Genomic DNA, 144,179 nt, shown 5'->3' with positions numbered 1-144,179 from the left:
CATACTGTGATATATTGTGAAATTTCAAACATCTGCAAGTACCATAAAAAACTTGTACTAGTATTGTCAACATCGTATCTCCAAGACCACAGGCAAATTGTATGTAATGGCTCAGAAAAGTCTACTAAGAACCATACTAAGATGGGAGTTCCAAAGGGCTCTGTCTTGAGGCCATTTCTGTTTCTGGTTATGATTAATGACTTACCCTCCTTTATAAGTTCCAGTACAGTCCTGTTTGCAGATGACACAACCTTCTTAAACTACAACAATGACCTGATTCTGTTCACAGTATACTTGCTCAAGCACCATATTGGTTTAAGTCAAATGGTGTTCTCCTGAATGAGAACAAAACACAAAAAATGTTATTTAGCCTAAGGGAGAAAAACTCTGTTAATGATCCCACCTATGTAAAGTTCTTGGGGATATACTTAGATGACAGATTGTCCTGGGAACAACATATAAAACATATTAGTGTGAAACTGTCTAGAGTAATTTATTTATTAAGATTTCTTATGAAATATGTACCAGCAGCCTATGTTAAGACTTCTTACTTTCCATTCTTCCAAAGTATTATGTCACATGGACTTATTCTCTGGGGAAACTCAAGCCATGTACAAAATATATTACTTCTGCAGAAAAAGCAATCAGAGTCATTACACGTTCTCAACATAAAGCACATTGCAAGCCCTTGTTTACTGAAAGCAAAATAATGACTGTTATAAATTTATACATATACCAAGTGTTAATCTACAGAAAATAGAACATAAATGAAGTAAAACGTACAAATAATGTCCTTAGTCACAACACAAAGGAAAACAAGTTCATATGTACATCTTACCATAGACTAGCAAAGACAGTCAATAGCTATGAGATTGTGGGCCAAGCTTCTGCAGATAGTACAAGACCTTCCAGAGTGTGAATTTAAGAAAAGATTAAATATGTGGCTTGTTGGCAACCCCTTTTATGAATTAAAAGAGTTCTTTGACTGTGATACTGAATTGTAAGTCAACAATACTTTATTATTCTGTTTACTAACGTAATGACTGTGCTGTACAAAAAAACTTGTCTGTTGTACAAAAATTTGTCTATTGCTGTAATAGCCTAATGACAATAAAATTATCTTATCAATTGTAGGATTAAACTTATTTGTTCTCTTTTAAAATTTTTGAGAATAGTAGGCCTACCCGCAAACAAAACAATTGTTCTCTAATTTCATTTCATAATTACATGAGAAACAGGTTATTTTTTAGAATTATTGGGCACATACAAAACTAAATTTTTGAAAATTTTCATAAGTTATGAGAACTGTGAATAAATTATTTTGTAGGAGATCAATGTATGTGGGTCACAGTTACTGCCAAAGAATAGATTGCCCTGAATTTCAGTGTGTATCAATGGACATTAACATATATTTATAAGATTTTGGGAAGTTACCATTGTCCTGTGCATGAACTAATTCATAGTATTAACTTAGTTTTGGTGATTTAGTTACCATAGCAGCTATTCTAAGTAAGATATTGTGTTAAATTTAGTTTCCCCTTTCAAGAGAAGTAGGCTGTATATTATCTACATTTATTGTAAATCAACTCTATTTTTTAGTTTATTAGTAATTATGACTACCTTCAAGAAGTTTTAGGAAACTAGTAATTTTTATCATACATTTTTCTGTTGCCTTAATAGAATTGTTGAATTGTTGAATTGTGTTTTATTCATCTCATGACGTACATTTGCAATCCATTTGGTTTGCGTACAGGAGACATGTCAAAAATTTATAAAACAATTACAATGATTTTTACATTAATTAATGATGGCACTATAATAAATAACAACACTATAAGGATATTTCTTGGAACATGTAACACATTGTACCCAGCTCAAATTTCCAGATTGTCCTGCATGAATTCATCCACTGAGTAATAACACTTCATTGTCAGTACCTCATATAGCTTTCTTTTAAGTGAACCTAAATTCATCTGCATCAACTTGTTCCCTTTTAATTTATTAAAAATTTTCATTCCCATGTATTGAGGTCCCTGGGCAAACAGTCTGAGGCGGTGGGTGGGGAGCATAAAATTTTCTTTGTTTCTGGTATCATGTGAATGGACAAAATGGTTTCCCTCAAATAAGTCGCGTCTGGAGTACAAAAATATAATAATCTCATATATGTATAAGGATGGCAGAGTTAATATTTTGAGTTTCCTAAATAATGGTCGACATGGTTCTTTGTGATTGGCAGTGCACATATTTCGTATGATTTTTTTCTGTATTTTTAGTATCCGCACTATGTTTGTCGAGTTACCCCAAAAAACAATACCATACCTAATAATGGATTCAAAGTAGCTTGTATATGCTACTTTCCGCGTGTCAATGTCCGTTGCAGTTGATAATATTTGCATTGCAAATGCAAAGCTGCTCAATTTGTTTGCAAGGTATTCAATGTGTGCCTGCCACCTCAAATTTTCATCTACTTTTAGACCTAAGAATTTGACTGAGTCAACTTCTTCTATAACTTGGTTGTTGTGTACAATCTTAATTTGCTCACATTTTGACATTTTGTGTATTTGCTTCAGTTCTTATGGGGAATCAGTAATGTTTTAGCTCAACAGACTTAGTTTCAAGTTATTTGTTCAGTTTTCTGTTAAACTTTGCACCAGTCACAACACAGTCCTACTGTGAATGCTGTTCCCAAGCACAGAATGAGTTGGTTGATGTTTTGTAAGCAGCTGGAAATTGCCCTGTCTATTGTCAAATGATTGGCAGCTACTGCGAATCAATATGTTGGAACAGGTCCTGAGAGTCATGTAATGGTGGTGCCAAAGATGCCTCATGTAATATCCTCTCCTGTGGATCCTGTCTCCTCTGCATGAAGTATGAGATATGTCATTACTTATCCACATGATTTTGAGTTGTGTATCAATGGTATTTCTAGACACTCTGTATGGGGTAGAGAGAGACCAGGGAGGACTCAGGATGCTACCCCAGTCCCCCTAACCAACAAGTTCAAGGTACTGTATTTCACTGAAACTTTGCCAGTGTGACTCAATTCGCCTGTTTTGGGGACATCTGCTTTGTTCTGTGTCCAGAGAAGGCAAACACAAAAGGGTAGGCATCTGTTAATTACTGGTAGTTCAAAGGTATAACAAATAATGGTATGCCGTAGGGATGTAAAGGATCACAAGGTGCAATCAATGTGTTTGCCAGGGGGATTCATTAAACATGTTGAAGAGGCTATTCAGGCAGCCACTGAGGAAACAGGATGCAACCAACTGCATTTTGTGGTACATGATGGAACAAACAATGCCTGTTATCTGCACTCCAAGGATCATTGCAGCAACTGGCAGAGAAAATTTAGCAGACCAGCCTTGCACATGGAGTTTCAATAAAGCTTGCTATCTGCATCACTGTCCCCTGAAGAGATCACAGTCCCCTGGTTGTGAATTGAGTGGAAGGACTGAACCAAAGACTTCAAGGCTTCTGTGACAATCTAGGCTGCAGCTTCCTGGGCCCATAGCACAGTGTTGAGAACTGTAGGGTCCTCCTAATGAGAACTGCAGGGTGGCCCTAAATGGGTCAGGTGTGTACTACTCATCAAAGGCTGCTACCAAACTAGCTGATTGTGGGGTGCACACAAGCAACTCTCCACATCTAGTCCACATAACAACAGCTGTAGGAGACCCAGAAGTATTACTGTAATGTCCAGAAGACTCCTATAGCCAAAAGTATTACATCCTATTAGTTAACTGGCAAAGTATTAGCAACAGATTGCCAGAGATTGAAGGGCACCTGAAAAGCAATGAAACTCGCACAATACTATGCAGAGAAAGCTGGTGGAAACCTGAAATTGATGGCAGTGAGATTTCTGGGGACAATTTAAGTACATATTGAAAGGGTAGGCAAATGGGACATGGAAGTGGTGTACCTGTCACAATAGACAAGGAATTCAGATATAAAAAATAGAAACTGAAGCTGCATGTGAGACTGTCTGGGAAAGACTCAGTATTAGGTGTGGGCAAAAATGGTAACTGGATCCTTCTATCACCTAACAGACTCACTACCTTAAGTAACAGAAAACTATAGGGGAACCTCATCTGCTTTTATGCAGGTTCCCCAATCACACTGTAATCATTGATGCAGACTTTAATCATCCAAAAATGCCTGGGAAAATTATAGTTTTTTAAATGGTGGGCATGACAAGATATCCTGTAAAATGTTAGTAAATGCTTTCTCTGAAAACTACTTAGAACAGATAGTTCAGAATCCCCTTCATAATGGAAATATATTAGATCTAGTGGCAACAATTAGACCTAACATCATTGAGGATGTCCTTGTCCAAACTGGTATCAATGACCATGACACAGTTGTGGCAACTGTGCTGGTGTAAGCTGTCACCAACACACCGTTTGTCAAAGATGTAGCAAGAAGACTGATAGTAGGCACTGGATTAAGTGCATCTATCAGGAAAGAGGTCAAAGACAGACTCTCAAGCAATGTGCCACCAATGCTCTCTTGACTGCAAGTACACACATCAAAAAAGATTTTGCATCACCTCGGTTCTGAAAGTTCCGGAACCTGTACAGAAAATTGGAATAGAGATCAACATAAACATTATTTCCACCCTTTATATTGCTCATGAAAACCTCACATTGCATGTTGTACCTCCATACAATGAGACCACCAGAGGTGGTGGTCCAGATTGCTATACACACCAGTGCCTCTAATACCCAGTAGCACATCCTCTTACATTGATGCATGTCTGTATTCATCATGGCATACTATCCACAAGTTCATCAAGGCACTGTAGGTCCAGATTGTCCCACTCCTCAATGATGATTCGGCGTACATCCCTCAGAGTGGTTGGTGGGTCATGTCGTCCATAACAGCCCTTTTCAATCTATTCCAGGCATGTTCGATAGGGTTCATGTCTGGAGAACATGCTGGCCACTCTAGTCGAGGAATGTCATTATCCTGAAGGAAGTCATTCACAAGATGTGCTTGATGGGGTGCGAAATGTCATCCATGAAGACGAATTCCTCACCAATATACGGCCAGTTGTAGAATGACATTCACATATCGTACAGCTGTTATGGTGTCTTCCATGACCACCAGCGGCAAACATGGCCCCACATGCCACCCCAAAACATTAGGGAACCTCCACCTTGTTGCTCTCACTGGACAGTGTGTGTAAGGTGTTCAGCCTGATGGAGTCGCCTCCAAACAAGTCTCTGATGATTGTTTGGTTGAAGGCATACGTGACACTCATCAATGAAAGGAATGTGATGCCAGTACTGAGTGGTCCATTTGGTATGTTGTTGCGCCCATCTGTACTGCACTGCATGGTGTTGTGGTTGCAAAGATGGACCTCACTGTGGACGTTGGAAGTGAAGTTGTGCATCATGGAGACTATTGCGCACTGTTTGAGTCATAACATGACATCCTGTGGCTGCACGAAAACCATTATTGAACATAGTGGTATTTCTGTTAGGATTCCTCCAAGCCATAATCTGTAGGTGGTAGTCATCAATTGCAGTTGTAGCCTTTGGGCAGCCTGAGTGAGGCATCTCATAGACAGTCCTGTCTCTCTGTATCTCCTCCATGTCTGAACAACATCGCTTTGGTTCACTCCTAGGTACCTGAACACTTCCCTTGTTGAGAGCCCTTCCTGGCACAAAGTAACAATGTGGACACGATTGAACCATGGTATTGGCCGTCCAGGCATGGTTGAACTACAGAAACACAAGCCGCATACCTCCTTGCTGGTGGGATGACTGGAAGTGATCAGCTGTAGAACCCCCTCTGTCTAATAGGCGCTACTCATGCATGTTTGTTTACATCTTTGGGTGGTTTTAGTGACATCTCTGAACAGTCAAAGGGACTGTGTCTGTGATACAATATCCATAGTCAATGTCTATCTTCAGGAGTTATAGGAACTGGGGTAATGCAAAATTTCATTTGATAGGTGTGTTTTGATTGGTGCCACTGACTGGAAGGCTCAGTCTCAGTCAGTCACTCATTCTCAGTCTCAGTCACTAGCTCAGTCACTGTCACTGACTCATTCTAGTTTAGCGACTTTCATTCATTGCATAGTGGCACTTGTACATTACCAGCAGTGAGGCTAATGTGCACTATTGTTTGAAGAGCTAGTACCATAACGCAGAGCTTGTACCACAACACTTGGACTCTCGTAAAGATAAGTAGCTTCCTGTTTATGTAAATAAAGAACCCTGTTAATACATGTGTACAGTTGTGTTCTAGAAAGAGGATACCAGTCATCAAACAACATCCTCTCCCTTGATTCCTATGGTACAAGATTCTACAGTGGTGATGAGGACACAAAAGTGGCTATGAGGATAATTCAGTAGTAATCAAAGTTAATCAACTTGGCCTACGATTTTGCTTGCTTCTCTTGTGTTTTAGCTTGAAAGGGATGATCAATTTGCTAACTGTTGTTGTGCTCTTGCACGTATTCCAGGGGGTGTGCCACAGATCTAATCAAATTTCTTTCTTCTGAGACTTTGTTTCCTTTTGTTGTAACATGTTTGTGTAAACCATGGCTACACCACCCTCTTCACCCCATGCTCCCACACCTCAGCCACAGATGGCCAATGTGGTAGGATCTAACACAAGTTTTTCAGTTTCAGAACTAACAAATTGCTCCTATGCTGATGATGGTTCAACTACTATTGGCTGCACAAGCTGCATTGACTGCACAGCCAACCAACCAACCCGCCCAAGTGCTGCTGAACGGCATAACAACATTCCGGCACTTAAATAACACAGAAGAGGAATGGCTCAAATACCTGATGCAGTTCCAAGCACAATGTCAAGTTCATTGTGTTCAAGGTACTGTAAAGCTACAATACTTTCTTTTGATTGAGGGGACCCCAGTGCTCAAGTTAATACAAAAACTATGTCCAATGGCGTCTCCCAACAAACTTAGCTATGAGCAAGTAATTGCTGCATTAACGCAATATTATGAAAAGTAAGTCCAAGTAGCTGCAACTAGATATCAGTTTTTTTGCTTACAGAAAAACATGGAACAGTCGTATTGCCAGTGGTACACAGAATTAACGGGCATGACTAGAAAGTGCAAATTTAAGAGTAGTAGTGGTAACATTTACAGTGATTTAATGATTAGGTGCTATAACATTCAATGTCTCACATATTAGAATATGGGAACAGGTCTTAAAGTACTCTGATCCATCATTTCCCTAAGTATTGCAAATCTTAGATCATTATGATTCGGGTACCATAGTGGCTGATAAGTTTGAGCAGGCCCCAATTTGTCGAGTCGAGTCACTTCTTGCTTGTGACCACCCCAAACAGCCTCAACAATGGCTGCATACACAGCTGTGCAGACAGCCATGTAAACTGGCCTGTGAATTTAGTGAAGCTTTGTTTGTCATAAAAGACAGACTTACCATCGCATAATGAAACTTGTTGCACATGCGGGAATAAAGACCATATCCAAGCCATTTGTTTGCAATGGCTAAAAAAACACCTATTTTGTCCACTCCCAGAGAAAAAAACAAGCTCATGCACATGCAGTGAGTGCTGTGTTTTATAAACCTACAACAGGCTCTGACAAAAGTAAGGCTAAGGTTGTGCCTCCTGCTCACCCTACTGCTGTGCAACAATTTTCTAACAAACTATTTGTCTCCTTACAAATTGCTGGCCATCATGTGAACTTTCAATCAGACACAGGTGCCTCTGTAGCTTTGCTTGATTGTGTCATTTCCCTGCTTACAAAGGACAGTAAATTCCAGTGCTTGGACAGTGTCATTTGCCTGCCACTTACAAATCTCACACTAAGACAGTGAATGTTACTGTTATGAAATCAGGAGACAGTGAGATGCCTTTGATTTGTTTGGACTTGGCATCCAAGACATTATACTTTCCATATCAACTTTTGCACTAAAAAACAGTGTCGCTAGCTTGCTTACAGAATTTAATTAATTATTTTCAGAAGGCATGGGAAAAGCTAATAACTTTGTAGTACATGTTACATTGAAAGACCTACAGAGACTAAGCTTTTCTGGGTCCATCCTGTTCCAATTGCCTTAAGAGACAAAGTAGTCAATGAAAGAATTGCAGGATAATGGTGTACTTGCTCCCATTCAAGCTAGTCAGTGGGTAAGTCCCCAGGTTTTGTTGCCTAAACTTTCTGGTCTCATTTACATTTGTATTGATTTCAAGTCAACACTCAACCCACAGACAGTAGCTGACACTTATCGATTACCTAACCTTGAGGAACTCATGGTCAGCCTTGTTGCACTAGGTTACTTTTCTAAATAGATTTGCGTGATGCCTACTTGCAGATTCCACTGGATGAAGAATCACAGAAAGTGTTTGTTGTAAATACAAACTTAGGACTGTTCAAGTATTTGTGTTTGCCCTTCTACAGTGCTTCTTCATCCACCATTTTTCAGCATTACTGGGAACAGCTGACTGCAAAAGTGCCATTTTGTTTGAACTACCTTGACAATATTGTCATTCAGGTCCTAGGCCAGAGGAACGCTGCCAATTTGTGTACTGGTTTCAGATATTATCAGACGTGGGACTCAATTGTCATCTTGAAAAGTATGATTTTTTTCAAGCTGAACTACAGTACTTAGGTCATGTGATAAACAGTCAGGGTAAGCACACCCTCCAGTCTCATTTCCTTGCAGTCTGTGACTTGCCTGTTCCTCACAATGTGTCTGAACTACAGTCAGTACTAGGCAAGATGAGATACATTTGGTTCATACAAAATGCCACTCAGATCACAGCTCCATTGCATTGCTTGCATCCCAAAAATTTATCTTTTGTGTGGACTAAAGACAGTCAAGATGAATTTCAGAAAGTCAAAAATGCTTTGCTTAGTGACAGATGTTTAGTGCATTTTGACACCGCCAAGCTGGTAGTCTTTCAAGTCGATGCATTTTCCTATGGAATTGGTGCTGTGCTTTTCCACACAATTGATGCACAAGGCACACCAATTGCTTCTTTTACCTCAAAGTTGTTAACTCAAAGTCAGTGCATTTATTCTCAAATAGAAAAAGAGGCTCTCACAGTTGTATATGGTACGACAAAGTTTCATCACTATTTGTATTGTTGTAAGTTCTGTTTAGTGACAGATCACAAGCCTTTGCAATCCTTGTTGAATCCATCAAAGTCAGTCTCTACATGCAATGCTCAAAGATTGCAACATTGGGCTTTGTTGCTTTCACAGTACAGTGTGAAATTGTGTAGAGACCTAAGGCAAAGCATGGCAATGCAGATGCCCTATCTTCCCTTCCAATTGGCCCAGATTCTGATTTTGATGCATCTGCTGCATCTTGTTGCCAAATTGATGTGCAGGACTCTGAATTACTGACATCTTTTTCCTTACCCTACACAAAAATTGCAGAGGCCACGGAATCTGACCTAGGTCTCAAAATTTTGTTGCATTACATCCGCATGTCCTGACCTTGTTCATTGAACAGTATCCAGAACACAGTTGTGCACTGATATTTCACAAATCAGCATAACCTCACAGTTCAACAGCGTGTGATTCTAGTTCAAAATGACAGTGGAAAATCATGTGCTTATTCCCAAAGTGTTGCAAAAGGATGTATTGCAATTGCTTCACCAAGGCCATTGGAGAATTGTTCACACTAAACAGTTAGTGCAATGGCACTGTACTTGGCAAGGCACGAGCGTCCATATTGAATGGATTTCAAAGTGTCACGCATGCATGGAAAAACAATCCACTGTATCACAGGCATTTTCATCTTGGCCTAAGACTCTATTGCAATGGCAACAAGTGCACATTGACTCTGCAGGACCATCATCATTAAGGTCTGATTCAGTTTATTCACCACTGACTACTTACAGTGAAATAGGTTTGAACATTAAATATACAATTAAGAATAATTTTTACAGTGAAGTTTTTACAATTTAGTTCCATATATTTTAGAACTATCCTTAAGTACAAATCTCAATCAAGTTTATTTCAAATATTTCAGCTTTCTTGTAAAATAGGTGTCTGAGTAAATAATCATACACCTTAACTTTGAAAATCCCCCCATGAACCATGGACCTTGCCGTTGGTGGGGAGGCTTGCGTGCCTCAGCGATACAGATAGCCGTACTGTAGGTACAACCACAACAGAGGGGTATCTGTTGAGAGCCCAGACAAATGTGTGGTTCCTGAAGAGGGGCAGCCTTTTTAGTAGTTGCAAGGTCAACAGTCTGGATGATTGACTGATCTGGCCTTGTAACAATAACCAAAATGGCCTTGCTGTGTTGGTACTGCGAATGGCTGAAAGCAAGGGGAAACTACGGCAGTAATTTTTCCCGAGGGCATGTGACTTTACTGTATGATTAAATGATGATGGCGTCCTCTTGGGTCAAATACTCCGGAGGTAAAATAGTCGCCCATTCGGATCTCCGGGTGGGGACCACTCAAGAGGATGTCATTATCAGGAGAAAGAAAACTGGTGTTCTATGGATAGGAGCGTGGAATGTCAGATCCCTTAATCGGGCAGGTAGGTTAGAAAATTTAAAAGGGAAATGGATAGGTTAAAGTTAGATATAGTGGGAATTAGTGAAGTTTGGTGGCAGGAGGAACAAGACTTCTGGTCAGGTGACAACAGGGTTATAAACACAAAATCAAATAGGGATAATGCAGGAGTAGGTTTAATAATGAAAAAAAAAATAGGAGTACAGGTAAGCTACTACAAACAGCGTAGTGAACGCATTATTGTGGCCAAGATAGATACAAAGCCCACACCTACTACAGTAGTACAAGTTTGTATGCCAACTAGCTCTGCAGATGATGAAGAAATTGAAGAAATGTATGATGAAATAAAAGAAATTATTCAGATAGTGGAGGGAGACGAAAATTTAATAGTCATGGGTGACTGGAATTTGAGTGTAGGAAAAGGGAGAGAAGGAAACGTATTAGGTGAATATGGATTGGGGCTAAGAAATGAAAGAGGAAGCCGCCTGGTAGAATTTTGCACAGAGCACAACTTAATCATAGCTAACACTTGGTTTAAGAATCATGAAAGAAGGTTGTACACATGGAAGAACCCTGGAGACACTAAAAGGTATCAGATAGATTATATAATGGTAAGACAGAGATTTAGGTACCAGGTTTTAAATTGTAAGACATTTCCAGGAGCAGATGTGGACTCTGACCACAATCTATTGGTTATGACATGTAGAATTTAAGGAGATGGGACCTGGATAAACTGACTAAACCAGAGGTCGTACAGAGTTTCAGGGAGAGCATAAGGGAACAATTGACAAGAATGGGGGAAAGAAATACAGTAGAAGAAGAATGGGTAGCTTTGAGGGATGAAGTAGTGAAGGCAGCAGAGGATCAAGTAGGTAAAAAGACGAGGGCTAGTAGAAATCCTTGGGTAACAGAAGAAATATTGAATTTAATTGATGAAAGGAGAAAATATAAAAATGCAGTAAATGAAGCAGGTGAAAAGGAATACAAACATCTCAAAAATGAGATCAACAGGAAGTGCAAAATGGCTAAGCAGGGATGGCTAGAGAACAAATGTAAGGATGTAGAGGCTTATCTCACTAGGGGTAAGATGAATACTACCTATAGGAAAATTAAAGAGATCTTTGGAGATAAGAGAACCACTTGTATGAACATCAAGAGCTCAGATGGAAACCCAGTTCTAAGTAAAGAAGGGAAAGCAGAAAGGTGGAAGGAGTATATAGAGGGTCTATACAAGGGGGATGTACTTGAGGACAATATTATGGAAATGGAAGAGGATGTAGATGAAGATGAAATGAGAGATACAATACTGTGTGAAGAGTTTGACAAAGCACTGAAAGACCTGAGTCGAAACAAGGCGCCTGGAGTAGACAACATTCCATTGGAACTACTGATGGCCTTGGGAGAGCCAGCCCTGACAAAACTCTACCATCTGGTGAGCAAGATATATGAAACAGGCGTAATACCCTCAGACTTCAAGAAGAATATAATAATTCCAATCCCAAAGAAAGCAGAAGTTGACAGATGTGAAAATTACCGAACAATCAGTTTAATAAGCCACAGCTGCAAAATACTAACACGAATTCTTTACAGACGAATGGAAAAACTGGTAGAAGCCGACCTCGGTTCAAAATGGTTCAAATGGCTCTGAGCACTATGGGACTCAACTGCTGTGGTCATAAGTCCCCTAGAACTTAGAACTACTTAAACCTAACTAACCTAAGGACATCACACACATCCATACCCGAGGCAGGATTCGAACCTGCGACCGTAGCAGTCACGCGGTTCTGGGCTGAGAACCTAGAACCGCGAGACCACCACGGCACCCGACCTCGGGGAAGATCAGTTTGGATTCCGTAGAAACACTGGAACATGTGAGGCAATACTGACCTTACGACTTCTCTTAGAAGAAAGCTTAAGGAAAGGCAAACCTACGTTTCTAGCATTTGTAGACTTAGAGAAAGCTTTTGACGATGTTGACTGGAATACTCTCTTTCAAATTCTAAAGGTGGCAGGGGTAAAATACAGGGAGCGAAAGGCTATTTACAATTTGTACACAAAGCAGATGGCAGTTATACGAGTCGAGGGGCATGAAAGGTAAGCAGTGGTTGGGAAGGGAGTGAGACAGGGTTGTAGCCTCTCCCCGATGTTATTCAATCTCTATATTGAGCAAGCAGTAAAGGAGAAAAAAAAAATCTGTGTAGGTATTAAAACCCATGGAGAAGAAATAAAAACTTTGAGGTTCGCCGATGACATTATAATTCTGTCAGAGACAGCAAAGGACTTGGCAGTTGAATGGAATGGACAGGGTCTTGAAAAGAGGATATAAGATGAACATCAACAAAAGCAAAACGAGGATAATGGAATGTAGTCGAATTAAGTCAGGTGATGCTGAGGGAATTAGATTAGCAAATGACACACTTAAAGTAGTAAAGGAGTTTTGCTATTTGGGGAGCAAAATAACTGATGATGGTTAAAGTAGAGGACATAAAATGTAGACTGGTAATGGCAAGGAAAGTGTATCTGAAGAAGAGAAATTTGTTAACATCGAGTATAGATTTGAGTCTCAGGAAGTCATTTCTGAAAGTATTTGTATGGAGTGAAGCCATGTATGGAAGTGAAACATGGACGATAAATAGTTTGGACAAGAAGAGAATAGAAGCTTTTGAAATGTGGTGCTATAGAAGAATGCTGAAGATTAGATGGGTAGATCACATAACTAATGAGGAAGTATTGAATAGGATTGGGGAGAAGAGAAGTTTGTGGCACAACTTGACCAGAAGAAGGGGTCGGTTGGTAGGACATGTTCTGAAGCATCAAGGGATCACCAATTTAGTATTGGAGGGCAGCGTGGAGGGTAAAAATAGTAGAGGGAGACCAAGAGATGCATACACTAAGCAGATTCAGAAGGATGTAGGTTGCAGTAGGTACTGGGAGATGAAGAAGCTTGCACAGGATAGATTAGCATGGAGAGTTGCATCAAACCAGTCTCAGGACTGAGGACCACAACAACAACAACAACTTTGAAAATATTATATGGAAATGTCCGAGCAGGTATTGAAAGTTTTTTAAAAAGTTTTAAGCCTGTTGTTTTGTGTGAGTTTGCAGTCTTTGTGAATCTGTGTCTCAGTATATCAAGATTCAGTTTGTCTCTGGTGTTGTGCAGATGTATCTTATGTTGCTTCTGACATAAAGCAATGTTGTGTCTATGTGTAGACTAATGACAGATAGTATCTGGCACTTGATAAAGAGGAGACAGCAGTATACCTTAGGTGTAACTTTGGTCATTATTCTGATTACTTTTTTTTTGAATTTTCAGAATTTCACTGACATAGCTGGAATGTCCCCAAAGGAGTATACTGTATGATTTGTGCAACTGAAATAGGCCAAAACATGTAACTTTCAGATACTCACCAGTGACTACATCTGACAGTTTCCACTGGAGATAGCTTACTCTTGTTCTTCTCTTGCAGATATTGCTAATATTTTCCTTCTAGTTTAATTTTGAAACAATGTGAAAGGCCTGACAGCTTTACTGATTTACTTTCCACAGATGCAGTCACGCCAAGCATCAGTTCTTATGTTTTATTAGGATTGTATAGAGGTTCATTGGAAGAAAACCATTTCATTGCTAGTTCTAATTTTTCCTGTGTTGCCAGATGCAGTTATGTCATGTCATAGTGGGTATTGAGCAGCAATGCATCATCTGCATGACACACTATGGAATCTGTTCCTACATGGTTAGGCAGATTGTTAACTGCAATGATGAACAGAAAGGGTCATAGGACCATGACCAGTCAGTGTACTCCCTGCCACCGTTGGATAAGCAGCTGCAGCAGCAAGTCGTATACTCCTAGCTCACTCATTTGTTACATAGTTTAGTTCTTAATTTCTTTGCGTGTTTTTGGTACTTGCATTGTTTAATTCATAAATTTCGGGCGCATTATAGTATTTGAGAGTTGTAGCATCGCGTTTTAGTACCTGAATAGTGTAAATTCGCGTAGTCTCCTTCTGCCGCCAAGCAGCGTGTCAGCAGTGCGCAAGTAGCAGCATTACTGCATTTACTAGGCACTCTTGTATTTTAATAACCGTTTAAATTTTGTGTTGAATTGTTTGTGCTCTCTGCAGATTAATTCAGATGTTCTTTGCACAACAGTTTTTAGCATGGATAGGGACTGCAACTGCTGTGTTCGGATGCAGGCTGAGTTGGCATCCCTTTGTTCCCAGCTTCAGGCAGTGTTGGCTTCGGTCACACATCTTGAGGCTGTTGCCAATGGGCATCACTGTGGGGGTCCGGATGGGGGTTTGTTGGGGATGGCCAGCTCGTCCTACGCATCCCCCGATCGGACTACGACTGTGGCTACCCAGGATACTACCCACATTGAGGCTGATCCCTCACCTGTGGTAGAGTGGGAGGTCGTCTCGAGGTGTGGCAGGGGGCGAAAGACATTCCGAAGGGCTAAACGGAAGGCCTCTCCAGTTTGTCTGACGAACCGGTTTCAGGCTATGTCTCCGGCTAATACTGATGTTCGGTCGCAGATGTCTGCTTGTCCTGTTCCAGAGGTTGCCCCTCAGTCTGCAAGATCCGGGCAGTCACAGAGGGTGGGCTTACTGGTAGTTGGGAGCTCCAATGTCAGGCGCGTAATGGGGCCCCTTAGGGATATGGCAGCAAGAGAGGGGAAGAAAACCAATGTGCACTCCATGTGCATACTGGGGGGAGTCATTACAGATGTAGAAAGGGTCCTTCCGGTTGCCATGAAGGGTACAGGGTGCACCGATCTGCAGGTGGTCGCTCATATCGGCACCAATGATGTGTGTCACTATGAATCGGAGGAAATCCTCTCTGGTTTCCGGCGGCTATCTGATTTGGTGAAGACTGCCAGTCTCGCTAGTGGGATGAAAGCAGAGTTCACCATCTGCAGCATCGTCGACAGGACTGACTGCGGACCTTTTGTACAGAGCCGAGTGGAGGGTCTGAATCAGAGGCTGAGATGGATCTGCGACCATGTGGGCTGCAGATTCCTCGACTTGCGCCATAGGGTGGTGGGGTTTTGGGTTCCGCTGGATAGGTCAGGAGACCACTACATGCAGCAAGCAGCTACACAGGTAGCAGGGGCTGTGTGGTGTGGACTGGGCAGTTTTTTAGGTTCGATGGCCTCAGGCAAGTACAGAAAGGGCAACAGCTTCAAAGGGTGTGGGGCAAAGTCAGGACATGCGGGGACCAAGCAGCAATCGGTATTGTAATTGTAAACTGTCGAAGCTGCATTGGTAAAGTACCGGAACTTCAAGCTCTGATAGAAAGCACCGAAGCTGAAATCATTATAGGTACAGAAAGCTGGCTGAAGCCAGAGATAAATTCAGCCGCAATTTTTACAAAGGCACAGACGGTGTTTAGAAAGGATAGATTGCATGCAACCGGTGGTGGCATGTTTGTCGCTGTTAGTAGTAGATTATCCTGTAGTGAAGTAGAAGTGGATAGTTCTTGCGAAATATTATGGGTGGAGGTTGCACTCGACAACCGAGCTGGGTTAATAATTGGCTCCTTTTACCGACCTCCTGACTCAGCAACATTAGTGGCAGAACAGCTTCGAGAAAATTTGGAATACATTTCACATAAATTTTCTCAGCATATTATAGTCTTAGGTGTAGATTTTAATTTACCAGATATAGACTGGGATACTCAGATGTTTAGGACGGGTGGTAGGGACAGAGCATCGAGTGACATTATACTGAGTGTACTATCTGAAAATTACCTCGAGCAATTAAACAGAGAACCGACTCGTGGAGATAACATCTTGGGCCTACTCATAACAAACAGACCTGAACTTTTCGACTCTATAAGTGCAGAACAGGGAATCAGTGATCATAAGGCCGTTGCAGCATCCCTGAATATGGAAGTTAATAGGAATATAAAAAAAGGGAGGAAGGTTTATCTGTTTAGCAAGAGTAATAGAAGGCAGATTTCAGACTACCTAACAGATCAAAATGAAAATTTCTGTTCTGACACTGACAATGTTGAGTGTTTATGGAAAAAGTTTAAGGCAATTGTAAAATGCGTTTTAGACAGGTACGTGCCAAGTAAAACTGTGAGGGACGGGAAAAACCCACCGTGGTTCAACAACAAAGTTAGGAAACTACTGCGGAAGCAAAGAGAGCTTCATTCCAAGTTTAAATGCAGCCAAAACCTCTCAGACAAACAGAACCTAAATGATGTCAAAGTTAGAGTAAGGAGGGCTATGTGTGAAGCGTTCAGTGAATTCGAAAGTAAAATTCTATGTACCAACTTGACAGAAAATCCTAGGAAGTTCTGGTCTTACATTAAAGCAGTAAGTGGCTCGAAACAGCATATCCAGACACTCCGGGATGATGATGGCTTTGAAACAGAGGATGACATGCATAAAGCTGAAATACTAAACACCTTTTTCCAAAGCTGTTTCACAGAGGAAGACCGCACTGCAGTTCCTTCTCTAAATCCTCGCACAAATGAAAAAATGGCTGACATCGAAATAAGTGTCCAAGGAATAGAAAAGCAACTGAAATCACTCAACAGAGGAAAGTCCACTGGGCATAACGGAATACCAATTCGATTCTACACAGAGTACACGAAAGAACTTGCCCCCCTTCTAATAGCCGTGTACCGCAAGTCTTTAGAGGAACGGAAGGATCCAAATGATTGGAAAAGAGCACAGGTAGTCCCATACATCAAAAAGGGTCATCGAGCAGATGCGCAAAACTATAGACCTATATCTCTGACGTCGATCTGTTGTAGAATTTTAGAACATGTTTTTTGCTCAAGTATTATGTCGTTTTTGGAAACCCAGAATCTACTCTGTAGGAATCAACATGGATTCCGGAAAGAGCGATCGTGTGAGACCCAACTCACTTTATTTGTTCATGAGACCCAGAAATTATTAGATACAGGCTCCCAGGTAGATGCTATTTTCCTAGACTTCCGGAAGGCGTTCGATACAGTTCCGCACTGTCGCCTGATAAACAAAGTAAGAGCCTACGAAATATCAGACCAGCTGTGTGGCTGGATTGAAAGAGACGTCTACAGACGTTAAAGTAACCTCTGGCATTCCACAGGGGAGTGTTATGGAACCATTGCTTTTCACAATATATATAAATGACCTAGTAGATAGTGTCGGAAGTTCCATGCAGCTTTTCGCAGATGATGCTGTAGTATACAGAGAAGTTGCAGAATTAGAAAATTGTAGCAAAATGCAGGAAGATCTGCAGCGGATAGGCACTTGGTGTAGGGAGTGGCAACTGACCCTTAACATAGACAAATGTAATGTATTGCGAATACATAGAAAGAAGGATCCTTTATTGTATGATTATATGTTCAAATGCATTTAACACCTGGTTAACAACTTCAGTGACAGCAGTAGCGATGTTTTTGACATGTTGGAAGCCAAACTCTCTGTTGAAGAAGAGATAATGCTTCCTGAAATAGCTATTTAGCTGACTGTACATTAGATTCTCAAAAAATTTGGAGAAAATTGGCACAGCAGAAACTGGTCTGAAGTTTTGGGGCAGTTGCTTATCTCTCTTTTTAAAGACACTTATCACTTTAGCAATTTTAAGGTCACTAGGGAAAACTCCATATTCTAAATACACATTGAAGATGATAGAATGAAGTTGACAGATGAGTTGTATTATTTTTTTTAATCACATAGTTGGAGAACCAATAACAGTCCTTACTTCTGGCATTGGGGAATCATGACATAGTTTTTATAATATCCTTGGGGGTAGCAACTTTCCAGTGGAAGGTATACTCATCAGGTGTCTTACCAACCAAAAAGATCTAAAGCACAAGTGTCATTTTGTTTAATTTTGTCTTTCAGCCTGCTCACAGAGGTTATAAAATAATTGTTTTTGAGTTGGTGTGATGAATGACAGCTAGCCCTAAATGTGAATAAATATAAGTTAATGTGGATGAGTAGGGAGATCAAACCTGTAATTTGTGGATACAGTATTAACAGTGTCCTGCTTGACACAGTCAAGTTGTTTAAATATCTGGGGGTAGCACTGCAAAGCAATATGAGATGGAACAAGCATGTGGGAACTGTGTTAGGGAAGGCAGATGTTTGACTTCAGTTTATTGGGAGAATTTTAGGAAAGCTCCTGTAAAGAAGACCACATACAGGATGCTAGTGTTACCTATTCTTGAATATTGCTCGTGTGTTTGGGATCCATGCCAGTTAGGGATGAAGGAAGACATTGAAGCGGTTCAGAGACAGGCTGCTAGATTTGTTATCGGCAGGTTCATACAACATGTAAGTGCTACCAAGATGCTTCAGGAACTCAAATGCAAATCCCTGGAGGGAAGGTGACATTCTTTTTGAGAAATGCAATCAAGAACATTCTGAGCACTGACTTTTGAAGATGACTGCTGCCACCATACATTGCTCTTAAAGACCATGAAGATAAGAAACAAGAAATTAGGGCATATGCAGAGGCATACAGACAGTCATTCTTCCCTCACTCTATTTGAAAATGGAATAGGAAAGGAAATGACTAGCAGTGATACAGGGTACCCTGTGCTGAGGACTGTACAGTGTCTTGCAACACATCTATGTGGATGTAGATGTAGATGTTTATTTCTTCAGGTCCAGTGCTGCATCTTGTGTGTGTGTGTTTGGGACTTTTTTTTCATTGATTATGTCCCATGCTGCTTCATATTTTGTTAGGAGTACCTTCTAGTATAATGTTCACATGGAAATCTTTTGGCCATGGTCAGTTTCTCTTTGTAGTTCTTTTTACATTGTAAATAAGCTCTAAATGAGGTGTCACCCAGGTCAGGCTCTAGTTTACAAGCATTTTTATATATTCTGTACAGTCTGAGCATATCTCCTCCAATATGAGCCAGCTCATCTATATACCATTTGAGCTGTTTCTTTTTCTGTTTATGCTTAGGGCTAATCTTGATTAATGGTGAACAAGAGTACCATATTTCTGTGAGTTTTTTTCAGGAATTTATCAAACAGTGCTTCACCAGCACCCTTCCCATGTTGTGTGATGCATACAAAATCCCAACTAACATTAGCTGAGCTGTAAATAAATAGATTAATATATCCATTTTTCTGGATTCTTCTCCATGTACGAGGGCTTTTCCAAAAGAAATGCAAACTATTTTTTTTTAAATCCATTTTTTATTCTACATGTTTGAAAGCTTTACAGTGTGTAGATACATACTTTAGGAACAATATTTTCATTTCTCCACATAATTTCCATCCCTCTCAACTGCCTTATGCCATCTTGGTACCAGCACCAACCTGTTGGAGCCACTGTTTGGCAGTGTGCACAAGGGAGTCATCATCTTCAAACCTTGTTCCACGAAGAGAGTCTTTCAGCTTCCCAAAGAGATGATGGTCACATGGAGCCAGGTCAGGACTGTAAGGTGGGTGTTTCAGTGTTATCCATCCGAGTTTTGTGATCACTTTCATGGTTTTTTGACTGATACGTCGCCGAGCATTGTTGTGCAGCAGCAAAATATCCTGGTTTCGCCAATGTGGTTCGCCAACATGACTCAGTTGAGCTTGAAGTTTCTTCAGTGTCATCACATATACATCAGAATTTATGTCCACAGGCAAGAGTCCTTCAGAATTGAAAAACACTGTAGCCATAACTTTTCCAGCAAAAGGTGTGGTTTTGAATTTTTTTTCTTGGGTGAATTTGTATGATGCCACTCCATTGATTGCCTCTTCATCTTTGGTGAAAAATGATGTAGCCATGTTTCATCATGTGTCACAATTCTTCCAAGAAATTCATCTCCACTATTCTCATACTGTTCCAAAAGTTTGATGCATACCATTTTTTTTATTTTTTGTTTATTTGTGAACCACTGTCAACATCCTGGGAAACCACCTGGCACAAACCTTTTTTAACACCAACACTTCCAGTATTCTGCAAATACTTCCTTCCCGTATCCCAACATAGTGTGACAATTCATTCACTGTCTGTCAGCAGTCACCAATTCATTAACTCTCTGCACATTGTCTGGAGTGTGTGCAGTACGAGGCCTGCCGCTGCAAGGACAATCCTCAATATTGCCATGCCTGCTTTCGTCACATAACCTGCTTGCCCACCAACTAACTGTACTGCAATCAACAGCAGCATCTCCATACACCTTTTTCAACCTCTTGTGGATGTTTCCCACTGTCTCGTTTTCACAGCACAGGAATCTATGACAGCACATTGCTTATGATGAATGTCAAATGTAGCAGCCATCATGAAGACATGCTGTGATGGCGCCACTCACGGGAACAGGTTGAACTAAGTTTGAAAACAAGTAGGAAGGATGTATCTACACACTGTAAAACTTTCACACATGCAGAATGAAAACTGTATTTTTACAAAAATAGTGTGTATTTCTTTTGGAGTAACCCTTTTAGCATTAGACTTAATGTTGCTTGATGTGTCTGATTTGGACAGCTGATCACAACAAAAAGTTTACATTAAGGAGTTATGATCTGCTAGTGCACAATTCACAAGTCTGACATCATACAGATCTCTACAAAAATTAACTATAAAATTATCTGTGCAGGTATTATTCCTAAATTGTACAATGTAGATTTACAGATCTTAATACATTAAAAACTGTTCATATAACATTTTCATCATTGTTGGTCATTTCAGTGTTGAAATCACCTTAGATAATGACTTTTATCTTAGTTTTCAAAACTTTCCTCATAAGCAATTCAAATCTTTCAAAAAATATATTTACATACGATCCTGGAGATCTACATAAACCAATTATGGTATTCTCTGCACTAAGTCTTATGCAGCTAAATTCTGCATCTACACTCCTGGAAATTGAAATAAGAACACCGTGAATTCATTGTCCCGGGAAGGGGAAACTTTATTGACACATTCCTGGGGTCAGATACATCACATGATCACACTGACAGAACCACAGGCACATAGACACAGGCAACAGAGCATGCACAATGTCGGCACTAGTACAGTGTATATCCACCTTTCGCAGCAATGCAGGCTGCTATTCTCCCATGGAGACGATCGTAGAGATTCTGGATGTAGTCCTGTGGAATGGCTTGCCATGCCATTTCCACCTGGCGCCTCAGTTGGACCAGCGTTCGTGCTGGACGTGCAGACCGCGTGAGACGACGCTTCATCCAGTCCCAAACATGCTCGATGGGGGACAGATCCGGAGATCTTGCTGGCCAGGGCAGTTGACTTACACCTTCTAGAGCACAGGATACATGCGGACGTGCATTGTCCTGTTGGAAAAGCAAGTTCCCTTGCCGGTCTAGGAATGGTAGAACGATGGGTTCGATGATGGTTTGGATGTACTGTGCACTATTCAGTGTCCCCTCGACGATCTCCAGAGGTGTACGGCCAGTGTAGGAGATCGCTCCCCACACTATGATGCCGCGTGTTGGCCCTGTGTGCCTCGGTCGTATGCAGTCCTGATTGTGGCGCTCACTTGCACGGCGCCAAACACGCATACGACCATCATTGGCACCAAGGCAGAAGTGACTCTCATCGCTGAAGACGACACATCTCCATTTGCCCCTATATTCACGCCTGTCACGACACCACTGGAGGCGGGCTGCACGATGTTGGGGCGTGAGCGGAAGACGGCCTAACGGTGTGCGGGAACGTAGCCCAGCTTCATGGAGACGGTTGCGAATGGTCCTCGCCGATACCCCAGGAGCAACAGTGTCCCTAATTTGCTGGGAAGTGGCGGTGTGGTCCCCTACGGCACTGTGTAGGATCGTACGGTCTTGGCGTGCATCCTTGCATCGCTGCGGTCCGGTCCCAGGTCGACGGGCACGTGCACCTTCCGCCGACCACTGGCGACAACATCGATGTACTGTGGAGACCTCACGCCCCACGTGTTGAGCAATTCGGCGGTACGTCCACCCGGCCTCCGCATGCCCACTATACGCCCTCGCTCAAAGTCCATCAACTGCACATACGGTTCACGTCCACACTGTCGCGGCATGCTACCAGTGTTAAGGACTGCGATGGAGCTCCGTATGCCATGGCAAACTGGCTGACACTGACGGCGGCGGTGCACAAATGCTGCGCAGCTAGCGCCATTCGACGGCCGACACCGCGGTTCCTGGTGTGTCCGCTGTGCCGTGCGTGTGATCATTGCTTGTACAGCCCTCTCGCAGTGTCCGGAGCAAGTATGGTGGGTGTGACACACCGGTGTCAATGTGTTCTTTTTTTCCATTTCCAGGAGTGCAGTTCAGTAAAGTAAGAGCGACCATCTATCCTAGAAAACACAACATTATCTCTAACAAATATTAGAGAACCTCCATTCTTTCTTTCACTTCTATACATAATTTCATAAACAGTATGACTTTGAGGAACAAAACATTCTACCTGATCTTCTGTAATCCAGTGTTCTGATACACGTACATCAACATTTTCAATATAACAAAATTCTAAAGTTTTGTTTTTAGTGGAGCAAATATTCATTTGCACTACAGTAACACGTTTAGGTTTATTGTTAACTGTCGGTAAACACTCACCTTTTTGAATGTTACTTCTAGTATCTAGCTCCAGTCCAAGAGGTTTATTGCCTGTTAAGCCACTGTCTTTTAACCTAAAAAATTTGTGCCTGCCTTCTTTTCACTTTCATCTGAAGAGCATTTCTGGGGTGAACTATGGAGATGCTCTCTTCATCTGTGGCCAGTAAAAATCCTCACTTCTTGATTGTAGGTGTCTTGATCTAGCAGGTTGTGTTTTCATTATGGATATTTCAATTCAAGACAAAAATAAGACCTTCCCTTTTGTAATACTGCATTAACAGAAAACAGCATTCTTGGACCACATAAACAGTAATTCTGTATTGTGAAGCAGAACTGGGGGAAGAGCCATTTCATTGCAGCACTGGGTCACGGCAGTGTGTCATGGTGAGGGTGCAGGCTGATGGCAGCTCAGATAAATAACATTATGGCAAATATTTAAAACTCATATGACTATACTCATAGCATCATAATGCAGCAGCCACACCCCTCTCAGCACATGCTGCGGATGGCATGTGGCATGTGGTGGTGGATAGCTGTCGACTTGAAGGCTGTGATGTCTGCACCCATGTATGATGACATCAGATGTATGATGACATCAGATGTATGATGACATCAGAAGTTCACTCAACAACGTGCATCTCAGTAGGAATGGTGTCACTGGATGTCAGCATCTGATGATGGATCTTGCTCACTGCAAGCGAAGGCACGAGGTGCCAAGGTATCAGTACAATCACAGGAGGGTGAGCTGCTGTAATGCCCCAGTCTTGATCTGCTACTCTCCAGGACAGGAGTCTGGCTGCTGCTGGAGTGAGCCTGGAGGTGCATCAGTAGTGGACATGCACAAAGTTCAGAAAACAGAAGATGGTGCAGTGGTGGAGGCTGTAACCTTACCCTCCCACACATCACCATTAAATTTCTCTGTCTTTGCAGAAGTTTTGAAAGCTTTGAGGGATGTAAGATATGGAAAGAAAAAAACTTTTACTTATCTTCATTTTCTCTTGTTGTTGGTTGTAGTTCTTACATCCAAGGGTACATTCTTGAAGCTGAAATTTTGACTTAGTGGGTTCCAGATGACTAGATCATATTTGAAGATTTGTCTGTTTTACTCCTGAATTTTATTTTTTGTCACATTTTTTTAAATATCACGCCATCTTAAAAATTTTCACTACTATAACACCACAAATTACATTGTTAGTGTAAATCATAAAAATACGTCTGATTCCATCAGAGTCATGCCCTCCACTACTTACATTCTGTGGTACTAACACATTCCAGAGAGTTTAGAAAACAAAATAATTTACAAAATTTCTAGACAAGAGAAGAATTTCCACCAAGTTAGATCATTATTTTGTAAATGAATCCAGAAATAAATTTAATAATTAGTTTCAGATTGTGTAAATAATAATAGGTATTTTAAGTATGACAGATATTTCATAATTTCAAATATTTCTAAAAGGAGAGTAGTTTTAGCTGTGCTTACATATCGATAGTAACAAATTAATTTCTTTTTATACATTTTAGCCTGAAATATAATGCATTATATACAAAATCATTGAAATTCTTTTAGTTAAACAGCTGAGATAATTTTCACCTACACAAGATTCAAAATACTTTTTGGTATTGCCTACTTATATAAAGAAAAGGCAAAGTCAAAGGAGGGTGTCCCATTACAAGGCCCCGACTCATCATGGTTGCTGGCTTTTCCATATTGCTCCAGAACCAGGCGTGGTCCTCTTGTCATGGTAGGTGTTGCTGGACTGTTAGTACTTATGTTAAAATTTATGATTATTTGTGTATCTGCACTGACGCATTGCTTCCAGACACATGCAGAACAACAACTCTTGGCCTGGCAATGGAGAAACTGCTTGGTTTGACCTGGAGAGCACCATATTACTGCTGCATTGGCAGGGTTATGGATCTTGGCCTATTTCAGTTTTCAATGCCTAAACAGCCCTGTTGCTGCAATCAGTATGTCCACAGGCTACCTATGGCTCTGTCAGTTGCAGTGGCTGACTTGGATAGTTCCTGCAGTAATACCCAAAAAATAGTAGTGGTGCTACAGTATCTTCCTACTCTGGGGGATCTAGCCCAAGGTCTCTACCCTGGAATGATCTGCAACAAAACTCAGAATATATGGACAACAATTTACAATATTTACTATTTTTCTTCTTAAATACAAGGCAGCTTAAATCACAAGGTTTAGGGGCTGTGAATTTACTCTATAGCTTTAACATCTCTGGCTCCAAGTTCGTATAAGCTCCATAGTTCTCTTAAGTCTTCTCTTAGAGCCAGTAGGTTACACCTTCTGCTCTCACTTTTAACAGTCAATCAGTTCTTAATGGAATCATATAACAAAACCCACAATTGCTGTTGTCACCATCTCTTACTAGATATGTCACCCACAAATCCCTCCATGTGTTGCTTAACCCATTAAGTGGGAAGTTTCTGCATGTGCGCCTCTTCCACAGTGGGTAAGAAGCGTAAAAGGACAGATCCTAAAAATTACAGACCAATATCCTTAACATTGGTTTGTTGCAGGATTCTCGAACATATTCTCAGTTCGAATATAATGAATTTCCTTGAGACAAAGAAGTTGCTATCGATGCATCAGCACAGCTTCAGAAAGCATCACTCTTGCGAAACACAACTCACCCTTTTTTCACATGATATCTTGCGAACCATGGATGAAGGGTATCAGATGGATGCCATATTCCTTGACTTCTGGAAAGCGTTTGACTCGGTGCCCCACTGCAGACTCCTAACTAAGGTATGAGCATATGGGATTGGTTCCCAAGTATGTGAGTGGCTCAAAGACTTCTTAAGTAATAGAACCCAGTACGTTGCCCTCGAGGGTGAGTGTTCATCGGAGGAGAGGGTATCATCTGGAGTGCCCCAGGGAAGTGTGGTAGGTCCGCTGTTGTTTTCTATCTACATAAATGATCTTTTGGATAGGGTGGATAGCAATGTGCGGCTGTTTGCTGATGATGCTGTGGTGTATGGGAAGGTGTCATCGTTGAGTGACTGTCGGAGGATCCAAGATGACTTGGACAGGATTTGTGATTGGCGTAAAGAATCGCATCTAACTCTAAATATAGATAAATGTAAATTAATGCAGATGAATAGGAAAACATACCTGTAATGTTTGAATATTCCATTAGTAGTGTAGAATTTGACACAGTCAAGTCAATTAAATATTGGGGCATAACATTTGCAGAGCGATATGAAGTGGGACAAGCATGTAATGGCAGTTGTGGGTAAGGCGGATAGTCGTCTTCGGTTCATTGGTAGAATTTTGAGAAGATGTGGTTCATCTGTAAAGGAGGCCGCTTATAAAATACTAATATGGCCTATTCTTGATTACTGCTCGAGCGTTTGGGATCCCTATCAGGTTGGATTGAGGGAGGACATAGAAGCAATTCAGAGGCGGGCTGCTAGGTTTGTTACTGGTAGGTTTGATCGTCACGCGAGTATTACAGAAATGCTTCAGGAACTCGGGTGGGAGTCTCTAGAGGAAAGGAGGCATTCTTTTATTCAGTCGCTACTGAGGAAATTTAGAGAACCAGCATTTGAGGCTGACTGCAGTACAATTTTACTGCCACCAACTTACATTTTCCAGAAAGAGCACAAAGATAAGATAAGAGAGATTAGGGCTCGTACAGAGGCACATAGGCGGTCGTTTTTCCCTCGTTCTGTTTGGGAGTGGAACAGGGAGAGAAGATGATAGTTGTGGTACAAGGTACCCTCTGTCACACACCGTGGATTGCGGAGTATGTATGTAGATGTATATGTAGAACATATACTAGCACGCCTGTGCCCGGTGGTGTTGCATACTGTTCTTATGCATTAAAGTTTTCCTTCATGTTTTCATTGTTGAATTTAAATTGATATTGGGTGGAAATGAATCAAATATATTCCAGAAGTTAACAAAACTGTATTTTCATGATATTACAAGTCGTTCTTGGTATGAAACATTTTAAAACAAGGTGCTGCACACAAGGAAACTTCGTGTTCTGTGCACCAGCATTAAGTCTCTTTGTGAAGGCTTTTTCTTGTGCACACCACATGCCTCCTTGTAGGTCTGTTGTTCATTGTGACCAGCAGAAGACTTGGAAAATGCCTAGCTGTAAGGCATGTTGCTTTCAGTGTTTGAGTTGGGCATCCTACTGATGTCTCTTGTTGTGGTGAAGATATGGTCAAGTGTTCACCAAGACTAATCATGAAATTTGTTTGCCACCCTTATTCTTGTACAGAATGTATGCATTGAAGCATGCAATGTCCAACAAGCGGTGGAAAAGCTCTGATAATATTTTTTCAGCCTGCTCCTAGCCATCTAGTAGCTATGTAACTGAGAATTGCACCTATCCATGCCCCTCATATTATTGCTGTAGTCAACGACAACATGTGGTGTTTGAACAATTCCCTTCTTTGAGTTTACATTTAAAAATGTATCATTATGGAAGGTGCTGACCATAGTTATGTCTCTTTTGTCCTTCCATTTCCGTACCATCTGTTTGTCTCTGTACCTTGTTATGTACTCCCTTTTCTTCAGTTTTTCCTTTTTTGTGAAGTCAGGGAACCCCTTCCTTCTTGCTGACTTGTGCCAACTATGTCAGTATTATTGCTGGTTACTTTGTCCACCGCCGGCCGCGGTGGTCTCACGGTTCTAGGCACGCAGTCCGGAACCTTGGGACTGCTACGGTCGCAGGTTCGAATCCTGCCTCGGGCATGGCTGTATGTGATGTCCTTAGGTTAGTTATGTTTAAGTAGTTCTAAGTTCTAGGGGACTAATGACCACAGCAGTTGAGTCCCATAGTGCTCAGAGCCATTTTTTACTTTGTCCACCAAATCTGGACTGGCCTACGAGTTGTCAAGATAAATGCATTGGCCTCTCCCGAGTAGATCGTGTGCAAGCTCCAAAACAAATAGAGAGGTTATTTTTTTGTCTGGATAGAGGCTACCATAATAAGTGTCCTTTCCAATGTAAACAATAAAATCCCATACATACCCAGAGCTGCTTTCACAGATTTTGTACAATTTGATGCCAAATCTACTATGGTTTGATGGAATGTATTGCCTCCATCCAAGCCATCCATTCCAGAGCAACAATGAGTTGTCAATGATGATGTTCCTTTCTGGCACACATACTGATCTGAATTTACACTACAGATGCTCCGCAATGGGGTGAACGTTGAATAGTTTTCTGCTGACAGTGACTAGTGGGTCGTATGAGGTATTGTCAGCAAAGTGGAGGAATTTCAATAAAAGATGAAACCACTTTTCACTCATCAGTTTCCTGAAGAAAGGTGCCAACTGATTCTCTCTTTGAAAAGTACATCTTGTCTGGTTTGTGAAGAATTCCTTGAAGTATAATCATTCCAATAAGTGTTTTTACCTCATCACATGTAGTATCCTGTCAACTGTGAACCCTGGAGTGTGCTGCTAAATTGGGATGAGAAGCTAGGAACTCTTATGCATATAACTTCGTCTGTTAAGCTATTAATGTGCACAAAGCATCATCTACAAAACACATAAGACAACACATCATATTGTTTTAGAGGCACAACTGTACCACTGCTACCACTGAACAAATATTAATTATGAACTGAACTAGCACACACAATTATCAGATTTTTCTGATTTGAAGTCATTTTCATTAGACTCAACATGTGTATCTTGAAAACTTTCAGAACTGTCACTGAAATTATCATTACTTTCTAAAAGCTGCTGCTCAATCTCCAAATCTCATAAGTGACTTCTTTCTCCCATTGCAAAAGATCACTCACTAATGCGGTGGTAAACACAGACAAAAAAAGCACACTTTATCAGCTATTTCAATGGATGCATACTGTTGACATGCACTCAAGTGGACAATGTTATGACTAGCCTAGAACATGCTGTGTTGCCTGATGAGAGGTGCCATCTAGTGGACTAAGCTCAACTAATACCATGGTGTCAATAGCAGGCCAATAACTCATCATTCTCACTAGCTACTAGCCACAGAACACAGTGGATGGATATATCCATCAAACCCACTGTGAATTAGCAGAACATGGACAGATGTATCCGTCATGCCCACTTAAAGGGTTAACACCTCACACCATGTCTCAAGGGCCCCATGCTCCACTCAATAGTTTTATAACAACTTAAACAGTGGGAAACATATTTATAACAGTTCTCAGACTCTGATACTCAAGCACACAACAAGTATCTGTTACTTTTCACTTACAAACAAAGTAAATTATCCTGAACAAATCTTCTTTAACAGCATATGACCTGGTCTCATTAAACTCTTACACTTTGTAAGTCTTTTGTCTATCTGGAGGTATTTTAATCTGTTGTTTTGGAACATCATTAGGAGCATTGTTCCACTGACAACATTTCTCTTTACACTTCCCTAAAAAATGTATACCTAAACCTGTCCTCACACTTGAACCACATATGGTACTACCACTTGCAATATGTCATCAGTAGTTCCCGTATTACTCTCACTGTAGTGCAAATCACACACTCAATTCCTCCTGTAACTCTCAGCTTTCTGGTACCCCTGCTCCCAGGAAGCAACATCTGGGTACCTAGTGACAGTATATTATAAGAATTAAGCTGTAGCAGTTTTTTTTTCACAAGTTGGCTGTCTTATCTCTTACGAAGGACATACCTTGCAGATAGTACTCCACTTGTGACAGTTTCCCCTAGCTGGAATTTTCTTCCTTCAGGTTCCACCATGTGTCACCAAAGATCAATTTTGGCATTATGTTCAGACAGAAAGTTTACTCTCAGTTTTACCTCATACCCTTACCTACTTTACACGTGTTGTCCACGTGAGACTGCAGCTGCTTTGTAATGTGTTGCAGTGTGCTTCAGGAGTCTGCTCTGCAAGGCTGTGACCTACTGCTCTTGTTACTGTAACATTTCAAACCTTAGGCATACACCCCTAAAAAGATGCTGCCTCATTGGCCCAAGATTAACTTTACAAACATGGACCCGCGTGTCGCCACTATCAGTGATTGCAGACCGAGCGCCGCCATACGCCAGATCTAGAGAGACTTCCTAGCACTCGTCCCCAGTTGTACAGTCGACTTTGCTAGTGATGGTTCACTGACTTCTACGCTCTCATTTGCCAAGACGATAGTTAGCATAGCCTTCAGCTATGTCATTTGCTACGACCTAGCAAGGCGCCATTATCAGTACTATTGATATTGTAAACCATGTATCGTCAAGAGCGACGTTTGTCATTAATGGATTAAAGTTAAGTATTCCACCACTACATCCGTTTTTCTCAATTTTAATTCTCTTGTCATGTTACAGACTTCACGCCAGCCTGCGTGAGCTAAAACGCGTGCATTTCAGCCTCCTGTAGTAACGGTGTTGGCTCTCCTGCCAACCACAACATTGGCGACCAGAGTAAAAGTGTTCTTATCTAAATAGCCCTGATTTACTTGTGTAATGGCTTCACCATAATCTCCTGATATACTGTCCGAATTTTATCGCTTACAGAATCAGCAGACGCAGGCCTTACTGGATGCCCTTGAACAGCTCGTCCAGGGTCAATGTGCGATGCAAAATTATGTGGCAGCAGCTGCTTCACCACTAACGCAGCCACAACATGCTGTTGCACCCACTTTTTGACCTTTTGATGTTGCACTGGAAAGCTGGACGGAGTGGTCACGCCAATTTGGATTCCATTTCGCCGCCTACAGAATTCAAGGTAATGAGCGGCAGCCTTTTCTCCTTTCTTCAGTAGGGGTTCACTGTGTGATAGTCAAATTATTTCCCAGACATGATGTAGCAACTCTGTCCTATGACGAAATTTTGTCTGCATTAGATGCATATTTCAAAGAATCAGTCAATGTAGTTACGAAAAGGTATACCTTCTTTCGTACAAAACGTACGGCAGGTCAGACTAATCAGGAGTGGGTTGCAACCTTGCAAGGCCTTACTAGGGATTGTGCTTTTGAGTGTCAATGTGGACTCCCTTATTCAGATACTATGGCATGTGATGCAATTGCACAGAACGTTTCTGTTGTTCGTATAAGGGAACAGATTTTGAAACTAGTAAATCCCTCCCTTCAACAAGTGATGGTCATATTGGATCGGCAGGACACACTTGACTTTGCTCAGGAATCATTTGAAACTTCGCCAGCAGTGTGTAGGGTAACCGGCCCACCAGGCGAGCTGCACGGAGCAGTAAACAGCCCTTGCGCCTGCCCGTGCCGCTGCTGCCAGGCTCTCAGCCACATGTGCCACGCCAGCAACCAATGCAGTGACCAAATCATGCCTGCGGTGTGCTACTAAACATTTGCGTGAGAATTGCACGTCACGCCAAGCTATTTGCTTTTATTGTAATAAAAAAGGACATGTTCAGAGTGTTTGCCAGAAAAAGCTCAAATCGGAAGCTCAAACCTGTTCCAGGTTCCAGTTGAAATCGGTGTTGCATTCCAATACTTACCTTACGCCATTCAATCCCCAGAAGCCCCTTTTGTTGATGGTGGATGCATCGGATTTCAGGATCGGTGCTGTGCTTGCGCACAAAGATGGTTCACACGATCGCCCTATTGCCTTTGCATCCAAATTGCTCTCGTCTGCACAAACAAATCATTCACAGATCGAGAAAGAAGCATTGGCTCTCGTATTTGGTGTTACAAAGTGTCATGATTTCTTGTTTGGTCATCACTTTACCATAATCATAGACCACAAACCTTTGACATCACTTTTTCATCCGGCCAAGCCTGTACCTCCACGTACAGTGCAGAAATTCATTCGATGGCCTATTTTCCTCTCGCAGTACCACTACGATATCTTGTATCGGTCCACTGCTAAGCACGGAAACGTCGATGCGTTGTCCCGCTTGTCTGTTGCTGAGGATAGGGCATTCGATTCCTCCGCACTTGATTGCATGTTAATTGATGCGGAAACCGATGATGTGGTCAAATTGTTTCCCATTGATTTTCGTTGTGTAGCTACAGCCACAGTTGCCGACCCTGTCCTTGCTCCCGTTCTGCGTTTTGTTGCTACGCAATGGCCCTTGTCAAAGTCACGGATCGGGGACCGGTTGGTTCGCCGATTTTTTGCTCACAAGGAGAGAATTTTTGTATGATGTGGTGTTTTGCTGTTGCATACTGATAATGATCAGTCCAGGGTTGTGGTACCACGTTCGTTACAGTCCTCTGTCTTACAGCTTCTCCACCAAGGACATTGGGGTATAGTGAGAACGAAACAACTTGCTCGTCAGCACTGTACTTGGTTCGGAATCGATGCCGCGATTACGAATATGTGCTCTTCTTGCATGGCGTGTGCCGAACAACAATCAGCACCACCATGGAATTTCTTTGCATGGCCAAAAGCCACTTCCCCTTGGCAATGCTTACACATCGATTTTTCTGGACTATTCTGGAATGCTCGATGGTTGGTAGTGGTAGATTCATTCGGTAATTATCCTTTTGTTGTCCGGATGTCTTCCACGACGTCATCTGCCACCATCCAAGCATTATCCACTATCTTTTGCATTGAAGGTCTTCCACAGACTATTGTTTCCGACGATGGCCCACAATTCATGTCCGCAGAATTTCAGTCATTCCGCAAGGCTAATGGTATTCAACATCTGACGTCAGCGCCATTTTTGCCACAGTCAAACAGTGCCGCTGAACAATTGGTCAGGACTTTCAAGTCACAGATGTTGAAGTTGAAAGAGTCACATTCTCAGGAGGGCGTGTTATTGCTCTTTTTGTCCTCGTATCGCTCTCAGCCCCGAGATGGTCGTTCGCCGGCTGAGTTGCTCCACGGTCGCCCTCATCGAACCTTGATGTCTTTGCTACATCCGCTGCATCAGGTCCCTGTGCTGCGGCAGCCACCTTCTTTTGCTCCAGGCGACGTTGTCTACTATCGCCACTACCGAGGTTCACGGCGTTGGCTCGAAGGGCGCATTCTTCGCTGCCTCGGCTGCGCTACGTATCTGGTTTTGGGGGCCTCTGGTGAGGTGCGTCGGCATCTCAATCAGCTGCACCTCTGTCGTCGCTCAGGATCTGCCGCTCGCCATCTGCTTTCAGCGATGGTGCCGTCCGGTCAGTGCCCCTGGGACCCATCTACTGGATCGCCTCAGCCCCAGGTGTTACCGACGCTGCCTTCCATTTCGCCCCATGGCGACGCGCCGCTGCCACCGCCGCATGTTCTCCCGCCGGCGACGCCCGCAGTGGACGCGTCACTGCAACCGCCGGGCGCCTCCCTGAGTCAGGCGCCACCGATCGCTTCCTGTGACCAGTTGTCCTCCGACATGGAACTCTTGCCCGCTTCGGACCATATGTCGTTTTTGCCCGTCGGGTGCCCCGGCCTGATGGAGGTCGACCCTTCGGCCCCTCCTGTCTCTCTACGGGTGCATACACTGCATGTGCACCCTGGAGCAGGTTTTCAGGCATTTCCTAGCTCCCTGCGGTCCGAATGGCAGGATGCGGGTGGCACAGACTCGCCTGTTGTTAGGTTCCACACCTTGTCGTATACGGCAACATGGGGTCCTCCCCACAGCGGGCGGAAGCCTTATGCCACAACCGTATGCCGATTTGCAGGGGAGGAATGTGGTGTCACCGCCAGACACCACACTTGCTAGGTGGTAGCCTTTAAATCGGCCACGGTCCGTTAGTATACGTCGGACCCGCGTGTTGCCACTATCAGTGATTGCAGACTGAGCGCCGCCACACGGCAGGTCTAGAGAGACTTCCTAGAACTCGTCCCCAGTTGTACAGCCAACTTTGCTAGCGATGGTTCACTGACTTCTACGCTCTCATTTGCCGAGACGATAGTTAGCATAGCATTCAGCTACGTCATTTGCTACGACCTAGCAAGGCGCCATTATCAGTACTATTGATATTGTAAACCATGTATCGTCAAGAGAGACGTTCGTCATTAATGGATTAAAGTTAAGTATTTCACCAGCTATGTCTGTTTTTCTCAATTCTAATTCCCTTGTCATGTTCCAGACCTCATGCCAGCCTGCGTGATCTAAAACGCATGCATTTCGGCCTCCTGTAGTAACGGTGTTGGCTCTCCTGCCAACCACAACACATTTAGCTGCATGTATCATAGTTAGGCATGGCATGGTTGCTTGCACATAGTACCAGTGATGCAGATGATTGGTGGAATACTTGTTGAAACTGCATCTGGCCCCTAAGATTGATGATGTGTGGTACCAAGGTGCCTGTGTCTGCCCAGGGGTGAGCAGCTGTACCACACTGGTCTCAATCTACTACCCTCCGTGGCAGGAGTCTGGCTGTTGGTGGAGTGAGAGTGGAGGAAAGCCAGTAGCAGACAGGCATCATGTCCAGGAAAGAGGACTTGATGCTAGAAAATGGTGAGGCAGTGGAGGCCCCGGCTTGTGATGCCTATTTGCTACCTCATAATTTCTCTGGCATCTGGCATAGATCTCTCATCATGGAAGGTGCTGCAGTACTGCTGATACCTCAGCTAAAATTGATGGTTATTCGTAAATGATAGTGGTCCACTACTTGTGCCAATGTACTGCTTCCAGACACATTCAGAAAAACAGATACGTGGCCTGACTTGCAAGATCCATGTCTTACTGCTGTGTTGGCAGGATTGTGGTGCTTGGCCTAGTTCACCTTGGAATGGCTACACAACTTAGTTGCTACAGTTAGCTTTCTGACACATTAGTGCCTTGCTAGAAGCCTAAAGGTTCTTCAACTGATGCAACTAAGTGGCTAGTTTCTGCAATAATGCCCAAAAAATAGTGGCAGTCCTTCAATCAGAACTTTATGACAAATTGTTTTCACTCATAAATTCTTTCACTTTCATGATCTGCTCCCTGCATGTGCCAGCAGAATCACCTGCATAATTAGCACGCATTAGACTCTGTATGTTATGTAGCAGACCAAGATACACCATAATGAAGTGACTGATACTGTAGTTATGACAGTACAACATCCACATAATTTTTATGGACAAACATAGATATTTATGTTTTTATCTGATTATTTATGTTTGTTACTGGTGAAAATTACATAATTGTTTGTAATTCATGTAGTATTTAAATTAATATGTAAAAACTAAAGTTGAATGTATCTTACTGTTACAAGCACCTCTTCTAATGATGAGAAAGTGTTACAATGTGCATTATGAACAATATGGTGATCCTCCTTTGTGATGGTCAAATATGCTTGACGTGGGTCTTAATGATGAATATGCCTGCCCTAGATTCTAATGCAGTCCACTGACATCTCCGAATGCCCCACAGATCTGAATGATGCATAATTTAACCAGCCAGCCATATGGGGACCTCAAATGTGGCCCCTTTCAAACACTTTCAGATGCTGATAATACTGTCTCACATGAGTACGCAGAATCTCTTTGTCTTTCGTATTGCCCACTAAACATTTGATGCTTTTCATATGCCTCATTTACTCTGTCAGGCCTGATGACAACAGTAAAAATCAACAACACTAATGTCTCTCAAGGAGGAAATTGTGCCACCAGGCTGTGTTTTAAAGTATTTCATTTGCGCTACTCATTTCAGGCACTGTCGATTCCCAAGTCAATCTTGTAATGTTTATTTAAAATCACACAATGTACATTTGTTCATGTATCTGAAGCATGTGCATGACTGATGTGTCGGATACAAGAAAAAGTGTGTCTAGCATTATTTCTAGTAAACAACACAAGATGCATCTGAGAACGTGCACTGCTTGAAACTACTAGTGCAAATAAAATAATTTAAAACACAGCCTGGTGGAATAAAGTCCTCCTTCAAATTAGTTGTAACTGTCAGGCCCACTCAGAAGAAACTGAAAACTAATGTACTCTGGTGGACATTTTACTTGTCACAGAAAACTTCAGCTCTGATCATTTACACCCTGTCACTCGTGCATATACATATGAAGTTAGAATGACATCTGACCATATCTTCAGTATGCTTCAGTCTTTTTGTCAGGCAGTGTATCCTTACCCACCCACCTGAGTCCACTGAGCCAATGCTAGTCTGATTGTTTTCTTAATGAACATCTGTGTGTGTTGTATTCAGAAAATTTTCTAAAAGCTTATTCAATGTGAAGTCTGAATTGAATCTGTTTGTATGGTTTCACTTCAATGTTGAAAACACGTCACACAAAAGAGATCTGGTCTATGTACAGTTCAGTATTAAGTATACTTAGTATGAATTAGACACTACTTTGATGTCAACTAATTCTTTTGTTAATTAGAAGTTATACATTTTCATATTTAAAACTTAGAGTGTGTTAGCAGCAAGAAAGCCAACTTTTAAATATTCATATGACATGTTCACTGTATGAAAAAATTGAAAATGTCTGTACAAAAATTTCTAATGTGGTTTTAAAACAATTTTCAGTTTGGTTCAAATGGTGGTGGAACATGCTTTTCTCTTATTGTCAAGAGCTTGCTCATGAAGAAATAGTCTCAATAAACAACACATCAAAGGAAATGCTTTATCCCAAATTATGATAATGTAAGCCAATGACACTTCTCAGAAATTATTTGGAATCATAGATATTTATTGTGTTGTCATGTAAGTTTTGCCACAAACTGAAATCATTGAAAACATTAACATCAGAATTTTTACCATATCAGACCACATGAGCTCAAATAAACTACTGCATACAACTGTCACAGGCAACAAAACAATACTGACAAAATGTTATGCCAAGAGTAATTAGAACCAGTAATGATAAATACTTTAATTATCACAAGTTTATTGACAAGGACATTATTTCTTCCAGTTCAGATTCATGTAGTTTCATTGGGACTGACTGAAATACAGGTTGCAAATGTCTTTAAATTACATCACAGGCAGAATACACCAATTCTATCACTATTCACTCACTCTCGTAATAGTTGAATGACAAAAAGTAAAAGGCATTATCTATAGTCAAGTACACAATCCAATAAATTATAAGAGTTCGATAAATATTTGATTCCAAAATCAATACTTCAAACTTATAATTATTTAATTGGTTATGTAAATATGTTATTTCAAATAACAAATGTCAAGAGCAGTCTGTAATCTTCTGAAAATCATTAGATCTTTGAGAAACAGGCACTGATTGTAAAGTAACAAAACTTTCAACTCTGAAATTAATTTAAAAAGTGGAACCATCAGTTTTGTTTCACCATTTCCATGATGAAGATGCATGATATTTCACTGTTCCATTGACTGCAACTTCTGCAGAAGATAACTCTAAATAGAGTGGAAAAGATAATAGTCACTTGAATGATGATGAGTCTAGAACAATTTCCACTCCTTCAAGTTGCAATGCTTTTCAGAAAACAAGAAAACCTGCATTATGAGGGGAGAAAAGGTAATGCAGAACAATCCACAGCTACTATTGTTATTCACTATTTGGACATTAATATGAATGTATGAGAAATTTTAGGAGTTGATGATCAGCTAACAAATTTCTCTGTGAGTATGTACAAATGGTCAACACATCCCCAATGGAGAACCAAATAGCAATGAACAGAAATGAATTTGACATTGTAATAGTGATATTAGATAATCAGAATCCAGTCCAATGGAACTGACAGATAGTAACAAGCAGCTAAAGCACTTGAAAAATACGTTATGCAGCTACAACACAATCAAAAGTTGTCATGTATTTAAGTTAAAAATAATTGAAATCAATTGCGTAAGGTTACAATGTTTTAAATTAAATGGTCATATTATATTTCATGCTAAAGCAAAATACAATTATTAGGATCAAATAAAGGTATTATAATAAAACAAGTGTCAGTTTCTCCTTTGGTTCAGCAAATTTTGTCTCGTTAAACATGAAAAAGTAAGGTAAGGAAAGAAATACATTTATCATGGGTATTCAGTAACATAGGAAAAATTTAATATCATCTTCCCTCAAATCTAGAAATAGAGTATAACAATAATGGAAATTCCTTGATGGAACAATACATAAAATGGGTGAAAGGCAACCACTCATATATAGTGGATTCATGTGTGAAGCAAAGAACCACATAACTGCAAATAGTATTCACACTAGCTTTCAACCTCTTACTCTTTTCCTCAGCACAGAAGTGTACGTTTGTTTAGATGAGTGTGTTTTGTGTGTGTTTTATGTGTGTACTTTTACTAGAAAAAAAGCAAGAGCTCAAAAGCTAGTGTGACTACTGTTTTCTGTTACATGTTTCTATGCTCCAAATGCCAGTTTATCATAGATGTGAGGTTGCCTTTTCCATATTTAATGTATAGAAATAGAGCATGAAAGTCTGTGTGCCCATATTTTTTGTTGTAGATACTGTGCACCCTAAAATCTTTTATACCTTCTCTCCTCCTTTTACTATCCATTGTTGAGCATACAAACAACAGTTTGTTACAGTCACTCATTCCTTCACTGTTTCACAACAAAGTAACAAGACTGACATTGTGTCCAGTTTGAAACCACACAATTGAGAAAACACTGCTCACCTGAATATGGGGCTACTGATGTTGGTGAATGAAGCAATACCATTTAAGTAAGTCACGTTTTGTGGTATATTCCAGTGGATGCTTACCTTATAAGTTCATTACAATATGTATAAATAAGTGATACATCCTCCAAAACTTCAGTTGGTTTAGAGCTCATAACCACACTCCACTTATCTACAGCATAATGTTGTGCAGTTTCTTGTTACAACTGAAATTCCAAGAATCTTACAAGGAGTCACTAGACTGAGAAACATTTTGTGCAATGGTGATGTTTTTATGTTTTCGTAATCTATAGTTAGTAACAAGATACCCTTCTTGCACAGCATCATTCAGGAATTGAAAAAAGTGCTCAAATCGTTTTTTGATAGTAGTAATGTTATCACTGGCATAATCATCCATGAAACCTATACCCAAGCTGACTGCATTGAATCCATCTGTATGCTGGCCCTGAATATGAGCTCCACGGCCCTCATAAATCTCTCCTACTGCTCCCCCACTTAACAAATAATTGTAGGCAATGTCAGACAGTCCACAGTTTCTTGTGTGGTATTCCTGCAAATGATAAAATGCAATGTTCAGATTTGTCAATACGGTCAGACTTGAAAAGAAAAAGGAACAGATTTGGACACATTTTCTAGTCCAAAGGGCAAAATTATAATCCTTAGAGACTTAAAACATTAACATAGTCTAGCTGGCTTTGCAAATATTTTCTTGAGCACCATAGGCAGTTATACAGCATCAGCAATCATTCGTACTGGCATAACAAGAACCAAGTGTACTGCATCAATCAATAATCCTGCACAAGCTGCCTTTGTTCCTGCAAATATTAATCATTTTGTTGTTGCAAGTACCCAGTCTTTACCTTATATTTAACATACTGTTGCTATCAGATCCATGTCTCTGAGGAAATACAATATAACATTTCAGTCCTTCAATAAAACACCAAGGAAAAATGTTGCAATGCAGTTGTAAATAACCTAGGTATTTCAGACCACTTCTGCCAGATTCTAAAATTCAACACAGCTGTAGAAAATACAATTAAATAGCTGATTTACTAGAGGATTTTCTCTGAGACAAGAATCTTTCACTTTCTTATGCATTTAAACAATGCAACATCAGAACAAGTGTACTTAGAAGCCAGCACGAATGAGAGGTTTTTGAAGTCCATGTCAGTATTTACATTGTTTTGAAGAAATTTTCCTGAAAATATGAATTTATATTAGAATGAAAAATCAAAGTAGCAGAATGACCAATGACATAAGGTAATCTTCTGGAACTCTGAAGCACCTCAGACTAAAAACCACAATAAACCAAAACATGGTGCTATATACACTGGGGTGACAAAGGCCATGGGAAACCTCATAATATCATACTGGACCTCCTTTTGCTAAGTGTAACACACCAACTTGGTGTAACATTGACTCAACAAGTCACTGGAAGTTCCCTACAGAAAAATTGAGCCTTGCTGCTTCTATAGCCATCCACAATTGTAAAAGTGTTACCAGTGCAGGATTTTTTGCAAAAACTGACCTCTTGGTTATGTCCCATAAATGTTTGATGCAGTTCATGTTGTGCAATATGTGTGCCCAAATCATTTGCTTGAATTGTTCAGAATATTCTTCAAACCATTTGCAAACAACTGTGACCTGATGACAGCAGTATTATCTGTAAAAATTCCATCATTGTTTGGGAGCATGAAGTCCACAAATGGCTGCAAACGGTCTCTAAGCAGCCAAACATAACAATTTAGTCAATGATTAGGTCAGTTGGCCCAGAGGACCCAGTCTATTCCACATAAACATGGCCCACTCCATTATGGAGTCACCACCAGCTTGCACAGTAACTTGTTGACAACCTGAATCCATAGCTTCATAGGGTCTGCACAGCAATCAAACTCTACCATCAGCTCTTACCAAATGAAACTGGAACTCATCTGACTAGGTCATGGTTTTCCAGTTGTCTATAATCCAACTGATACAATCACAAGCCCAGTATTGGCACTTCAGGTAATGTCGTACTGTTAGCAAAGGCACTTGTTTCGGTAGTCTGCTGCCATAACCATTAACACCAAATTTTGTCACATTGTTCTAATGGATACATTCACTGTTTGTACCACATTGTTTTTTGCAATTATTGTTTGTGTCTGAGCACTGACAACTATATGCGAATGTCACTTCTCTCAGTCATTAAGCAAATGCTATTGGCCATTGCATTGTCTGTGTTGAGAGGTAATGCCTGAAATGTGGTATTCTTGGCACATTCTTGACACTGTGGATCTCAGAATATTGAATTCCTTAACAATTTCTGAAATAGAATGTCCTATGCACCTAGCTTCAACTATCATTCTGCATTCAAAGTATGTTAATACCTGTCATGCAGCCATAATCATGTCAGAAACTTTTTCACATGATTCACCTGAGTGCAGATGACAGTTCTGTCACTTCTCTCAGTCATTAAGCAAATGCTATTGGCCATTGCGTTTTCTGGGTTGAGAGGTAAAGCCTGAAATGTGGTATTCTTGGCACATTCTTGACACTGTGGATCTCAGAATATTGAATTCCTTAACAATTTCTGAAATGGAATGTCCTATGCACCTAGCTCCAACTATCATTCTGCATTCAAAGTATGTTAATACCTGTCATGCAGCCACAATCATGTCAGAAACTTTTTCACATGATTCACCTGAGTGCAGATGACAGTTCTGTCAATGCAGTGCCCTTTTATTCCTTGTGTTTGTAATACTACTGCCATCTGTACATGTGCATATCTCTATCCCATGACTTTGGCCACCTCAATGTTTAAATTAACTGACAATAGAAGTAAAATATATGGTCCAAATCAACATACAAATTGTGAAAATGAATAATCAGTAACAAAGCTACTAAGCTACAACAGAAATTTAAGAAAACATGGCTCATAGAAACACTGAACTACACACCTATCTAGATGTTATTGAGACTCCACCACAGTGGAAGAACTCTGAAATGTTGTGAGTGGTGGTGGTGGCTAGTGTTTAACGTCCCGTCGACAACGAGGTCATTAGAGACGGAGCGCAAGCTCGGGTTAGGGAAGGATTGGGAAGGAAATCGGCTGTGCCATTTGAAAGGAACCATCCCGGCATTTGCCTGAAACGATTTAGGGAAATCACGGAAAACCTAAATCAGGATGGCCGGAGACGGGATTGAACCGTCGTCCTCCTGAATGCGAGTCCAGTGTGCTAACCACTGCGCCACCTCGCTTGGTCGAAATGTTGTGAGTAATCTAAAAAGTAAAACCTCAGCAGGTTCAGACAGATGCCTATCTGCTTGTTGAAAGATTGTACAGACAGTGAAAAAGGCCCCATATTACACCTTATAAATTAATATTTCACCTAATGTACTTCCAAGAGTTATTTAAAAAATCATAAAGTTGTGCCTGTTCATAAGAAATGTCTCCCAGAAAGTTATAGGCCCATTTCATTACTCTCATCCTTTTCAAAGCAGCAGAAACTATCATGAAAAGTAGACGCATGTGCTATTTAAAAAAGTTCTATTTTCAGAGCAAAGCACAGTTTGGGTTCAGGCTCAGGAAAAGCACAGGATCATCAGTAGCAACAGCTTATTTAATGACTGTTGTTTTAGAGTCACAAAGAAGATTACGTAACTTTCACATGGCCAAAGCCTTTGATCCAGTAGACCACAATATATTATTAAATAAAATAGATGCACTACAAATAAGGGAGGTCTAAAACACATGGTTATGCAGTGACCATCAACTTGTATCACTGTTCCTGTACTGTTCCTTTCTAGCAGTACTGCAGTATTAATGTAACATTTCCACATATTAACACTCATCTCTGTGGTTCATTGTCTTTCCACTGATGCCATTACAGCCATATTGTGTTGTATTTACACTGTTAGTAATAATTCAAAACATTTAAGACAATCTCTGAGCTTGCCAACTGTGAAGTGCATTCTACAATAGGGTCTCTGAAAGCAAAGTATGTTAAGCCAGCTGAAATTCATTGTCTGCTTGTAGAGATCTATTGTGAAAATATAATAACTAATGGAATGGTGAGAAACTGCATGATCAGTTCATGATGTAGCAAGGAGTGGGTGGCTTTGTGTTGTTAATGATGGTTTGGTTGAGAAAGTGAAGGAGAAAATTCATTAAAACACACAGTTCACAATAAGAATACTTTTGATGAGTTCCCACAAATTAAAAAAAAAACAAACTATTCTGCATGAGCTGCCACAAATTGCTTAAATTTTCACAAAATGTGTTCCTGATGCTTCCAAAAATGCTTACAGATGTCGACAAAAAATGTTCAAATGTGTTTGAAATCTTATGGGACTTAACTGCTAAGGTCATCAGTCCCTACGTTTACACACTACTTAAACTAAATTATCCTAAGTAGAAACACACACATCCATGCACAAGGGAGGACTCGAACCTCCACCAGGAGCAGCTGCACAGTCCATGACTGCAGCGCCTTAGACTGCTCGGTTAATCCCATGCGGCAGATGTCCACAAAATGGTGACTTGGCAGTGGTTTGACATTTCTTATCCAATACTATGATGAGGTAGGTGAATTCTTAAACAGAGCTGGGGCCAGTATTGAAACTTGGGTTCATTATGTCACTCCAGAATCAAAACAACAGTTGACTAAGTGTAAGCATTCACAAGCCCCAAAAAACCAAAATTTAAAACACACACACACAGATATATATATAATAGAGGGAAACATTCCACGTGGGAAAAATATATATAAAAACAAAGCTGCTGTAACATACCAAACGAAAGCGTTTGTATGCTGATAGAGACAATAAAAAACACACAAATTTCAAGCTTTCGCAACCCAAGGTTGTTTCATCAGGAAAGAGGAAGGAGAGGGAAAGACGAAAGGATGTGGGTTTTAAGGGAGAGGGTAAGGAGTCATTCCAATCCCAGGAGTGGAAAGACTTACCTTAGGGGGAAAAAAGGACAGGTATACACTCGTGCACACACACACATATCTATTCGATCATTTTTTAGCCGCTTTTCACAGGTTTTAACGTTATTATTTCTTCGTCAGGCAATTGTTACCCTCATTTTCATAATCCAACACCACAAAACCACTCCTTTTAATACATTTACATGCAGTTTTCTTTTAAATTTTCCCAAATTTCTGCACCCTTTAACGTGTTTTGGAGGCAACAACCACCTAACCTTTGTGCACATCTTTGTTTACCAACCTAAGTTCACCACAGGATCAACATAGCTCAGCTTTAACCAACACTTTTTCGACGTTTTTCACACCAGAAATCCAGTTGCTTTCTAATTCACCTTTATTTCTCCCCATATATTTTTATTTTCATTTCAGCCTTATGTTACACTTTCCACCTTCTAAATACCATGTCACCTTCACAACGTCCCCACAATGACCCCATTAAATTTTATTTACATTCTCTCCACAAACAGACTTTGGCCTAGCCAGATTACGCTCCCATATTTTATTTGCTCAGGCTTGTCTGACATTTGGCATTACCCCCAAAGGCCTCACACTTAAAGTTCCCATCTCTGGTTGTAACACTTCTTTCCATCAGTCCCAATACCAGTTTCAAACTGAACAGTCCATAGCCCTCACCCACTTAATCCTTCACATACACATCAACTCATCCAATGAACACACCCGTCAACTCCTATTCCTAATAAAAGTCCTTAATCTTTCCTCTGCCACAGCTACACCAGCTGCACAGAGCATCCTCCTACAGGCCAACCACAAATTAGAACAGCATGCCACCCTCCACCGCAAAAAACTATCCAATCTTCTGGTTTCCCACCTCCGGAAAGGCAACTCACTCACCTCCACAACCTTTCCAACAAACCTCAACCTCCTCTCATTGCACACAGACCCAGTCTCTCCAATCTACTCAATCTCCCACTTCCAGCTCCACTCCCCCCAAAACCTCAAAATTCTAATCAACACAATCTGGAACCACAACACCCCAATTCAGTAGTTAACCTTTACTCCAAACCTCTCTCCCAATCCGAAACCTCTGTCCTATCCAAAGGCCTCACCTTCAGCCCTACTCCCAGATTTAACCAAACAGCCCTCGTCAAAGATTTAATGTTGTACACTCATACTCTCTGCTGGAAATATCACTTTGCCTTGCAGAAAAGTAATCCTAATCCTACTCCTAATGATCCAACTCCCCAAGACACTATCCAAATTGAACCCTGCCTGGAACAGTTCCGTCCTCCGTCACAGCACAGCAGGACCCACCTCCTCTTCCTCAAAATCACCCTCTCCATACCTTCCAGGAATTTCTGACTTCCAGCCTTGCCTTTCAATCCTTCTTGAAAAACCTTTATCCTATTCTCAACACCACAACAGCTGAAGCCCAGGCTATCCGTGATCTGAAGGCTGACCGATCCATCGTCATTATTCCGGCTGACAAGGGTTCCACGACCGTGGTGCTTGATCGTCGGGAGTATGTGGCTGAGGGACTGCGTCAGCTTTCAGACAACACTATATACAAAGTTTGCCAAGGTAATCCCATTCCTGATGTCCAGGTGGAGCTTCAAGGAATCCTCAGAACCTTAGGCCCCCTACAAAATCTTTCACCTGACTCCATCAACCTCCTGACCCCACTGACACCCCGCACTCCTATCTTCTACCTACTTCCTAAAATTCACAAACCCAAACATCCCGGCTGCACCATTGTAGCTGGTTACCAAGCCCCCACAGAACGTTTCTCTGCCTACATAGATCAACACCTTCAACTCATTACATGCAGTCTCCCATCCTTCATCAAAGACACCAACCACTTTCTCCAATGCCTGGAATCGTTACCCAATCTGTTACCCCCCAGAAACCATCCTTGTAACCATTGATGTCACTTCCTTATACACAAATATCCCACACGTCCAGGGCCTCACTGCAATGGAGTACTTCCTTTCATGCTGATCACCTGCTACCCTACCTAAAACCTCTTTCCTCATTACCTTAGCCAGCTTCATCCTGACCCACAACTTCTTCACTTTTGAAGGCCAGACATACCAAAAATTAAAGGGAACAGCCATGGGTACCAGGATGGCCCCCTCGTACGCCAACCTATTTATGGGTCGCTTAGAGGAAGCCTTCTTGGTTACCCAAGCCTGCCAACCCAAAGTTTGGTACAGATTTATTGATGACATCTTCATGATCTGAACTAACAGTGAAGAAGAACTCCAGAATTTCCTCTCCAACCTCAACTCCTTTGGTTCCATCAGATTCACCTGGTCCTACTCCAAATCCCATGCCACCTTCCTCAATGTTGACGTCCATCTGTCCAATGGCCAGCTTCACACATCCATCCACATCAAAACCACCAACAAGCAACAGTACCTCCATTTTGACAGCAACACCCATTCCATATCAAACAGTCGCTTCCCTACAGCTTAGGTCTTCATGGTAAATGAATCTGCTCCAGTCCTGAATGCCTGAACCATTACACCAATAATCTCTAAACAGCTTTCACATCCCATAACTACCCTCCCAACCTGGTACAGAAGCAAACAGCTAGAGCCACTTCCTCATCCCCTCAAACCCAGGAGCTCCCACAGAAGAACCCCAAAAGTGCCCCACCTGTGACAGGATACTTTCCAGGACTGGATCAGACTCTGAATGTGGCTCTCCAGCAGGGATACGACTTCCTCAAATCCTGCCCTGAAATGAGATCATCCTTCATGAAATCCTACCCACTCCACCAAGAGTGTCTCTCTGCCGTCTACCTAACCTTTGCAACCTCTTGGTTCATCCCTATGAAATCCTCAAACCATCTTCTCTACCCTCTGGCTTCTACCCTTGTAACCTCCCCCGGTGTAAGACCTGTCCCATGCACCCTCCCACCACCACCTTCTCCAGTCCTGTAACCCAAAAGGTGTATATGATCAAAGGCAGAGCCATGTGTGAAAGAACCCATGTGATTTACCAACTGACATGCCTACACTGTGAAGCCTTCTATGTGGGAATGACCAGCAACAAAATGTCCATTCGCATAAATGGACACAGGCAGACAGTGTTTGTTGCTAATGAGGATCACCCTGTGGCTAAACATGCCTTGGTGCATGGCCAGCACACCTTGACACAGTGTTGCACCAGCCGAGTTATCTGGATACTTCCCACTGACACCATCCTATCAGAACTCCAGAGATGGGAACTTGCCCTTCAATATATTTTCTCTTCCCGTTACCCACCAGGTCTCAACCTCCGCTAATTTCAAGTTGCTGCTGCTCGTACCTCATCTGTCATTCAACAATATCTTTGCCTCTCTACTTCTGCCTCGACTGACATCTCCGCCCAACCTCTTTGCATTTACATATATCTGCCTGTGTCTGTATATGTGCAGATGGATGTGTGTGTGTGTGTGTGTGTGTGTGTGTGTGTGTGTGTGTGTGTGTGTGGGCGCGCGAGTGTATACCTGTCCTTTTTTCCCCGTAAGGTAAGTCTTTCCACTCTCAGGATTGGAATGACTCCTTACCCTCTCCCTTAAAACCCACATCCTTTTGGCTTTACCTCTCCTTCCCTCTTTCCTAATGAAGCAACCTTGGGTTGCGAAAGCTTGAAATTTGTGTTTTTTACTGTCTCTATCAACATTGGTAAGATTCCAAGACTTACCAAGCGAGAAAGTGCCGGTAGATAGGCACAATGAATAAAACACACAAACACACACACAGAATTTCGAGCTTTCGCAACCGGTGGCTGCTTCGTCAGGCAAGAGGGAAGGAAAAGGAAAGATGAAAGGATGTGGATTTTAAGGGAGAGGGTAAGGAGTCATTCCAATCGCGGGAGTGGAAAGACTTACAAAAGGATAGGGATAGGTATATACTCGTGCATATATATATATATATATATATATATATATATATATATATATATATATATATATAAAGAAACTTCCACATGGGAAAAATATATTAAAAACAAAGATTCCAAGACTTACCAATTGGGAAAGCGCTGGTAGATAGGCACAATAAATAAAACACACAAACACACACACAGAATTTCTAGCTTTCGCAACCGATGGTTGCTTCTCCAGGAAAGAGGGAAGGAGAGGGAAAGACAAAAGGATGTGGGTTTTAAGGGAGAGGGTAAGGAGTCATTCCAATCCCAGGAGCGGAAAGACTTACCTTAGGGGGGAAAAAGGACAGGTGTACACTCGCACACACACACACACACACACACACACACACACACACACACACATATCCATCCGCACATACACAGACACAAGCAGACATGAGAGAGAGAGAGAGAGAGAGAGAGAGAGAGAGAGAGAGAGAGAGAGAGAGGCCACCAGAATCCCAGGACAGGTGAGACTTACTGGGCAGCATGAGAAGGAAAGACTGATTAATGGGGACTGCACCAGATGAGATGGAAGACAGGGTAATATGCAAGACAGAGATTACTACTAAAACATCATTTATGACTTAATAAGAGTGCAAAGCTAAGTGCATTGTATGTAACATAGGTGGAAGGGGACACAGCAAAAAATAGACAAGTCAGAAAATGGATGATGTGGAAAACTGAAATGGAGTGAAGAAAGGAGTAGTTACTGTGAATAAATGCTGAGATTGAAGAAATTAATGTACATTAAGGCCAGGTGAGTGGCAAGAACCAGGGACATGTAGCGCTAATTCCCACCTGCGGAGTTCTGAGAAACTGGTGTCTGGCGGGAGAATGCACGTGGCGTGTGTGGTGAAACACTCACCAACCTCATGACTGTAATGTTGTGCAGCATGCTCTTCAACAGGGTATTATGTGTTGCCTTTACACACCCTCTGCCTATGTCCATTCATCCTGACTGATGACTGGGTGGTAGTCGTGGCAATGTAAATGGCCGGACAGTGTTTACATAACAGCTGGTATATAACATGTGTCATTTCACAGGTGGATCTCCCTTTGATAGTGTATGATTTTACAGCTACAGGGCTGGGATAGGTGGTGGTAGGATGGTGCATGGGGCAAGTCATGTATGGTGATGACCACAGGGATAGGAGCCATAGGGTAGGGAGATGGGTGCAGAAGGAGCATAGGGTCTGACAAGGATATTGTGAAGATTGGGAGGGGATGAAAAGCTGTTCTAGGTGTGGTGGGCAAATTCTCAGACAGAATGGAGCTCATTTTAGGGCATGATTTTAGGAAGTCATGCACTTGTAAAAGCAGCTGACTGATACCTTCAAGAACAGAATAATACTGGGTGACAACTGGTGTGCTCCAAAGTTGCTTTTTGGAGGGATCAACAGTACCAGGATTGAATGTGATGGCTCAAAAAATCTGCTTTTGAACTAGGCTGTTGGGATAGTTATGTCTAGTGATGGCTGAAGTGAGAGTGGTGATGTATTGCTGTAAAGAGTCTGTCTGCAACAGAACAAATATGTTTGCCTCAAACACCAAGGCTGCATGGAAGAGAATGTTTGACATGGAAAGCATGGCAACTGTCAAAATGTATGTAATGTTGTTTGCTGGTAGGTCTGATGTGGACAGAAGTGTGTAGCTGGCCTTTGGCAAGGATGAGATCAACATCACAGAAAGTGGCATGGGATTCAGAGTAGGACAAATTTAACTGGGAGAAGGTATTTAGAAATTCCAGGAATTTTAACAGGTCAGCCTCACCATGAGTCCATACGGCATAGATGTCATCAATGTATCTAAGAAAAACCAAGGGCTGAAGGCTTGTGGATCCCAGGAAAGCCCTCTCCAAGCAACCAATGGAAATGTTGGCATAGGAAGGAGCCATCTCGATTCCGGTGGCCATAACCCTGATCTGTTTGTCTGCCTGCATCTCATATGTAAAGTACACTCCTGGAAATGAAAAAAAGAACACATTGACACCGGTGTGTCAGACCCACCATACTTGCTCTGGACACTGCAAGAGGACTGTACAAGCAATGATCACACGCACGGCACAGCGGACACACCAGGAACCGCGGTGTTGGCCGTCGAATGGCGCTAGCTGCGCAGCATTTGTGCACCGCCGCCGTCAGTGTCAGCCAGTTTGCCGTGGCATACGGAGATCCATCGCAGTCTTTAACACTGGTAGCATGCCACGACAGCGTGGACGTGAACTGTATGTGCAGTTGACGGACTTTGAGCGAGGGCGTATAGTGGGCATGCGGGAGGCCGGGTGGACGTACCGCCGAATTGCTCAACACGTGGGGCGTGAGGTATCCACAGTACATCGATGTTGTCGCCAGTGGTCGGCGGAAGGTGCATGTTCCCGTTGACCTGGGACTGGACCGCAGCGACGCACGGATGCACGCCAAGACCGTAGGATCCTACGCAGTGCTGTAGGGGACCGCACTGCCACTTCCCAGCAAATTAGGGACACTGTTGCTCCCGGGGTATCGGCGAGGACCATTCGCAACCGTCTCCATGAAGCTGGGCTACAGTCCCGCACACCGTTAGGCCGTCTTCCACTCACACACTCACAGCCCGCCTCCAGTGGTGTCGCGACAGGCGTGAATGGAGGGACGAATGGAGACGTGTCATCTTCAGCAATGAGAGTCACTTCTGCCTTGGTGCTAATGATGGTCGTATGCATGTTTGGCACCGTGCAGGTGAGCGCCACAATCAGGACTGCATACGACCGAGGCACACAGGGCCAACACCCAGCATCATGGTGTGGGGAGCGATCTCCTACACTGGCCGTACACCTCTGGTGATCGTCGAGGGGACACTGAATAGTGCACGATACATCCAAACCGTCATCGAACCCATCGTTCTACCATTCCTAGACCGGCAAGGGAACTTGCTGTTCCAACAGGACAATGCACGTCCGCATGTATCCCGTGCCACCCAACGTGCTCTAGAAGGTGTAAGTCAACTACCCTGGCCAGCAAGATCTCCAGATCTGTCCCCCATTGAGCATGTTTGGGACTGGATGAAGCGTCGTCTCACGCGGTCTGCACGTCCAGCACGAACGCTGGTCCAACTGAGGCGCCAGGTGGAAATGGCATGGCAAGCCGTTCCACAGGACTACATCCAGAATCTCTACGATCGTCTCCATGGGAGAACAGCAGCCTGCATTGCTGCGAAAGGTGGATATACACTGTACTATTGCCGACATTGTGCATGCTCTGTTGCCTGTGTCTATGTGCCTGTGGTTCTGTCAGTGTGATCATGTGATGTATCTGACCCCAGGAATATGTCAATAAAGTTTCCCCTTCCTGGGACAATGAATTCATGGTGTTCTTATTTCAATTTCCAGGAGTGTAATTGTTGGTAAGTATGAAGTTGATTAAAGCAAGCAAGAAGGATGTCATAGGCTTGGAATCAGGTGGGTGTTGACTGAGGAAATGTTGAACAGCAGACAAACCATATACTACATGGGGGATGTTGGTGTAGAGGGAGATGGGATCAGTGGTGATTTTATATTATATATGTACCCCGCTCCCCCCCCCCCCCCCCCCCCCCCCACACACACACACACACTGCGATCTGGGACAGACAGGATATTCAGCTTTTTGAGTTCCTTCCCAGGGGTGAAGAGATGAAGATGACAATGTGGTAAAATACTGTGAGACACTGAAAAAACTTTGGCATGCAATTCGAAAGAAAAGACATAGAATCCTCAATAAAGGCATTATGTAGCTTCATGACAAAGAATGTACCCATTCTGCTGGTGTCACTCAAAACCTTATTCAACAATTCAGATGTGAGCAGTTTCATCACCTGCCACACAGCCATGATCATGTACTTTATGACTGACTACCACTTGATTTTGAAATTGAAGTATGCTTTTGTAAGAACGTGCATAACCAGCAATGAAAACAACGAAAATAGAGTCTGGTAATGGCTGTCTTCAATGATGGCATCTTTGTATGAAGTGAGCATAAAAAAGTTGGTTTCTCACTCTGACAAATGTTTGAACAATGCTGGCAACTATGTAGAAAAATAGTTTAAGAAATGCTCTCTCTTGTCAAACTAAATCTTAGTTTGAAAAAGATGTTTCATGAGTTTTTCTGCAAAACAGAACTTACTTTCCAGACATGCCTAGTATTCTCATCAGAGACAAGTCATCAGACATACTGAGGGACAAAACTGAAGAAAGACTCAGGGAGGGTACAGGTCCTCACAGAAAAATAAGCTGTTCTGATTTATTTTTTAAAAATAAATAACAAACAGTATTAGTTTCCATGTTATCCCATGAATCATAAGCCTTGCTGAGGTAGGGAGGCTTGGCTGCCTTAGCAGCACAAATAGCTGTACCATGGGTGCAATCACAATGAAGGGGTATTTGTGGAGAGGCCAAACTAACAAGTAGTTCCTGAAGAGGATCAGCAGCCTCATTTAATGCTCTCGCTATGAAACATTAGCCACAATGGCCTTTATTTGCTTGTACTGTGCTGTTATGGTCACAGGGTCGAATCCTTCCTCTGGCATGGATGTGTGTGCTGTCCTTATGTTAGTTAGGTTTAAGTAGTTCTAAGTTCTAGGGGACTGATGACCTCAGATGTTAAGTCCCATAGTGCTCAGAGCCATTTGAACCATTTTTGAACATGGGGCTCTACAGAATAGCTCAATAATGATGATGTCCTCTTGGGTAAAACATTATGGAGTTGGAGTACCTGGTTTCCCATCTCACTCTCTTTTCACATTGATTTCAGATTTTTTTTCTTTTTTTCCTGTTGGTCTAATGTCTCAGGTTTCATCATGTTAACCCATCCTTCATCCATTCTGTCCTTTTTTGTGATTTTTCCCATGATTTTTTTTTTTATTTTTCCACAAGTATTTCTATGTTATTTATGTAGTTTACGCATTTTTATCCTCTACCATGGATCTTAGTTCCTTCCATCTGTGCCAACACCGAAAATTTTCCTTAATCCTTAGCAACAACCCAGTCCTACATACTGTTCTTGTGGCGCTGCTAGGCTCATGGAATCCCCTCCAAATGGCCTTACCATCAAGTCATCCAACTCCAGCTGCAACCTCCCCCCCCCCCCCCTCCTCTCCCCCCTTCCACAATGACCTCCATCTGTTCAGATTCAGTCAGTCCATAACCCTCACCAACATAGTCCTGAAAAACCATGCTAATCAGGCCCAAATCTCTTTGCAGTACTTCCTCTCCATCTGTAAAATTCTCCTGCTGTGCAATCAAAATTTCGAGATCCCAACTCACACATTGAAACTCTTGCCTTCCAGGGACTAGAGCAACATCCACAACATCACCTCAAAAAACTCTCTAGACTGTTCACTTCCTACTCCTGCTTTGGACTACCACTATCCAGCACCTCTACAACAGCCTCCGAACCTTTGCCACATTTCCTCATAGCTGACAAACCCTGCCCTGCATATATACTACATTGACCCACCCTTATAAACTCCCTCCCTCCACAAGGCAGAATTCAGCACCCACCTAAACAGACCCAAAATACAGTCATGAACCTTTCCCTCAAACTCTTTAGCCTCAAAGAAATATCAATCCTTTCCAAAGGCCTTACCTTTTGCACAATTCCCAAATTCAGTCATGCTGGGCTTGTTAAAAAACTTATCTCCTTCTCCCAACCCCTAAAGTGGAAACACTTTTTTTGCCACCAACACTACTAATCAAGCAACCTAAGACCAATACTGAAACCTGCCTGTGCTCGGTAAGGGACTGAGGACCAAATCATTAACTCCAGTAATATGTATTCACTGTAGTTTACTGGGGCACTTTGCCCCAGGCACTGAGTCACATCCAGTAATATTTTTGACATTCCATCAAAAAGAGTGTTACACCAATCAGTGCAGATAGTGTGCTTGACTGAGTTGTGTAAAATCTTGGGTACCCAAAAACTTCAGTAATTTTCTAAGGACAAGCCAGAAGAGGCATAAGGAGTTTTGCTATGAATAAGGAATTGAATAAAGTAAAAGTTTAGGATGTGAAAGTAAAATAATAGTGAGGTGTATATCAGTAATTAGAGACAGTCAAGGCTAAGCCAGGAATATTAGGAGTAGTAATCTGGAAAATCTGACATCCAGAGAAAATAGCTATCAGGTACTACTTAGTTTGTTAAGATAGGTTTAAGCTGCAGTACAGTGCTGATAAATTAGAACTAGAATGGTATTGTTTGGTTAGGTTTTACTGTTTTCACATCATGCGACATTGTCTGAAAATATCCAAAGCACTGAGAGACCGTATGAATGTGAGAAGTGTCATTAGCTATAACATTGTCAATTAAACTGCTACATGTCCCTTGAGAAAAGATGGTCATGATAACATCAGGTCCACCCACAAAACCCAACCAAATGAAACAGGTGACAAGGTGGGGAAGGTCTATCATCATATTTGTGTATGTGTGTGTGTGTGTGTGTGTGTGTGTGGTGGCTATAGCTGAAAACTTACAGGAAAAAAATGTGGTGTGATATAGGTGGATTTGTTGTATGGCATAGGTGATGCTACTACAGTGTCTGTAGCTTGGAGAATTGCAGGATTATTGGGTAGCAAAGGTGAGGCTGTTATAGCACTTGTCACTGGGTCACTGGTATTGGAGAGCTGTTGAAATGGGGTCACTGGATAAATGTCTCAGAGTGAGACAAATTTATTAAGGAATTAATACTGGGTGAAAACAGGAAGATGGTTTGGATACATTCCCAAGTCACAATGTCTTGAAACCATTACCAAAGAAAGCTTACCATGGATCTCTTAACATTGTAAATAAACTTTTCTGAACTGCTAAGATATAAAAATATGGATCAAAAGAACAGTGCATAAATTATAGTTCACAAAGGCCAGTATCACTAAGCAGTGGAGCACTGTATAAACCAGTCTGTTTCCTTAGGTCAGATCTGGTTCACCTAGGTTACGACAGAATGTTGCCCACAGTACATGTATTGTCCTTGTTACTCAATGAGAATAAGTTGTGAGATATTAGCATAAACTTACATGTAGTTTTCACTATTATTCGGGTCATATTGCTAAAGTAACAGAATAGTATGTGTGTAAATTAACAAAACGGGAAGTGTACAGTCAAGGAGTACCTAGTTTTTTAATGTTAGCACCAGATAGCATGTCATATTGTTCATGTATATGTGAGGTACAACTTATCATTATATTTGAGACTTCTATCCAAGTTGTTAGAGGAAAATTATATAAGTAATAGGTGAATGCGAGAGACATGAATTTAGCATGCCGAATGTACAGGATGTTTCAAAAATGACCGGTATATTTGAAACGGCAATACAAACTAAAGGAGCAGCGATAGAAATACACCGTTTGTTGCAATATGCTTGGGACAACAGTACATTTTCAGGCAGACAAACTTTCGAAATTACAGTAGTTACAATTGTCAACAACAGATGGCGCTGCGGTCTGGGAAACTCTATAGTACAATATTTTCCACATATCCACCATGCATAGCAATAATATGGCGTAGTCTCTGAATGAAATTACCCGAAACCTTTGACAACGTGTCTGGTGGAATGGCTTCACATGCAGATGAGATCTACTGCTTCAGCTGTTCAATTGTTTCTGGATTCTGGCGGTACACCTGGTCTTTCAAGTGTCCCCACAGAAAGAAGTCACAGGGGTTCATGTCTGGTGAATAGGGAGGCCAATCCACACTGCCTCCTGTATGTTTCGGATAGCCCAAAGCAATCACTCGATCATCGAAATATTCATTCAGGAAATTAAAGACGTCGGCCGTGCGATGTGGCCGGGCACCATCTTGCATAAACCACGAGGTGTTCGCAGTGTCGTCTAAGGCAGTTTGTACCACCACAAATTCATGAAGAATGTCCAGATAGCGTGATGCAGTAATCGTTTCGGATCTGAAAAATGGGCCAATGATTCCTTTGGAAGAAATGGCGGCCCAGACCAGTACTTTTTGAGGATGCAGGGATGATGGGACTGCAACATGGGGCTTTTCGGTTCCCCATATGCGCCAGTTCTGTTTATTGACGAAGCCATCCAGGTAAAAATAAGCTTCGTCAGTAAACCAAATGCTGCCCACATGCATATCGCCGTCATCAATCCTGTGCACTATGTCGTTAGTGAATGTCTCTCGTGCAGCAATGGTAGCGGCGCTGAGGGGTTGCCGGGTTTGAATTTTGTATGGATAGAGGTGTAAACTCTGGCACATGAGACGATACGTGGACGTTGGCGTCATTTGGACTGCAGCTGCAACATGGCGAACGGAAACCCGAGGCCGCTATTGGATCACCTGCTGCACTAGCTGCGCGTTGCCCTCTGTGGTTGCCGTACGCATTCGCCCTACCTTTCCAGCACGTTCATCCGTCACGTTCCCAGTTTTTTCAAACAGATCCTTTATTGTATCGCTTTTCGGTCCTTTGGTTACATTGAACCTCTGGTGAAAACTTCATCTTGTTGCAACAACACTGTGTTCTAGGCGGTGGAATTCCAACACCAGAAAAATCCTCTGTTCTAAGGAATAAACCATGTTGTCCACAGCACACTTGCACGTTGTGAACAGCACACGCTTACAGCAGAAAGACGATGTACAGAATGGCGCACCCACAGACTGCATTGTCTTCTATATCTTTCGCAGCATTTTCAGCGCCATCTGTTGATTTTTAAAATTGTAACTACTGTAATTTCGAAAGTTTGTCCGCCTGAAAATGTACTGTTGTCCCAAGCATATTGCAACAAACGGTGTATTTCTATCACTGCTCGTTTAGTTTTTATTGCCTTTTCAAATATACCGGTCATTTTTGAAACACCCTGTAAAAGAGTTAGAACATTCCTGATTTCCATGACGCTCCCATGAGGTGAAGTGATGTAGCTAGTAATAGGATTAGAAGTGACTGGAAGTAGAAATTGTGCAGATGACAACAAATGTACCCAGTCATTGAGAAAAAAAATTTAAATAATGCACAGAACAAAGTGATACTTTGACCCTTCTTTTAGTCAAATTGTGGCATAATGTCATTTGTACCAAATTTTGTTCTGTACCTCCTCATTAGTTGTTTGATTTACCTGTCCAATATTCAATATTTTCCTGTAGCATCTTATATCAAAAGTTGCTATTTTCTTGTGCTATGTTTCACATTTGTACAAGTTACACTCCAGACAAATACCTTCAGAAAAGACTTCCTATCCCCATTCAATTAACCTTGCCAAATCAGATGGTAACCATGTCGACACTGCAGAGTGCGCGACACAGGCACCAAGAAAGAGAGAGTGACTCTTGTTGTACTTTTCTTGATGCTCATATTATAATATTAGTTACTGTTTAATTCTTTAGGTTATACGGTCATGTTTCATGGAACTTTTATATTCCTAATGTTTCATCCATAGGACATCTTCAAAGATGCTCCTGGTTCCATTGAATCTAGTTGACTAAAACCTCAACAAAATTAGGAGCTCCTCTGAAGATGTTCAGTGCAGCTCTGCACAAAATGTTGGAAATGAAAAAGTTTCACAGAACGTGACCATACAACACAGAAGATTTACCAGCAAATAAGAGAAGCTTTCATTTTATCACCTTACAACCTATTTGCCAGAAATTATCGATTCTACTCAACTGCTCTTCCAAGTCCTTTGGCAGCTGTGGGATCAATGCAGTATAATTGGAAAAGCTCAAAATTTTCAATCAAGTTGAACTTCAGTTCCCTTTCTAAATTCCTCCTTAGTTTCCTTCACTATTTGCTCAACATACACACTGAACAACACTGGGGATAGGCTACAAACCTGTCTCAGCTCTTTCTCAACTACTATTTTTTCTTTACATGCCCTTTGAATCTTACAATTGCAGTCTGGTTTCCGTACAAGTTGTAGATAACTGTTTGAACTTAGATGTTCTGAAGATAGAAGGGATAAAATACAAAGAGACTCTTCCAATCAACATTGTCAAAAGCTTTCTCTGCGTCTATAAACGCTAAAAGTTTAGGTTTGCCTTTCTTCAGTCTCTGTTCTAAGTAGGTTATAGTTTCAGTATTTCGTAGTGTATTCCTAAATGTCTCTGGAATCCAAATTGATCTTAATGGGTAAAGTGTTAGTGCACTGGACTCACATTTGGGAGGACAGTGGTTCAAATCCATAACCAGACCTAAGTTTTCCACAATTTCCCTATATCACTCCAAGTAAATGCTGGGATGGTTTCTTTGAAAGGGCACAGCTGATTTCTTTCCCCATCCTTGAAAAAGTCCAAGCTTGTGCTCCATCTCCAATGACCATAACATCAATGAGGCATTAAATCCTAATATTCCTACCTTCAAACTGATCTTTCCCAAGTTGGCTTCTAATAGTCTTTTCATGCTTTTATAAATAACACCAGTCAGTATTCTGCAACCATAACTTATTAAACTACATAATGTAGAATGCAGAATCATCCCATTTGGGCATCAAAATATAGCATGACAGGGATAGCTGTGGGAAAACCATAGTTTAACACGAGCAGTTCTTGCTTGTCAGGATGGGTCTGAGTCTTCCTGTGGGCTTGGTAGGGTCCATAGGTGACTTAGGAGGCAGGAGAGGTGGGGCCAAGTGGCACACATATCAGTGGTAGACATACAAACAGAACTTCATTTAATCATTAAACTTCACTTCTCCATGAATATGAACAATTATTTAAATATTTCCTCTGAGAAAACATTTCCTTCTTCGTGTAATATTCTGCACTGAGAAGCAGGCATAGTAAAGGCCAGTGGCAAAGAGTGGCGAGCTGCATACTCAGTGGAGTGCGGATGTGGTGCATTGACTCAGTGGTGGTGCACAGGTGCTGCATGAGACTTCATATGGCTGTGATGTGGCAAAAGGTCAGCTAGCAGCATCTTCTGTCACCACAAAAGGCTGCGGCACTCCTAGTGACATGGTGATGGTGTTCGCCAGGGTCAACCAGTCTACCAACAAGTGGAAAGCAGGGGCACATGGCTGGCAGAGTCCTAACTGCCTGGGCTGGACAGACAGATACTGGTCATGGATTTATGACCCACTGGCGGCAGAGTTACAGTGATGGCTTTAATTGACACAGAGTGGGCATCGGTTACTGCCTAGATGGCCAAATCATGATGAGCTGGTTTGGCTGTGGTTAAATATTGCTTCTCCCTGGTGATTTCTGCTGTTTACAATGGTTAGTGTGACATTGTTTGGAACTTATCAGTGATTGCTGGCTGTCGTAATTAGGTTCCAATACTCATGCAAATTGCTTCACACTCCAGCAGCAAGTGCGGTCTGTTGTCACAGAAGCACTGCAATGCTGCTGACCATGAGGGCCCTCACCATTTACAATGATTTGGTAGTGGCCTTTGTTTCGTCATAGCACTCCTCTGCTAGTTCCAAGTCTCATTTATAACTTTAACCCTTTACATTCCTCTCTTCCATGATGAAAATTTGTACTAAAATTGTACTGAAACAACAAAAAACTAGTTTATTTAGTCTTATTTATACTTAATACAAATCCTGTGGCATCAAGGAATTGACAATTTAGTAATGGAAGGAAGTGTAAGAGGTAAACATTGCACAGGTAAACCAAGGCCTGAATTGGTAAGAGGATTGAAACGGATCTAGATTGCAGTGGTTATGCAGAAATAAAGAGGTCTGCACAGGATGTGCTAGCATGGAGAGCTGCATCAAGTTAGTATGAAAACAGCAACATAAAGAGAATGCCCAATAGTATTAAGCAAAAGCAAGAAAATTTCTAGGAAGCATGTTATGTCACAGTTAAAACTGGCTGAGGATTTTACAATATTTATAAGGGTAATTGCCACAGAATAATTACTTCAGTGTGAAGTAGGCTACCTCATTTCCAAGAGCAACATGGTTTGCATAATTTGTTATGGCAGATTCTCATGGGGAGAAAATTCTCAGAATACCCAGTCTTTGAGTTACAAAAAAGTATTATAAGAAGCATAACAAAAAGTAGTGCACTGGTTTGTTTAAAACTTTGGGAATCCTTACAGTTCCATGTGAACATATTTCTCAAACAACAATAAATGGTACCCAACATGAACACTGAAGCAGATATAGCTACCATCTTCACCTCAATTGGAGAAAAACAGTCTTCCATATAAAGAGTTAAATTTAGATAACAGATTTCCACAAGAGATCAAAGACAAACCCGAATTCCATGTGATTGGAATGCTGTAAAAAACTTATTAATGAAACAAAAGCTTTTATGCTGTTGACAATTACTTAAAAGAACATGAAGTCATTTTGACAAATGTTCATCTTAAAACTCTTATTATCTAGGGACACTAAAAAAATAGTAATATAAACTATTTAAATTTTTAATGTTACTCAAGAAACACTGCCTGTAAAAACTTGCCTGAAAAAATTTGCTGGTTGTCATTGCAACTTCATATACATACAAACCATTGACGGGTGTGTAAATGATTGGTGATGCAATTTTCTGTGATATCTAGAATGGCCACCAGAGTGTATTAATGTTGATCATGTTTGTTGTTATTCCCAAGCCTGGTAGGGTGTATACAGGGCTGTGTGAATTGTGTCATAAACTGAGTGATCACTATGAAGTATAGATACATGCCATGCTCTCATATGACACAGCATTATCATTACATGACAGGGTTTGAAAGGGGTCTCACTGGGGTCACCATTTGGACAGCTGGTCGAATCATGCAAAATGCAGATTTGTGGGGTATTCAGTTGTGAATGTGGGAGTAGACATATTTATCATTGACATTCTGTCAATTACATCTTGCCACCATCAGAGAGGTTTGCCATACTGTGCACCAAGTACATCATAAACCCTTTGCATTTGCATCTGCAGTGTGGTAACATGCAATGGACTGCCTGTACATTCTGTGTCACCTCACATCACTGGACAGAGACTCCACACCATTGGATGAAGACTATCAGCAGACAGATTAGGCAGTTACCAACCCATGCATATGATGCTGTTAACACCACAACACAAATGACTACTTTTGGAGTGGTGCTGTTGCCAGAAAGCGTGGGGTATTGATGAATTTCATCAAATGGCATTCAGTGATGAACCACTATTGTGTACTTCTCCAGGTGATCATCATCATCAGTGAGCATGGTGAAACCTGGAAAGACATACCATTATTCCAATGTTTTGGAGAGGCACAGCTATGTTATTATTGCCATCATCATGTGGGAAGCTATTGGGAATGACTTCAGTTCATACCTGGTACTAATTGAGGGACTCTGTTGGCACAATGGTACATCCTGCTGCATCCTAATGTGTTACCTCTCATGTAGCAGTATCATGGTGCATTTTTCAACAGAACAATACTCTTTCACATATGGCACATGTCTATTTGAGCTATGAGTGACGTTGAGGTACTCTTATAGCCAGCAGGAACCCAGACATCTCTCTGACAGAACATGTAGCTCTGTTGTCAATTCCACATAAGTATTAGGATCCAGGATATCAGGGCTAGTTGCAGTAGTAGTGGACCACATTGCCTCAGAAGAGGATACAACAGCTTTCTGACACACATACCAACCCAACTAGCATGTGCATCCAGGCCAGAGGGGTACAACACTGGCAGAAGTGAAATTTTGGTGGTAGGGCCTATATATAAAAAATGTCCTTCCATCAAACTTGGACCTTGCAGTTGGTGGGGAGGCTTAAGTACCTCAGTTATACAGATAGCCATACCATAGGTGCAACCACAATGAAGGGGTAACTGTTGAAAGACCAGACAAACATGTTGTTCCTGAGGAAGGGCAGCAGACTTTTCAGTAGTCACAGGGGCAACAGTCTGGATGACTGACTGATCTGGTAGAAAGTAAGAGGAAACTACAGCTGTCTCTAGAGTATAATTCTGGAAGTAAAATAGTCCCCCACTTCGGGCAAGGACTACTCAGGATATCATAATCAGGAGAAATAAAACTGGCATTCTATGGATTGGAGTGTAGAATGACACATTCTCTGTCCGTGTAGGCAGGTTAGTAAACTTAAAAAGGGAAATGGATAGGTTAAACTTAGACGTAGAGGAAATTAATGAAGTTTGATGGGAAGAAGAATGGGACTTCTGGTCAGGTGAACACAGAGTTGCAAAAAAAAATTCATATAGGGGGAACACAGGAGAAGATTTGATAATGAATAATAAAACAGGAATGCAGGTAAGCTACTACAAACAGTGTAGTGTGCACATTATTGTAGCCAAGATAGATACAAAGGCAACACCCACCAAAGTAGTACAAATTTATATGCCAACTAGCTCTGCAGATGATGAAGAGATTGAAGAAATGACTGATGAAATAAAATAAAAAAAATTATTCAGATAGTTAAGGAAGATGAAAATTTAATTTTTATGAAGGACTAGAATGTGATAGCTGGAAAAGGAAGAGCAGTAAAACTTGTAGGTGAATATGGATTGGGAGGGGGAGGGGGTGGGGGAGGAGTGAAAGAGAAAGCCGCCTGGTAGAATTTTGCATAGAGTATAATTTAATTGTGTAACATTTGGCTTAAGAATAATGAAAGAAGATTGTATATGTGGAAGAGACCTGGAGAAGTGGTACGTTTCAGGTCAATTATATAATGATAAGATAGAGATTTTGAAATCAGATTTTAAATTGTGAGACATTTCCAGGGGCAGATGTGGACTCTGACCACAGTTTATTGGTTATGAACTGCAGATTAAAACTGAAGAAACTGCAAAAAGGTAGTACTTGGATAAGTTGAAAGAACCAGAGGTTGTTAATAGTTTCAGCGGGAGCATTAGGCACCAATTGCCAAGAACAGGGGAAAGGGATACAGCAGAAGACAAATGGGAAGCTTTAAGAGATGAAGTAGTGAAGGCAGCAAATGATCAAACAGATAGAAATACAAGACCTAGCAGAAATCCTTAGAATACAAAGGAGATATTGAATTTAATGAATGAAAGGAGACAATATAAAAATGAAGTAAATCAAGCATGTGAAAGCGAATACAGACAACTTCAAAATGAGATTCACAGGAAGTGCAAAATGGCTAAGCAGGAATGGTTAGATGTTAAATGTAGGATTCAGAAGCATGTATCACTAGAGGAAAGACAGATGCTGGCTATAGGTAAATTAAAGAGTCCTTTTCTGAAAATAGAAACAGCTGTGTGAATATCAAGAGCTCAGATGGCAAACCAGTTTTAAGCAAAGGAGGCAAAGCTGAAAGGCGTGAGGGGTACATAGAGGGTCTATACAAGAGGGATGTACTTGAAGGAAATGTTACAGAAATGGAAGAGGATGCAGATGAATATGAGACAGAATATATGATACTGCAAGAAGAATTTGACAGTATACTGAAAGATCTAAGTCAAACAAGACACTGGGAGTAGACAACATTCAGAACTACTGATAACTTTGGGAGAGTCAGCCATGACATAATTCTTCCATTTGATGTGCAAAATGTATAAAATAGGTGATATACCAACAGACTGCACAAAGAATAAAATAATTCCAACCCCAAAAAAGCAGGTGCTGACAATCAGTTTAATAAGTCATTGCTGCAAAATACTAACATGAATTCTTTACAGCTGGATGGAAAAACTGGTAGAAGCTGATGTCACGGAGCATCACTTTGGATCCTGGAGAAACGTAGGTACACACAAAGCAATACTGACCCTACAACTTCTCTTAGAAGATAGGTCAAGGGAAGGCAAACCTACATTTATAGCATTTGTAGACTTAGGGACAACTTTTGACATTGTTAACTTGAATACTCTCTTTGAAATTCTGAAGGTAGCAGAGGTAAATTACAATGAGTGTAAGGCTAGTACAAATTGTACTGGAACCAGATGGCAGGTATAGGGATCAAGGGGCATGAAAAGGAAGAAGTGGTTGAGGTTGTAACTTATCTCTGATGTTATTCAATCTATACACTGGGCAAGCAGTAAAGGAAACCAAAAAAAAATCTAGATTAGGAATTAAATTTCAGATAGAAGACATTAAAACTTTGAGGTTTGCTGGTGACATTGTAATTCTGTCAGAAACAGCAAAGGACTTGGAAGACCAGTTGAATGGAATGGACAGTGTTTTGAAAGGAGGATATAAGATGAACATCAACAAAAGCAAAACAAGGATAAGGGAATGTACTCAAATTAAATCAGGTAATGTTGAGGGAATTAGATTAGGAAACAAGATACTTAAAATAGTAAATGAGTTCTGCTACCTGGGCAGCAAAATAACACAATGGCCAAAGTAGAGAGGATTTAAACATAGATTGGCAATGGCAAGAAAAGCATTTCTGAAGAAGAGAAATTTGTTAACATCAAATATAGATTAAATTGGTAGGAAGTTTTTTCTAAATATATTTGTATGGATTGTAGCCATGTGCACAAGTGAAACATAGATGATAAACAGTTTAGACAAAGAGAGAATAGAAGCTTTTGAAATGTGATGCTACAGAAGAATGCCGAGGGTTAGATAGGTAGATCATGTAACCAATGATGAGATACTGAATAGAATTGGGACAAGAGAAATTTGTGGCACAGTCTGACTAGAAGAAGGGATCAGTTGATAGTACACATCAAGGGATCATCAGTATAGTATTGAAGGAAAGTGGGGGGAGGGGAGGGGGAATCGTAGAGGGAGACCAAGAAATGAATACAGTGAGCAGATTCAAAAGAATGTAGGTTGCAGTAGTTATTCAGAGATGAAAAGGCTTGCACAGGATAGAGTAGTATGGGGAGCTACATCAAACCAGTTTTCAGATTGAAGAGCACAACAACAACATAAAATATCAAAGCTGTGGAACACAATTTAACTAGGAAAATTACAACTAAAAATGACAATCAGTTTCAAGCAAAATGTTTTTTCCAAATTTAGCATAAGTTTTTGTTCCATAACTTAATGATGTAACTATCTAACAGCAAATGGAAATTGTCCAAAATTCACTTAATAATGCTGTGAAGTGTTTTCAGTTAAAAATTAAGATAATTATCTCATAATGTGAGTTAGTTAGTTAGTTATATTACTTGTTCCATGGATCATGAACACGATTCTTTTGTAATGATGTGGAACGTGTCAAAGTACACAAGATTCATTTATCCCAAATAATCATTGTTAGTCTTATATACGGTACAATTGTTAATGCTTACTGCATTTCTTTGGCCTATGTCTAAAAATTCATCTATGGAGTAGAAGGAGTTGTCATTCAGGAATTCCCTTAACTTACTTTTGAATGCAGATTGGTTGTCTGTCAGACTTTTGATATTGTTTGGCAATTGACCAAAAATCTTTGTGGCAGTATAATTCACCCCCTTTTGTGCCAATGTCAAATTCAATGAACGGTAGTGAAGGTCACCCTGTCTCCTAGTATTGTAGCTGTGGACTGTGCTATTAATTCTGAAGTGATCTGGGTTACTAACAACAAATTTCATTAGGCTGTATATATATTGTGAAGCTACTGGCAATATCCCTAATTCTTTAAATAATTGTCTACAAGATGATCTTGGATGAGCCCCAGACATTATTCTGATAACACGTTTTTGTGCAATAAATACCTTCTTTCTTAGTGATGAATTGCCCCAAAAGATGATTCCGTAAGAAAGCAACGAATGAAAATATGCATGGTAAGCTAACTTACTGATGTGCTTGTCTCCAAAATTTGCAATAACACTAATAGCATAGGTAGCTGAGCTCAATCGTTTCAGTAGATTGTCAATGTGTGTCTTCCAGTTTAAATTCTGATCAATACAGACACCCAGAAATTTTGAACAATCTGCTTTAGCTAAAGATTTTCCCCCACACTCTATATTTATTTCCGGTGTTATGCCTTTCCCTGTACTGAACTGTATGTACAGTGTTTTTTCAAAGTTCAATGAAAGTCCATTTGCGGAAAACCACCTAATAACTCTTTGAAAAACATTATTTGCATTTTCCTCAGCTGATTCTTGCTTTTTAGGCTTGATTACAATACTTGTGTCATCTGCAAAGAGAACCAAGTTTGCATCTTCATGAATATAATTAGGCAAGTCATTAACATATATTAAAAACAATAAAGACCCCAAGACAGAACCCTGTGGTACCCCATTCTTGATACATCCCCAGTCTGAATAATCTGCTGCCCTTTGTGTACTATGTGGGTTTACTGTTTCAACCTTCTGCATTCTACCAGTTAAATATGAAGTGAACCATCTGTGTACTGAACCATTCATTACATAGTACTTCAGCTTATCTAAGAGGATTTCATGATCCACACAATCAAAAGCCTTAGAGAGATCACAGAAAATCCCAATTGGTGATGTTCTACTATCCAGAGCATTTAAAATTTGATCAGTGAAAGCGTGTATAGCACTATCTGTTGAAACACCTTTCTGAAAACCGAATTGACATTTTGTTAAAACGTTATTCCCACTAATGTGTAAAGTTACTCTTGACTACATTACTTTTTCAAGCACTTTTGAGAAGGATGTCAGAAGTGAAATAGGACGATAATTGTTGACGTCTGTCTTGTCACCTTTTTTATACAAGGGTTTAATTATGGCATATTTCAATCTGTCAGGAAATATTCCCTGATTCAATGAGCTATTACATATGTGGCTAAGAACTCGACTTATCAGGTGTGGACAAGATTTTAGTATTCTATTGGAGATACCATCAGTTCCATGTGAGTTTTTATTCTTAAGTGAATTTATTATTTTCTTAATTTCAGACGGTGAGGTGGGTAGGATTTCAATTTCATTTGTCTGCACCGGGAATGCCTCTTTCATATAGAGTTCTGCCCTATCTGGTGAGCAGCTGATGCCTATATTTTCCACTACATTTATAAAATGATTATTAAAAATATTTTCAACCTGTGATTTTTCATTTATAAGCTTTTCATTGTGCTTAACAGTAATACTGTTGTCCTGTGACCTTGGTTGCCCTGTTTCCCTTTTAACTATATTCCATATTGTTTTAACTTTGTCATCAGAGGTGCTAATCTCAGACTTGATACACATACTTCTGGATTTTTTTATAACTTTCCTTAATATATTACAATATTTCTTATAATGGTTGAGCTTTCCTTCATCTCGACTTATTCTAGTGTCTTGGTATAGTTCCCATTTCCGGCTACAAGAAATTTTAATCCCTTTAGTCAGCCATGGTTTTTTATCAAGTTTATTTGAATTATGATTCACTAATTTATTAGGAAAACTGTTTTCAAATATACCCACAAGTTTATCATGGAATAAGTTAAATTTAACATTTGCATCAGGTTCCCGATAAACATCCTCCCAGTCTACCCTTTTCAAGCTTTCCTTAAATTGTTGAATTGTTATATGGTTAATTGGGTGTATTATTTTGTTTGTTTTTTTTCACATTACTGTATGGAGCAAAGTCATGAATTGAAAGTAGCTGTGCATCGTGATCAGAAAGCCCGTTCCTAATAGGATAGGTGCTTACTTCTTTTAATTTATCTTGGTGATAGCTTCATTTGGCTTTATGTAGAAGCAATAAATTTTAATGTTCTGTAAACAGCCAATATATTGATGATGAGGATAAAAGCAATGAGAGGAACTAGCTCTGAGCAGTAAGTAACTGAGAAAAAGGAAAGAAAAAAGACAGAGTAAAGGTAACTACTTGCCATACAATTGAAACATTGAGCTGTAGGTAGGAATGCAAAAATATAAGCTCACTCTTGTCCTGTCAGGGTAAGCCATGTGTGAAATAGAAACTGTGTGGTAAGGGAACAAGGGCAGAAGGGAAGGCTGAAGAGCAGAACAAAACAGAGGGAGCGGAAGGCCACGGAGAGAACAGTAGTGACGTACATTAATACTTGAACTGAAGTGAAGTGACAGGGAGCTGTAGAGGAGGTACATTAGTAAGAAGAGCAAAGGCTGTGCAGGTGGGAGTGGGACAGGGTATAAAGAAGACTGAGACCAGGGGCTGCACAATTGGATAATGTTTCTAGGGACAATTCCCATTTACACAAGTCATAGAAGTTGCAATTGAGGTGACAAAGGAGGAGTGAGAGGAGGAACCAGATTGCATGGCTTGTGAAGTAAGCATTAAAACTGAGCATGTTGTGGCCAGTGCCATGTCCTGGCAATGTTTGCACTCAGGCACTACTCATTTGCATGTTCATTTGGTTGATGGTAACACTCACACAAAAGGCTGTGGAGAAGTTGTTGCAACAGAGCCAACATATGACATAACAGTTTCCATAGTGGTCCTGCCTCTGATCGGAAACGGTATGCCAATGATCATATTGGAATAGGTTGTGTTAGATGGGAGCACATGACAGGTCTTTTACTCAGGTATTTTGCAGTGATGTCCCACAGGCGACAAGAGGTCTGAAGTAGATGCGGCAGAAAGATGTACTAGATTAATTTCATATATTAAGTCAACTGAAGAATATTACTTTGGGGGAGATGGGTAGGATAGTTCTCATTTCAAGGAATTATGGAAGGTAGTAAAAACCTGACGGATGGTGTGATTATGCTGTTACTTTGTGACATCATGCTGCAAAGGCTCATGTATATGCCAGCAATGAAGAGTCACTAGTTGCACCATCTCTCTCACTGGAATGAAAAAACCTTGATGAATGTCTTTGTAGCCTCTCAGTGTAGAGAGTCCACTTTCACATGTGACTAGACCATACCAACTCTCCCAGTTACAATTGTCAGTGTGCTTTATAATCTCCACAGTCTCTTTGATGAGTGGCCCAATAAACTGATGTGTGTGACAAAGATTTTGATTTAATAAAACATTATTTCATGTTTGTTCATGAGACTATACTATGCAATAATTGAATTTTCTAATTCTCGACTTTTAATATTTTGCACAACATTCAGGAACTACAAATGGTGTGACTGACATAGTGGCTTCTGCAACAACAATGGAAATTGTAAATTTCAGCAATCTGGATATCTTTGACTGTGTGAAACACCTGTTTTTATCTTCAGCCACACTCAGTTTCAGCACAGAATCTTGAATATAATATTCTATTTTTACAGTAAATAGCAGCTCTTCATTAGCTCCTGATCATACATGTTGTTGTTTGATAGATGAACCAGTCCAAAGAAATTCAGGACATATGATGGATAATGACAAGCAGCAAGTACATCCAAAACCATCTCTCACGAGATCTCAAAATATTTTGCCATTCATTGTGAAACTTTTATGATACATCCTCTCCCCTTTCACAATCGCAGGTCCTGGGTATGCTCTTGTTAATAATCTTCCACTTAATACATGTCAAGCAAAGTTAGTTCTTTTGGCGTCAGTACTATAATCAAGTCCAGTAGGCATACAGAAACAGAGGAAATTGTAAATAATGTGTTTAGAAGAAGTTTTGACAGCTTTTCTGTAAATGGTCTTTATCTTGATTTTAAGAAAATAGCATACAACATATTGATTTCTACACATATACTGGGTAACATCAGCAATATACATAAAACATGGACAGGAGTTAATTAGAAAAGCACAATCTTCCAAATTTTTGGGTGCACATATTGATGAGAGATTAAAAAAAAAAGTTTATTAGAGTTTCACAAACAATTCAGTTCAGCCACTTTTGCACATTTCATTACTGCAAGTTTGGAGACAGACAATCAACTAGTTAACTACTTTATTAATTTTCACTCATTAATGTCATGTTGTTGTTGTCTTCAGTCCTGAGACTGGTTTGATGCAGCTCTCCATGCTCCTCTATCCTGTGCAAGCTGCTTCATCTCCCAGTACCTACTGCAACCTACATCCTTCTGAATCTGCTTAGTGTACTCATCTCTCGGTCTCCCTCTACGATTTTTACCCTCCACGCTGCCCTCCAATGCTAAATTTGTGATCCCTTGATGCCTCAAAACATGTCCTACCAACCGATCCCTTCTTCTAGTCAAGTTGTGCCACAAACTTCAATTCTCCCCAATCCTATTCAATACCTCCTCATTAGTTACGTGATCTATCCACCTTATCTTCAGTATTCTTCTGTAGCACCACATTTCGAAAGCTTCTATTCTCTTCTTGTCCAAACTAGTTATCGTCCATGTTTCACTTCCATACATGGCTACACTCCAAACAAATACTTTCAGAAACGACTTCCTGATACATAAATCTATATTAGATGTTAACAAATTTCTCTTCTTCAGAAACGCTTTCCTTGCCATTGCCAGTCTACATTTTATATCCTCTCTACTTCGACCATCATCAGTTATTTTACTTCCTAAATAGCAAAACTCCTTTACTACTTTAAGTGTCTCATTTCCTAATCTAATTCCCTCAGCATCACCCGATTTAATTTGAATACATTCCATTATCCTCGTTTTGCTTTTGTTAATGTTCATCTTATATCCTCCTTTCAAGACACTGTCCATTCCGTTCAACTGCTCTTCCAAGTCCTTTGCCGTCTCTGACAGAATTACAATGTCATCGGCGAACCTCAAAGTTTTTACTTCGTCTCCATGAATTTTAATACCTACTCCAAATTTTTCTTTTGTTTCCTTTACTGCTTGCTCAATATACAGATTGAATAACATCGGGGAGAGGCTACAACCCTGTCTCACTCCTTTCTCAACCACTGCTTCCCTTTCATGCCCCTCGACTCTTATTACTGCCATCTGGTTTCTGTACAAATTATAAATAGCCTTTCGCTCCCTGTATTTTACCCCTGCCACCTTTAGAATTTGAAAAAGAGTATTCCAGTCAACATTGTCAAAAGCTTTCTCTAAGTCTACAAATGCTAGAAACGTAGGTTTGCCTTTTCTTAATCTTTCTTCTAAGATAAGTCGTAAAGTCAGTATTGCCTCACGTGTTCCAACATTTTGACGGAATCCAAACTGATCCTCCCCGAGGTCTGCATCTACCAGTTTTTCCATTCGTCTGTAAAGAATTCGCGTTAGTATTTTGCAGCCGTGGCTTATTAAACTGATAGTTCGGTAATTTTCACATTTGTCAGCACCTGCTTTCTTTGGGATTGAGATTATTATATTCTTCTTGAAGTCTCAGGGTATTTCGCCTGTCTCATACATCTTGCTCACCAGCTGGTAGAGTTTTGTCATGACTGGCTCTCCCAAGGCCGTCAGTAGTTCTAATGGAATGTTGTCTACTCCGGGGGCCTTGTTTCGACTCAGGTCTTTCAGTGCTCTGTCAAACTCTTCACGCAGTATCGTATCTCCCATTTCGTCTTCATCTACATCCTCTTCTATTTCCATAATATTGTCCTCAAGTACATCGCCCTTGTATAAGCCTTCTATATACTCCTTCCACCTTTCTGCCTTCCCTTCTTTGCTTAGAACTGGGCTGCCATCTGAGCTCTTGATATTCATACACGTGGTTCTCTTCTCTCCAAAGGTCTCTTTAATTTTCCTGTAGGCAGTATCTGTCTTACCCCTAGTGAGATAAGCTTCTACATCCTTACATTTGTCCTCTAGCCATCCCTGTTTAGCCATTTTGCACTTCCTGTCGATCTCATTTTTGAGACGTTTGTATTCCTTTTTGCCTGCTTCATTTACTGCATTTTTATATTTTCTCCTTTCATCAATTAAATTCAATATTTCTTCTGTTACCCAAGGATTTCTAGCAGCCCTCGTCTTTGTACCTACTTTATCCTCTGCTGCCTTCACTACTACATCCCTCAGAGCTACCCATTCTTCTTCTACTGTATTTCTTTCCCCTATTCCTGTCAATTGTTCCCTTATGCTCTCCCTGAAACTCTGTACAACCTCTGGTTCTTTCAGTTTATCCAGGTCCCATCTCCTTAATTTCTCACATTTTTGCAGTTTCTTCAGTTTTAATCTACAGGTCATAACCAATAGATTGTGGTCAGAGTCCACATCTGCCCCTGGAAATGTCTTACAACTTAAAACCTGGTTCCTAAATCTCTGTCTTACCATTATATTATCTATCTGATACCTTTTAGTATCTCCAGGGTTCTTCCACGTATACAACCTTCTTTCATGATTCTTAAACCAAGTGTTAGCTATGATTAAGTTGTGCTCTGTGCAAAATTCTACTAGGCGGCTTCCTCTTTCATTTCTTAGCCCCAATCCATATACACCTACCATGTTTCCTTCTCTCCCTTTTCCTACACTCGAATTCCAGTCACCCATTACTATTAAATTTTCGTCTCCCTTCACTATCTGAATAATTTCTTTTATTTCATCGTACATTTCTTCAATTTCTTCATCATCTGCAGAGCTAGTTGGCATATAAACTTGTACTACTGTAGTAGGTGTGGGCTTCGTATCTATCTTGGCCACAATAATGCGTTCACTATGCTGTTTGTAGTAGCTTACCCGCATTCCTATTTTCCTATTCATTATTAAACCTACTCCTGCATTACCCCTATTTGATTTTGTGTTTATAACCCTGTAATCACCTGACCAGAAGTCTTGTTCCTCCTGCCACCGAACCTCACTAATTCCCACTATATCTAACTTTAACCTATCCATTTCCCTTTTTAAATTTTCTAACCTACCTGCCCGATTAAGGGATCTGACATTCCACGCTCCGATCCGTAGAATGCCAGTTTTCTTTCTCCTGATAACGACATCCTCCTGAGTAGTCCCCGCCCGGAGATCCGAATGGGGGACTATTTTACCTCCGGAATATTTTACCCAAGAGGATGCCATCATCATTTAATCGTACAGTAAAGCTGCATGTCCTCGGGAAAAATTACAGCTGTAGTTTCCCCTTGCTTTCAGCCGTTCGCAGTACCAGCACAGCAAGGCCGTTTTGGTTAATGTTGCAAGGCCAGATCAGTCAATCATCCAGACTGTTGCCCCTGCAACTACTGAAAAGGCTGCTGCCCCTCTTCAGGAACCACACGTTTGTCATGGGGAACTGTATTCTGGATTAATTAACCTTTAAGAAGAAAAGTCTTCATTGCAGACAACTGTTTAATCCCTTTGACACTGATGGGACGTATATTTTGTACTAAAGTAATATACAGTTTTAAGTATTGGGAAATCAGTGTCCCATATCCAACTGATGCTGCCATTTAGTGAGGATTTTTTAGAATTTGGAGAAAAATACCTGGGACCCTTGACTGAATATATAGAATAGTGTGAGTGATCATGTGGTGTGGTATGTGTTTGTAGCTACCACAGTGCATCTTCTTTATGAAAATCAAATCAAATTACCATTTTCCTCATTCTGAGAATGTCTGAAATGAGTGATTTTGTTTCCTGATACATTACAGACATTGTTTTGAAACATTACTACACTCTGCAGTGATTCTGCACATCATTTTTACTTAGTGATCATAGAAAACTAAAAACTGCCGAGCAGGGCATAAGTGAATGCGACAGAAATAAAGTGTACACAGTGGCCGAAGATTCCATGAGCCATTTCAAGTTTTCCAACACATTCTGTGTGTACCGATAATGCCAACCATAGCGCAATAATTTCGTCGTCTTGATTAATAAATTCTTCTGCCGTGCTCCAAAAAACGGTAGGCCTATCTACAAAAGATAAAATCATTCACCGTCTGAAAGAAAAGCCTGTTATTAAGCAAAATGTGGAACCTCGCCAGCCAAAACCGTCACTCGTAAACAGAAGCAAGGTAAATTCAACATTCAAGACGGCAGTTAATTTAACTAACACCACAAATGCAGCAAGAAGAATAGACATACGTTTAATGGGTGATAGTCATCTTAGAGGCCTTGCACACGAAATAAAAAGCGTAAACAGTGAAGTAAATGCTTCAGGTTTTATTAAACCTGGCACTCGTCTTGACCAAGTGCTTTCAACTGTAAACAATATCTCTCGAAAGACAATGAAGGAAGACTTCATTGTAATATGTGGTGGTGCAAATGACGTCGCACACAACGATGGTTTGCATGCTGTTAATGCCCTAAAATCTGCCCTAAACCAACTAAATGACTCAAACGTCATTGTTCTCAAAATTCCACACAGGTATGACTTGCCCCAATTCTCGTGTGTAAACAGGGCAGTAGCATATACAAACAGTCAATATGCAGAAATTTGCAACCGTTGCGCAAATGTACAAATGGTTAACATGCAACATTTTATTAGAGATCTTTACACCAGTCATGGCCTTCACCTCAATTGGCGCGGAAAAAGTCACTTAGCGTCAATTATTTGTGAAATCGTCATAAATGCTAGGAACAACATATACTCAAAACACACACATTCGGAGAATGAGTGCTCCACAACACAAGAAGACTGCAGGAATGGGTATAGACAGACGACACTGGACAAATGGCTGCTGAAAACATCAGGTAAAGCTGATGAATAAATGGATAGTGAAAAATATCAAACCCACTCTGTCAACTGATATTTCTTTTTAGGGATAAATGTATAAGTGGTTCTGGTAGGGTGACATGTCCATCAAGCGTTCAACAATCCAAACTCACTTTCAAATTAATTCAGCAGAACTTTCAAAGTCTTGGCAATAAGCACAACGAGCTGGATACCATTGCAGCAATTGATAAGCCTGATGTTTTAGTTATAAGTGAACACTGGTACACAGATGAGCTAATTAGTGTATGTAAGCCACTTTCCATGAACTTTTGCTCTGCCTTCAGCAGAAAAGAGAAACGTGGTGGTGGGGTAGCTATCTTTGCAGCCAGTGGTAGTAATTATAGTGTAATAGATATAAGTGCTTTCAGCATTGAGGGTGTAATAGAACTAGCAGCAATTAATTATAAGTGGGGGAAAGAGAACTTAAATATTATAGGCCTATACAGACCTCCATTTGGTAGCCTAGATAGTTTCTGTGATGTTCTTAATGACCTGCTTGTTGACATTGACAGTAAACACTGCAATAAAAATGGCTGGGTTAACATAATACTAACTGGAGATATAAACATTGACTTGCTGTCCAATGACTCTGTATCTAAAAAACTAATGCTAATACTAGCTGAATTTAACTTAACATTTCTGATAAACGAGCCCACTAGAGAGGTCAATAGTGTAAAATCATGCATTGATAACATTATAACTAACATGTCCCACTTTACATGCAGTGCATCTGTTCTGAAGCTTGCCATTTCTAACCACCACGCAATACAGGTATTGATAGAAGCTGAAAATCTTCATGTCAATAGAAAAGAGAAACAATATGTGACAAAAAGAATGACCAATGATGACAATGTTAAAGATTTCAACAGTTTGCTAAAAAGCTTACAATGGGGTGAAAAAAACAGCATTACTTTCAGTGAATTTTCATCAGATTTTTATTATTGCTTCAATGTCTCACGTCCAGAAATGACCTTTACAGTAAATGACTGCAAAAAGATACAAAGAAATAACTGGATACCTCATGAAGTTAAAACAGAAAGAGAGAAACTTAGACTTTTCCAATATGCAATGATAAGTAATAACAATAATAATAGACTAAAGGTAGAATTTAAGAACTATCAGGATTACTATAAAGATCTTCTGCTAGAAACTAAAAGTAAATATGTAGCCACAATGTTAAGAAACTCTACTAACACAGGTTTAGCTGTTTGGAAAGTAATAAATAGCTTTAGGGACTGTAAGGACAGATCAACAAGTGATTTTACTATAAACCATAAAGGGCATATAATGAAATGTCAATGTCAGATTGCAAATGTTTTTAATGAATACTTTTCTTCTGTTGGAAAAATCTGTCAATGACGATTTTAAGAATCTTCAGCATAAATATAGGGGCATTCCAACTAAACAAAGCATATACTTGGCCCCAACCAATAACAAGGAAGTCAAAAACATAGTAATGTCATTAAAAAATACAAAATCAGCAGGCTATGATGGATTGTCTATCTGTACACTGAAAAGATGCATAGACAACATATCTGATGCCATGGCCACAGCAGTAAATGATGTAATTGCATCAGGTTGTTTCCCAGATAGTCTAAAGATAGCACAAGTAACCCCGATTCACAAGAAAGGTGATAAATCTAAAATTGAAAACTACTGCCCCATCTCAATCTTACCTGCATTTTCGAAGGTAGTTGAGAAAGTTATTTATACTGGACTAATGACATTCTTGAGTCAACACAATTCAATATTTGAAAATCAGAATGGCTTTATGGAAAACAAGTCAACATCAGTAGCAGTAGCACAATTAATAGACAAAATAATAACGGCCATAGAGAACAAGGAGTATGTAACTGGAGTGTTCCTTGATCTAGAAAAAGCTTTTGATTGTGTCAACATCACCATATTACTTGACAAGCTGTGGAACCTGGGTATCAGAGGAACTGGCTATGAGCTAATAAGATCATATATGAGCAATAGAAAACAATTTGTCTTGCTTAAAACAAACAGTGGGTGTTACAAATCTAAAATTACAGACATCAAATATGGAGTGCCTCAAGGTTCTGTCTTGGGACCCCTTATTTTCTTGATATATGTTAATGATATACAGTATTGTTCTCCTAACTGTACAAAAATATTGTATGCAGATGACACATCAATAGTGTGTAAACACAAAGACTACAAGAGTCTGGAGGTACAGTGCAACAGTGTAACTAATGAAATAATCAAGTATTTTAATGAAAGCCATCTAAATGTAAGTGCTTCAAAGACTGCAATGATGAAATTTAAGACAAGGAAACAAATAGAATTTGACATGAAATTATCCATAGGAAACGCCATTGTAAAAAAGGAAAAATGGACAAAGTTCTTGGGAATTACAATCCAGGACAGCCTCAAATGGGACATGCATATTGATTCCTTAGCATGTAAGCTGTCAAAGAATGTGTTTGCTATAAATATGATTAGCAAATATTGTAAGGACATGGGTGTACTAAAAACTGCTTATCATGCCCTATTCTCATCAAACTTAAACTATGCTGTAGAAATATGGGGTGCAACAACTCAAGCCAACCTAAGTACATTATTAATACTACAGAAAAAAGTTATCAGGATCATTTGTGGTGCCAAACCTTGGGAATCATGTCAGAATCTGTTCCCAAAATTAGGTGTGCTTACCATTATAGGTGTGTACATATTGAAAGTTATATTGCTTGTGAAAACAATAATTCCAAATTTCAACTGTGACCTGCACCAATATGATACAAGGCAAAAGTTCAGATACCATGTAAATAGCCACAGAACAGCTTTATATGAAAAAAATGCACTTCATGCTGGGCTGAAGCTAGCTAATGCCCTCCCAAAAAGTCTCACAACCCTTCCTACTAACAAATTAAAAGATCAGCTAAAAAGAATTCTAATTGAAAACCCTTTTTATTCCCTAGATGAGTATTATATCTGTATGAAAAGTGTTTCATAAGTATGTCAAGATCATAGTTTTAAGTAACCTACAACTAATATAATGTTGATAAAAAAATTTGTAACATCATGATAAGATGTAAAATTTATTAATACAAACAAATCTTTAGTTTGTAATTTATAAACTGACATATTCAGAAGAATAATCTCTATGATGTCCTGAAACTGTATTATTTCTAGGGATTGTATTTGATTATTTGGTGTTGAATAGTTATTATTATTATTATGTCTCAGTGTCATGTAACAAATCTGGGAACAATATAATTACATTATCAATGTCAGGAGTGATGCACATCCTGATACAGAGGTTGCCTACAGAAAACATACACTCAAGTTTGTTCACTTCTCACTTCTAGTTTTCAACTTTTATTATTATTATTTTACATAGATCTACTTTGCAGATAATTCATGAAAATCAATTTAACTTCAATTCATGAAATCATATTACCAAAACTATTATTTTTTTGCCGCATGCTACAGAGTAATGGTTCCTAGAACAAGATTCAGTGTAAATATTAGTACTAAAATTCATTTTCTCATTAAAAACTAAAATAATAATCCCAGGAAATAATTTTTAATGTGACACATTTGGTAAAATTTGCTATGGAAAGACAATGTAAAAAAGACTATCTATATATAATGTAACTCCATATTTTGTAGAGTATATATTTGTATTTGATCTGTGTAAAACCATAATTTTTAATTGTAATTGTAGTTATATACATGTTATAACAACACTATGCAATTTCTGGATTGTTGAACTTTATTTATAGCCAGGCAGTGGTGCCTGCCAGGAAAGTTAGTTTCTTTTTTGAGCCTCAAGTACAGTTTTTAGAGTCTTCTGTAGGTCTGTAAAGTATGTATTTTTGCAGAAAGTTTTCAAGATCAATGTACTTTAATGTGATTTTATAATACAGTGAAGATGAAACCGCAATCAAGTGTACATCATTTCATTAATTATAGTGCTGCATTTTTCTCTCTCCATGTATGAAGAATCCATTAGGAACGCAATGCACTGAGGCAAAATCAAAGTATCACCTTATCACAATGGAGAAAATCAAAGGTACTACAAACAGTTTCAATAAATTCTGATATGCTTCAAAAATAAGTTAGAAGCCAAACACAAAACTAATTATTTTTTGTCAATATATTTAAACATTTTATAGTAGAATGTTACAACAGTAAACTTCATAAAATGCAAAAAGATATTAATATGTGAAATGTCAGTCATCACCAAATTTTATGTTATTAATGTGTATGTAAATTCATATTTTTCATTGTCATGAGGATAAATATATTTTAGTACTGACATGTTACACAATTTTGTATATTTACCATTCTGAAAAAGTAGCCTCTTCATCCAAAAATTTAAATTTTGAAATCCTAGGTTCTAGTTATAAATTCTTGAGACACATTGTGGACCTATTTAGGTTCGTGGTATAACGGTATAGCCTCCTCCAGGACTCATATGAAATGTCTGATACCCCTTTTTTTATATGCATCCGGATAGTTATCAGACAATTCAGGGCTTCCTAAGGTCTTGTATGTGTGTCTATATACACAAAATTCTATCCTATTTGATAAAACACTTGATATTCATTGCGAAGGCATCGGAAATGATCTAGAAGGACGTGCATTGTCGTAATTATTGGTGGATTGTCATCATTGATAAAATTATGTACATATATTAAATTAAGTAACTAATCAAGAAATCGAAGTAATAAGTCCTTAGCAATAAATAACTAGAGACTACAAAGATGTTAGCATGAAAAATCAGTGCTTCTAATTAACAAAATGGTACTCTATAAATCCAGTAACAAAAAAACGTTATCTTGAGAAACAGCATTTCCAGAATTTGAGGCCTTATTTGTGCATTCTATGTATTTAATCGATTAAAGCACGAGCTCTGTACTACCATTATATATTAGTAACTAAATCCTGACTGTAATTAATTATGTAACTAAAATAATATGAGAGATATTATTGTAATTAAAGTTCAGAATGATTTTATTATGGAAAACTAAACATATTACTATAAAAGATTGTCACTGAATATTGTATTTTATACCTTATTTGGTTGCAACATCAGTTTCTTTGCGTTTTGTAAATTTTAGTTGTAACATCAAAATTGTACAAAATTAACAATGCTTTATTTTGGAAGTTACTATTAAAATTTTATACAAATCAATGCAGCAAGGCTGCGAGTTACATGTTGACTTGTTGTTTTGTGAGTTGCAGCTTTAAAGTTACTTTTGGAAGTCATTTCACTCATTTAGGATGGGAAGGACGATTGTTTAAACACCTCTGTGCACTTTACAGGGAGTTACAAAAAGGTACGGCCAAACTTTCAGGAAACATTCCTCACACACAAATAAAGAAAAGATGTTATGTGGACATGTGTCCGGAAACACTTAATTTCCATGTCAGAGGTCATTTTAGTTTCATCAGTATGTACTGTACTTTCTCGATTCACCGCAAGTTGGCCCAATTGAAGGAAGGTAATGTTGACTTGTGTAGACATGCGACTAATTGCTCTACAGTACTAGCATCAAGCACATCAGTTTGTAGCATCAATAGGTTAGTGTTCATCATGAATGTGGTTTTGCAGTCAGTGCAATGTTTACAAATGTGAAGTTTGCAGATGCCCATTTGATGTATGGATTAGCACGGGGCAATAGCCGCGGCACGGTATATTTGTATCGAGACAGATTTCCAGAACAAAGGTGTCCTGACAGGAAGACGTTCGAAGCAATTGATTGGCATCTTAGGGAGCACAGAACATTCCAGCCTATGACTCGTGACCGGGGAAGACCTAGAATGACGAGGACATCTGCAATGGATGGGGCAATTCTTCATGCAGTTGACGATAACCCTAATGTCAGTGTCAGAGAAGTTGTTGCTGTACAAGGTAACGTTGATCACTTCACTGTATGGAGAGTGCTACGGGAGAACCAGTTGTTTCCGTACCATGTACAGCGTGTTCAGGCAGTATAAGCAGCTGATTGGCCTCCACGGGTACACTTCTGTGAATGGTTCATCCAACAATGTGCCAATCCTCATTTCAGTGCAAATGTTCTCTTTACGGATGAGGCTTCATTCCAATGTGATCAAATTGTAAATTTTCACATCAACATGCATGGGCTGACAAGAATCCGCACACAATTATGCAATCACATCATCAACACAGATTTTCTGTGAACGTTTGGGCAGGCGTTGTTGGTGATGTCTTGATTGGGCCCCATGTTCTTCCACCTACGCTCAATGGAGCATGTTATCATGATTTCGTATGGGATACTCTACCTGTGCTGCTAGAACATGTATGTGCCTTTACAAGTACGACACAACATGTGGTTCATGCATGATGGAGCTCCTGCACATTTCAGTCGAAGTGTTCGTACGCTTCTCAACAACAGGTGCGGTGACCAATGGATTGGTAGAGGCGGAACAGGTCCATGGCCTCCACGCTCTCCTGACCTCAACCCTCTTGACTTTTATTTATGTGGGCATTTGAAAGCTCTTGCCTACGCAACCCCAGTACCAAATGTAGAGACTTTTTGTGATCATATTGTGGATGGCTGTGATACAATACGCCATTCTGCAGGGCTGCATCAGCGCATCAGGGATTCCATGCGATGGAGGGTGGATGCACGTATCCCCGCTACCGGACGACATTTTGAACATTTCCTATAACAAAGTGTTTGAAGTCATGCTGGTACGTTCTGTTGCTGTGTGTTTCCATTCCTTGATTTGAAGAGAAGTAATAAAATGAGCTCTAACATGGAAAGTAAGCATTTCCAGACACATGTCCACATAACATATTTTGTTTTTTTGTGTGTGAGGAATGTTTCCTGAAAGTTTGGCTGTACCTTTTTGTAACACCCTGTATAACTAATTTAATCTTGTCCTTATGATCCATATGCTTCTGCATCTCTGTGACAGTCTCCCTTGTGTCAAACAAACCTGTGATCATCTGTGCTGTCCTTCTCTGGATAGGTGCTATGGATCCAACATAATTGAGCAATATTCTCAGACAGGTCACACAAGTTGTTTGAAAGCAGTCTCCTTTGTAGACTGATCTCACTTCAATAGCATTCTACCAAAAAACCTAAGTCTGCCATCTGCTTTACCTATGACTGAGTGTGTGTGGCTATTCCACTTCAAATAACTACAAAGTGCTACACCTAGGTATTTGTATGAGTGAACCAATTTCAATGGTGACTCATTGATATTGTAGTCATAGGATGCTATGGTTTTTTTTTCATTTTGTGAACAATTTTACACTTCTGAACATTTTAAGCAAGTTGTCAATCTCTGCCCTACTTTAAAATCATATCAAGATCTGTCTGAATATTTCAGCAGCTTCTTTCAGAGTGTACTTCATTACAGATACCTGCATAATCTGTGAAATATCTGAGGCTGCTGTTAATAGTGTCTGCAAGACCATTAAGATACAACATGAACAGCAAGGGACCCAACACACTTCCCTGGGGCACAACCAAAGTTACTTCTACATCTGTGATGAGTTCCTATCTAATGTAACTTATTGCCTTCTTCCAACTTCTGGGCACAGTTTTTTACATTGCCACCTAATGAACAAAATATGGGCATACTGAGTATCAGACAAATTATGTGACTGGATTGAACAGTTCCTACCAAACAGAACACAGCATGTCATTTTCAATGGAGACAAGTCTTCGGACATAAAGGTGAAATGTGATTTATTAGTCTAATTACATACAATGTGCAGATTATTAGATTTGCTGTATAGGAAATGTGTCAAGCTTGAAATGACTGTAATTCTTTACAAAAGATCTTTTCACATTGTTTTTAGAAAGTTATGAATTGTATATTAACAATTATGTTCATCTGATAAAAATACGTACAACACTACAACATTTTCTATACAGGGTGTATCAAAAAGAATCATCTAATTTAGCATGTTTATATTTAACTAATAAACATAGACAATGAATTTTGTTTTTTAATGAACGGGAAATTGAAAAAGTTTTTTTTTTTTTTTCATACCTATTCAGAGGTGTTCAATAATACCCCCTTGAGATGCATGGCCTGTGTTAACACAGTTTTAAAATTGTTCCCACGCTGCTGTGAGGATGTTTTGAGTTTCAGCTTCCACTACTACTGTTACGCAATGTCACAGTTCATTCATTGTCTTGGTAATGGAGGCACATAAATAGATTCTTTCACAAAACCCCCACGAGAAATAATCACATATCATCAGGCCAGTGATGTGAGTCAGAATCATTTGGTCCAGTGTGACCAATCTATTGTTCAGTAATCCTTTGATTTAAAAATTCCCCCACTTCTGGATGCCAGTGGGGTGGTACCCCATACGGTTGCTAAATGAAGTCCTTTGAATCAGTCTCCAACTGTGGGAAAAGAAATTTCTCAAGCATATTGAGATATGTCCTTCCTGCAACAGTATTCTCAGCAAAGAAAAATGGACTATATGCCTTTTCCCATAAGACTACACAAAACACTGCTGCTACCTAGTGATCACCATGTAAAAAACATGGGTTTCTCTTTCCAACAGTACATTGTTCACACATATATCTCAAATAACATAATAGTTACAATTTTTTAAAATTGGATGATTCTTTTTTATACAACCTGTATATTAACAGTTCAAAGATTAATAGTCTATGTCTTTCTGTTGTTCAAACCGTAAAAGTGCCTCCCATGAATTCTTCAATGGTATAGTAATATTTTCCAACTAAAATGTTATGGAGTCATCTTTTCAGAGAGCCAAGGTCCACATTTAATATGCTTCATGTTTAATACGCTTCTTCCTTGTAGTATGTTACATATTTTAGCCCCATGTACAGTAGTGTCTGAGCGGAAGGAAGTAATGTGGAGGAAGTTTGAAGTCGTCCTTGTGACGAGTATCACAGCTATGGTTACAGTGGTACCTTTCAAGTTTACATTGGCTATTGTTAACAAAAGTAAAAATTTCAAAAATTTATAATGGAGGAATATGGAGGCATAGTTAGTATCTATAATTATTTAAATAATGAGTGACATGACTCATTTTTATGGGAATCACACATGTTTCTAATGGTTTTCTTCTGAAGAATGAACAGCCTTATGCAGTCTGTAGAATTTCCCCAAAAACGTATCCCAAACCGAGTAACCAATTGAAAATAACTGTGATAGATGGTCTTTCTTGTGCCCATATGAGTGGCAACAGATAAAATAAACATTTCAAAAGCTCGGGTATTTAACTTCTTTATCAAGAAATCTATCTACATCTTCCAGTTAAGACTTTTGTCAAGATTGAGACCAAAGAATTTCACATGGTTTTCTTCTGTCATCAACTGATTATCATGAGAAATTTTTACAGGGACCTTTGTTGATGATTTATCTGGGTCTTTGTGATATTAAATTTTAGTCCATTTTTATGGAACTAGGAATCTAGTTTTCCTAGAATGTTTTGTATACTCACTGCAATTTATTCAATAGTGTCATTTTCTTCCAGGACTGAAGTGTATCATTTTCTACCAGGACTGAGGCATGTCATTTTCTACCACAACTGAGTCATCATCTGATATCAAGGCTGAGTGAACATTGATATTTAGTGGTAAATCATTGACATACAACAAGAACAGGTATGGACCCAGTATTGAATTCTGTGGATCCCTTGGGGCATGGTTTCACCCACCAGAGCTTCGAGTCCTCCCTTAGGCATGGTGTGTGTGTTCTTCTTAGCATAAGTTAGTGTAATTTAGTTTAAGTAGTGTGTAAGTCTAGGGGCTGATGACCGCAGCAGTTTGGTCCCTTGGGAAATAAAACACATTTGAACATTTGGTCCCTTGGGAAATAGTTTTCCATTCAAAGTCATAGTTAACTGAATTCAATGTAACTATGGATGTGCTCCAAGGAAGTGTTACAGGACCATTACTTTTCACAATACATATAAATAGCCTAGTAGATAATGCTACAAATTTGATAAGGCTTTTTGGGGAAGATGCTGTTGTATACAGCGAAGTTGAAATGCTAGAAGATTGTAGTGAAATCCAGGAATAGCTGCAGAGGATCAACACTTGGTGCAGGGTTTGGTAATATTGACCACAACATAAAGAAACGTAATGTTTTGCAAATACATAGACAGAAAGATCCTTTATTATGATTATATGATTGTAGAAAAACCTCTGGTAGCAGTTATTCCATAACATATCTAGAAGTATGCATACAGAGTAATCTGAAGTGGAACATGCACTTAAAATTAACTACAGACAAGGCAGGTGCCAGACTGAAATTCATTCAACAGGAAACGCAGTCCAACAACAAAGGAAGTAGTTTAGAAAATACTCATTTGACCATGATTTGAATATTAATCACCAGTCTGGAATCCATACCAGATAGGATTAATAGAGAAAATACATAAGATCCAAAATATACCAGAACATTTTGCTTCAAGATCATTTATTAAGGGCAAAAGCATTATGCAGACACTCAGCCAATTAAAGTGGCAGATATTGTAAGAGGTGCATTTGACATCATGGTGTGGTCTACTGTTTAAGTTCTAAGAATGTATGTTACTAGAAGAGTCAACCGCTATATTGATTCCTCCAACAAATGTCTTTCAAAAAGACCATGACAATAAAATTAGAGAGATTCATTCCCACATGGACGTTTAGCAGCAATTGTTCTTCCACAAACCATTTGAGACTGGAAGAGAAAAAGGGGAAGTGATGCAAACTAAACTCTGCCGATACCATAAAGTGACTTGTAAAGTATATGTGTAAATGTATTTGAAGATATAAATGATGTAGATGTAACCTTTATCACCCAATTTTGCACAAAAAAGCTTTTTTCCACAGTGATGAGTTAGCCCCAGAAAATGAGGCTATAGACCATTAGTGAATGAAAATAAGAAAATTTAGCTAAATTTTTGACATTTTTGTCTTCAAAATGTAATCTTATCTGTGATTCAAAATTTTCAAAACTTAGACACTGAAGAAGTTCCGTAACGTGTGTCTTCCAGTTCAGGTTCGTATCAATATAAACACTGAGAATTTAGAAATTTCTATTTCCTTTATTGATTTACTTGCATGTACTATTTTTAATGATGTGGTCAGTCCTTATGCAGTACTGAACAGCATATATTGAGTTCTTATATAAAGTCAACAACACTCTGTTTTCAGAGATCCAGTTGTTAATTTTCAAGAAAATAGTATTTACATTTTCAAGTGTTGAAGTTACTTCATTAGGCTTGATGACAAAGCTTCATTATCAAAGAGGATTATTTCTGCTTTTTGGCTATTCAATTGAAGCTATTTTACACAGCACAGGAACAATAGTGTATCCAATAATGATTTCTGTGCCACACCTGTGCTGATTATTGCCCATCCTGAAGATATTGTTTCACTGTGCACACTCCCTTAATGTGACACACTGCATACTTTTAGTTAAATAGGATGAAAAGCAGTTACCATCAGTATACCTACTACCATAATGTACAAATTTCTCTAGAAGAATATTGTGAACTGCCAAATTAAAATGAAAAGAAAAGTTGGTAATAATTTTTCATTAAATTTTTTTATAATCTGATTTGTGAATCAAAAGGTAGCATATTATGTGGAGAGATATTTTTGAAGTCCCAAATGACTTTACATAACTCTTTTTATGAGAAGTATGCTATACTTCGTGAACACATTATTTCCAATGCTTTCAAAAAAGGAAATAAGAAGTGAGACTGGTTATTAATTATTAATATCTGTCCTATTAACTTCCTTGTAACAGGGTGTGACAATAGCATACTTCAGTCTGTCTGGAAATATACACTGTGTATACTGACATGTTTGATAAGTTACTGAACATGTTGCATGTATGTGACGAAAAGACTTTAGGTCTGATATATTCTCAACTCCATGAGATTTTGGTTTTGAAGGGATTAATTATATTCTTAATTTCTAAGGCACAGTGTGGACTGGTTGTTGTTTGTCTATGTTGAAGGAGACATTATTTTTTGCAAGTTCTCTATTGCTTCACCTGTGAAACCACTTCAAGGAACCAATTATAAAATATATTGGCTACCTGAGTGTCATAATTTATTATTTGGCTTTTTCCTTTAATAACAGAGTCCTCGCATTCCTTAACTGGTTTCCTGATTTCTCTTTTAATTATTGTGCATATAGATTTAATTGTATTGTTTAAATTATTTATTTCAGACATTATCCACAGATTTTTTGAAATTAATTGATCACTTTCCTTACGACAGCACAGTACTTCTTGTGATGTACAACAAATTCTACATCTCTGTTTATCTGAACCATTTCAAACAATTTGATATATTTTGATTCATTTCATAATACAAGACTTTTTTATGTCTTATTATTATTTACTTACTTACTTATGCAGTCATCATCCCTATGGACCATGGGCTGATCGAGAATCAGTCTACACTGCTTTCTGTCCATTGCTGTTTCCACCCAAATGACTCCATTCAAAGCTTCCACATGCTTCTTCACAATATCTTCATCTTAGTTTCTTGGCCCACCAAAAGGTATATTTGTCGTAACATGGGTAATGAAATTTTCCTTGGAAAGGTGGGTCCCTGCCATACAGATTATATGACCTTTTCATTTGAATCATCTGCTCTTTAGCACAGTAAATCCTTGGGCTGGTTCACAATCTGATAAATTTCATTATTCTTTCTTGTTCTTCAAATAACTTCGTCTCTTACTGGCCTTGCCTTTCATTAAAATGTTAGAAATGTTTGCATCTTCCTTTCAGTTAGTGTCCAACTTTGTGAACCATAGGGGACAATGAGGCATATAACAGCATATAATATTTTCACAGCATGTGATATGGCTTTAGACTTGAACATATCTCTGTGGCCATATTGAAATCTGGAGCCAGCAGAAATTCTTTCATTTACAACAGTGCATAGTACTGGCATCACACATTAGGTGTTCAGAAAGAATAATGACATCTGTAATTACAATACTTGAAGAACAAATGATCTTCACTACTTTCCATTATAACTGACTTTCACTTAGAAAAATGTGAATAATGCTACTATCAAAATCTTTGATCACTTACCCAGTGATATTAGATGCCTGACAGAGAGAGACAGTGCTTACGCTGAAACAATTAATGTGTATCAAAGTATTAATGAACTGTCTGATCATGATGCACAATTAATTGAAATAAACAGTATAGCACCTTACAGCCCTGAGGCAGATTCATACAAAGCAGTGAGCTTACTAATGAGAACAGTATACAGTGTTTTAAAAGTAAGTGAAAAGAGGTGGTATGGGATGAGGTATATATAGAAAGAGAAGATATTTTCAAATTCAGTTTATTCCATAGTGAATTTGTGTCAATGTTAGAAAGCAGCTTTCCTAAAGGGTTATCTAGAAAATACATTAAAAAAGGAATAAGCCATGGATCACGAAGCAAATTAAAATCTCATGTAAGAGGAAGAGGGAAATTTATATAAAGCCCAGAATAAGTCAAGATTTGACATTACTTGTTTACCACAGAAAGTACTGTACTACTTTATGAAATGCCATTGAAACATTCAGCAGTAAACACTTCCTGATGGAAATAAATACTGCAGATAATAAGATTAAAACTGTAAAGGATATTTTCAAATGGGGCATGGGACAGTCAGTTGATGTACATGATACTATAACAATTAAACTAAATGACAGTGTTGTGCCTGATAATTCACAAGTTGCTAGTACCTTTAACAGTCACTTTTTAAATGTGGTAGCAAAAATAGGATTAAATGGTTCAGCCGAAGAAGTAAGAGACTGTATTAAAAATATTAGTCAACAAAACTTTAAGCAACCAGAAGTAGCACAAAAATTCTTCATTGAGATTAACAGAATTATAACAATTCTAAAGAAAAAAATGCTCATATTGTGTTAATGAAACTTCAAACAGAATTCTGAGAAGTTGCTGTAACTTAAAAAATTTAACGTGTCATTATCACAGGGAATTGTCCCAGACAGATTAAAATAGGCATCTGTTGAACCTGTTCATTAGAAAAATGTCAAGAAAAACATAAATATTTACCATCCAGTTTCCATACCAAAATTTTTTCCAAAATATTTAAAGGAGTAATGTACTCAAGAGTAGTCTCACTTTACATTTACTTTTGGATTAATGAATTTAGACATGGTTGGACAAGCACTGAAGATGGAGTGCAGCCCAGCCATGCAACTGAGGTCACCACAAACGAAATATTTGACAAAACCCATGATATGGTCATGAAAGACTGCCAAATAAAAATTCATCAGATTTTGAGACTGTATGAATCTCAACAGAGCAATTGCTTAATATCCTGCATAGAGAATCATTCATATCCTGCAGTGTACAATGTGGGCCTGCGATTGCTCACAGTTGAACAAAAGTGTATCATGCACAACATTTCAGCACAATGTCTGGCAATGATGAATTGCAGTTTGCACTGATTTGTGACTGTTGATAAAACCTGGATCCATCTTTACATACCAAAATCAGAATGTCTGTCAAAAAATGGACAAAGACAGGTGAGAGTTCACTGAAGACAGCAAAGACCATTTTGTTGGATGGTAAGGTGATGACCACTGTCCTTTGGGATTCTCAAGGAACAGTGTACATAGATGATTTTGAAAAAGGCAGAACCATGGCTGGACCCTATAGTGCATCATTGTTGATATGTTTGAAACTTGAGTTGGCTGAAAAAAGATCAAGATACACATGCAGAGAAGTGGTCTTTCACCAGGATAATGCATTATCCCACACATCAGCAATAAACTATGGCAAAAGTACATGAACTGAGCTCTGAATTGGTTCCTCATCCAACCTTTTCACCAAACTTAGCCCCAAATGATGTCTTCTTGTTCCCTAATTTCAAACTTTGGCTTGCTGGGAAGAAATTTTTATCAAAGGAGAAGGTTATAGTTGCAGTCAATGTGTATATTGTAGAGTTTGACAGAACCTATTTTTGTGACGAGATGAAAAAACTGACAGATTGGTGGATCACCTTTATATACCTCAAAGGAGACTGAGGGAGAAGTTCGGGTTGGTTACACAAAACAGCACTCATTTAGTAGTAGTTCATTTATTCTCCTAAACACATGCAAGGCTCACAAACAACTGAACATGGGGGAACAGCCCAAAGACAATAATGAGAATCCAAAGATGATGCTCAGAGTGCAAAGAAGAATGCATAACATAGACCGCCCCCGCAGTATGGAGTACTCTTGAGAGGCTAGGGTGGGGGGGGGGGGGGGGTGGAGGGGTGACTAAGGTGTTGGCAGGGGTGGTCCGTGGGAGCCGGACCACAGTCAGCTCGACAGCATCGTCGGGGAGCTGTGTGGGTATATGTCGTGAAGGAAGTCGTTGAAGTGAGACGGGCATTGTACTGGGCATGCTGGTTGTGTGGCAACAGGTAGGCCACTGGTTTGCAAGTGGAACAGAGCGATGACAACAATGTCTCTGGTGGGCATGGCAAACACACGAAGTATGTCCAGGTCGACATCAAGCGGGAGGGGAACACATTTCACCAGGTGGCAGGGAATGGTGGAGGTTGTGTCATGAGCACTGGATGAAGAGAAACACACGACGAGCAGTGTATAATCACACAGTATTATTGAGATGTTGTGGATTATGTCCGGGGGGCAGGCACAAACACCTCAAGTGAGAGCACGTTCAAGATGGGGGTGTGTGAGAAACCTCAACAGGGCAAGGCAGGTGATGGTGGAGAGGTTGAAGGGACCGGCGAAGGGCCCGGCAGTGCGGCCATGATCATAGGTAAGCTCGACGTGGGGAGCATGTGGTCACTCAATGGAGTGCGTGAGACCGGAGTAGAGGGCAAGGTCAGAGGAGAGCTCGATGATTGGAGCTGGAAGTCACTCAATTGAGTGTGTAAGTTCGACGTGAAGGGAATGTTTGGAGCGTCGTGAGCCATGAAAGTGAGTGGCGTGGTCGTGGCCTGAAGAGGGGGGGGGGGTAGAAGAAGGCTCGACGTGAGCAGGCTTAAGTCTGTTGAGAGAGACTGTGACAGCTGAATCTTTCATCTGGATGTCATAGGTGTTGGATGAGTGCCGGAGAACTCGTTACAGGCTGAGGGGAGCACAGACTGTGTCATCTCGGAGCATGACGTACTCACAATTGTCCAGAGATTTCAGGATGTGAACCTTAGGGCAGAAATGGCTGGCAGGTGGAGGGATATGGAGGTTGATGAAGTGGCATCTGACATGGTCAATGAAGGAAGGTAAGGCAGACTGAGGGAGAGAAGCGGAAGGGCTCACAAGTTTGCCAGGGAGAACAATGTTCTGGCTGTATATGAACTCAGCTATTGTGCCTTTGAGGTCTTCCTTATGGATCGTACTGAGTGCTGAGTAGCACAAGGGGAAGGCCCTCTGTCCATAGAGAGTTGTGGCATTGAAGAGCCGCCTTGAGAGTGTGGTGCCAGCACTCGACTACCCTGTTACTTTGTAGATGATATGCTGTTGTATGGATGAGCCGGAGAGCCAGATGCCGAAAATGTTACAAATCCCATTGAACAGGACTGACTCAAATTGTCTGCCCTGGTCAGTCGTGATGCTAGCTGGGCAACTGAAATGCGATACCCATGACTCGACGAAAGTTCGAGCAACAGTTTCTGCCATAATATTGGGGAGGGGACAGCCTCGCCCAGCGAGTTGTTCGGTCGATAGACGAGAGAACATAACAAAAGGCGTTAGAGGGGGAGAGAGGGCTGACAATGTCAATATGAATAGGCTGGAACGACCTGGAGGGATCAAAAAGGAGCCGAGGGATCAAAAAGGAGCCGAGGGGGAGTGAAGTGTGCTTGTGTGCTTTGCAGCATTGGCACACGACGCAGGAGCATGTCCATTGCTGGCAGTCCTTGTTGACATTTCTCCACACAAAGCACTCCGCTACAAGGCGGGTGGATGCACGAACATCAGGGTGGGCTAAATTATGTAATGCGTTGAAGACAGCTCGACAGAGTGGGGTTGGGATGAGGGGGTGTAATGTGCCCGTACTGTCGTTGCACCAGATCATAACAGAAATGCCAGGGAAGGTGGTGCAGACAAAATGTAGTGAAGAAGTAGAGTCTGAAATCAGATTTTGTGTTTCCTCATCAGCGGGTTGGAGGTTAGGCAGTTCACAGAGATCTAACAGCAAATGTACAGCGTCGACTTGTGAAAGGAAATAAGCAACTATACTGTCAGCACCCTTTAAGTGTCTGACATCGGTGGTGAACTGAGATATGAAGTCCATGTATCTGATGCGGCGAGGAGGCGGGTCAGCTGGCGGGTTTGATGGCCACAGTCAGGGGTTTTTGGTCCATTAAAACACAGAAAGGACATCTCTCAATGTCAGTCTTAAAATGCTTGATCGCTTCGTAGGCCGTGAGCGACTCCCTGTCAAATGTGGAATATTTCTGTTGCGCATTGGTGAGCTTGCATGAGGAAAAACTGTAGAGATTAAGTTTGACCAATAATCGACTGGCTAAGGGCAGTGCCGATGGCAGTATCACTAGCATCTGTGGTGATGAAAAGCTGCAAATTGGGATGAGGATGCGTGATGGTGCAGGCCTCAGCAAGAAGATTTTTGAGGATAGTGAAAGAGTCAGTCATAGCAGGGGTCCATGGAACGGGCTGAGATCCAGAAGTGTTGGTGCCTGGCAAGGCATCTGTCAGTGGAGCCTGAACCTCTGCAGCCCGAGGTAGATGTCAATGATAATAATTGACCATCCCCAGAAAGCACCGGAGCTCTTTGAATGACGAAGGTCTGGGTAGGTTTAGTATTGTTGGTACTTTCTCAGGGGGTGATGAAATGCTGGTGGCAGAGACCCAAAATCCAAGAAAAGTGACAGCAGGTTGATGTAGCTGCAATTTGTCCTGGTTGGTCTCAATTCCTGTTGCCGCAAGAGTGTTCATAACAGTTTGCACATCTCAAATGTTGTCCTCAACAGAGGAGCTCAACATAAGACTGTCATCAAGATATGCAAAGCAGAATTTTAGGTCGAATAGCACTTCATTGATGAAGCGTTGCCAGGTCTGGGTTGCGTTTTTCAGACTGAAGGGTATGAATCGAATCTGAAATAATTTGATCAGGGTGGTGATTGCTGTCTTCTCAATGTCTCTAGTTGCCATGGGGATCTGGTGGTAAGCCTGTTTGCTTTCAATGACAGAGAACATGGTCGCACCTGTGAGGGAACTGGTAAAATTGGCAGTGTTGGGTATGGGGTAAGTGTCAATATTGTTTATGCATTTAGTCGACGGTGGTCTCTGCACAGCCAGGACCCGTCTTTCTTGGGTGTCATATGTATGGGCATAGACAAGCTATTGTCAGAGGATTCAATGATGCTGGAGCTTAGTAGTTCATAAATCTGACTTTTAAGGTCGGAGAGGCGCTCGGGACAAAATCGATGTGGTTTACTGGAGATCGGGGGACTTGGCGTGAGGCAAAGCTTGTGAACCATGCCATTGATGATGTCAGAATGTTGCTGGCGGCGCGGGAAGCAGTTTGTTTACAATGTGTGGCAGGCAGGGCAGGTGAGGTGTGGTCATGGTGTTAGGGGCCACTCGGCGGATCCAATGGGAGCCGAGGCAGCAAAGTGTTCTAGGAGTCAACATGACAAGATGGCCGCCACCCCAAGCATTGGCACCATGGTCAGGTGAGCTCGACAGAGTTCATGAGCCGTTAGTGAGTCCATTGTCCGAGGGCGCAGCCTTTGGCAGCAAGGTCACGGGTGAGATGCTTGGTGCGAGTGCACTGTTTGTGTCGTCAGTGGTGGTCGCATGGTAGCATGCAGGAGCCAAAGCTGCACAGTTTGAGATGCTGTCCGTGAGGGGTGGGGTAGGAGCCGTCAGTTCGGGAACACATGATGCTCATCACGCATGCGCACTTGTGTCCAGCCGAGTGTCAAACGCTGCTGTGTTAGGACGGTGCGGCCCTGTGAAACTGTCAGTACATGTTACGGCAGTCTTGATAGCACAGTTACGATGGGCAGCAGGAGGTAAACACACAGAGGCTTGATTGCTGGGACTGCAAGCAGATTTGTCGCACTTACTGACCTTGCTTTGTCCTTGCTGGAGTGTCTGTGATTCCTTTGCAGCATTGTAGAGCTGGAGCTGTGTTTCATGTAGCCAGATGGAGATCTCGAAGTTTTCTGAGCGTAGGCGAGCAACGTGTTCAAGCTCAACAAGGCACTTGTGTGTGGTTTCTTGTAATGTCGTTGACAGAGACGAGCATGTACGGATGAGATGAGCCTGGACCAATGTGTCATGGGGGATCTACTTGATGGAGCACAGGGGACAGATGATGAAACACAGTGTTTTGCACTAGGTCCATTGAAAGTTTGTGGTATCACAAGAAGCCAATGCCTAGTATAGGTTTGTCAATTTTGCACACTAAAAAGGTCCACTTGAGTTTGCAGTTTGTGGAGAGTGAGACGACGTGGGAAGTTGAACCCGAGCATTGTAGTTTAGTTGAATTCACGACTTGCAGTGAAGTATGATGAGGGCGGAAGTTCGACGACACTAAGGACGTAGGAAGTAGCAAAACATTGGCGCCTGTATCCACTAGGAAAAGGTATCCCGACGAAATGTCTTTAATGTACAGTCGTCCGCAATTATCCGGTCATTCTCGGACAGAATGAAGCACTGGGGGGTGCCTGCCATGTTGTGCACATGAGGCAGCGTCCGGACCGACCTGCAACTGGCATTTGGGTAATAGTAGGGTGGTCTGCAGTTCCGTGCCGCCTAACCAAACCATGTGTGGAAGTAACAGTACGGGTAGTGCGGTTGCATTTCCTGCAGAAAGTTCGTTGCCAGTGGCGGTGGCTGAGGTTTGGTGGCCACAGCACAGGTTTGGTTGCAGGAGGGGGCATGACCATGGATGGAGCCGGTTACGTCCCAGTTGCTTGTTTACTGCTTCCCGGAACGAGCGGAACGGTCGGCACAGTACATCTCTGGCCGCATCCGGCCGCAGGGCGATGAGCCTGAACCTGAGACTTGTCAGGTAGGCAGTGGCTGGCAAAATAGAGCAGTGATACATCGTGTAGCTTGTCACCAACTGTCATTCTTTGCTCGACAGGTTCAGGAGACCTTTGAGCCAGAGCAAAGCAGATGTGAGGATAGTTTATCTGACCAGATGGCTAGGAGAGCAGTGTCAGAGAATAGATCGGCGCTGACCAGAGCACATAGCTGTCTCCAGATCTGGGAAGGTTTATCGTTGCCTAGTTGCTCTACATGGAGCACTTACCATATTGCTGCCTCAGTTGAGCGTGCAAGCCGACGTAGAACTGTCTTTTTGGCTAGAGTGTACCGGGTAGATGAGTCCGGGGCGTCGACCAGGTCAGCAATCAAGTCCTCCTGGTCGTGCAGGTGGGTGATGAGGCACAGAAACCCGAGTTTGTAATGGTCAAACACTTCATCCACAGTTTTGAACCAGGTTGTTGCTCTGATGGGATTAAATGGCGGCAGCGTCAGTAAGTGCTGTAGAATGTTCGGAAGAACACATTGAGTTGAGTTTGTCGGGGCACTGCCTGAAGTGAGTTGTTGTTGCTGTAGTATTCCAGGAGAGTGTGCCTCCAGGGGATGTGGCAATGACGGCTGCTCAGGTGGCAGTGTGAAGGTGACACACTGTGGTTGATTGCGATCTATCGCGATGTGGAAGTCCGACATGGATGAGACACTGTAATGTGTCGATTGTGGTTATGGCAGCTCAACACATTGCCGGTGTGTTTGTATTTGATGTGTCGCAGAAGACCGATGCAGATGAGGCACCGAGGTGTGCTGAGAACAGTAGTGGAAGCTGGACTGGAGCTGGTACAGGGGCTACAGATGAGAAAAAGTTCAAAATTTGAGAACGTGTGTTAGTCCACGGAAAGTTCGAATTATGATCAGAGCCGGGGACACCTGTGTTGCAGGGAGGTTGCTGAGGTGTGGGCTGTCCAGAAGCACAGTGAAACAAATAATGTCGAACATGGGATGGAATGTGTGAATGTTTACTGTTCATAGTCACTCCACTCAAAACGGTGTGCGGATAAGGTGAATGTCATGGCACAAAACACTGAGGTGTAGCAGTGGAACGGAGGTCGAGGTCAAGCACAGATAACAAGTTATTGTTCCTGTTACAGACCGAGGTATCAAAGTAAGAAGGCATGTGCTGATGCTGAACTGAGGCAGGCGCGTGCGTGGTCGCATGCTGAGGAGAAAGATCTGTGGACGAAGCAGTTCCGGCCATGTGGCAGGTATCCGTGTGGTACTGCACGGATTGCAGCATGGCAAATCATTGTCCTAGCAGTAGTAGGTTGTCCAAAAAAGCATTTGCAGAAATCGGCATCGGTCCTGCACTGCACAGAGAGCCATAAGAGGTAACTGCACAGTCGATGAGGGAGGGCACATGTGGCGGGAACAAAGGCATTTGAGAGTCGGAGTCATGCGCACTCCTAACCTCACTTGTTGTTGCAGGCTCGAAAACGTCCAGCGAAATCGGTGGAATCGTAAAGTGAGAGGCATCATATTGCAGTCCTGGTGGGTGTACATCACCCACAACATGATGCATGTCAATCACAAAATCCAGCGTTAGGTGCTGGGCCGAAGTCATTGTTTGAATGATGTGCCAATGTAATACACGTGAAAATAACTGACATGGAGGTCACGGACACAGTAAAATGGTGGAAACAGAAGACGTTACAACTCGGGGTCCCCAGTGAGGGAGAAGTTCAGGTTGGTTACACCAAACAACACCCATTTAGCAGTAGTTCATTTATTCACCCAAACACATGCAAGGCTCACAAAGAACTGAACATGGCAGAGCAGCCCAAAGACAATGCTCAGAGTCCAAAGACGAACACATATTGATGCTGGTGTTGACCTCATCGGCGCCACAATACTATGGGAAGAAGTAAAGTGACTTGTTTATGAAATAAACATTTGTTATGATTTTTTTACCAGATTTATTAAACAACCCTTGTACTGCCAGGTGGAATTTTTGGTGACCTTTTCAAGACATTTGATTGTGTAGATCATGTACACTCTTATAAAAACCTAAGTTTTATGAAACTGATGGCCTTACACATGAATGCTTTGAATCACATTTAATGAACAGAATGTAAAAAGATGTGCTGAATAATTCCAACAATGTTGCAAAGTTAGAAAATTTCAGTGATCGGGGAGAAATCACAAAGGTAGTCCCATAGAATAATTTTGGATCTACTTCTATTACTTACATATGTGAATGACATTCTACTTAACATTCGGAAATCAGGACTGGTACTTTTTGCAAATGATACTGGTGTTGTAATAAATAGCATTAGAGAGAAAGCAACAAAAGAGATTGTTGATGAAATTTTTTAAAGAATTATTGAGTGGTTATTAAAAACTTGACTCTTACTTAATTTTGAGAAGAAACATTATACACTCCTGGAAATTGAAATAAGAACACCGTGAATACATTGTCCCAGAAAGAGAAAACTTTATTGACACATTCCTGGGGTCAGATACATCACATGATCACACTGACAGAACCACAGGCACATAGACACAGGCAACAGAGCATGCACAATGTCGGCACTAGTACAGTGTATATCCACCTTTCGCAGCAATGCAGGCTGCTATTCTCCCATGGAGACGATCGTAGAGATGCTGGATGAAGTCCTATGGAACGGCTTGCCATGCCATTTCCACCTGGCACCTCAGTTGGACCAGCGTTCGTGCTGGACGTGCAGACCGCGTGAGATGACGCTTCATCCAGTCCCAAACATGCTCAATGGGGGACAGATCCGGAGATCTTGCTAGCCAGGGTAGTTGACTTACACCTTCTAGAGCACGTTGGGTGGCACGGGATACATGAGGATGTGCATTATCCTGTTGGAACAGCAAGTTCCCTTGCCGGTCTAGGAATGGTAGAACGATGGGTTCGATGACGGTTTGGATGTACCGTGCACTATTCAGTGTCCCCTCGACGATCACCAGAGGTGTACGGCCAGTGTAGGAGATCGCTCCCCACACCATGATGCCAGGTGTTGGCCCTGTGTGCCTCGGTCGTATGCAGTCCTGATTGTGGCGCTCACCTGCACGGCGCCAAACACGCATATGACCTTCATTGGCACCAAGGCAGAAGCGACTCTCATCGCTGAAGACGACACGTCTCCATTTGTCCCTCCATTCACGCCTGTCGCGACACCACTGGAGGCGGGCTGCACGATGTTGTGGTGCGAGCGGAAGATGGCCTAACGGTGTGCGGGACCGTAGCCCAGCTTCATGGAGACGGTTGCGAATGGTCCTCGCCAATACCCCAGGAGCAACAGTGTCCCTAATTTGCTGGGAAGTGGCGGTGCGGTCCCCTACGGCACTGCGTAGGATCCTACGGTCTTGGCGTGCATCCGTGCATTGCTGCGGTCCGGTCCCAGGTCGACGGGCACGTGCACCTTCCGCCGACCACTGGCGACAACATCGATGTACTGTGGAGACCTCACGCCCCACGTGTTGAGCAATTCGGCGGTACGTCCACCCGGCCTCCCGCATGCCCACTAAACGCCTTCGCTCAAAGTCCGTCAACTGCACATACGGTTCACGTCCAGGCTGTCGTGTCATGCTACCAGTGTTAAAGACTGCGATGGAGCTCCGTATGCCACAGCAAACTGGCTGACACTGACGGCGGCGGTGCACAAATGCTGCGCAGCGAGCGCCATTCGACGGCCAACACCGCGGTTCCTGGTGTGTCCGCTGTGCCGTGCGTGTGATCATTGCTTGTACAGCCCTCTCGCAGTGTCCGGAGCAAGTATGGTGGGTCTGACACACCGGTGTCAATGTGTTCTTTTTTCCATTTCCAGGAGTGTATAATGGTGTGGAATGTGTCAAATAGAGAATATTAACACAACTACTACTTAAATATTGCTGTATACTGATCATTTACAGATGAGTTCACATAATGGAAAATTTCCAGGAGTGTATTTTATCATGCAAAGTGATCAATGGAACATGTGAGTAACTAAGTTACACAGCCAACCTCTGGTCATTCTGTGCTGTAATGCATGGTAATTCACAGACAGCTAGGTTTGGTTAAGAAACCATATTCAAGTCACAGGTTAAAGGAAGGTGCCTTGGTATCAAATACATAATTATTTTCAGTTGCAGCACCTGTCACATATACAAGCATTTAATAAAAGAAAAATCCAGGATGGAATAACGACAATATTATGAAAAGGATAGTTTCTATTCGCCATATAGCAGCGATACTGAGCTGCAGATACGCACAGCAAAAAGACTGTCAAACAGAACTTTCGGCCAAATAGTCCTTCATCACAAAAGACGTCACACACACACACACACACACACACACACACACACACTCAAGCTAATGCCACTCATGCACACATTGTGATGAAGTAAGCTGGGATCTCTTTACTTCCTCCCTTTTTTGCCATCTGCCTTCTTAAATTTATTTTATTTTCGTTTTTGACTAATTACCATTGTTGTGCATACATATGGTCTGCATTTCCATAAAAGAGAAAGGTTGGCCCTCAGTCTGAAGGAATATAGCACCAGGTCTAATTTTATGCTTAGTTTTGTGCATGGAATTAATTTCCTAATTTATTTTGACCATTCCTAGTTAATATATCTTGTTATAGGGTGAAATCAGTAATTGTTTTGTGGCTTAGATTCTATTGTTGACTTCTAAACAAATATAAATTCTGTACTAATTATAAACATTTGGAAGAAGAGCTACTAGGATTCTTAAAGTCTTTATTTGCTGCTATTCGAAAACACATTAGCAAAGCCTGTCCTTGATTAATTCCAAAATACTAACTAGGTTAGTCAAAGTAATTGTTTGTATAACTGTATCTCTTAATTTCCTTATTTAAGAAAATAATCTGGTATAACCTTTGTGGATAGAAGGAACTTTTAAAAAGAAGGAATTTTTCGATGTATTCAGTTAATTGTATAAGTTACATTTTAATAGTAATTTCTGTAACTTAAACATTGAATAAAGTATAGTTTCAGTGAATATTATTGTGAGGCTATATTAAGGATTAATTTTTGTTTCAGAGACAGTCGGGGTCCTTGTCTGATTTTTAGACAAGAGTTATGCATTGGGTAAATAACAGCAATGCATCAACTTAACAGTGGAATGAGTGTAACACAAATAGGCCACGTGTTAGAACAATTAATGACAATGCCTGTTCAATTTATTTGAGAAATAGTGTCCTATGTACCGTATTATTCTGCAAGAACTATGAACTGTATTGTTAAGTTTTTACTGCTCACAGATGTTCAACAGCAAATTATTGTAGCAGTATGCTGATGTTCACCTCCAACCTATTAATGAGGCTTATCAACATTTACCAATAAACCCCCCCCCCCCCCCCACCCCGCCATTTTTGAGCCAGTATAAAAATACAGTACATCAACACTGAAGACTACCAACAAAGAAAAAAACCAGGCGAACAACACAAAATGACAACAGCCTCTGCACGCCAAGGCCAGACTGCGAGCAGCAGCACATGCTGGGAGAAGCAAGTGGGTGGTGGGGCTAAGGAGGAGGATGGGGTGGGGAGGGAGAGGGATAGCAGGGTAAGGGTGCAGAAAGATAAAGTGCTGGTTGCAGGAGCACGCAGGGATGAGTTAGGTGCAGTCAGTTACACGGAGGGTGCACTGGCGGCACACGGACAGCAGAAAAAGAGAGAAGGGAAAAGATTGTGAGTGTGTTGGTGAAATAGAAAGAAGTATAGTGTTGGAGTTACAACACAGAAGGAGATAAATGGGTAGGGACACTGATTAATGAAGGTTAAGGACGAGTGGGTTAAAGGAATATAGGATACACTGCAGGAAAAACTCCCTCCTGCGCAGTTCAGAAAAGCTATTTTTGGTAGAAAGGATCCAGATGGCACAGGCTGTGAAGTAGTCATTGAAATGAAGAACATTGTGTTGGCTAGTATGTTCTAGAACTGGGTGGTCCAGCTGTTTCTTGGCCATAGTTTATCAGTAGCCATTCATAATGACAGACAGATTGTTGGTTGTCAAGTCCACGTAGAATGCAGCACAATGGATCCAACTTAGCTTGTAGATCACATGACTGGTTTCACAGGTAGATCTGCCTTTCATGGCATGGATGGTGTTTGTGACTGGACTGAACCTCATGTCAGAACATGACAAGAGGTAGTTGAAAGCCTGGGGAAAATTTGATTCAGTTGCTCGAGCCGCGTGTGGTACTGAGTCACGAGGGAAATGCTCTTTTGTGGCCAGATGGTGTGACCTTGGGAGGTGATGGGTAACTGGAGAGATAAGGCATGGGAGATCTGTTTTGAACAAAGCTGGGAGAATAATTACAGTCTGTGAAGGTCTCAGTGAAAACTTTGATATATTTCAAGAGGGACTGCCACTGGTGGCTAGGTGGCATGGAAGGGAATTATTGGTACAGAATGTATAGCATCTATTGAAGTGGGGATATTGCTGGTGGTTGGTAGGTACTGATGTAGCCATGTTTGAGGTGGAAGTCAACATCAAGGAAGGTGGTTTGTTGGGTTGAAGAGGTCCACGTGAAGTGAATGAGATAGAAGGTGTTGCGGTTCTGGAGGAATATGTATAAGGTGTCCTCAACCTTGACCCAGATTTTGAAGATGTCTTCAACAAATCTGAACCAGGTGATGGCTTTGGGGTTCTGAGTGGTTAGGAGGGATTTCTCTAGATGGCCCATGAATAGGTTCACACAAGATGGTGCGATACGAGTGCCCATAGCCATATCCCAGATTTATTTGTTTGTGGTGCCTTCAAAGGAGAAGTAATTGTGGGTGAGGATATAATTGGTCATCATGACTAGGAAGGACGTTGTAAGTTTGGATCTGTCGGGCATTAGAAAAGGTAGTGTTCAATAGCAGCAAGGCCATGGGCATTAGGGATGTTAGTATCAAGGGTGGTGGCATTAATACTGATGAGCAGGGCTTTGTGTGGTAACATAACAGGAACAGTGGGCAGTCAGTGGAAGAAATGGTAGGTAGCTTTTATATGAAGACCAGATGGAAAGAAGGGGTTAAATCCATTTTATAGATTTTTCAGGTGAGCAGTTTTAAAGTTTAAAATGTTACAGTTTCATTGGTTATTGAAATATGCTTTTGTAATTTATACAGTATGTTCACTGACCTTTTCTTTAGGATTCCTTAAAAGTGGAAAAAATATTATTAAAAATTGAAACCTGTATGTCTTTTTATCTGAATATTTATTTTTTAATTTCTATGTTTAATGCACTAATTATACTGTAAAAGTCAGAATGTAATGTGTTATTGGGATGATACTTAAACTATAAAACTGCCATGCAACTCCCTTGACAAAGATCTATTCATCTTTGAATCTAGTCATTATTGTAGAGGATGTTCATGACTAATCAGGTTTTAGGTATTGTTTTTATTGTCATTGAACTCATGTAAATTATAATGATTAATAAGCCCATGTCTCATCTATTGTATCTTGATATCACCTAGCATACAACGATCAACAATTATTCAATAAATGATTACAACACACACATTAAAAATATAGTTAATAGTGCATAATTACAGTTATCAGCATAAATCACAGTTTTCATTACCAAAAGTCTTCATTTCTCAATTTTTACTTATTACAAACAAATAACACAAAACATGTTTGTAAATTCACTGCCGGGAAGGAATATTTGTATAGTACTCTTGGGCCCCCGTGTCACAGAACACCTTCAGTTCTTTCAGATCATGATACTTTCCCTTGATGATAGGTAGCAGTCTTGAAACAATGGACATGCGACCTTTTATTAGCATGGTATCTCAATAGGTTTGTTATAATAAAGCAGTACCTGCTATTTCACATGGTGATATGATCTAGTTTCATTAAGTTACTGTGACTAAAGTCTTTACCAGCCTACCTTCATTACAGTTGAAGGGAACAAAAACTCTCCTTCTGCAAGTTCTGGTTCCACTTCCATTCTTGAAACATCTTGAACATCTTCTTGATTGTGAGTTATTCCGGCAAATACAATTTCTGTGTTTTATTTATGCTGGCAATGACTGGACAGTACTTTAAATGACTTGATGTGACTGCAGATTTTTTGCTCTGTTTCTGTTGACAGTTTATGAACTTGGTTTCCATGTCTCCCTCATTTACCAACTGGCACCATGCCTTCATTTTTATGGAATTCCTGATAGATTCTAATCTTTTCCTTGAAATACTATGCAGTGACATAAAGGCCCTTTGACAAATAGACAATTCTGTCACACTATTGTCTCTCATTATTCTGATCTTATAATGAAATATACAATCACACAAAGTAGCTAATGTCTCATCTCTGCAAGGCATTCGGCATTGTGCATTGTCAACAGAAATCAGTCCTATCAGGTGACAACTTTGCTCATTCCAGTCCTTCAGCAACTGAAATTAGATATTAATGCAGACTTCTCTACATCAATTAGCAAATAAATAGAATTCTTCTTGCAGTTAGAGTGCTCTCCTATTTCATGTGAAATTGTATTTAGCGTTTTAGATACTTCAGATTGTCTACCACATCTCTGTCTTTTTCTAGACTTAACACTGCACCTTGACTCTGGATATTCCATCACCACTTGAAGCACTGACCTCAGTTGGATTTTACATGAAATTCAATTCTATCTACGGCACCACAAAGTGCCAATGTGATTGTCAAGGTTGCTCTGTGTTAGCACAAAGCACAGCATGAAATTCACTTCCACCACAGCACAAAACAAAGAAGATAATTTAAGATATGCTCTGTGTTAGCTTTGACAATACATAAGAAAGCCCATCAATGGCATTGCATTTAACAGTGACAACAATGAGACTTCTATAAAAGCAAACAAAAAAATTAATACAGTTCAGAACTCTGCACCTGCTGGACTTAACCTTTTCTGCCCATGTATTGGACGGACTTGACCCGTTTTCTCTATGTATACCATATTTTAATCTGACTACAATTCAGTGACTATAGCCATCACATTCATTTAAGTTCACCCAGCTGAAAGTACACCTGATGAATTTCATAATGATACCAGTAACTCATTTTCATGAGATTTGGACATAGCCCCTACTTTCTCTGTAGTCTTCATATAGGGTGGTAAGTTGCAGGTAATAGTTTGAAAATGGTGGTCTACAAGAGCAGAGATTCTCTCAGTGGAGGCACAGTAACTGGCCAGAATGAGGTATCTTAGGTGGTTGGGCTTATGGACTTTAGGAAGCATGTGGAAGGTCGGAGTGTGGGGAGTTGCAGGGGTGAGGAGAGAGATAGACTCTGAGGAGAGGTTCTGCTGCGCCTAAGGAGTTGAGGAGAGACGGGAGTGCATGATGGATTTCTGGAATGGGGTCACTGTAGCAGGGTTTTTAGGTAGATGAATCTGAAACCAGGTAGTGTTCTTCTGCCAGGTAATCCTTTAGGTTCAAAACAACAGTGTGAATCCTTCGTCAGTAGGTAGGATTATAAGGTCGAGATCAGTTTGTAGGTGATGGATAGAGGTTATTTCTGCAGATGTAAGGTTAGCTTGTATAGTAATTAATTTGGGCAATGATGGTGTATCAATGTTCAAGATTAGGATATTGTGGGAAGTTAACAGAAAATGATTAGGAGGAATTTGGGGTGGATCATGGTTGGATATAGGAGTGAACTGCATCACATAGTGTTCAAGATTGGTCTTGATTTGAGTCTGATTGGTAGTGTTAGTAGCGAAAAAATGTTTCCATTGTATGTGCTGGGAGATGGAGGGATGGTCTTTAAGAAATCCAGCATGACTGAAATTGGGAGTGGGGCCAAAGGTAAGGTTTTTGGAAAGGACTGACACATCTGAGGGCTAAGGCTTTTGGCAGAAAGGTTCATGACTGTGTTTCAGGTCTGTTTAGGTTCTGGATTCTGCATGGTGATGGAAGGAAGCTTTTGAGGGTGGGGTAAATGAAGTACATCTGCAAGACAGGGTTTGTCAGCTATGAGGGGATGTGGGGGAGGTTCGGAGGATGTTGTAGAGGTGGTGGATACTGGTAGTGCAAGGCAAGAGTAGGAAGTGAACAGGCTGGAGAATTTTTTGAGTTGACCTTGTGAATGCTGCTCTAGTTCCTGGAGGGCAAGCGTTTCAATATATGATATAGGATCTAGAAATTTGGGATTACGTAGCAGGAGAATTTTACAGATGGAGATGAGGTAATGCAAGGAGGTTTGGGCCTGAATGACTTGGTTTTGCAGGACTATGTTGATAAGGGTTAAGGACTGGGTAATCTGAACAGATAGAGGTCATTGCGGAAGGAAGGGCTGAAATCGAAGATGGATAATTCGATGGTAAGGCCATTTGGGGGGATGCTATGGGCCAAGCAATAACGCAGGAACAATTTGTGGGACTGGGTTCTGGATAGGGATAAGGAAACATTTCTGTATTGACTCATTTATTATCTTATAGATTTGTTTCGAGACGCCAAATGGTAAAAACAATAGTCCACTGTAGTGTTCAGGATACTATCTGGCCAAATCTGTATCAAATGGCAATGAGTTATCAACTTTTGTACTTGATGACATGAACTACACTCCAAAGGTAGCAAGGATAAAATGTAGAGAGCAAAAAGTTATTCACAACCTGTACATAAATCAGATTGCAATTATAAGATGCAAAGGGTACCAGAGGGAACCAGTAGTCGAAAAGGAAGTGAGAGAGAAATGTTATATATTGAGGAAGCTGTTTAGAAAACCAAGGAGACATTTGGAAAGGGAATTAAAGTTTAAGGAGAAGAAATATTGTAGATCTGTCAGAGACAGTAAAGGATTTGGAAGAACAGTTGAATGGAATACATAATGTCTTGAAAACACATTGAAAAATGAACATCAAAAAACGTAAAACAAGGGTAATGAAGTGTAGTTGAATTAAATAAAATGAGGCACTAAAAGTATTAGATAAGGTTTGCTATTTAAGCAGATAAATGACTGATTATGGTCAAACTAGAGACTGGCAATGACAATAAAAAGCAGATCTGAAAAGACAAATTTGTTAACACGTTAACACTGAATATGAATTAAATGTTAAGAAGTGGTTTCTGAAGATGCCTGTCTGGAGCATAGTCTTGTACAGAAGTGAATATTGGATAATAAACATTTCATATAAGCGGAGAATACACACTTCTGAAATGTGGTGGTACAGAAGATGGTGAAGATTAAATGGGTAGATCAAATAATTAATGAAAATATATTGAGCTCCATTGGGAAAAAAAGAAATTTGTTGCACACCATGACTAAATAAATAATTGGTTGACACATCCTCATGTAGCAGGGAATTATCATTTTATTAATGGAGGGAAGTGTGAAGAAGGAACTGCAGAGGGAGTACAGTATACAGGTTCAAATGGGTGTGGGTTGCAGTAGTTACATAGAGATTAAGAGTCTTGCATAAGATGGGCAAGCATGAAGAGCTGCAGAAAACCAATCTCAGACTAACGACAACAACAACAACAATGACAACAGCAACAACAACCTACCTTCATTCCTAACTAATTACTAAACACAATCAGTCATTTCCAAGATTTCAATTCTAATCCATAGACCTTCTCATTCTATCTGAATCTCTCAGCTATATCTTCTAACTTCTGAACTTCACTTATTCCTAGTTTTGAATCTGTAAGTATTCTCATTCTCAATCTAATTTCTGCCTCTTTTCCAAGATACACAATATGCTGTTCAGCTGTGCAGTTTCATTGTTTATGAGTTCCAGTTCACAATGAACAAATTTCTGGCTTAATTAAGTAACATTTATTAATTATCAGCCATTGTCTGTGAGCTTCCACCTGCTATCAAATGTCTTGGCTGCCTGAAATCAGTACTGTTCTATAATCTCAAAGCATGCTCTTGATCCTTCTGAAACTATTGCTCCTCACACACTGTACATGCATATAGTTCATCTGCTGCTGAGAAATTCCTTACCTCATGTCTCTTTGCACTCTCAGTGGTTCATTTACAATTTTGATTTACTGTATTTTGAGTTATAAGTATTTCACTTTTGTGGTTTATTCATTTGAGGCACCTGCATATTGTATGAGGGGGAGGAATAATGGATTTTCACATCTTTGTATGAGATCTTTGTCTCGTCTTCTTGTATGCTGAGTGATAAAGACAAGAATTTGAGAGACCTGTATTAGTATATTCAACCATAGCAACTTATACCTGAAAATATGGCCTTTTTCAGTAAGTGAATTAAAGCTTAGCTTGTCTTTACATGATATGTATAAGTTGAGTAATCACTTACTTGTTTGCAGCATTGTGCCATGTGAGTTGTGTAAATAAGTAAAAACCTATACAAGCTTCCTATAATACTGATGCTGTAACATGTATTATCCAATGACTCAAAATTCTGAAAAGCTTTGTAACAAAGCAGAGATGCTAACTAAGAACCACACAACATGAACATTACATGCCATACAAAAGTTACTAAAAATTAAAGATTATCCATCTACCACACATAAATTTTCTATAAAGTGTTGTATATGTCACAGTTAGCAAAAGGAAACTGACTGTTAAAGAGGTATAACAATGTTGTTGTTCAAAAAATTGTTATTACAGGGTATATTTCATTAAGTAACACAAATTTTCAATGATTCAAAATACGAGTATTGAGTTATACTTTATATTTGCCTTCTGGGGTCATTTTCAGATAAAATCATTTCTGAATATTCATCATTTACATTGTAAGCAGAATAACTGCAAAAACTTTAGTTTTGTCCTTACCTGTAAATCTTGAAGGATATAAGAGCAAGTTTTAAAATTGTCACAGTAATATTGTGGCTGCAACTCAATTAAAACCACGTATTGTGCTGGAGTGTTAAGTTTAACTACTTCCTTTGGCTCACGTGCATCCCACTCTTCTCGTGTGTGGAACCAAGATGCATTGATAACTACCATAAAACATAAGAAAAACACTTAAGAAATACAACTCTTAAAAATTTGTCTTTATTTTGAGGGAAAAAAGGGGGGGGGGGGGGGTGAGAGCTGGTATACTGTTACAAAGACTATATTGAACAATATAAGGCAAGGATTACTTTTTTTTAATACTAAGTTATCCTTCACAGTATGAGAGTTGACACACTTGTGCACTCTTCAGCAACCATGAAGTATTTGATTTATGGCTACCTTTGAGAAAGAACTGAACACTCTAAAATGTAAGTAGTAAATAACTTGTTCAGAGAATTCAATTCTTAATATTTCTGAATTCACATAAAGGTCTTAATTGCTTTCCAAGTGAAATACTTTTGTCTGCTATGAAATGCAACAAGTAATATGGCACTGTATATGCAGCTTTTGCTGCTGCATAGGGTATTTAGACCAAGAAAAATGGCACAGTGCTCATAATTGAGGAATCTTACTTGAGTGGGGTTGAAATGGCCTGTAGTCAACAGCAGAAAGTCTTGCTATTATACTGTGATGTACTGGTCACTGGTCACTGTGGAGTGGCAAACATGCAACACTGAAGCTTAAAGGAGGAAAATGCAGACTGCTGGAAACAATGGTGAAGGGGCAAGTGAATGTGTTTGTTCACCACCAAGTGAATTGCAGTGCTTCATCGAAGCTGAGTTTATGGCAGGCAAGAGATGGAGTGGTGCTGAATTATACATCAAAATGTGTAGTAGACAGCAGTGGAAGCTGATCAATTTTGTGATGTGTTATTAAGCCACTATGTATGGGCTTACATGGAGAGACAGCACTCAGTTTGAAGGAAGTTCTGTGTTGCAGTGGGTTGAGTTGGCTGTTGCAGCCATAATAGGTGATGGAATACAATCAATGCTAACCACCTGTAGCTGCTATCAAATTGAGAAGGCATTCTGCACTGATGGAAAAGTCATTTCATGTGGCTGAACACAACTGAGCTTCGCTTCAGCATGATATGGATGAGCCTTTGCAAGTCTGTAAAATTTTGTTCAGTGCCTGAAATTTAATTATTTGACATGTTTTTCCATGCTCCTAAGAGCAATGAGCATTGTTGGCCTTATGTGAATCTGGTATGTCTGTGTGCTAGTTGCTTTTAAAAAAATAGGTGTTTTATTTTCATATGTATATTAAAATTCCTTTTAAAGCTTATGTGTGATTTTAATTTGATTGAGATATCTTAAGGGGGCCAAGTTTATCAAAACACACTTGTTCAGTAACCTTAAATTTGCAGTCATTCACCCACTAGCTTATCACATCAACTATTCACTATTTTTTTATTATTGGGTGGCTACTGCTTGAGGCTGTTGCCTGTTTCAAATAAAGTAACTGCCCAGTAATTTTGTGGCACCATTAACTGATGCCGTGTATGTTTAATTTAAAGTTGGATTTTCAAGTTTTCTCATTTATGAAAATATTTTATTAATTATAGTAACTGTCATTTTGTTGCACAATCCTAAACTTAGGATGAGTTGTGGGCTTGGGAAATAATTTTATTTGTTGTTACATGTATGCTCATTTCTTGTTTTAGAAGTTTCCTGGGACAACCTGTAATAAGAGTGTTCATGATACGGTAGGCAGTCATTGTTGGCATAATGGGGGGCCTGGGGGCATGTTGTGCCTTTTTGTAACAGCCTTTCTAGCTAAAAATCCTTTTTCTTGTTGCAGTTATTTATCTGATGTAAAAGATTGTAATTAAGTGCTACGAATTTAAAATTGTAGTGTCTGGGTTATATCACTATGCACTCTCAAGTTTGAATGTAATTTTGCCTTTTCTTTTGGTTTGTTAATGAAAGAAAAGGCAGTTTTGGGAGAAAATCTAGCCATACTGATTTAGATTATCTGTGGCTTTCCTTGACTGCTTAAGCCAAACTCCAGGATGGTTCCATTGACAAACTCACCCAATATCACCTTCCATCCTTAACCAACTGTTCTGTTACTCTTTCTCTGATGACTATGATGTCAGTAAAATATTAAAGTATAATAATATATTTGACTGGTTTTTCCCTTCATTAATTTCTGCAGTACTAATTGCAATACATTGCAGATGCAAAGCAGTTCTCAAAAATGCTTTATGCATATTAATACAGAAGTGAAAATTTATTAATTGTAAATTTACTTTTTTTAGTCAGTAGTTAATTTAGTAGAACATCAATTAAATCAAATCATACATCTTGCAAAATTATAATTTGTTATGACAACAATACTTTTCACAGGAAAACAGGTCATTTAAAGTAAGTAAACTTACTGAGCAAAACAGATTAACCGTCAAGAAGGAGATGAGATTATAATATGAGACTTAACATGGTGAAAAATGTGATTTTTATATGAATGATTACAAAACTGTGCAGAGAACATGGCTGTGAATCACACTAATTGTCCACAATTATTAGGGTATTGCACTTCATCAATCCTGGATGCAAGCAATGATTTAACTGAATGATTACAAACTGCGCAGAGAACATGGCTGTGAATCACACTAATTGTCAACAATTATTAGAGTATTGCACTTCATCAATCCTGGATGCAAGCAATGATTTAACTGAAAAGACTGACAGGCAGTTGGTAGACTGGGTGGGTGGACTGGGCAGGTCTTGCACCTGGATCTTCCACAGTGATATTGCCACTGTGTCAAAGGGTTTGGAGTGAAAATGGTCTAGGAGTAGAGGAGACCACTCACCAGCTGATTAGTAGAGGTACAGAGTTATTGACAGGCACACACAAAAGAGAAAGAAAACTTGCTAGCTTTTGAAATAAATCCTTTGGTGAACTAAAGTACACACACACACACACACACACACACACACACACACACACACACACACACACATATTGCAGGGTGGACTGGGAGTTGCGTCAAGTTGGCGAGGGGGGGGGGGGGGGAGGGGAGGAAAGAGGGGGACAGAATGTAGAAAGCAAGAGAGGCAGGAGGTGGGAAGTGGGATTATAGATGCAGATGTGGGTGGGTAGTTAGTAGCTTGTAGGGAGAAATGGGATATGGAAGTTCTAAGGAATGATGAGATACGTTTGAAGTTCTCTAATGCTATAGATACAGCAATAAGGAATAGCGCAGTAGGCAGCACAGTTGAAAAGGAATGGACATCTCTAAAAAGGGCCATCACAGAAGCTGGGAAGGAAAACATAGGTACAAAGAAGGTAGCTGCAAAGAAACCATGGGTAACAGAAGAAATACTTCAGTTGATTGATAAAAGGAGGAAGTACAAACATGATCCGGGAAAATCAGGAATACAGAAATACAAGTCACTGAGGAATGAAATAAATAGGAAGTGCAGGGAAGCTAAGACAAAATGGCTGCAGGAAAAATGTGAAGACATTGAAAAAGATATGATTGTCGGAAGGACAGACTCAGCATACAGGAAAGCCAAAACAACCTTTGGTGACATTAAAAGCAACGTTGGTAACATTAAGAGCGCAACGGGAATTCCTCTGTTAAATGCAGAGGAGAGAGCAGATAGGTGGAAACAATACATTGAAAGCCTCTACGAGGGTGAAGATTTGTCTGATATGATAGAAGAAGAAACAGGAGTCGATTTAGAAGAGATAGGGGATCCAGTATTAGAATCAGAATTTAAAAGAGCTTTGGAGGACTTACGGTCAAATAAGGCAGAAGGGATAGATAACATTCCATCAGAATTTCTAAAATCATTAGGGGAAGTGGCAACAAAACGACTATTCACATTGGTGTGTAGAATATATGAGTCTGGCGACATACCATCTGACTTTCGGAAAAGCATCATCCACACAATTCCGAAGATGGCAAGAGCTGACAAGTGCGAGAATTATCGCACAATCAGCTTAACAGCTCATGCATCGAAGCTGCTTACAAGAATAATATACAGAAGAATGGAAAAGAAAATTGGGAATGCGCTAGGTGAGGTTCAGTTTGGCTTTAGGAAAAGTAAAGGCACAAGAGAGGCAATGCTCAGAACTCAGAAAATCAAGGAGTCAGTTATGAACCTTCAAGGAGGAATCAGACAAATCAGTTGTTGGTCATGTACCAAATAGGATTACCAGATGTATTGAACGTATACAGAGAAGAGCAGCATGAATGCTCACAGGTATGTCTGAAGTGTGGGAAAGTGTCACAGAGATGCTGAAGAAAGTGAACTGGTAGACATCTGAAGCTAGTCGTAAACTGTTCCAAAAAGCCTGCTTACAAAGTTTCAAAAACTGGCTTTAAATGATGAGCATAGGAACATACTACAGTCCATTACGTATTGCTCCAATAGGGATTTTGAGGGTAAGGTTATAGTAAATACAGATGCATGGAGGCATTTAAACAATCATTCTTTCTGTGCTCCATATGCGAATGGAACAGGAAATAATGCTAATTAGAGGTACAATGGGACATACCCTCTGTCATGCACTTTTCAGTGGTTTACAGCATATAAATGTAGATGGATGGGAGTAGAAGACAGGTCAGATGGGGCCAAAATGCAGAGTGTTACTGACACTTTCAGCATTCTGTAGTTAAACCATATCTGTCAATACAAGCATTTGAGATTCTATGCTGCAAAAATAGCTGTCAGTGACTGCAAATTTGAGATAGATGTTATTATTTAGTAACAGACCTTTTCTACATTGTGGAACTAACAGATGGGTGGATGAGGTGCCTGTCAAAGAAAAAGACATTTTGGCATTTTCCATTGTGTGAATAAATGGAATTGTCTCTTTGGAAGCTAATGTGTTTGATTTCACATAACATTCTGACATAAATACCTCTGAATGCTCACATTGAGTGTCTGTTGAGAGTCTCGAGCACATAGTAAGGAACCAATTGAAGCATGAACAGAGACCATGTGTACTGTCCATTATGAATTCCATTGGTCAGATCATAGATAGCAAATGGGTTGGTACAGGGCAGGGATCAGTAATATCACAGTTTTTAATTTTTAACCTTGTCCCACAGGTCAAATCAAGATTGATGACCATTATCAGAAACTATTTCACTGATCTGGTAGTGCAAGGAGTAACCTGGGCTGCCACTTAACAGTATTTTCACCTACAATAGTGCAACTACATTGTATAGTGGGATTGTGTGTTCGTCAAACCTGTAGTATGCGGGTCATTGCACAAACCTACTTTCACAATTTTCCACAGTTGAGGAGAAGTTCATGGTAATTGTTAGCCATTAATTTCCTTCAGAGGCAAAATATGTAGTACTGCCAATTGACACACATAAATGTAAAAACCATACACTTTCTAGCTCTCAGAACTAATACTTCCTTCCTCAGGGAAGAAAGGAAGATAGGCTGGGCAAGGTTAGAAAGAAAAGACATGTCACTCAGACCCCAGGATGAAAGGAAATCATCTGTAGTGAAGACAGAGATTGATGAAGAAGGGCTGACATCTAAAAGAGTGGCTAAATATGAGAAAAAGATCACTAAACACAAAAGATAGGTTGCTAAATATCAAGAAATCGTCTCTGGTCATGTGTGAAAGATACTGAATAAGTTAAAGCATCACCAAATTATGAAAAAATTATAGGTAAAAATTGCAGATAACACACAGACATAAGAAAAGAAAATGGCAAAAAGCAGCTAATTGAGAAAATTAATAAAGTATGAGAGAATTTATGACCAGGCTGTACTTCAGTAACTAAAATGTGCTGCACTTCCAATAGACACAAATAAAAACAAAAGTGGCACACTCCCTAGCTTTTGAAACAAACAGTTCCTTTCACAAGAATGAGAAATTTTTCTGCCTGTGTATTATCTGCAATTCTAGCCTGTCGTAATTTTCCTCATTTGCCAAACATGTTACTTCCTCAGTAATTTTTCTTTCTTAGTCAGAGTCCATTACTTCACATTCACCTATCCTTATCCATTTTCAGCAATCTTTTTCCATATTTAGCAACCTTTCTTCCCATATTTAGTGACCCTTCACCTTTGTGTATCCTCATCCTCAGTACATGCGGGTCCCTGTCATTGTGAGGTCTGGGTAACCTACCCTCCCTTTTTAGCCTTCTCCAACCTATGTATCTCTCCTTCATGAGGAAATAAAAAATAGTTCTGAAAGCTAGGAGTGCACCACTTTTATATCTGTCTATCAGCAGTAGGCTACTTTATATTTTTCTCGTGAAAGTGTGTAATGGCTATCAATTCTCTTTTATAGTTTACTTGATGATGAATAATGTTATAAACCCAAGATGATAGGTAGTTTGGTGACTGTGAACTCCGTGCCATTACTTCTTATTCATTTCTGGAAAAATGTTACTAATGAACATTCTTCCAACACCACAGCTACAAACTGCCATTTCACAGTTGAATGCCACACGAATCTCAGATCAGAGGATGGTGACAATAGCAAAACTGTCACTCTTTTCTGTATCTTTTAGTGAGGTAATTAGGAATACACTCCATTGAGCAGCCCCAAATATCATGACTTGGTTGCACTCTCACAAGGGTGGCATTCATCATTATGCTGCTGATAATAATTGAAGAAATGTTGAATAAAATGTCTACAGAGAATGTATTTGAACTCAGCCTTTGTCTGGTATGCATACTCACTTAGTCTCCCTTGATTATGTTGCAAGTCAGCCATGATTGTGAGGTAGGCACCCAGAGCAACAAACAGGCCACTAGCGAAGAACAGTGTGAGGGATGCTAAAAGTGCATACGAAGCACCCCTGTTACCTGTTGTGAACAAGATCATGGTTTCATCAGAGTAAAATCATCAGAAATGAATACATCCAAACAAACTATCTGAAACTGTATTATTTAAATGTTTGGATTCACTGTCTAGTTGAGCATAAGTTTACAATAATTAACCACATTCTGCAGGCCAAAAGTCCATGTGAATCTACAAAACTATATCAGAGGAAAATCCAATATAATGAAAAGGATTGACTGCTACTGACCACATAGTGGAGATGTTCAGTCACAGACAGGCATAACAGGGACTGCTAGACAAGCAATATCTCAGCCTAAAGGACTTCTTCTGAAGTAGACAAAAACACACACACATTCACACAAACATAATTTGCACACACATGACAACTATCTCTGGCTGCTCAGGCTAGACTATGAGCAACTGCAAATGATGGGAGAAGCAAACTGGGTGGTGTGGTTTAGGAGGAGATTGGGGGAGGGTGGAAGAGAGATGCAGAGTAGGTGTGGGGGGAGTAAGCTGCCGGGAGATCATAGAACACAGGTAACCCAAAGATGTCAGAATCAAAGATAGGGTGCTCTACGCCAGAGGCGCCACAGACTATCAAAATGAAGTACTGCAAGTTCTCAAAAGATGAGAATGTAATTCCTGTTTGACTGCTAGTATTACCTATTATTTCGAAATACAGTCTTAGATAATAGTTCTCACGTGATTCATCATTCAGCTTACCTCTTTTTATTGGTGTAAGTTCTTCACTTCCACTTTTGTCCAAAACAGACGACCATAACAGTTCATAGTTCTCTCTTTCCTTTAGCAGCTGTTGCTGAAACTTAACTATCTTATTACTACAATATAAAAAGTCTACATTCACGGACTGGAATATGCTGAACAGTACATCCATCAAGTTTGACAACACTTCTGTTAAAAACATGTTGTTTAAGTCCTTCCAAAAGCCAGAAAATCCTCTAGCTGTCATTTAAGACAAATTGTCTAATGTCCACTTTCAGAGGCATGTTCAAAAACATTATCAATGCTTTTTTGTTGCTACCTGCTATATGGATAAGTCTCTAAGTAAAATTCCATTGATGAATTGATTAAAGCTTTCTTGACACGAACACCAAAAGTTCGTGCAGCACTTTAGGAGAATGAGAAAAGAACAATGGTATAGATTTAAGACTACTAAGAAGACTTTAAACTCCTTGTTGGACTCTAGAGACCGTTGAAGTACTAAAGTAATAACATGAGAGTAGCAATGTGCGAAGAGGATCTTGGGGTACTTTTCTAATACTTTCGTTTTAAGATCATTAACGCGGCCACCCATCACTGACACTCTGACATCGTATATCTGTGCAATTAATTTATAGGTTCATTTTTATCTGTCCATGATTGTGTTTACATGACCAAATAGGGCCAACGAATCTTTCTACGACTCTTTTGTGACACAGAAAAGAATCGCAACACAGCTGGGATGCTACAACTTGTTGCTCACATCCAATGTCTTAATGATCATGATGGCAACAAAATCTATTCTCTGAACTTCGTCGTAAATCTCAAATTGTTCAAATGGCTCTGAGCACTATGGGACTTAACTTCTGAGGTCATCAGTCCCCTAGAACTTAGAACTACTTAAACCTAACTAAACTAAGGACATCACACACACCCATGCTCGAGGCAGGATTCGAACCTGCGATCGTAGCGGTCGCGCAGTTCCAGACTGTCGCGCCTAGAACCGCTCGGCCACCCCGGCCGCCGTAAATCTCATCTCTCATTATATCAGCAACAGAAGTTACTAAATCATCCTGCATAGTTGCTGAGGTTCCATGGAAGATTAGAAGTTGCTAAACGTTCATTCAGTGTACAATCAAACTTGGCACTTGCAGTAAGAAATTCCATACAATTCTCTGTATTGAAGGACTCTTGTCTTAAGGACTTGACCTAAGTCTGGGGAGTATGGTGGATGGTACAGCACTTCTCAGTCCCATCGACCGAACAGAGCAGCCACAGTTTGCGCTGTATGCCCGCGCATTGTTGTACAAATTGATGGGTGGGTTGCACAGGAAGTGACGCCGCCTCTTTCGCAAAGCGGTCGCAGATGATGCTCCAAAAACGAACAGTAATACGACTGAAGTCTTTGTAATTTTGATTTCATTCCGAAGATGAAGGAACCATTCGCTTCCGAACTGTTCCAGAGATTCGACAGGCAGTAGACCGCTCCATTCGTACCATCAACAGAACAGGCTCTGCTAATGGTATGCTACGGCTTCCACATCGCTGGCAACAGGTTCTACACAACGCTGGTGACTACTTTCAAGGACTGTAACAGGTGCAAATATGTAACTCTTTTGCATCGGTTGTGAATAAATAGTTGCCACTATTTAAGTTCCAACCCTCGTAGTTGGTAGTGGCAGATTCAAAAACGATGTGAGCCTCTCGCGCCATCTTTCATCACTCGATCCTGCTGTAGGCTGGAGATGCAGTTTCCCAAACTGTGTTCACGTGCATGTGTCATTTCGGCATTCTGCTGGAACAGTGATCATCAAACTTTTTCACTTGGGTCAATATTGACATTGTAGGGCGACACCTTGTACTGTGTAGGGAGGGAGGTGTAAAGCCACCATTAAAAAAAAAAACTCAATTTTCACCAAACCATGGTTATTGATAGTTTACCACTTACATATTTTAAATCTACACGTTGAGGTGTCATATGAAATATTTATAAGTGAAAGAGAAAATAATACAGGCTGAGGCAAATAAAAGTGGACCGGACGAGTGGATACGATTAAACGTGATTTGTGGCAGCATTAACGGAGAAGGAAAAGGCCTACAGTTACTTCCAACAGGATAGAGCAACTGCCCAACAGCCGGCCGAACTGTAGAGCACATTTTCTTTACTCCTGATAGAGCTGTTAACAGAGGTCGGCGGCCCTACCTGTCCACCCAGGTCACCTGACCTGTCAGTGTGCGACTACTCTGTGTGGGGAGCGCTCAAGTCTAAGGTGCATCGCAACAACCCTCATAGTCTTCAAGAACTGCAGCAGAACATTTCGGATGAGGATGCAGCAATTCCAGCATTCCAGCTTCGTCTGCTTTCTGCAACTTGCTCACCAGGGCTCAAAAGTGCCAAGAGAGAATGGTGATCATTTTCAACATGTGCTATAGTCAAGTTAGTACCGTATTTCCTTTCCTCTGCTGGGTTTCTTTGTCACTGGAACTCTACTCTCCGGGCTACTTTTATTTGCCGCACCCTGTATATAAGGACTACTTGCATTTTTTCTGAAGATTTACATCGTGTTTTTGTACGTAAACGGGTACTGTGGCCAGTGCCATCGCAAGAGGATCCTACGTATGTGTTTCTGGTTTCCGGGCACGTTTTCTAAGCGTCCTCATACCCTAGAATCTGAAACAATACCAAGCGGCTGCAGCAGACAATTTGCAATCGGGCTTTTGTGTTGGGCCATTTATAACAAAACAAAGATGATTTTAAATAACATGACTTAATTAATTGAAAAATTGTCACAAAGAGATAGAATGGGAATGAAAGCTTTGCATATATTGAGGATTTATTTTCGAAGTAACTATTACTATGGTGAACACGTTGGCGACTTTTCCCAACGAGTAGTGTGATCACTTTTCCAATCGGACGCCATGTCGGCATAAGCGATCCACAGAAGAAACTATCAGACTGAAATAAATAACAAGGAACGATGTTGTTTGAAACATTGAAATGTGCAAATTATTGCCCTCCCTACATGTGACGTAACAAGAATAATAGGAGTGACTTATCTTACATCAAACGACTTAAAAACAAAAATATTTTTTTCTAAACAATAACGTAATAAGCTTCCTCTGACAATCTCAGTGACAACAGTGGCATTGTATACTTTACCACGCCTCCTATAGCGATCGTACTGTAAACTGATAACCTACATAAATTAGTGCATTACATTAATGAAAATAGTAATTGCAATATGAGACACGATCACTAATATTTATTAAATGTTTTCTATGTCATTTCTCTGTTATTTAATATTACACTCGCAAAGTTGACACTCGGTGCGGTGGCTGGTAAATGCATTTCCCATTTACAGTCGCTCTCATCAGCCACCGCGGCGAGTGTCAACTTTGTTTGCGCGAGTAATACATTGTATTACAACAGCATTGATTTGTTTCATATTACTACAAACATGTGCAACATTTTAAGATAACCGTCTCTACAATGCGCATTCACGAATCCATATTGCTTCTGTTTGACATTTGTACCGTAGCAGCTGATCGGTGCTAAGTGCACAGTGGCTGCGCTATGTATTACTCTGCCCCCGACGTAAGCCTGAAACTTTACTTAGCTCAGGGACCAATTTCTCAACGTCGATTAAATTTTAGCACGCCTTAAAATATTACCGTCTCTGTAAGTATTTTCGTTTGTTATTGAATAAGAAATATACTCTCTTAACAAGCTCTTTACGTTAGTTGACGTTTATGGATTGTGCTGCTAGTTACTAGAAACATATTACAACATAAGGTTGACAACCGCGGGCCCCACAAACACTTGATTCGGGCCGCAAGCGGGCCGTAGTTTGACGACCACTGCGCTGGAACGTTGCAGACACTATTGCCATGCCTATATTTGCGGAAAAAAGAGCCAGTCCCGGCCTTCATTAGGTTTCACTCCTAATGATGATGATGAAGACACCTGTCGAAAGCTGGCGCATTTTATTGTAAACCGAGAAGATTTAATTCTGACTGCGTGACTCTCATCAGTGAAACTTGAAACGTCCCCTTAAAAAAATTAAGAATGACAGTGCTGGTAAACTTCTACGGTATTTGATTTTCAAACAACTCAGCAAAACTCAACGTAATCAAACAGTTTTCTCCTTACTTACTCTGATCATCACTAAACTGACACACAATATTTTTAGCGCAAGCAATCTGACTTTCAATCATCCCTACAAAAGAATGGCCCTGACTCACAATAACCTATACCTTTCATGAATCACTTACCTCACAAAAATCTTCGTTACTCGAACTACTGCAATACAGCGAGGGCCAATACTGCCAGCTAAATAAAAGATTCTAACTACTGAAGGAACTAACTACTAATAGGTATAGTTAGCGAATGGAAGATTTTGGTAAAGAACAAACAATGTATTTACCTTAATAGCGTTCAAAAGTTATTTTATATATATATATATAATTTTGTGATATCCAATTAAACAAATTTCCTTTTTCTGACGGACACACGTCCAGATCGTCCGCTAAAAACTCTGGCATCTCTCGGACCACACCCATTACTGCTAGCGGCTCACCTCCAACTGCCCAACGCTGCGCACTATTCACATACGACAGCCCTACACTACGCAAGCGAATATTCCAACAATGAGTCCAACCAGCCACAGACTGCACACAGCACAGTCGGTGATTTTCATACAGAGCGCTACGTGCCGTTACCAACATAAGAACCTAAACAGCCGCCGGCCAGAGTGGCCTAGCGGTTCTAGGCGCTATAGTCTGGAACCGCGCGACCGCTACGGTCGCAGGTTCGAATCCTGCCTCGGCCATGGATGTGTATGATATCCTTAGGTAAGCTAAGTTTAAGTAGTTATAAGTTCTAGGGGACTGATGACGTCAGAAGTTCAGTCTCATAGTGCTCAGAGCCATTTTTGAACCTAAACAGCCTACTTAACAAACTTCCCAATGACGCCACACTTCGCTGTCCGGCTGAAGCGCGGAGACCAAGAATACACACTCATGGAAGTTAGGCACGGAGATTCAGATCGCTTAAATATTGTTCGTAATGAAGATCCTAACTACAACAGATATGTACATTTATCGCTAGTAAAGGAAACCCAAGAAATAGGGTAAAATTTGCGACTTAGTCTATCAATTAAACTGCATACTTAGGGATTAAAATTTACTAACCATAAATTGGAACGATCACCTAGAAAACGTTGTGCGAAAGGTGAACCAAAGACTTCGGTTTATTGGCTGAGCTTTTACAAAGATGCGACAGGTCTGCTAAGTAGACTGCCTACAGTAGGCTTGTCCGTCCAATTCTGTAATATTACTACGCGGTATGAAATCCGTACAAATAAGATTGAAGGCGGACATCGTAAAAGTTCGAATATGAATAGTCCGTTTTTGTTATCGTGAAATAGGGGAGAGAGTGTCACAGATACAATACGCGAGTTGGGGTGGCAATCATTAAAACAAAGGCTTTTTCGTTGCGGTGAGATTTTTTCACGAAATTTTGATCACCAACTTCCTCCTCTGAATGCGAAAATATTTTGTTGACGTCATCCTACATAGGGAGAAATCATCATCGTCATAAAATAAGAGAAATTAGAGGACGCACAGAAAGATTTTGATGTTCGTTTTTCCCACGCGCTCTTCGAGAGCAGAGCTGTTGGGAAATAACTGAAGATGGTTCGATGAATCCTCTGCCTGGCACTCAAGGGTAAATTACAAAGTTGATAAGTATATGTATATTTAGATATGGAATCACGAAGAACTTAAATTGGAAGGATCACATAGATAATGCTCTGGCAAAAGCGCACCAAAAACAGCGTTTTATTGGCCGAATACTTAGAAAATGTGAGAGGCCTTTGGAAGATTGCCTCACTACGCTTGTCCATTCTCAATTAGAGTACTGCTGAACGTTATGGGTTCCTTACCAGATAGGATTCATGGAGGACAGCGAAAAAGTCCAAAGAAGGGCAGCTAGTTTTGTATTATCGCTAAATAGGGGAGTGGGTGTCACGGATATGGTATGCGAGTTAGTGTGGCAATCATTACAACAATAGCGTTTTTCGTTGCAGGAGATCTTTTCACGATATTTCAATCACCAGCTTTCTCCTCCGAATGTGAAAATATTCTGTTGGCTCCCACAGGGAGAAATGATAATCATAACAAAATAAGAGAAATCAGAGCTCGGATAGAAACATCTAAGTGTTTGTTTTCCCGCGCGCTTTTCGAGAGCGAAGCAGTAGGGAAATAGGTGAAGATGGTTCGATGAACCCTCTACAGGCACTTAATTGCAGAGTAGTCACGTGGACGTAAATGCAGATGGACGAAAGAATTTTTTTGACTTTTATTTACGGTGTCATTCTTAAGATACTGGTACCTTCGCATAGCCATTTCACTGTCACCATCTTGTGTGCCTATCCGATTTTTCATCAGATGTTGCTGTATCTATGATGATGTCATCGACAGTTGTTACAACGATACCATGGAGCACCCGGTACTCTTCCTCAATCTCATATACAGGGTGACACATGGGAGACGGACAGTTTTTAATGAAATAATACTGAGCCAACTTTAAAATTAATGCATGTTTATTTACACAAAATCAAAGCTCATTATTTGCCATTTCAGTTAACAAAGGTATTTATGAAAAATAATGTTGTCAAGGTGATGTCCATCATTTCGAATGCAGGACTTAAGTCTCTTCTCAAAATCCTCCATCACACGGACTAAAAACTCTGCAGGGATGGCAGCAATTCCTGAATGATTTCATTCTTCAACTCGTCCAAATTTCGTGGTTTGTGGTTATAGACACAGTTCTTAAGGTACCCCCACAGAAAAGATTCCCGGCGGGGTCAGGGATTTTCTCTGCCTCGTGATGACTGGGTGTTGTGTGATGTCCTTAGATTAGTTAGGTTTAAGTAGTTCTAAGTTCTAGGGGACTGATGACCATAGATGTTAAGTCCCATAATGCTCAGAGCCATTTGAACCATTTTGAACCCACAGAAAAAAGTCACATACTGACAAGTCGGTAGACCTGGGAGGCCAAGGAACATTGCCAAAACATGAGGTAATCCGGCCAGGAAACATGGGTCTAAGAACTGTCAATGAAGTGTTTGTGGTGTGCGATGTGGCCCATCCTGCTGGAATCAAACGCATTTTAAAGGGATTCGTCGTCTTCTTAGTTCTGGTTTCAAGAATGTTTCAAGCATACGAATGTAACAAACCGAATTAACAGTAACTATATCCCCATTCTCTTCAAAAAAAAAAAAAATAACATCCAATAATGCCAACAGAGCCAAGAGCACACCAGACTGTTACTTTTTCTGAGTGTAGAGAGCGCTGGTGGAAAAAGTATGATGCTCTGGAGCCCAGTAACGTAGGTTTTGCTTATTCATGATCCCATTTAAATGAAAATGAGCTTCATCACTCATCAATAAAATTTCAATTCCATTAGATCCCAAAATCACTTGCATTCTGTAAGCGAAGTCCTCTCATACAGCAAAATCAGTTTCCTTAAGTTGTTGGACAACGAGTATTTTGTAGGGATGGAATTTTAATTCTTTATGTAAAATTCGTCTAACCGATTCACGATTGATTCGTAACTCACTAGCATGACGTCTAGCTGACCGTCCTGGGCTTCAGACTGCCTCTTGCCTTACCCTTTCAACATTTTCTGGTGTCTTTACTCTGCGTCTCGGGCTAGGATGCTTCTTATCCAGTATGTTTCCAGCTGATCTAAAGTTTGCCACCCATCTGAGGATTGTGTTACGTCTCGGAACAGCTCGATGTCGACCTACATTAAACCGTGCACGAAACAATCGCTGCGTAGCAATAATAGACTCACCACTTTTCACGAAACTGTCCTAGACAAACACTCGACGTTGCAAGTACTACTGCTCGATAGTGACTGAGTAAATGAAATGGCGTCTTGTGTGGATCAGAACTATCCCCACCACGACCACCTCCCACCACCGCGCCCTCAGTACTACGCAGTTCAAAACCTCCCGTCTCCTGTGTGTCACCCCGTACACTACATCATATCCCGCAAGCCACCTAACGATGTGTGGCAGAGGGTACTTTCAGTACCACTATCTGATCCCTCCAACCCTGTTCCACTCGCGAATAGTGCGTGGAAAGAATGATTGTCGGTAAGCCTCTGTATTGGCTCTAATTTCTCGAATTTTCTCCTCGTAGTCAATATGAGAGATGTATGTGGGGGGCAAGTATTATGCTGTATGATTCCTCCTGAAAAGTGCTGTCCCGAAATTCCAGTAATAAATCTCTCTAGTAACGTCTGCCAGTGGAGTTTGTCTAGCATCTCTGTTACGCTCTCTCGCCAGCTAAACGATCCCGTGACGAAACGCGCCGTTCTTCATTGGATCTTCTCTATCTCCTCTATGAGTCATACCTGACAGGGATCCCAGATAGATGAACAATACTCAAGATTGGGCGAACAAGCGCCTTATAAGCCACTTCTTTCGTGGATGAGATACCTTTCCTTAAGATTCTTCCGATGAATCTCAGTCTTGCGTCTACTTTTCCAATTATCTGTTTTATATGGTCATTCCACTTAAGGTCGATCTAAATAGTTAAGCATAGATATTTTACGGCAGACGCTGTCTCCAGCTGTTTCTCATCAATAGTGTAGCTGTGCAGTAGTGGATTTCTTTTCCTCTGAATGCGCAATATGTTACATTTATTTACGTCCAGGGTCAACTGTCAGAGTCTCCACCATTCATCAATTCTCTGCAGGTCGGTTTAAATGGTTCAAATGGCACTGAGCACTATGGGACTTAACTTCTAAGTTCATCATTCCCCTAGAACTTAGAACTACATAAACCTAAAAAACCTAAGGACAGCACACACATCCATGCCCGAGGCAGGATTCGAACCTGCTACCGTAGCGTTCGCGCGGTTCCAGGCTGTAGCGTCTAGAACCTCTCGGCCATCCCGGCCGGCTCTCTGCAGGTCGTTCTGCAAATTCTTACTATCTTCTGGCGTTGCTACTTTGGTATAAACAACTGCATCATCTGCTGATAGTCTTAAGAGCATCCGACGCTTTCTGCTAGATCATTTATGTATCCTGTGAACAGCAAGGGTCGTATCACACTTGCCTGTGGTACACCGGATATTACCTTTACATCTGTCGATTTAGTTCCGTTAAGAGCGACGTCTTGAGTTCTGTCTGCAAGAAAGTCATGAATCCAATCGCAGGTCTGCTCCGATACTCCGTAAGCTCGTATTTTTTTTTTTTTTTTCATTAAACGGCAGTGTGGGACGGTGTCAAATGCCTTGCTGAAATCAAGGAACGTGGCATCAGTCTGAGCGCCGTAGTCCACTGCGCTGTGGATCTCATGGAGGAACAGAGTAAGGTGAGTTTCGAAGGATCTCTGTTCGCGGAATCGATGTTGGTTTTTATAGAGCAGCTTTTCTTTTTCCAAGAACGTCATACTTCTTGAGCATAGAACATGTTCCATAATTCTACAACAGGTTGACGTCAACGATATAGGTCTATAATTGTGTGGAACTGTCTTGCGGTTTTTCTTAAAAACGGGAATAACCTGCGCTTTTTCCAGTCGTTAGGTACCTTTCGTTGCTCAACCGATCTACGATAGATTACTGCTAGAAGAGGAGCAAGTTCTTTCGCATAATATTTATAGAATCTTATAGGTACCTCATCTGTCGATTGTATCTGCTTTTCAATTCCGCGATCGCTTATCTCAATATCTGTCTTTTCGACGACCGCACGGCAATTGAAAGAAGGGACAGAGTTACGATCTTCCGTGTGAAACAGCTTCGGAAGACGGAGTTCAGTATTTCGGCCATCTCTCTGTTATCTTCCGTTTTGGTGCCGATGTGGCCGCTGAGAGGATCAATAGACGATTTTGACCCACTTACCGATTTTACTTAGGACCAAAATCTGTTAGGGTTTTTACACAGGTCGGTTGACAACGTCTTACTTTCGAAATCGTTGAACGCTTCTCACATTGCTCTCCTTACGCTTATTTTCGCTTCGTTCAGCTTGTGTTTGTCAGTTAGGTTTTTACTTAACTGAATCTGAGATGGGGTAATCTTTGTTTACGTAGCGCTTTTCTAACGCGGCTATGAAACCATGGTGGATCTTTCCCATCCGTTAAAACCTTCCTCTAAACATACCTGTCTAGGGCATATTGAACGATGCATTTGAATTTTTTTCATTTGTTCTCCACAGCTTTGTCTTCCTCACCCAATATTTGATGCTGACTTCTGAGATATTCCGAAATTTGTATCCTTTGACCCTTGCTGAGCAAATATATCTTTCTACCTTTTTTAACATTCTGTGTAGGATCCGTCGTCATAGACGCTATCACAGACTAATGATCAATGATACCTTCCTCTACGTTAACTGATTCGATAAGTTCAGATCTGTTTTTTGCCAGGAGGTCTAAGACGTTACCCTCACTAGTTGGTTCTCTAACTATCTGTTCAAGGTAATTTTCGAACAAAGCATCCAGAACAATGCTACACGATTCCCTGACTCTGGCACCAGTTTTGATTGCATCACACTCCCAACCTATACCTGGCAAGTTGAAGTTACCCCCTATTACAACGGCACGATCAGGAAAATTACTAACGATATTTTACAAGTTCTGTCTGGAGCGTTCTGCAACTATAGATCCTGACCCAAGCGGTCTATAAAAGAATCCGATCACCATTTTTGACCGTTCTTTGATAATTCCACCCAGATTAATTCACATTCGGAATCTGTGATAACCTCGCTAGATTTTATAGAATTTTTTACTGCAATAAACACACTGCCACCATTGGCGACTAACCTATCCCTACGATAAACAATCCATTCTGAACTTAGGATTTCGTTGTCATTGACGTCTGGCTTCAACCAGCTTTCTGTTTCCAATTCTATCTATGGATTATAGCCTTCAATAAGCGATACTAATTCTGGGACCTTTCTTTGGGTGCGCCTGCAGTTTACTAAAATCATATTAATCTTTTCTATTTCTGATCTGCGAGGACCCTCCCATACACTTCCCAATATCCAGTAGTAACTTACTGGCAGGTAGCACGTATAGGCCGGCCGAAGTGACCGAGCGGTTCTAGGCACTACAGTCTGGAACCGCGCGACCGCTACGGTCGCAGGTTTGAATCCTGCATCGGGCATGGATGTGTGTGATGTCCGTAGGTTAGTTAGGTTTAAGTAGTTTTAAGTTCTAGGGGACTGATGACCTCAGCAGTTAAGTCCCATAGTGCTCAGAGCCATTTGAACCAGCACGTATAGGATTCCTTATACTTGCGGCAGACAATTCCTCTGATGTTAGTTGATGATGACACTGTTCCCACCACCGACGTCAACGTCGAAAACTTCTTTCCAAGAAACATTGACCATGGCGTTCCGTTCTGTCCCGTCCTTTTCCGTTCCGTTAACAGCCTGTGTGAATGAAATGCACTGTGGAATGTTTCGAAGGTGTGTGCGTCGCGTTCTGTTCCGTCAAATGTGAATCGACATTTAAACGTTTGTTTACAGGCAGGGGAGACTTGCCTATATTGTATCGGCTCTAAATTAGTGCCATTATTGTAAAATTCGTACCTCTTGTATGTACTATCTGACATTTAGCGAGATCAGCGTAAACTAGGTGCTTCTCGAGGCCAAGTCGTCAGCTATGAGGTCTGTGTGTTGGGGAACAGATGGTCTGATGACAGCACTGGTTTTGATGTACTTTCCATACTTTTGTGTATGTGGAGACGACAATTACTGTTATAAGTGGCAACATAATGTTTTTATCTATACATGAAATAAACTTAGTTTTCAGACATTCAAAAATCTGTATTCATTGTGATTCGTTTATACAAAACTGACAAATAGAAAATGGTGACATTGCCTAATGTACCACTATAAGGTTCCGATATTCCATCGGTATAATTTAAGAAACTTGCTCGTGTAATGACCTTTAAAACATGTACTTAGCATTATTAATGTAATCTATTGTTTAACATTTATGTCACGAACTTTGTAACGTATTTTTATCCTAAACAATTAACTAATAATTATTTCGCATTTCAGTGTAGCAACAGAAAGCCGTTATAGAAAATGAAGCACAGATGAATTGCCTTTAATTGTAACAGCACATCTAAAGGGGAGTGATGGATTAAATGAATGAGGACATATGTAAAACGTACGAAATACCAGTGGCTGTGTTGTAAAGAACTTCGATGCAATGTTTCTCCCAGCATGCGTGCGTGTGCGAGGGAACAATGTATCGTACTGCTTAATAACACACGCGCTACTATTTCGCATTTATTCGCCAATACCAAGCCCTCGACTCTCAATGAAGTGTCCTTCCAGGACGGGAACATACGGTACGTAACATACGAGTGCAGGTTGTGACACATGGACAACGACATATGGAAGTTTGGGTTTACTCGTGATTCATGCTCGCATGGCTGAAGCGGTTAAGGCAACAGCTCGTGTAAAGTGGGAAATACGGGTTCAAATCCTGCAACGGCACAAATTTTCGTTGTCGCCACTACAATATACGAGGTGCATTCAAGTTCTAAGGCCTCCGATTTTTTTTTCTAATTAACTACTCACCCAAAATCGATGAAACTGGCGTTACTTCTCGACGTAATCGCCCTGCAGACGTACACATTTTTCACAACGCTGACGCCATGATTCCATGGCAGCGGCGAAGGCTTCTTTAGGAGTCTGTTTTGACCACTGGAAAATCGCTGAGGCAATAGCAGCACGGCTTGTGAATGTGCGGCCACGGAGAGTGTCTTTCATTGTTGGAAAAAGCCAAAAGTCACCAGGAACCAGGTCCGGTCAGTAGGGAGCATGAAGAATCACTTCAAAGTTGTTATCACGAAGAAACTGTTGCGTAACATTAGCTCGAGGTGCGGGTGCGTTGTCTTGGTGAAACAGCATACGTGCAGCCCTTCCCAGACCCTTTTGTTGCAGTGCAGGAAGGAATTTGTCCTTCAAAACATTTTCGTAGGATGCACCTGTTACTGTAGTGCCCTTTGGAACGCAATGGGTAAGGATCACGCCCTCGCTGTCCCAGAACATGGACACCATCATGTTTTCAGCACTGGCGGTTACCCGAAATTTTTTTGGTGGCGGTAAATCTGTGTGCTTCCATTGAGCTGACTGGCGCTTTGTTTCAGGATTGAAAAATGGCATCCACGTCTCATCCATTGTCACAACCGACGAAAAGAAAGTCCCATTCATGCTGTCGTTGCGGGTCAACATTGCTTGGCAACATGCCACACGGGCAGCCATGTGGTCGTCCGTCAGCATTGGTGGCACCCACCTGGATGACACTTTTCGCATTTTCAGGTCATCATGCAGGATTGTGTGCACAGAACCCACAGAAATGCCAACTCTGGAGGCGATCTGTTCAACAGTCATTCGGCGATCCCCCAAAACAATTCTCTCCACTTTCTCGATCATGTCGTCAGACCGGCTTGTGCGAGCCCGAGGTTGTTTCGGTTTGTTGTCACACGTTGTTCTGCCTTCATTAAACCGTCGCACCCACGAACGCACTTTCGACACATCCATAACTCCATCACCACATGTCTCCTTCAACTGTCGATGAATTTCAATTGGTTTCACACCACGCAAATTCAGAAAACGAATGATTGCGTGCTGTTCAAGTAAGGAAAACGTCGCCATTTTAAGTATTTAAAACAGTTCTCATTCTCGCCGCTGGCGGTAAAATTCCATCTGCCGTACGGTGCTGCCATCTCTGGGACGTATTGACAATGAACGCGGCCTCATTTTAAAACAATGCGCATGTTTCTATCTCTTTCCAGTACGGAGAAAAAAATCGGAGGCCTTAGAACTTGAATGCATCTCGTACAGACGCAGTTTGTTCATATTCGCAACTGCGAATACAACAGAAAGCCGTTGTGGAAAATGAAGCACATATGAATTGCATTTAGCTGTAACAGTACATCTAAAGAGGAATGATGTGCCTAAGCCAACAACTAAAAGGCGTAGTGGAAACAAAAACAAAAATGAAAAGGTTGACACAAAAATTTTCTGCCGCAATAAAGAGTTTTCCAACGCATTTGAAAATGAATTCCAAAAAGATACACTCCTGGAAATGGAAAAAAGAACACATTGACACCGGTGTGTCAGACGCACCATACTTGCTCCGGACACTGCGAGAGGGCTGTACAAGCAATGATCACACGCACGGCACAGCGGACACACCAGGAACCGCGGTGTTGGCCGTCGAATGGCGCTAGCTGCGCAGCATTTGTGCACCGCCGCCGTCAGTGTCAGCCAGTTTGCCGTGGCATACGGAGCTCCATCGCAGTCTTTAACACTGGTAGCATGCCGCGACAGCGTGGACGTGAACCGTATGTGCAGTTGACGGACTTTGAGCGAGGGCGTATAGTGGGCATGCGGGAGGCCGGGTGGACGTACCGCCGAATTGCTCAACACGTGGGGCGTGAGGTCTCCACAGTACATCGATGTTGTCGCCAGTGGTCGGCGGAAGGTGCACGTGCCTGTCGACCTGGGACCGGACCGCAGAGACGCACGGATGCACGCCAAGACCGTAGGATCCTACGCAGTGCCGTAGGGGACCGCACCGCCACTTCCCAGCAAATTAGGGACACTGTTGCTCCTGGGGTATCGGCGAGGACCATTCGCAACCGTCTCCATGAAGCTGGGCTACGGTCCCGCACACCGTTAGGCCATCTTCCGCTCACGCCCCAACATCGTGCAGCCCGCCTCCAGTGGTGTCGCGACAGGCGTGAATGGAGGGACGAATGGAGACGTGTCGTCTTCAGCGATGAGAGTCGCTTCTGCCTTGGTGCCAATGATGGTCGTATGCGTGTTTGGCGCCGTGCAGGTGAGCGCCACAATCAGGACTGCATACGACCGAGGCACACAGGGCCAACACCCGGCATCATGGTGTGGGGAACGATCTCCTACACTGGCCGTACACCTCTGGTGATCGTCGAGGGGACACTGAATAGTGCACGGTACATCCAAACCGTCATCGAACCCATCGTTCTACCATTCCTAGACCGGAAAGGGAACTTACTGTTCCAACAGGACAATGCACGTCCGCATGTATCCCGAGCCACCCAACGTGCTCTAGAAGGTGAAAGTCAACTACCCTGGCCAGCAAGATCTCCGGATCTGTCCCCCATTGAGCATGTTTGGGACTGGATGAAGCGTCGTCTCACGCGGTCTGCACGTCCAGCACGAACGCTGGTCCAACTGAGGCGCCATGTGGAAATGGCATGGCAAGCCGTTCCACAGGACTACATCCAGCATCTCTACGATCGTCTCCATGGGAGAATAGCAGCCTGCATTGCTGCGAAAGGTGGATATACACTGTACTAGTACCGACATTGTGCATGCTCTGTTGCCTGTGTCTATGTGCCTGTGGTTCTGTCAGTGTGATCATGTGATGTATCTGACCCCAGGAATATGTCAATAAAGTTTCCCCTTCCTGGGTCAATGAATTCACGGTGTTCTTATTTCAATTTCCAGGAGTGTATTCTTACATTTGAAGAGTTGACGCTCGTTTTAAACATGTCGGACGTAATGAAAAAAAATTAAATGATCGTGTGACATCGTTGGCCGGGAGGCCCCAACCGGGGAAGTTCGGCCGCCTAGTTGCAAGTCTTATTTCAGGTGACGCTACATTGGGCGATGATGATGAGGACAACGCAACACCCAGTCCACGGGCGGAGAAAGTCTTCAACCCAGCCGGGAATCGATCCCGGGTCCGCTGCATGGTAGGAAAACACGATATCATTCAGTTACGCAGACGGACTCGGACGTAATAAAATTTCGATATCGCACAACGAAATAGATTGTCCAATAATTCCAAGATAGAAGAAGCCATGGCAGGCAAAATATGGGATGAAAGTGTCCATACAAGAAAGATCGCTTAATCCGAGGAGACTATGATCCGTCGAGCAACCCATGAAAAAAAAATTAAGAAAAGAAAGAAAAGCGAACTGAACACTGAAGCAAACGAAAACAAATCTAGAACTATGGCTCCCATTCTCCAAATGTGGAGAGGAAGTGATCTGGAAACTCTGTGAGCAACCACCACGGAAACTGCTTGCTGAAACAGGTATAGTGAGCTGTGTAAGGAAGACCAAATGGAAGATGCAATACATCGAATGTAAAATGAGGATTCATGTAAAGGTGTAAATGGATCAAATGGCTCTGAGCACTATGGGACTTAACATCTGAGGTCATCAGTCCCCTAGAACTCAGAACTACTTAAACCTAACTAACCTAAGGACATCACACACATCCATACCCGAGGCAGGATTTGAACCTGCGACCGTAGCGGTCGTGCGGTCCCAGGCTGAAAGGCCTAGAACCGCTCGGCCACACAGGCCGCCTGTAAAGGTGTAGTGGTGGGAATAGAGGGAGGAGTGAAAACATTATGTTGCTATGGTTGCAAATAGTGACGTAAAACGTACGAGGGGCGTTCAATAAATAAAGCAACACAGCTTTTTTCTCATACAATTTCTGTTGAAAAAATACGGAAATCTTTGTGGGACATCGTGGAATATTCCCCTTCAAGCATCTATAGTTTCATGAAATTCTGATAGGTGGCGGCGATATATATGACCTCCCAAATGGTATCTTTAATGGAAACGCGTGCCAAGCAGAGAGCTGTCACTGAGTTTCTCTCAACGCAAAGAAAGAGGCTCGAAAATATTCGCAGGTGCCTGCAGAATGTCTACGGAGACCTAGCAGTGAAAAAAAGCATGGTGAGTCGTTGGGCGACATGTCTGTCATCATCGCAACAGTATCGCGCAAACCTGTCGGATCTCCGCGTGCCGGCCGGCTGCACGCAGCTGTGACTTCTGCAATGTTAGAAAGTGCTGACACTATCATTTGAAGTGAGAGACACATCACAATTAGACACCTCGCTGCACAACTGAACATCTCTGTTAGTAGTGCTGATACATTCATCCACCAGTTCGGGTACTCAAAGGCTTGTGCTCGTTGGGTTAATAGCCACCTAACATAAGGCCATAAAGAACACGAAGGACAATCTATGCGGAATTGCTTGCATGTTACAAAACTGAACGCGAAAATTTATTCGCCGAACTTCGTTACAGGTGATAAAAAAATGGATCCATCACTTTGAACGATCTGCAGTCCACGGACTGGAGCCACACTACCTCTTCTCAGAAGCAAATGTTCAAAGCAGCACCCTCAGCCCGCAAAGTTATGGCGACGGTCTTCTGGGACTTCGAAGGGGCTATTCTATGTCCTCCGTCAAAGTGCAACGACCATATCTGAAATGTGTTGTGCTACCCAGAGAAAATTGAAAAAACGACATGGGCATGTCCGTCGCCACAAAAATGCGAAGTTCTCCATCTCCATGACAACGCAAGGCCTCAAACGGGTCTGTGTGCCCGAGAGGAGCTCATGAAACTCTTCTGGACTGTTCTTCCTAAAGAACCCTACAGCCTGGATGTCGCACCATCCGACTTACATCTGTTTTGCCCGATGAATTATGCACTCCGCGGGAAGCAGAAGGTTGATTATGGGGAGGTTATTGATAGAGCAAGACGTAGGCTGCGACGTGGAACAGTAGAGTGGTACCACGCGGGCATACAGGGCCTTCCAGTCAGGTGGCACACTGAACAGAGATTGTGTTGAAAAACAGGGTTTTTTTTAGTCAGAAAGGTGGGGAGTAATATCGTGCATAGGAATGCTGAATAAAACTAACCTGCATTCAGAAAAGAATGTGTTGCTTTACTTAATGAAAGTTCCTCGTCAAATGTGGAACATTTCCTTAATTAGGAAATCCTGATTCCTAATTCGTACCACTTGCAGATCTTTACAAAAATACACTACTGGCCATTAAAATTGCTGCACCACGAAGATGACGAGCTACTGACGTGAAATTTAACCGACACCAAGAAGATGCTGTGATATGCAAATGATTAGCTTTTTAGAGCATTCACACAAGGGTTGCGCCGCTGGCGACACCTACAACTTGCTGACATGAGGAAAGTTTCCAACCGATGTCTCATGTACAAACAGCAGTCGACCGGCGTTGCCTGGTGAAACGTTGTGATGCCTCGTGTAAGGAGGAGGAATGCGCACCATCACGTTTCCGACTTTGATAATGGTCGGATTGTAGCCTATCGCGATTGCGGTTTATCGTATCGCAACATTGCTGCTCGTGTTGGTCGAGATCCAATGATTGTTAGCAGAATATGGAATCGGTGGGTTCAGGAGGGTAATACGGAGTGCCGTGCTGGATCCGAACGGCCTCGTATCACTAGCAGTCGAGATGACAGGCATCTTATCCGCATGGCTGACGGATCGTGCAGCCACGTCTCGATCCCTGAGTCAACAGATGGGGACGTTTGCAAGACAACAACCATCTGCACGAACAGTTCGACGACGTTTGCAGCAGCATGGACTATCATCTCGGAGACTATGGCTGCGGTTACCCTTAACTTTGCATCACAGACAGGACCGCCTGCCATAGTGTACTCAACGACGAACCTCGGTGCAAGAATGGCAAAACGTCATTTATTCGGATGAATCCAGGTTCTGTTTACAGCATCTTGAAGGTCACATCCGTGGTTCGCGACATCGCGTTGAACGCACATTGGAAACGTGTATTCGTCATCGCCATACTGGCGTATCGCCTGGCATGATGGTACGGGGTGCCATTGGTTACACGTCTCGGTCACCTCTTGTTCGCATTGACGGCACTTTGAATAGTGGACGTTACAATTCAGATGTGTTACGACCCGTGGCTCTATCCTTCATTCGATCCTTGCAAAACCCTACATTTCAGCAGGATAATGCACGACCGCACGTTGCAGGTCCTGTACGGGCCTTTCTGGATACAGAAAATGTTCGATTGCTGCCCTGGCCAGCAAATTCTCCTGAGGTGGATGTTCTGGGTACTGATTTCTCAGGATCGATGCTCCAAAATTGCGTCAAAATGTAATCACATTTCGGTTCTAGTATAATATATTTGTCCAATGAATACCCGTTTAGCATTTCTTCTTGGTCTAGCAATTTTAATGGCCAGTAGTGTAATTGTCCCCCCACAGGCTTTCACAGCCGACGTCTTCTTCACTTGAAATTTCGGAGTTGGGAGGCCGTGGTCAGTGTATAAGTCTGCTCCCTGACATTTCGTCTCCAGCTGCGGGAGATATCGTCTGAGATAAAACAGCTCCTGTGAGGATGGCTTGAGAGGCTCTCGTGTTTATAGAGGGCACCACCATACGCCACGTGATGCCGACTATATGACTGTCTCTGCATGGCATCATCATTCTCGATTAAAAATAATCGATTGTCATTTTGTTGGTACAAAGTCAACATCTATATTTTATCTAACTAGAAAACTTCTTCTTTTCTATTGAAATTATTGTGGTGGTGAAGAATCTCTATTGATTCTCTACACGTGCGTGCATGATAATACGATGTTCTAATACGTTCGTCTCACTGAACTTTATTTCGTGGTTCACATCTCGAAAAACATGTTCTGCTATAGCTGATTTTTCGGTAAATCCCAGACGATAGATCCTTTTGTGTTCGGCCATGCGCTTGTTGACACTTCTTTTGATAGTCGCAATATACAATTGCCCCCAAAAGCATGGAATTTTATTACCCCAGGTGGTGCTAGCTGTGTCGTGATCCTCTTAACCATCTCAATTGTATTAACCCAAAAATACAGTCTACGATGGAGAAAGAGAGCAAAGACCAACTTAATTTTTTGGATATATCTGTAATGAAATGACCGTACGGAAAGGGCACACACTGATTGATACTTCCGCAAGGAATCAAACTATCATCCATACAGAAAAGACGTGTCATTGAAACCTTGGTCGACAGAGCCGGATTATCATGCGCGCCTATTTGTTTCCAGTATGAATTAAATCACTTATGGTCGGCGTTCAAGAACAACTGATATGCTAGTAAGGAGATTGCTCGAGCACTTCATCAGAGAAGAAAATCAACCGAAAGTACTGAGCAACACCGGGCCGCCATCTGGAAAAGTTTTTTTTCAGTTCATTAATAAAATTACGAATCGCATCGGAAAAGTTTTGGCCAAGTATGGGGTCGAAAAGATCTTTAGACCCATCAAGAAGATTAATGAACATTTAGGAACAGAAAAAGATGCACGGCACTCCTAGCAACACCTGGCGTATAAAAAATTCCGTGCAATTCCCGGTAGGTGTATATTGGAACTATGAAAAGAAGTGTCAAAAAGCGCACAGGTGAACACAAAAGGATGTGTCATTTGGGAGAAACTGAAAATGCAGAACGTGTTTTTCGAGTTGGAAATCACGAAATAAAAGTCAGTGACACGTAGGTCTTTGCAAGGACATGGCATTATTATGCACGGGTGTATAGAGAAGCAATAGAGACTCATAAGCAATAAAATAATTTTAATAGAAAAGAAGAAGGATCGAAGTTATATAAAATATGTATGATATTACGCCAGCAAAATAACAGTCGATTATTGTTAATTAAGAATAATGACAGCATTCAGAGACTGTCGCGCAGTCGACATCACATGATGTAAGGCGTTGCCCTCTATGCACTCTACAAATACGAACGCCCTTCAATCCTTTGTGGAACTAGCCATTTTACCAGTGAAGATGTCTTCTGCAGCTTGAGATAAAATGACAGTGAACAGTTTTATCGGCCTCTCAGTAAGGAAATTTTGACTGAAGAATAAGTGTCCCGTCTTTATCGTTAAATTCTTATAATAAGATACCAAGAGTAACATCCTGCAGTTGAAGATGTAACTTGCTGTTTAGGCTAAAATAAACAAAATCTCAAAAGTGATACAATTTGGGCAACTTTCCCCCAGTGGTCACTGGCGAATTGCCTGTCTGCGAGTGTTCTTCCGGTAGCGTCCACTTGAGCTGGATCCGGTGCAGGCGAGACTTTTACAGGTCAACTCACCCCTCTTCCTCCTGCGGCAGACGCTGGCGGCGCATGGCTGCGCGCAGTGCGGCAGCGGCTGCAGGCGGTCCCCGGCTGCCGCGCAGCTGCACCGCGGCGCCTCGGGCGCGTCTTCTCTGGCGCTCACCTCCTCCAGCACGCACTCCAGATTTGGCCTCCACTCCCCACAAGCCGTAGCCGCCCGCATCGGCGGTCGCGGTGCCTCTTTCTCTGTAACTCTACACGTTTATTCCCATTAGAACTTCTATTCATCTGGGTTCAAAAAACACTTAAGCTAAGTCCAGATCACCGATATCTATTGTGCGTTTAGACATCTAGCATTCAACTGAATATCGGCGTTCAATAAGAAATGCACATACGCTACTGGCCATTAAAATTGCTACACCAAGAAGAAATGCAGATGATAAACGGGTATTCATTGGACAAACATATTATACTAGAACTGACATGTGATTACATTTTCACGCAGTTTGGGTGCATTGATCCTGAGAAATCAGTACCCAGAACAACCACCTCTGGCAGTAATAACGGCCTTGATGTGCCTGGGCATTGAGTCAAACAGAGTTTGGGTGGCGTGTACAGGTACAGCTGCCCATGCAGCTTCAACACGCTACCACAGTTCATCAAGAGTAGTGACTGGCGTATTGTGACGAGCCAGTTGCTCGGCCACCATAGACCAGACGTTTTCAATTGGTGAGAAATATGGAGAATGCGCTGCCCAGGGCAGCAGTCGAACATTTTCTGTATCCAGAAAGGCCGTATAGGACCTGTGACACGCGGTCGTGCATTATCCTGCTGAAATGTAGGGTTTCGCAGCGATCGAATGAAGGGTAGAGCCACGGGTCGTAACACATCTGAAATGTAACGTCCAGTCTTCAAATTGCCGTCAATGCGAACGAGAGGTGACCGAGACGTGTAACCGATGGCACCCCATACCATCACGCCGGGTGATACGCCAGTATGGCGATGACGAATACACGCCTCCAATGTGCGTTTACCACGATGTCGCCAAACACGGATGCGACCATCATAATGCTGTAAACATAACCTGGATTCATCCGAATAAATGACGTTTTGCCATTCTTGCACCGAGGTTCGTCGTTGAGTACACTATGGCAGGCGGTCCTGTCTGTGATGCAACGTCAAGGGTAACCGCAGCCATAGTCTCCGAGATGATAGTCCATGCTGCTGCAAACGTCGTCGAACTGTTCGTGCAGATGGTTGTTGTCTTGCAAACGTCCCCATCTGTTGACTCAGGGATCGAGACGTGGCTGCACGATCCGTTACAGCCATGCGGATAAGATGCCTGTCATCTCGACTGTTAGTGATACGAGGCCGTTGGGATCCAGCACGGTGTTCCGTATTACCCTCCTGAACACACTGATTCCATATTCTGGTAACAGTCATTGGATCTCGTCCAACACGAGCAGCAATGTCGCGATACGATAAACCGCAATCGCGATAGGCTACAATCCGACCTTTATCAAAGTCGGAAACGTGATGGTATTCATTTCTCCTCCTTACACGAGGCATCACAACAACGTTTCACCAGGCAACGCCGGCCAACTGCTGTTTGTGCATGAGAAATCGGTTGGAAACTTTCCTTATGTCAGCACGTTGTATGTGTCGCCACCGGCGCCACCCTTGTGTGAATGCTCTGAAAAGCTAATCATTTGCATATCACACCATCTCCTTCCTGTCGGTTAAATTTCACGTCTGTAGCACGTCATCTTCGTGGTGAAGCAATTTTAATGGCCAGTAGTGGATTTATTTCTCTGGAAGCAGGTTGGTTTTATTCAGAATTCCAATAGGCCAAATTATTCCCCACACATATGGCTGCAAAATCCTATATTTCATCATCGTCTCCGATCAGTGCAACGGCCTCACGTCACATTACTAGGACGACCTGTACACCCGGGTGGTACCACTCTACTCGTCGAGGTTCGAGGCAACGTCTTGCTTCATCAATAACCTTCCTATCACCATGTACTGCTACTCGTGGAGTGCAGCCTTTCTTCATTGGGCCAAACAGATGGAAGCTCTTTATGGTCTTTGGCTAGGCGGCGATGAACCCAGCGGGCCTACACCTTTGACTATACCAACTAGTAGACACGTGTGTCAGCACTTCTAACAGAGAAGTCCAGTTGAGCTTCGAGGTGTTTGATTGTGATCCGTAGATCACCTAGAATGAGAGTGTCCGCACGTTCCAACATTGTAAGTGTCACAGGTCTGTACAGACGATCGGCACGCGAGGGATAGGGCAGGTTTGCGCTACCTTGTTGCGATGATGACAGACACCTAACCCAATGACACACCGTGCTTCTGATCATTGCCAGGTCTCTTTAGATGTTCTCCAAGCGTCTATGAATATCCGTGATGCTCTGGTTTTCCGCCAAAAGATACTCAATGACAGCTCTCTGCTTGGAACGTAGGTACCTCTGTCACTGGCGCCGTTTTCAAGGCTATGTACAGCGCCGCCACCTATCGGAACTTCATGAAACTGTAGGGGCTGAAGCGGTAATATTCAGCGATGTCCCAAAAGAAATTCCGCAGTCTTTCAACCGGAACTGGCGAGAAAAAAAGTTGGTTTACTTATTGAACGCTCCACGTACAACCGTCATATAACCGCGCATTAGCGCATGCTGACGCGCGTTAACGGAAAAAGTCTCTAGATGCAGACGAAAGTGCATTGACGCGAAGTTAGGAAGCTATACAGCACCCGTGTTCTGTTCAGTTGGCCGTACGTTTCTGTCGTTACCAGATGTATTTTCTGCGTTTTATTTTACTTATTTATACATTTTTGACGTTTTGAAGACTGAGTGAAACCAAAGGCGAGAATATTGACTGCGTCCTACTAATTGACCAAGTAGAAAAGAAAAATGCCTAGATCCGAGAAGAAATCGCGCGCAGAGGGTTCTGTACACAATTATGGGTAGAGATAGTTTTTCCATTCAGGAAATCGAGGATATTGGCGATTTTTTGCTTGTTAATCACTGATACTGGCAAGATATCGATCCCAGGCATTCCAAGACTTTTGAGAATGTCCAAACAAGTCTGTATTTGCAGTGAGAATGACGTCAGATGTAGGAGAGATAAATATAAAAGAACTTGCTTACTTTACTTGCTTTCATTCTATTATGTTGTACGGGATCATACTCTGGCGTAACTAGTGAAACCGAGCAAAAGTTTCTAGCGTAAAAAAGCGTGCAATAAGACTCATTTGTGCTGTAAACTCAAGAACATCATGTAGAAACCTGTTCACGGAACTTTGTATTTTTAACCACTGCTTCTTAGTATATTTATTCGTTAATGAAATCTGTTGCAAGTTATATATCTCTACTTACTATCAACACTAGGAATAAGAACAATCTACACAAAGATCTAAAGACACTTACATTGTTCCGAAAAGGGGTCCAGCATAAAGGAACATCCATTTTCAATAAATTGCCAGCAACCATAAAAAACTTGGTTTCATCTAAAGCACGATATAAACAGAGTTTGAAAGACTTTTTGATAGCAACTCCTTCTCTTCTATAGATGAATATCTTAACAGGGACTGTTAGACTAGCTTAAGAAAAAGTGTCTGTTAGATTTCAGTTTTCGTAGCACTTGATCACAACAGTCAAGATTAGGTATGCTGTGTATGATAAATTTATTAAAAGTGCATAACTGTTTTATTCTGACAGTGTATTAACTCTGTAAATAGTAGCAGTCCCAGTATAGTGTAAGGTATTCACCTATTTCGACAGTCTCCTGACAAATGATGAGGGTAGTGAGTATTCTGTTCAAATGTTTTCTGTTATACTTTCTGACTTTTTCCACAACCACGAGAATTATCTCATTTTTGGATCTATGGAATGAAAACGGAGTCTAATTTAATCTAATCTAATCTTTAAATTTAAGTTTGAAGACCGATAACTAATGACAAAATAAATATTTTTCGTGTGACAAAATAAAAATTAACAATTCCGGATTTTTTCCTTACTTATGCTGTGAAACCTTGATTTTTGCAAAATTTCATGATTCTATATCAACGGCAAGTCCCCATTGGTTTTGTTGAGTAAGTAAGGTAATATCAAAACATGTGACACAAATGGACGTATCTTTTGTTTGCATTAACTTAGAAGCTTACGATTTTTACACCGCCAAGTAACCACAGACCTCAGTACAGGACATAAATTTTAACACGATAAGCCAATTTATTCCAGAGAAAACGGTCTTAACAAAGGGACAGACAAACAGACAGACGGCAAAAATGACAAAAAAGATTTTTCTGTTATATAATTACAAATTAACAATTTTAGGATTTTTTTCCCTTTGTTTGTACTGTGTAACCTTGCTCCTATCCAGATATCATATTCTAGGTCAACGGGAAGCACCCTATAGGTTTTGATGAGTGAGTTTTCTAGTGTCAGAATATGTGACATAAATGATCGTATCCTTTGACTGGATTGACTTAGAAGCTTAAACGTTTTACACAGCCAAGGACCCATATACCTTAACATGTGAGACAAATTTGAACTTGACACGACGACTCCTCCTTGAGGAAAATGGTTCATAACAATCGGACAGACAGACAACAGAGCTGTCCTACAAGGGCTCCCCGTTTCTACAGATTGAGGAACGCCTCACACCGTCAGGTGGCTTGCGGAGTATGGATGTAGATGTAGAAACCCTTAAAAGGCCAGTATTTTGGAGTAAAGCATCGGAATTGATGGGAAACTGAACTGTAAGCAGCAGATTACTGAGCTTCTCAAACAATTAAGTTCAACTACTTTTGCTCTTCGTATAATTGCTAATCCAGGAAACAAACGTATCACTCTCTTGATATGTTTTACATATTTCCACTCATTAATGTCGTACGGAATAATTTTCTGGGATAACTCGTCACTTAGAAAGAAAGCATTAATTGCACAAAAGCGAACAGTAGGAATAATATGTGGTATTCACCCATGAACGTTATGTAGCGCTTCAAGGAGCTAGCCATTTTAACTGCACCCACGCAATACATATCTTTGCTAATTTAATTCGTCAATGATAATTCATCACAATTTGACAAGAACAGTGATTTGCATACCTACAACACCAAAGGGAAAAATGACGTTTATTGACCATTGTTAAGGCTTTCAATGACTCAGAGCGGAGTTCCATATGCAGTAATAAAAATTTTTCATTTGCCCAATAACATAAAATATCCGACAGGGAGCGAAGCAACTTTTAAGTCGAATTTAAAATCATTTCTCCTGGACAACTCCTTCTATTCCACTGACGAATTTCCGCTTAAAAACTGGCAGCCAGGTACAAAAATTAAGCGTGGTTGCATACAGGGGACTAAAAATAGTAATGTGTTTATTAATGTTAACACCAATCCTATATACCTATCCTGTAAACTGACTCGTTCCACATCACTCCGATAAAAGAATCGTTCAAATGGTCTATGGAACATATGACTAACTAACCAATTAATAATAAAATTTTAAGACTGCGAGCTTGGGAAAAACTGGTTTTGATCTCCTGTGAAGAAAATGACCCGCGAGAAAGAAGAAAATTATGGGCAACAAACACTTCATTTTAAAAAAGTATACTTTCTTTCACACCGTATGATCTGTATGTTCAGTCTTACTTTCATTAACCAAATACGTGGTAAATTTATCCAGAACGTTACCTGCTGATGATGTGGGTCGTCCATTTTGGGTAGCATTTATAGTTGTGAGATTTACTTCTAAGGTGTTTCCGTGTTTTAATATTCTTCATTTATTATACACTTTATCAAAGTTACACTCAGTAGACACACTTGCTAAAGTTAACCAGTACTTAAATACCTTGGTTTTCAAATCAGCTGCTTTTCATCGTAGGGTCACATTAAATCTTCCATCAGGTCAAATGCTTTATCAGCTACGAGTAAAATCACGTAAGGTAGAGTCATGTCGTAGTTTTGAGTTAAAGGTCTCTGTTTCAGTATATCGAAAAAATAATCAATGAGGGTTTTTTTGTTTTCTTTTGAGTCATCAGTCTTTTGGCTAATATAATGTGGTCCGCCACGAGTTCCTATCCTGCACTAATCTCTTCATCTCAGAATAGCACTTGCATCCTATGTCCTCAATTATTTGTTGGATGTATTCAAAGCTCTGTCTGCCTCTACAGGTTTTACCCTCTACAGCTCCATCTAGTACCATCGAGGTTATACTCTGAAGTCTTAACACACGTTCTATCATCCTGTCCCTCCCTCTATCATCCTGTCCCTCGCCAGTCTCATAGACTCTACAAACAACTTTGAGGAGGCGTTTAATTGCCGCTTCCCCCAGTGCGTTTAGAAATTCCGATGGAATGTTATCTACCCCTTCTGCCTTATTCGATATTAAGTCTTCCAAAACTCTTTCAAATTCTGATTCTAATATTGGATCCCCTCTCTCTTCTCTATCGCTTTCTGTTTCTTCTTCTATTACAATATCACACAAATCCTCCCCTCACAGAGGCCTTCAGTGTACTCTTTCCACCTATCCGTTCTCTCTTCTGCGTTTGACTGTGGCATTCCCATTGCACTCTTACTGTTACTACCCTTGCTTTTAATTTCACCGAGGGTTTTTTGACTTTTTTTATATGCTGAGACAGTCTCCCTGATGATCAATTCTCCTTCGGTTTCTTCGCGTCTATCCTGCAGTCATTTCACCATGGCTGCCCTACAATTGCTATTTATTTCGATCCTAAACGATTCATATTGCTGTATTCCTGTCTTTCATTGAACATTTTTTTTTATTTCCACCTTTCGTCAATTAATTGAAGTATCTCTTTTGTTACCAAGATTTCTTCGGAGTTACCTTTCTTCTACCTGTGTTTGCCTCTCCAAGATCTGTGACTGCCCTTTTTAGAGACGTCCATTCCTCTTCAACTGACCTCTTCAACTCGACATCCTTAGCGAACTTCAAACGCGTCTCAGCATTCCTCAGTACTTCAATATCCCACTTCCTTTCACACTAACTCTTTCGAATGATTTTCTTAGACTTGACTCCAGTCTTCATCACTACTGAATTGTGATATGAGTCTATATCTACATCTCGGTACGCCTTCTAATCCAGTATCCGATTTTGGAATCTTGTAATCCAGCTGGGCCCGGCTTCCCCTTTCGGAGGTTCGTGTCCTCCCTCGGGCATGGGTGTGTGTATTGTCCTTAAAGCATAAGTTAGTTTAAGTTAGATTAAGTAGTGTGTAAGCTTAGGGACCGATGACCTCAGTAGTTTGGTCCCATAAGACCTTAGACCAAATTTCCAAATTAATCCAGCTGGAACTTTCACGTGTCTCTAGATGTTATCCAGCTACATTACCTCCTCTTGTGATTTCTGAACAGAGTATTCGTTATTACCACCTATAATTTATTGGAGAAATCAGTTAGACTTTCTCCTCTCTCAGTTCCACTGCGAAGCCCGTATTCTCCCGTAACCATTACTTCTATTCCTTCCCCTATAACCGCTTCCAATCCCCCATGACAATTAGATTTTCGTTTCCCTTCACATACTGAATTACTCGTTCAGTATCCTCATACACTTTGTCTGTCTCTTCATCTACTGCTTGCGATGTTGGCATATATACTTTTTCGTGGTCGGCGGTGATTTGCTATAAAATCTAATGAGAAGAACCCAATAACGAACTGTTCACAGTAACTCACTCTCTGCCCTACCTTCCGATTCATAACGAATCCTACTCCCGTTACACCATTTTCTACCTTGTCTTCCTTCCATTTCACTTCACTGACACCTACTACATCTAGACTGAGCCTTTCCGATTCCCTTTTCAGACCTTCTAGCTTTCTTACTGCGTTAAGACTTCTGACATTGCACGCTCCGACTCGTACAATGTTATCCTGTCGTTGGTTATTCCATCTTTCTCTTTTGGTCACCTCCTCCTTGGCAATCCCATCCCAGAGATCCGAATGGAGGACTAATCCTGAATCTTTTGGTAGTAGAGAGATCATCACGACTCATTTTTCAATTACTGTTTTTCTTACTAAATGTAATCTCTGAAAATTATTCAGTCGTTATCTTCTCGATAAACGCGAATGTCAGATAAAGCGATCCTGTGTCACAGAGCGCAACCAACAGTACTTGAGCAAAAGATGTTTATAAGTATAAGAAACTTGAACGTTCTGGATTTTCGATTCAGATATTTTTACCATTGACAGCTTCGATGCAATGAGGAAATATTGCGCTCTGCTCAGATCCTTAAGACATTTCGATTCATTTTTCTTCATATGGTGTTAGCATCAAAATGTATTTTAATTTCATAAAGGTAATTTTACATACTTGACGAACTGTCTCAGATACAGCCGATTTTTCAGTTTTATTGGAGAGTGTAGTTCCGCCGCCGAAAATCCGCTTCTAAGACATATGCAACCGAAAAAGATTGCGAGGTAGTAACTGCAGCTGCAAACGCACTTTTCCGCTTTTCATCTGAACTCTTTTGAAATTCGATCGGGCTTTAGCGTGTGTCAACGTGCGTTGCATCTGAACTCAGTCTAAAACACTATATAGCCCTAATACTGAAATCTGATATTAATGATTGAGAGAATTACACACTTAGTGAAACCAATGTTCAGCATCGGAGCACGATCATTCACTGGAAACAAGTCTTCCTTTTCACAGGTTACTGCGAGCTAACAGGAGTTCAGAGTCATTAACTTGCCCCACACTCGCAAAGTTCGTTATCACTGATACCCGACTTCTTGAAATTAGTCTTATACCTGTCACTTCTGTTCTCAATCTCGATGAGTGTCCTCCAAGCCCCATGGGGGAGATGGCAGCCTGACGATTGATTCTCTTTTGGTGTCCACCAACCGCCAGGGGTCCTTGTTCCCCACAATTCAGTTTGGCAGACTGCTGTTGTAAAGAATGTGTTCTTCCTGGATTTAAGGTGTGTTGTATAAGCGTGAGTTCCAAACAATGGATTCTTTGGAGCTGTTACTTGCTTTTTCTATTCAGTCTCCTTTGGACACAAGAGTACAAGGTAGATGCCTCCTCGAAGACTGCAAAGCAATTGGGCGCACCCTGGGCAAAGTTGATTGCAGTCTCAGTGGCTGAATCTTCCACCACCTAAGACACCACATAGGTGTACGGAAGGCAGGCCCTGTGTATGTGAAAAATTAAAGAAACCGTTGGAGAAAAGAGAATCAGATGTGTGAACATCAAGACCTTGGAAGGCAAGCTAGAACTAAGCCAAAAAGGTGAAGCTTAAAGATGGAAAAAATATGGAGAAAGACCATAAATAGATGAAAAATTTTGAAAGTAGTATTATGGAAAGTGGAGATGACGTCCATGAAGATAAGATCGGGAGCGCGATATTGCAAGAAGAATACGACGGAGCACTGAACAGGAGCGGCTATTTAGGCTGCAGCCAAGAGTCAGTAACACAAAAGGGCCTGCACTACAAAAATTTGAAATATAAAGACATTTCTTCCTGTTAATAAAGCGGCACGGGTCCTTGTAAAACTGTAGACACCAGTGTTGTATATGAGCTTATTCGCCTCAATCTGTCAGAGTGCAGCTGATGCGTATTAAGTTGTACTT

General features: G+C 41.0%; 1 protein-coding gene across 1 annotated transcript; it reads right to left on the bottom strand.

The window, feature by feature from the left end:
* Positions 1 to 36,469: 36,469 nt before the first annotated feature.
* LOC126365786 (peptidoglycan recognition protein 3-like) lies at positions 36,470 to 134,680 on the bottom strand. The gene is made up of 4 exons (XM_050008362.1): positions 134,623 to 134,680; positions 112,850 to 112,975; positions 106,125 to 106,291; positions 36,470 to 38,961 (listed from the first exon to the last, which is right to left on the bottom strand). Exons 2-4 carry the CDS (start codon positions 112,881 to 112,883, stop codon positions 38,635 to 38,637), a joined length of 528 nt encoding a protein of 175 aa, XP_049864319.1. The 5' UTR covers positions 112,884 to 112,975; positions 134,623 to 134,680; the 3' UTR covers positions 36,470 to 38,634.
* Positions 134,681 to 144,179: the final 9,499 nt, after the last annotated feature.

This window comes from Schistocerca gregaria, chromosome 4 (assembly GCF_023897955.1).
Source record: "Schistocerca gregaria isolate iqSchGreg1 chromosome 4, iqSchGreg1.2, whole genome shotgun sequence".
Taxonomy (NCBI): domain Eukaryota; kingdom Metazoa; phylum Arthropoda; class Insecta; order Orthoptera; family Acrididae; genus Schistocerca; species Schistocerca gregaria.
The sequence above is the reverse complement of the archived record's forward strand: the minus strand, read 5'-3'. Positions and strand labels throughout refer to the sequence as shown.

Coding starts and splice junctions, on each gene's coding strand:
- LOC126365786 (XM_050008362.1), bottom strand. CDS start 112,883: ATGGCTGACTTGCAACATAATCAAGGGAGACTAA. Junction 106,292..112,849: donor ACATAATCAAGGGAGACTAA/GTGAGTATGCAT, acceptor GTTTTATGGTAG/TTATCAATGCATCTTGGTTC. Junction 38,962..106,124: donor ATATCCTTCAAGATTTACAG/GTAAGGACAAAA, acceptor TATCATTTGCAG/GAATACCACACAAGAAACTG.